This window comes from Thamnophis sirtalis, unplaced genomic scaffold (genome assembly GCF_051295495.1).
Source record: "Thamnophis sirtalis isolate CommonGarterSnake01/CBP01778 unplaced genomic scaffold, rThaSir2_p1.2 scaffold_14, whole genome shotgun sequence".
In the NCBI taxonomy this organism is placed as follows: domain Eukaryota; kingdom Metazoa; phylum Chordata; class Lepidosauria; order Squamata; family Natricidae; genus Thamnophis; species Thamnophis sirtalis.
Window position 1 is genome coordinate 36,617,397 of NW_028261394.1, and position 134,926 is coordinate 36,752,322.

Here is a 134,926-nt window from a genome sequence, read left to right on the forward strand (position 1 = left end):
CATTTTTGTAGTATGCAATTTATAGGGTTTTATCGTTGTAATGTTGTGCCCAGAGTTATCCTGCGCTAAGATGGGCGGCCAATAAATGGTGGATGTATTAGTGATGGATGTATGGCTGAATGGAGGAAATGAAGGAAGGAAGGAAAGGAGGGAGAGAGAGAATGGAAGGAAGAGAATGGAAGAAAGGAAAAGAGGAAAGGGGGGGGGAAGAGAGAGAGAATGGAAGGAAGAAAGGAGAAAGGGAGGGAGAGGATGGAAGGAAGGAAGGAAAAGAGAAAGGGAGGGAGAGAGAATGGAAGGAAGGACGGGGAAGAGAGAATGGAAGGAAGGAAGGGAAGAAAAAAAGGAGAGAGAATGGAAGGAAAAGAAGGAAGAAAAAGGAAGGAAGAAGAAAGAAAGAAAGAAAGAAAGAAAGAAAGAAAGAAAGGAAAGAGAGCCAAAGCAAAGAATGGGGCTATCTGGAAGCGGCATAGCCACTCCTTCTCCTGCCATCCTTCATTTCTCCCTTTCTGCCCATTGGACGGGCAGACGCAGGACCCAAAATCTGTCTCAAGGTCTGACTTGATCCCTTGAAGAGGGCTTGTAAGCAAGCCCCAGCTTGCATATTCCCAAGTGTTGCACATCTCAACCCGTAGTCACTGGCAAACCCAGCCGTCAGTTTTCCCACCGGCTGATGTGCTTACGTCCTCCTAACCATGGACTCGTGGACGAAGAAACTGAGATTTGTCTCGGCTGATGTGATCCACCGAATCAAAGCAAAGCATTGGATTTCTAGGAGCGGCGAGGGTCTCCCCCCCCCCATGCAGATGGGACCCAACCAGGACCTCAAGGTGAGAAGAAAGAGCTTTATTTCTTTTTTTCCTCCAAAAAGTCATTTATTGAACTCATCTTTAAACATTATTCAAAAATGAAAGAGTTAAGATTCTAGATAAAAACGGAAAGAAAAAAAAAATGATGTGGTGTGAACACAACCTCCCCTCCGACTAAAAAGGAACTGTCTGATCCGTAAACATGCTCCACCACACTGAGTAACAATGCCGCCCCCCCCCCGGTGCCCCAGAAGGGGAAGGGGGCCTTCACAATCTCCCCCACCCACAGCACAGGAGGGAGGGGGGCGTCGGTTTGGCATCTTTCACTACGGCTGCCGTGGTTCTACGGCCCCGCCCACCCTTCTATCTTTCCCTGCCAGGCACGGACTCCTGCAAAATCCCAGGAGACCCCCCCCCCCTCTCCCCACGTCCCGCTCTCCGAAGGCTTGTGAAGGGGGGGTGCCTCTGAGCTCTGAAACGGGAGGAAGGCGGGCTTCGCGCTTCTGCTCGCACAAGTGCAAAAAGAGACTTGCGAGGAAAGGAAGTGTACGGTATTTTTGAACTGTAGGGGGACTAACTGGCCCGGGCTAGGATGTATCCTGTCCGGCTTGGCGCGGAGACGTTTTTGTCAGCAAAGAGCTCTGGGAGGAGGAGGAAGAGGAGAAGGGCCAAAGGGAAAAAAGTAAAAAAAGCAGCCGCCCTTGCTTGGTGAGCTCTGGACGGGCGCCGTGAAGCGAGAGTGGTCAGGCCATGTTGTGTGTGACCAGGCCTTGCAGCATGATCATCAGGCGCCGGGCGGGCTTGCTCAAGTTGTTGTGAGGCTCCACCTGCAGGAACTGGAAGAGTTTCTGGCGCACCTGGTTCATCACAGAACCCATGTGGTCACGGGTGATGGGGTCGCTGTGGTCGAGGTGCATCACCGCCTCCTCCAGGTAGCTGCGAAGAGTGGGAGGGGTGAGGGGTGGAAGGAGAGAAGACAGCCCAGATTAACCAGGTCATTTCTGGCTACAATATGGTCAAGGAAAGCCTGAGATCAGTGGTGAAATGCAGCCGGTTCTATCTGGTTTGGGCGAAATGCTAGCGGTGGGAGGCTCCGCCCACCCACCCGGATGTCATCACATCCCGTTTTTGACGCTTTACGCATGTGCTGACAGCTTGCGTACCGGCAGATATGGCCCCGTGAGCCACCTGAGGCAGGCGTGCTATAGGTTCGCCATCATGGGGGTATAGATTTCTGTAAAGGTAAAGGTTCCCCTCACACATATGTGCTAGCCGTTCTCGACATTTGGGGGTTGTGCTCATCTTCGTTTCAAAGCCGAAGAGCCAGTGCTGTCCGAAGACGTCTCCGTGGTCATCTGGCCGGCATGACTAAACGCCGAAGGCACACGGAACGCTATTACCTTCCCACCAAAGGTGGTTCCTATTTTTCTACTTGCATTTTTACATGCTTTCGAATTGCTAGGTTGGCAGAAGCTGGGACAAGTAATGGGAGCTCACTCCACTATACCGTGCTAGAGATTTGAACTGCCAAGCTGCCGACCTTTCTGATTGACAAGCTCAGCATCTTAGTCACTGAGCCACTGTGTCCCTATATACCTTTCTGTACACATCTCCAAATTTTACTCACTTGAGTTTGAGCTCTGTCCGGGAGCCTAAATCTGAAGAGAGCTGCTGAATGAGAGACAGAAGGACTGGCTGAGACAGAGGACAAGGGTCCTGTCCAAACACTTGCTGAGGATCAACTGTCTCACAGACATAGAGGACCAGATTCAAATCAGCCGCAGTGAGCGCCTGCAAGGGTGAAAAGAGGCATACAGGAGATCCAGAGGAATGCTGGGGACATTTCCGATATAAAACAGGAAAAGAAAGGAAGCTCTCGGGTGATCATTTCCCCGAATTGCAATTCCACCCACGCTCCATGATTTGAAAGCTCACATTTCTGCTCTCAAAGGGCTGGTGGCATTCCTATCCCAAACAGCATGACCAAGATGGAATTCTTAAAACACCCAGATGTTCCAGCCATGAGAAGACAAAAGAATGCTAAAGAGTTATCAAACTGTTTTGACTGACCCCCGAATGCAAAAGGAGTCTGTTGCCCCAATGTGGCACCTTCACATAGATGGATATATCGGATACTAAAACATTCATGCTTATACAATGAATTATACATTATTCTGTAGGTGTGGCAGGGGTGAAATGCTGCCGGTTTGGATCGGTTCGCTTGAACCAGTAGTAAAAAAAAATGCTACTGGTTTGGTTGAACTGGTATTTCCGATGATCAGCTGTGATACATGATTTATATTAGCTGGAATCTGCAGATTTCCTGCTTTCTAGCTAATATAAATCATGTGGCACAGTGGATCACCCCCCCTGTTCTATTTATTGTATTTTTTGGAGTAGATGCACCTTTTTCCCTCAAAAAAGAGGCTGAAAATCTGGGTGCGTCTTATACACCAAATACAGTATTTTTGGCCTCCTGAAACCCCGCCCCCTTCACCAAAATAGCCGTGCATAGCCTTTAGGAAGCTTCCAGAGTGCTCCAGGGGGCTGGGGAGAACAGAAATGAGTGAAACTGTTTTTTGCTAGTTTTTGCCTCCCCCCAGCCCCCAGAAGCATTCTATAAGCCTCCTAAAGGCTATGCATGCCCTTTTTGGGGACAAAAAATGGGCACAGTTTTGCGAAAAATGGGCCATTTTTGGGGAGGTCTGCAGAGTACAAAAAGTTTTTTTTTTAATTTGCCTCTTCAAAATCTTGGTGCATCTTATGCTCCGAAAAATACAGTACCTTTGTATGCTCACTCGGTAGCAGGCCCTGCCCACCCGCCTGGACGTCACCACGTCCTGTTTTTGATGCTCTTCGCATGCGCAGTAGGTCCTGTGCATGCGCAAAGGTGGCCCGTGCAAATGAGCGCATGTTTGCGCTAACATTTGCAAACTGGTAGCGAAGGCAAGATGATTTCACCCCTGATGTGTGGGTACTGTATTTGTACCCGCACGCACACAGCCAAACACACACAAACTCGATAGCATACAAACACCTGCAACCTTACAGCTGGAACAGGCCACATGTAATCTTCCAGATGTTGCTAAACCCCCACCCCTAGCTGGAACCTTTATTGAGGGATGCTGGGAGCTGCAGTTCAGTGGCCCTGAAGTTCCATATTCCTGCCTTGGAGAGAGGCTCCTGAAAGGACACCAGGAGATGCAACCCACTTTCTTGCTTTTGAAAAAACCCAATGGCTTTTTCTATAGTAAGCCCGGCAACTGGTCCCCGGAAGGCCCTGCAGGAAGACCCTTCTGTGGGTAGTTGGAGAGCCTACCTGGCCTTCGAGTCAAGAAGGATGCATACCTGTTGGAAGGCTTGGTTCAGGTGTCCCTGCTGCAAAAGCTGCAGCATGTGAGCCTGCTGGGACTGGAAGTCTAGGTGGGTGGCAGGGATGGGCGTGCCTGCAGCCGAGCGCATGGCCTGCATGATGCTGGAGGTGACAGCAGCCTGCTGCTCCTTCATGGCCGTGCTCACTTCCCCCTTGATGACTCGCTGCACCTGAGTCAAGATGGACTCTTGCATGCTGGGCAAGAGGGGGGGGGGGGAAGAGAAGAAAAGAGGTCTCAAAGATGCTATAGGACAAGAGGTGCAGAACACACGGGACAAAACACGGTTTTTTTAGCACTCAACGCTTCTTCTTGGGTATGAGTCACGGTGGCACAGTGATTAGAGTGGTTAGGCTACTTCTGCTGCCTGGCGGCTGCCTGCAATTTGGCAGATTAAAACTCACCAGACTCAAAGTTGACTCAGTCTTCCATCCTTCCGAGGTGGGTCAAATGAAATCCCAAAATTGTTGGAGGCAACATGTTGGCTCTGTAAACCACTTAGAAAGGGCTGTGAACCAACCTGCCTTCCATTGAGGACTTGTATACTACATGAGTCAAAAAGAGAGCTGTGAAAATATCTAGAGAGCCCTCACATCCTGGACATAAACTGTTTCAACTCCTACCTTCAAAATGGACCCAAAGGGCATTGCAAACCAGAACAACTAGACACAAGGACAGTTTTTCCTCCGAACGCCATCACTCTGCTAAACAAATAAATCCCTCACCACTATCAAACTATTTACTATTAATCTTCTCATCGTTCCTATCACCCATCTCCTCCCACTTATGTCTGTAACTTTGTTGCTTGTACCCTTACGATTTATATTGATATTGTTTCCCGATTGCTTATTTGTACCTTACCACTATCATTAAGTGTTGTACCTTATGATTCTGGACCAATGTATCTTGTCTTTTTATGTACACTCAGAGCTTATGCACCAAGACAAATTCCTTGTGTGTCCAATCACACTTGGCCAATAAAGAATTCTATTCTGCTCTGCTCTATTCTAAAGTGGTATATAAGTCTAAGTGCTATTGCTATCTAACACGATGTAGAAAAACAAAATAACTGGCTCTAATCCATCCAAACCTTCTCTTTACGGCCCACCTTCTTAGCAAATGGCTTCATACTATCAATTTCATTGAAGGCTTTCCCAACCTGGAGCTCCTTAAATGTATCAGACTGAAATTAAAAAAAGAAAAAGCACCGGGTTTCACAAAAAGTGGCCCTTTCTCCTTTACAGGGCCTGAACAGGTCTAAGGGACAGTCTCTGAAATTCTAGGGAGATTTTTTTCTTTTTTTAAAAAAGGATCACAGGTCATTGTTTTTCACACATGCTCCTCCCTGCTCTGAGCACAAAAACTTTTGGCCAGATGAGGGAAAGGTTCAATGTCTAGATCAGTGGTAGTCAACCTGGTCCCTACTGCCCACTAGTGGGCGTTCCAGCTTTCATGGTGGGCGGTAGGGGTTTGCTGTAACTCTGCTTTATAAATGTTATAAAGTTACTTCTCTACTTTATAAATCACCATTACTGTGGAACCGGTGGGCGGTTAGAAGATTTTACTACTAACAGAGATACAAAAGTGGGCGGTAGGTATAAAAAGGTTGACTACCCCTGGTCTAGATGGAGGGAAGCTTCCAGTGCTGAGAAACCTGGCTAATGTGAAGGAATGGTAACCCTCAAACGTATCAGGACAGAAAAGACAGAATTCTCATAATTTACATACGAAGGCTCTAATTGAGTCAGTTGTTATCCAACACCTTCTTAAAAACGTCCAGTGTTGGAGCATCCACAACTTCTGGAGACAAGTTGTTCCACTGATTCATTGTCCTAACTGTCAGGAAATTTCTCCTAAGTTGCTTCTGTCCTTGATTAGTTTGCACCCATTGCTTCTTGTTGTCAGGCCTGTTTCCTTTTAGGATCTTTGGCCTGCCACTCTCCCTCTCTTTCTTTACTATGCTGTTTCATTAGTGGGGAATAAGGAGTATGTGTGTGTGTTTTCAAAATAAAAAATAAAAAAATAAAATTTCTAGAAATCAAGGTCATCCTTTGTCTCTGCACCTGACCGGAACTAGATGGGTGGAAATGCCAGCGTGGCAGCGGAAGATTGGACCATGGGATGGACTTGTGGGTGTGGGGAAATATCATGAACTTTCAACTGGGTGGAAAACCCAGGAAGCTTTCAGATTCGGGTTTCCCACAGATGTACCAACATGTCTCTCTTACTAAATTGGAACTTTGATGAAAGCTATGCCTTGAATTCTGATTTAATTCTGGGTGATTTTTGGAACGCTGTCATTTGTCCTGCCTTCAGGTGCTTTGGAGAATAGCTTGACTTCTTTGTGGCAGCCCTTGAGATATTGGAACACTGCTATCATGTCTCCCCTAGTCCTTCTTTTCATCAAACTAGACATACCCAGTTCCTGTAACCGTTCTGCACGTGTTTTAGTCTCCAGTCCCCTAATCATCTTTGTTGCTCTTCCCTGCACTCTTTCTAGAGCAGAGCTCTTCAAACTTGGCAACTTTAAGACTTCTGGATGTCAACTCTCAGAGCTGGCTGGAGAATTCTGGGAGTTGAAGTCCACAAGTCTTAAAGTTGCCAAGTTTAGGGACTCCTGCTCTAGAGTCTCCACATCTTGTTTACATCGTGGCGACCAAAACTGGATGCAGTATTCCAAGTGTGGCCTTACCCAGGCCTTATAAAGTGGTATTAACACTTGACGTGATCTTGATTCTATCCCTCTGTTTATGCAGCCTAGAACCGTGTTGGCTTTTTGGGTGGCTGTTGCACACTGAATCTTGTCTATGGTTTACCAAAGGGACTCACGACCCTTAGTCTGACTTTGTGGAAGAGCACCATGCCACTGCCACAGTAGGTGATAATCAACTCCTCCTGCAGGGGGCGCCCCCCCTAGGTTCCCAGACACTCACTTGCCCACAATGACGTGAAGCTGATGCTGGATCTCAGAATGCACACTGGCTGTAACGGCGGATGTCATTTGGTCAGTTGCACTTTGGAAGGAGTTGACCATCTGCCGGAGTTGACCCACGAGGGAGTCACGGGCTTCTTGTTCTCGCGCCTTCTTCGTCTTCAACTGAGCTTCCAACTGCAGAATATCTATGGAAGAGGATTCATCAATGTCCACTGGGGAGACTGAAGCCAATTTTTTCATGCCCCTCATTTCCCAGCGCTGTTTCTCATCGTCTTGGCTTACAATCCCTGGTATCCTTCGATTACAACCGGTTGCTTTTCAACCATTCGAAGTTTACAACCGCCTTGGAAAGTAAACTTGCAACCCGTTCTCAGAAGTGGATTTGGACTTATGACCATGTGGTTCCCTTGACGACCCCTGCCACTTTTATAATGATGGTCGTAAAAATCACGGTAAAACTGAGTCTGATCACGTGGTGTTACAACCCCAAGGACTTACAACAGGGGTGGCAAACTCAAGGCCCGTGGGCTGAATCCGAATCCTCATGTGGCCCTCCCGAGCCCCGTTTCTACTGGAGGGGTTGCAGGCGGCTGTCGCAGCCCCTCGAGCTCCGTTTTTGCCGGCAGAGCGCTTGGCCCATCACAGGCGCCCCTGACACTAGTCGAGATGGCCACGCCCACCCAGCCCTCAAGGTCAAACACAACCCTGATGCGTCCTTCAATGAAAGTGAGTTTGACACCCCTGACTTACAACTAAGAAGCATCAATACGGTTGTAAGTTGCGGGCTACTTGTAATGCGTCTTATGTCTCCAGCCTCACCCAACCATAGCGCTGTTTTTCAAGCTCTATCTGAAGGCCTCGGAAATTCATGAATTGACATGAACCTCACCAAATGTCTTGCCTGGATCTCTGCTGTGGATTTTCTGTTCACACCAGAAAAAGTGGAATCAAGAGAGTTCTGGAGACATTGGCCAAAGTACTGGCAATCTCCTTTGGATGAAGGTTTCACCTGAAAAGTCTGAGATCAGGATCAGTCTAGAGAAACCGAGCAGTGGAACCTACCGTATTTTTCAGAGTATAAGACGCACCTTTCCCCCCTCAAAAAACAGGCTGAAAATCTGGGTGTGTGTTATACACTGAATACAGCATTTTTGTGCTTCCTGAAACTCTGCCCCCTTCACCAAAATAGCCATGCAGAGCCTCTAGGAAGCTCCCATAGTGCTCCTGGGGACTGGGGAGGGCAGAAATGAGTGACAAACGGGCCATTTTGTGCCCCCCCCAGCCCCCAGCAGCACTCTGAAAGCTTCCTAAGGGCTATCCATGCCCCCCCCTTTTTTTTAAACCAAAAACGTGCTCATTTTTGCGAAAAACAGGCCGTTTTTTGCTTGTTCTCCCCATCCCCTCACTGCCACCCCCCAGGAACACTCTACAAGCCTCCTAAGGGCTATTCATGCCCTTTTTTTGAAAAAAAAAACAGGCCCGTTTTTGTGTTTTGGGGAGGTTTGCAGAGTGCAAAAACTTTTTTTTAAAAAAATTCCTCTTCAAAACCTTGCTGCGTCTTATACTCCGGTGCATCTTATACACTGAAAAAAACCGGTATTCAAAATCTCACTGGAAACCTGTTCAAGAACAATTCATGGCTTTTGAGTCTAGCTCAACAAGATTAACTGTGATGTTTAAAGCCAACCCGAAGAACAACCCAAAAAACCCTGTGAAGCTTTCTAAAGAATCTCATGGAAATTATTCCAAATGGAAGAAGAGAATTTCCATCCTTGTGGAACCCATCATGGGAAGGTCTTCAATAATGGCCAGTTGGATACTTCCATCATCAGAATTAACTGAGAGACATATGCAGCGGGTGGGATCCAGCCGTTTCGCACCGGCTCGGGCAAACCGGAAGTTAATTTTGCATCCGGTTTGCTGAACCAGTTGTTGCCAGGACTGGCTGGCCCTGCCCACCCTCCCAGGAGTTTCCACACGGCCAGATAAGTACAGGGCCCGCACAGATTCTCTGAGAGGGCCTCCAGAGGGCCTCCGGAGCCTTGGGGAGAGCAAAAAACTGGCCCACCAGAAGTACCAGACATCCTGTTTTCGGCCTCGGGAGCCCGGGGGAGGTCGTTTTCACCTTCCTGGAGACTCGGGAAACGCCTCTGGAGCCTGGGGAGGGCAAAAACGCTCCCCCCACCATGGCCGATTAGGCCATGCCCACCCAGCAACCAGGCAGAGAATTGGTTGCTAGCATTTTTCAATCCCATCCGTGGACATACAGCCTCCCAATGCAGAAGTTCCACTGTCAGATCACATCCTGTCACCCCAAAAGCCGTTCAACTGACATTCGTTTCACCTGCTTTGATAAACCGTTGCTCTTATTTCCCGGGTTGGGAGCACACAGTTGGGAAACAGAAGGGCAATGAAAAACGACATACATTCTTGCGTGCCTTGCTTGAAGGTGTCGTTGATCTGCTGGAACATAGACTGGCAGCTCTTCTCAAAAGCAGGTAGAACTATACTTTGAAAGGCCTCTCGAAATGCTGTCTGCATGGGCACCTGTAAGGTATCGGTGGCTGCCCGAGCGATGGTGTCGGTAAGGTTCTGGAAAGCAACGAGGCAGAAATCCTCCAGGATTAGCAAAATGATCTCCATGTCACAGAAGTTACTAAAGAAGTGCCCCCCCCTACTCTTTTTGGCTGAAGCACTAACCCTGCTGCTGTCTGAAGGCTGTTTATGCTAACAATAGCAATAAGACTTATATACCGCTTCATAGGGCTTTCAGCCCTCTCTAAGCAGTTTACAGAGTCAGCATATTGCCCCCAACAACAATCCGGGTCCTCATTTACCCACCTCGGAAGGATGGAAGGCTGAGTCAACCCTGAGCCGGTGAGATTTGAACAGCCGAACTGCAGTCAGCTGAAGTAGCCTGCAGTGCTGCATTTAACCACTGCGCCACCTCGGCTCTTGACTTACAACCATTTATTTAGCACTTGTCTGACATGACGACGGCATGAAAATAAGTGAATGATGACCGGGGCGGCATCCCTAGAGATACATGATCAAAATATGGGTGCTGGGCAATCAGCAGGTACTTACAATGGTCGTGTCATCCTGGGGTCATGTGATTGCCATCTGTAGCTATAGTAGCAGCAGATAGACTTATATACCACTTTACAGTGCTTTACAGCCCTCTCTAAGCAGTTTACACAATCAGCCTCTTAACCCCAACAATCTGGGTCCTCATTTTACCGACCTCAGAAGGATGGAAGGCTGAGTCAACCTTGAGCCTGGTGAGATTCGAACTGCCAAATTGCAGGCAGTTGGCAGTCAGCAGAAGCCGCCTTCAGTACTGCACTCTAACCACTGCGCCACTGGGGCTCATTCTCTGTAACTTTCTCAGATGGCTTCTGACCAGTCAACAAGGAAAGTGGGATTGGCTTAACCATCGTGCCATTCACTTAACAACTGCAATGGTCGCAAAATTTGGTGCAACTCATTTAGGACCTGCTTTGCTTAGCAATGGAAATTCTCGTCCCAATTGTGGTCGTAAGTCGAGGACTACCTGTAGCTTTAGGCTGAGTAGGTGCGACGCCTGAACAGAAGAGCCAGCACAGAATGTGCTCATATGTGCTCCAAAACGGGTGTCAGTCATCGCATAGAGAATTGGGAGAGAAAATTGTTCTTGGAAGCTCCTCACCTTTGATTTCACCAGTTTGGCAATGTTCTCCTTCAGAGTTCCTTCGATGGCTGTTAGCTTATTTGCAATAGTGTTACTCAGCTGTCCAGTGATGGGATCCAAGCTCTTAGATACACCTGGTAAACAAAAAGAGGAGAGCGGATCCTTTATTTTGGGAATAGCCAGATAGGAAAGGCTGGCAATGAACCCTCTCTGAAAAAGGGGGGAAGTCCAGATATTGGACAGCACTTTCCTACATCCTTCATCTTTTTCTGATTAGCTACAATTCACTGCAGTTTAACAATATCTGTTGTCCATCACAGCTATGAACTGTAAGCATTCATGTTCTTTTTCTCTTGGAGGGAAGGAAGGAAGGAAGGAAGGGACAGAGAGAAAGAAAGAAAGAGAGAGAAAGAGAAGGAGAGAGAAAGGAAGGAAGGGAGAGAGATAAAGAGGAAGGGGAAGAGAGGTAGAGAAAGAGAAAAGAAGGGAGAGAAAAAGAGAAAGGAAGGGAGAGAGAGAAAGAGAAAGGAAGGAAAGAAGGGAGAGGGGGGGAGGAAGGAAGGGCTAATGGGTGCTATCAAGGAGAATGAGAAATGCTTCTCATGGGAAGTCCCTGGAATCAAGATCATGCCCTCCAACTAGCCTCCATCTTTTTTCCCGGAGCGTCTAACTCTGCATCCAGAGCCTTGAGAGAAATTAGCCTAAGGGTGACAGGACTTCCATTTCAACTTGTTCTCCCTGCAGGGTGCTTTGCAAGCAACTCATCATCCCCTGTGCAAGAACTTACACGGGGGAACTGTCTTTTTCATCTCCTCGCGGATGGTCCTCTCCAGCCGATTGCAGGCAGCCGTAGAGAGGGACTGGGAGAGCTGCTGGGACAGGTGCTCTTGCAGCTGCCCACTGCGCTGCTGTCCTTCGGCCAGAGCCTGGTCCAGCCTCCGCTCTGAAACAATGAGTTAAGGAACATGGAAAAGAAAAGGGGTGCACAGACTAGATATCCCAAAGATAGCACTAGCTGAAGCACTTAAGACATATACCGCTTCATAATGCTCTATAGCCCTCTCTAAGCGGTTTACAGTCAGCCTATTGCCCCCAACAATCTGGGTCCTCGTTTTACTGACCTCGGAAGGATGGAAGGCTGCGTCAACCTTAAGCAGGTCAGGATCGAACTGGATCAAATTAGCCTGCAGTGCTACATTCTAACCACTGGGCCACAACGGCTCTCGATTAGTCTCAATGGCAAGACTCCAGATATACCCAGAGGTGGGTTCCTACCAGTTCGCACCTATTCGGTAGAACTGGTTCATCAAATCTACCGAACCGATTAGAAGAGGTTCCACCAATGGACCCGGAAAGCAGGCCACACCTACAGAAGAGGATCCAAAAAATTTTGAAACCCACCACTGGCAAGAATCTTGTAACTTGACAGCTTTAAGACTTGCATGCTTCAATGCCAGAGTTTCTGAATAGCTACTTGGACCGACCTAAGTACTAATTCATAATTTCATATCCGGTCACATGGGCAGCAAGCCACTCCCACAAAGGAGGCCACACCCACAGAGTAGGTTCCAACAATTTTTGAAACCCACCACTGGGAGGGGGGGGGGGAACTGAAACCAAAAGATGATGTTCCCCAGCATAAAGAATTGGAGGGACTAGCTGTTGGATGCAGCAGGAGACCACTTCCTGCAAAGAAATAGCGCAAGCTTCCTTGCTAACCGGACTTAGCTAAAGAGGGCATTCTTCATACTGTTTCTCCTATTCTTATTTGATCTAAAAAAAAATTTAAAAAATCCATGAATTAAAATTCACTTCAGATAGACATTTTAACCTTTGCTGCTTTCTCAATTTGTCAAGCTGCTTAGAGAACACTATTTTCTTTTTATAAAGGTTAAGGTTCTCCTGTACACATGTGCTAGTCGTTCCTGACTCTAGGGGGCGGTGCTCATCTCAGTTTCAAAGTCGAAGAGCCAGTGCTGTCCAAAGACCTTTCTGTGGTCATGTGGCCGGCATGACTAAATGTCGAAGGTACACAGAACGCTGTTACCTTCCCACCAAAGATGGTCCCTATTTTTATACTTGCATTTTTTATGTGCTTTCGAACGGCTGGGATGGCAGAAGCTGGGACAAGTAGCGGGAGCTCACTCCGTTATGCGGCACTAGGGATTCAAACCGCTGAACTGCTGACCTTTCTGATTGACAAGCTCAGCGTCTTAGCCACTGAGTCTTTTTACAACTCTGTAATGCCTTTAATATCTGATTCTGAGATATAAATACAGCAAGTAGAAAAAACAACAACACCCACTAACTATGTCAAGCAAATGGACCCTCCTCCTCCTCCTCCTTCCAGCCCACGTACATTCGTGTGTGTGTGTAGAAACATGACACTCCACAAGAACACAGTGTGCCACTACTGCGATCACCAAATCCAAGGTTGGGAATGGGACAAACTCTGGTTAGCCCTTTCTGAGAGGATACGCTCCTGCTCCTGCTGGGAGTCGATCACCCGCTCGATGTGACCCATAAGAGAGCTCTGGACAGCATCCAGGTGATCTGCCAGCCTTTGCATCAGATCCATCTGATTTTGTCTCAGTTCAGCAATCTCCCTTTGCTGGGTCCTGAGCAGAGACATCAGCTCCTCCTGGTATTCAGGAGCACTCTGGAAGGAGAAGGCACAAGAGAAACATCAGCCTGCTGTGATTTTGATGAGCTGCGGTGGCGCAGTAGTTAGAATGCCATATTGCAGGCTAATTATGCCGACTGCCAGCAGTTCGATTCCTGATCAGCTCAGGGTTGACTCAGCCTTCCCTCCTTCCGAGGTGGGCAAAATGAGGACCCAGATTGTTGGGGGCAATGGGCTATGTAAACCGCTTAGAGAGGGCTGTAAAGCGCTGTGAAGTGGTATATAAGTCTAAGCGCTGTTGCTATTTTCAGTGGATCTTGCTGCTTTATTCAGAGGAAACCCCATTGTCCCTCAGGTAGGGAATGAATTGGTGGACAAGTCATTTGGGAGAAAGGCAGAAAAATATTCATAAATGTTGCAAACAAAGGAAGGTTCGGGATGAAGCATTTATTTCAATTAAGGCCTTGAGTTCAGAAGAACTACATGGAATGTCCATGTTCTAATTTGCCTCCTTGATACAGATTTCAAAATTAATTTATTGTACCACTTTTAAATACATCAGCGTGGCTAGGCTTAACTTAGGCTGGATTGAGAGACAATTATTCCTACAGCCTTACTTTCTCTTGATAGAAGCAATCAGATCAGCAGATCAACTTTTAACCAATAATAATAGCACTTAAGACTTATATACCGCTTCACAGTGCTTTACAGCCCGCTCTAAAATGGTTTACAGAGGCAGCCTATTGCCCCCAACAATCTGGCTCCACATTTTACCCACTTGGGAAAGATGGAAGGCTGAGTCAACGTTAAGCTGATGAGATATGAACTGCCAAACTCCTGGCAGCCGGCAGTAGTGGCCTGTAGTACTGTACTCTAACCACTGTGCCTCCACAGCTCTTAACTATAACTATAAAGTTTTAAATTCTTAAGACAAACATGATCATTGATGCAAATGATCAATATCTAGGGACAGAGCCTTAACAACTGACATTATTGCATGATTTAATTTCATCCCACAATTCTAAACCTCTGCAATTTTGGAGGAGGGGATAGGAACAGAAAGGCACTCCTTATTGGGGGAAAGAGAAACTGCAAAATAAATTTTAAAAAGTTTGCACCAACCTGCTGATCGAAGGACCTTGGTGATGGTGGCGCATCCCTAAAACCGAAGAGAAGATGTTAAAGGATGCACTGTCGTGATCACAACGTCAATTTAGATGGCTCTTCCCTCAATGGAAAACAACCCTCTTGTGATAATTTCTTACTCCCAATAACCGAATCAAGGACCTGTTTTCTCAACACCAGATTGACAGCAACAATAAAAGGAAGCACCTAAGTAAAAAGGCCAAGGATAAATTCCTAACTTAACAAGGATAGCTGTGGCTTCCAATGTTTGTTTATTTTGTTGTTTGTTTATTTCATTTGTATGCCGCCCTTTTCCCCAAGGGGACTCAGGGCGGCTCACAACTCAAACAAGGGAAGGGGGATACAGACAATTTGACAACAACACAAAACAATACATAATTTAAAAGCGCAACAATCATACGGGGGCAACGATTCTTTAGCCCCAGGCCTGTCGGAACAGCCAGGTTTTAAGGGCTATGCGGAAGGCCTGGAGGGTGGTGAGGGTTCAAATCTTCACGGAGAGTTCGTTCCAGAGGGTCGGAGCAGCCACAGAGAAGGCTCTCCTCCGGGTAGTCACCAGTCGACACTGGCCGGCAGATGGAATTCGGAGGAGGCCTAATCTGTGGGATCTAATCGGTCTGGTGGAGGTAATTGGCAGCAGGCGGTCTCTCAAGTACCCAGGTCCAATACCATGAAGGGCTTTATAAGTGACGACTAGCGCCTTGTGATGAACACCAAACTTTGAATGGTGTGGGAGGAGGAATGATTTCCAGAGGAAAAAATGTGCTGCCTCCCCAGAGGTATGGCAGTACGACTCTTAGTATAAAGCGGCAAAATTGATGTTTTAAACTAGATTGAACTATAAGGGTGGAATTGATATCACATTGGAGATTGATTGATAGATAGATGGTTAGACAAATAGATAAGAACCTGGCTAGTATCTGAAAGGTTTCCTAGTATACAATATACGTCATTCCTGTTTTAATGTTCTAAGCTCATGGGAGAACTAGGGATTCCGACAGAAAACTTTGTGGTTGGCAATGCCACCTTTTGGCTGTTGTGCACTCTGTAAGCAAGGCAGTGTATGGCGACACCTCTGGTGAAAGAGGGTATAGATCTTACAATTGTGAGACTCATCCCAAAGAGCCTGCGTTGTGTTCCACAGTGAAGGGACACAGGGCAGAAAACATCCTGCAGGAAACACAGCACCACCACACAGAATCCTTTCAGCCGTTTCCAAGAAGGCTCCACACCCATTTGCACCACTCAGGTGACCCTGAGGACACAGAGAAACCTCCAAATGGCCTCAATGACTCTCTAAAAGGATGCAAAAGACCAGCTGTCTACTAGGATCCTTTCATTCCCCACCATTCAGGCAGAGCTGAAGAAGCTTCTTGGATGACAAGCAAAACGTCTTCCAAGGGAAAAAAACAAGTCCAGTTGCCTCATGAAAAAAGCACCTTGGGGACAACCATGTCCTGGATGACTGAGAATCTCTGCAGGCTTTTAGCTATACAATTTGGGATGAACAGCAAACTTTGAATGGTGTGGGAGGAGGAAATGATTTCCAGAGGAAAAAATTGCAGACTGCAAGAACCATTTGTACCACTCAGGTAACTCTGAGAACACAGATAAACCTCCAGGTGCTTCAAGGACCCTCCAAAAGGATGCAAATGGCCAGCTGTCTGCAAGGAGTCTAAATCCTTCCATTCCCCACCATCCAGTCAGAGCTGAAGAAGCTTCTTGGATAGGAATTGAAATGTCTTCAAAGAAAAAACGCAGAAAGTCCAGTTGCCTCTTGAAAAAGCACCTTTGTGACAATCATGACCCGGAGGACTGAGACTCTCCATAGACATGTGAGGCTAAAAGCTCATGGAAATGGTCTGTCTGTCTACCCATGCCCATCATGTCTGTCTGTCTGTCTATCAACCACCATCAATCTATGTCTATCTCTCCGCCTTTCCCTCTGATTGGCTGCTATATGGAATGCCGCTGTCTCCACCCACATAAACACACCCACCTGTCATCTTTCTTCCCCTTCCTCTTCAGCTTCGGAGAGGCCCGAGGAGAAACTTTGGCCTTCCAGTCCTTCACTGGCAGCCGCTGGGCCGTCACTTTGGTTGTGAACCCGCCAGAAGTGGTAGCCAAGCTCACAACTTCATCATCGTGATCACTGCAGAGGAAAGAGAATGGGAAGGCCATTTGTCAGACGTCCCAGCCAAGGGTAGCCTGATAGAGGTCTCGGATCAACTTTAGCTCAGCCATGGAACAAAGCGGCATGCGTCAAAGGGCGAATTTAGGCTATTATTTTGCCATCCGATGGATCAGTTGTCCTTAATAGGACACCCCATTCTTCACCAAGAAGACACAGGTGTCAAGCCTCCAGCCATATTCCTTTTAGGATCTTTGGCCTGCCACACTCTCTCTTATTTTACTATGCTGTTTCATTAGTGGGGAATTGGGAGGGGGAATAGTAAGGAGTAGAATTGTAGAATGTGTTGTTGTCAAAATAAAAAATTCCTTTCTAGAAGCCCAACGTCATCCTTTGTCTCCGCACCTCTGCACCTGACCGGAACTGGATGGGTGGAACTGCCAACGTGGCAGTGGAAGATTGGACCATGTGATGGACTTGGGGGGTGTGGGGGGCAAGATCATGAACTTTCAACTGGGTGGGAAACCCCGGAAGCTTTCAGATTCAGGTTTTCCACAGATTGTACCAACATGGCTCTCTTAATAAATTGGAACTTTGAGGAAAGCTCTGCCTTGAACTCTGATTTAATTTTGGATGATATTTGGAACGCTGACAACAGGATCGAAGAAGCCTTAAATGCATTTCATTATAATATGGGACAATTTAATTGATTTTCGGAGGAATGAATCCAGATCTTCTCCATCCAAATCCCAGGGCCACTTTGTATTAGCCAGCAATCCTAGTTACTACTGACAAGTCGTCTCCGACGTGCAACCACCAAGAAGAATGCTAATGCTGAACTGCTCACATGGTCCATATTTCTCTAAGGGTTATCAGATTTTATTCATTGGCGGTCTCACGATGGGAGCGTGTTGGAGATTTGATCTGGTCTGATCTCGGGGTCAGATTTCCAGATGTCAAATCCGGCCAATGGTTGGACAGGGACATCCAAGAGAAACGGACCCGTTTTCCAAATTGGATTTCGATTCCAAATGGAATGAATTATTCCGATCAAGCGTTGCTTAATGTGATAACTGATCCTCTCCAGATCAGAAGTAATTTGCTTATGCAAGAACCTTTTAAACGTTAGTCCCATGAGAACCAAAGCCCAGTCTCTTCTTAAGAAGCCAGGGAAGAAAACAGTCTGGATTTCGACAACCGTATTGCCTAATTCTGGAATTTTAGACTAGGTGATCCCTTTCCTCAAATTCACTTGTTGTGCTAGAAGCATCAAGGAAGAGAGAATGGCACGTAGCCCATACCTCTGCTCGGCACTGGCATCTTGGCTGTCGTGCTGTAGCAAGCGATAGGTATGTCTGTGACAAGAGCTCTTATGCTTCTCTTCCACTTCATTCCTGGGGCTGCACGGGAAAATAAAACAAGGGATGCAGATTGCACCAAATCCTAATATCTTATCCATTCATGCACCATAGGCCAGGGATCGGCAACCTTAAACACTGAAAGAGCCACAAGGGTCCTAACCGGAAGACTCCCATTCAATTCTGGATTCGGCTGGAAGTCCGGTTTCCCCACCATAGAGTCTCCTCCTAATGCGCCGTCCTTTTTCCTCTACCTGGCCTAACCGAAAGCTCTATCAATTGTGGAGCTGCCTGGAAAACCCTTGCCACAGAGTCTTCTCCTGGCGTGCCCTGCTTCCCCCACTCCGTCCCCCCTCAACTGGAAGCTCCTCTCAAAATTGTGGTGCCAAATGGCAACAGGGAGCCGCAGCAGAGGGATGAAAGAGCCACATGCGGCTCCAGAGCTATGGAGCTCCAGACTATTAAACTTACAATATCTACAGCATTCAAAGAAAACATATACAAGATGGTTTGTAGATGGCACTTCCCCCCAACGAGGTTAGCCTAAAATGTTTCCTGGGTTATCCCAAGGTCATTCTTTTGTCTCCGCACCTCTGCACCTGACCGGAACCAGCTGGGTGGAGATGCCAGCGTGGAAGAAGAAGATTAGACCATGTGATGGATTTGTGGGTGTGGGGACAAGATCATGAACTTTCAACTGGGTGGGAATCCTAGGTAACTTCCAGAATTGGGATTCCACAGCCATTGCCAACATGTCTGTCTTATTAAATTGGAACTTTAAGGATAGTTCTGCCTTGGACTCTGATTTAATTCTGCATGATATTTGGAACGCTGACACTTTGACAGCTATACCCTAAGCTAGCCTTAATGTCTCAAGACAGTGTTATAGACAAGCCAGTCCATTTCTGATTAGGTCAGCAAAGCTGATTGCACAGACTTCAACTATTAAGTCGCCAGGCTTCTTCATTGCGGTTATTTCTCTTCCTTTATGCATAATATCTAGGAATGCGGTGACTCAGTGGCTGAGACGCTGAGCTTGTCGATCAGAAGGTCGGCAGTTCAGCAGTTTGAATCCCTAGCTCCACATAACAGAGTGAGCTCCCGTTACTTGTCCCATCTTCTGCCAACCTAGCAGTTTAATGTAAAAAATGAAAGTAGAAAAATAGGGACCACCTTTGGTGGGAAGGGAACAGCGTTCCGTACGCCTTCGACATTTAGTCATGCCGGCCACATGACCACGGAAACATCTTCAGACAGTGCTGGCTCTTCGGCTTTGAAACAGAGATGAGCACTGCCCCTTAGAGTCAGGAACAACTAGCATATATGTGCGAGGGGAGCCTTTACCTTTATGCATAACATACAATGGCACAGTTCAAAGACTGCCTGTGCTGACTGCTGGGAAGGAATCAAAGTAATAATCCTTTTGCATTGCTAAATGCCTATGGAGATTCTCAGTCATCCAGGTCATGGTTGTCCCAAAGGTGCTTTTTCAGGAGGCAACTGGACTTTCTTGTTTTTTTCCCCTTTTCTTTTGAAGACGTTTCGCTTCTTATCCAAGAAGCCTCTTCAGCCCTGACAGGATAGTGGATAATATAAATCGTTCCACTCCCCCCTATCCTTTCAGAGCCGAAGAAGCTTCTTGGATGAGAAGTGAGACGTCTTCAAAGGAATAAAAACAACAACAAGGAAGTCCAGTTAGCACTTTTGGGACAGGCTTTAGCAGCATATTTTGGACAATGGGGCTGTTTAAAGATCTGGGAGGACGACGTAAAAGTGTGCTTGACTGGAGGTCACAATACAGACCTACGTTATGACCAAAAGGTATTTATTTACCTGGTGCTAAAGTTATGATAGCTGTCCCTGCTAGGGTCATGTGACTATATTTTGGGCACTCGGCACTGGGCGTTTATGGCCGTTTGCAGCGTCCTGTTGCTATGAATGATAATGTTTTTGCCCAAAACTGGCATTTACTTCCAGGTTCGCTTAACCACAGATTCACTTAATGAACATCATCATTTGCTTAATGACAGCTGCAAAAAGAGTTTATTCCATGCAATCTATACACAAGGATCTGACCTAGCAATGGTGAGCCAAATTGGTGCTACCAATAGCACTTAAGACCTTGTTGTGGCCCGGCAGGAGCCGTTAGAGCTGCCGCCAGACTCCGACAGCGAGGGGTCTTATGAGTCGGCCTTGGAGGAGGGTGGAGGACCCTGGACAGGGTGTCAACGCCGAGCAGGGCGAGGAGAGACTGGTTGGCCACCAGGTGGCGGCAGAGCATTGGATCAAAGGGAATGTTCCTGAAAGTATTTGGGAATTGTATCAGGAGGCAAGCAGGCTTAGGTCTACTCAGCGTAAAGGACAAAGGAGATGATAAGGAGCAGCTGTTGCTCGTTAGGATCTCCTCCTGCTGATAAAAGGGACTGATGGTGCCACGCCCGGGTTGCAGACGTCAACGTTCACGTTCATGAATTAACTTAAACCAACTTGGAGAAGTGGGAAGCCTGTTTGCATTGCCTAGGTTTGTGAGACTTACTGCCAGTGGGTGTATCTGTGTTTATTTTGGGCTCGCAGCCAGCAAGAGCCGGGACTGATAAACTTTCGAACTTTCTGTTTGGCTTTTGTTTCTGAACGGACAAGGTGGGGGTAAGAGCCGAGGTGGCGCAGTGGTTAGGGTGCAGTACTGCAGGCTACTTTAGCTGACTGTTATCTGCAGTTCAGCGGTTCAAATCTCACCGGCTCAAGGTTGACTCAGCCTTCCATCCTTCCGAGGTGGGTGAAATGAGGACCCAGAATGTGGGGGCGATATGCTGACTCTGTAAACCGCTTAGAGAGGGCTGAAAGCCCTATGAAGCGGTATATAAGAGCCGAGGTGGCGCAGTGGTTAGGGTGCAGTACTGCAGGTCACTTCAGCTGACTGTTATCTGCAGTTCAGCGGTTCTAATCTCACCGGCTCAAGGTTGACTCAGCCTCCCATCCTTCCGAGGTGGGTGAAATGAGGGCCCAGACTGTGGGGGCGATATGCTGACTCTGTAAACCGCTTAGAGAGGGCTGAAAGCCCTATGAAGCGGTATATAAGTCTAACTGCTATTGCTATATAAGTCCAACTGCTATTGCTATTGCTAACAGACCTATATACCGCTTCATAGAGCTTTATAGCCCTCTAAGCGGGAATTCGGGTGGGTGGGTCTGGGCTTGGGTCTCTTGCAGGAAGACAATGACTCCCAACTGATGACGCGTTTGACTCCTCGCTCAGGCTCAGCCTGGTCAACACCTTTCATCATAATTTAACCCACAAAGTCCTGCTCTCAGGACGCAGCATAACAACGAAGGAGGATGGGAAGGAGAAGGAAACCTGGTAACCAGGCACCTGTTCTTAAGAGTTCAATCATCCTTTTGATTTTTCTAAGCTAGAATCCTGTGTTCTTTCACTGAACACAGTGAATATTGTGGACTAAATATTCCTGCGCTCTTTGTTTTAATTTCACGGGGAACACAAGAACCAACTAAGGCAGTGATAGCGAACCTTTTCAGCACCGAGTGCGCAAACCAGAATGCACATGCACGCACGTGCACACGCCGGAGCATCAGAAACCCGAAGACCAGCTGGCTGGCATGCGCATGCCTGATTTTTGGCCGTTTTTAGGTTGATTTTTGGGGCGTTTTCCAGTGCTCCAGCACCCGCAAAGACCAGCTGGCCGGCGCACATGTGCGCACCCACCAAAAACCAAAAGAGCAGCTGGCGACGCCCCGCGTGCCCACAGTGAGGTCTCTGCGTGCCACCTCTGGCCCGCGTGCCATAGGTTCGCCATCATGGAACTAAGGGATGGTCCATCCTGGGCCCCAGGGAAGAGCGATGGACTGTGGCCTTACCTGTCTGCCATGCTGTTCCTTGTCTCCCTGGTGATGTCAGGGGCGGCCGGCCACGGCTGACTCACCCCGCTATCCAACGCCACGTTTTCCTGAGGTAAGGCCATCTCCAGCAGCGAGGGGGCGGTCAGCATGTCAACCTCGTTGGGGGTCATGTCCAAGGAGTGATGGCTGGGCTCTGAGCTGTGTCGGTTGCGCGGGGAAAGCAAGTGGAGTGCGGAGGCCGCCGAAGCCATGCTGTCCGTGTGATGGTTGGCGTCCAGAATTTCTACCGGAAGGCCAGAGGGGGCTGCACCAAAGCTGCGCTGAAGGGTCTCCGAGGCAATTTCAGGGATGTCCTGGGACATGGCGGTCGAGGCTGAGGAGATGACGTCTGGGGAGCGCTCACGAGTTGGAGAGGACTGGGGTACCACCAGAGGCTCCACTTCCTCCTGCTCCAGGGCCAAAGGAGGAGGGTTCCCTGGGGAAACCTTGAGTGGAAAAACAAAGAAGTTGATTCTCTTGTAGCATTCCTTACACGATCCTGAGAAATTAATCCCGACATCTCCTGCCTACCTTCCCCTTTCCATTAACAGGCCTGGACGATAACAAGGATGGTTTAGTTCACAAACTGTAGATTGAACAATAAGATGCATAGCTCATACAGAAATAAAATGGTTTTAAAAATCTCGATAGAGTAATTGTGTAACTACCCGTGCTTCGCGATGAAACTATGTGATCGCGTTATGCAGGAGAAATTTGTTCACAATCTGTTGGCTCAGTGGCTGTCGATGATTGAAACACATAAGGGAATAATGCTCCCGCCGCCTTGAGTCCAGAAGCAGTTTCATAGGTGGAAGGCGTAGACATTTTGTTGAAGTACCGACGTTTAGTACTGTAAGGAGCCCCAGACCGCTCCTGAGTGAAGGAGTGGAACGTCTGCCAGTTTGAACTGAGATAACGGAATATGAGGCAACTGGCAGTTGGAACAGAGTTCTTTTCAGGTGAGGAGGGAGAGTAGAACTCCTTAGCATCAGAGCATGTTAATTACTGTATAAGAAATACAATTGATTGTAAGGTCATTTAGAAAAATCCTTTCTTGGTGAACACCTAGAAGCTGAGAGAAATATACATACCAAATTTCAAGTTTGTAGGCTTTACGGTTCTGGAGATTTTGTGATGAGTGATATTTGGCTTTCATATATATATGATCATTCCACATGTTCATCACAGTGTTCAGGGTAGTCCTTGGGAATCCCGGATATTATTCCGGCAACCATTCAGCAAGGAGGGCTTGGAAAAGACTTGTTCCAAGTTCACTTGCCAAGTGTCACAGCTGAGCAAAAACCGGAACTCAAGTTACCAAGATTGCCATGCAACCCAGAATTTCTCAGTCGGGAAAGAGGCTATATTTGCCACAAAATCCGTCAAAGTCCATGCTCTCTAAGGTTTCGGGTTAGTGTTTTAGTTAGTATTTTAATTTAGAAGCTAGCAGATTAAGAAGAGCAGAAGTCTTCTGGTCAACGGCATTGATTCTTTGCATTTGATTCTTATTCCTTGGAAAGATTCCTCAAAGGAATCTAAAATAACCGTCAGCTTCCCTATTTTTCGGAGTATAAGACGCACCTTTTTCCGTCAAAAAAAAAAGAGGCTGAAAATCTGGGCGTGTCTTATACACTGAATACAGCATTTTTTACATCCCGAAACCCTGCCCCCTTCATCAAAATGGCCGTGCAGAGCCTTTAGGACGCTTCCAGAGTGCTTCTGGGGGCTGGGGAGGGCAAAAATGAGGAAAAAATGGGCCTTTTTTTGCTTAATTCCCCCCAGCCCCCAGGAGCACTCTATAAACCTCCTAAAGGCTATGCATGAAATTTCTTTGACAAAAAATGGGCCCATTTTGGTGAAAAATGAGCCAGTTTTTCCTCGTTTTGGGGGGTCCCCACCCCCCAGGAGCGCTCTACAAGTATCCTAAAGGCTATTCATGCCTTTAAAAAAGAAGGCCCGTTCTTGCAAAAAACAGGTAGTTTTGGGGAGGTCTGCAGAGTGCAAAACCTTTTTTTAAAAATTTGCCTCTTCAAAATCTTGGTACGTCTTATACTCCAAAAATATAGTAATTGCACACAAAGCAGGGTGGATAAAAAATGATGATTTAAAAAAATAAATAAATTTAAAAATTGGATTTAAAAAAAAAATTAAATCGGATTTATTTTTATTTTTATCCAATTTATTTTAATAAAATGCTTTTGGAATAAGAATCTATCTAAAAATAGTTTTCTATTTAAGATACATTAATAATTTAGTATATTCAGCATGAAATGGACCTTAGTTATGTAGCATGAGGTTGTATATTCTGCAATATTTACATTTTGGGTAAACTGATTCAATGAATCCAAACTCTGCAAGCTAAAGAGGAAACCTACATTTTGTTTGCAAATAATATTAAAGATTCTAACTAATAGGAAGCCGCAAGCCTTTAGGCGATGGGCAGCCATAGAAATGTTTTCAATCCATCAGCCAGGATCTATCTGCTGTGGCCCGCCAGCGGCCAGCAGAGCTGGTGGGAGACTCAGACAGTGAGGAGGTTGGGGAGGAACCTGGGCCAGTCCTGGAATCTGGGGAAGGTTCTGACCAGTGCTCTGAGTCGGAGGCAGAGATGGCGCCAGGGCAGTTATCAGCTGCCTTCATAGTCAGACATTAGTGGGGCAGACAAACAGCTGGAGCCTGTTCCCAATGTCCACATGCAGAGCTGCCAGGAGAAGGGAATAGCTAAGGAACAAGAGCTGACTCGGGAGTAAAGGCACAGGTGGACGGTGAATGGCCCCTCCCATAGGGAATAAAGAGTAGCAAAGGGCGAGGGGAGTTTGCAGGAGGTGCCGCAGTGGTTAGAGTGCAGTACTGCAGCCACTTCAGCTGACTGTTAGCTGCAGTTCGGCGGTTCAAATCTCACCGGCACAAGGTTGACTCAGCCTTCTATCCTTCCGAGGTGGGTAAAATGAGGACACAGATTGTGGGGGCGATATGCTGACTCTGTAAACCGCTTAGAGAGGGCTGAAAGCCCTATGAAGCGGTATATAAGTCTAACTGCTATTGCTATTGCTATAATTAGTTCAATTCATTAGGTGAAGATCTGTTCCCGACTTCTTGCCAAGTATTGTCTGCTACAGAGGGGCGTTTGGAAGATATTGGCTTGGCAGCTCTCCAAGCCTGATAAAGGTCTGTAGTTGTGAAATCTCTTGCAAGACTGTTGGCCGGGACTTTGCTGAAGAGGAATTCTCTTTAACCTAAATACAAGAGGTTTTATCGGGACGATGAGTCTGCTTCATGCTCGTGGGAATCCTAGGTCAGAAGACTATTTCCCTCTCACTCCAATTCTTACAGTTTAGTTTGCAATGTTATATGCGCAACAAATGTCTGCTTAAAAATCAACAGTTAAGTTAGAAAGTGCAGGGGAAGTCAGGTTATTGGAAATCAGCAGGGGAGACAGCTTGGGCAAGTAAAGGCACTGATGTTGCAAGGAAGGTGTAGAGGGAGTTGAGAAGAATCACGACGGTGTCGAGGAGAATCGACCTTACCGGGATGGGGACCTTTGGGGTCAGTTTGTCAGGAAGGCCAGGGAGCAGGACAGAATGGTTCCGCGGGCTTGCCTGGAGACTCCCACTGCTGCCACTCAGGGTGAGGTTGGCATCAAGCTGCATCTTTGGGCTCAGGGACATGTCCTCCGATGGCCTGGCACAGGCAGAAAGAAAGAGGAAGAGCAGCGTTAAAAGGATAAAGTTTACCCCTCAGTTATTCCTGTTAGGTATAACTACTGATTGTTATAGAGACTAACTTGATTTTGTACTTAATAACAGCAGCAATACTGTTGGTGGCGCAATACTGGAAGAAGGAAGATTTGCCTACTATTCAAGAATAGACATTAAAAGTTACAAAGTTAGCAGAGATGGCTAAAATATCAGCATATCTCAAAGACCACTCAAATGAGAAATATAAACTGGAGTGGAGAAGATGGATTGACTATATTCAAAATAAATACGGGACTAAGAAATTCCAGATAGTTTATGACTGAAGAAGCAAGGAATGATATAATCTGTTTAGAGTTAGCCTAACAAAAGAGGAGTTAAAGCTCAAATGAAGGATGATACTTTTTAAAAAAGTTTATTTTAGAACATCTTTGTTAAAGATTTATACCCTGTATTTGTTCTGGGAAGTCGGATGGGGGGGAAGGTTGGGTTCAGGGAGGGGGAGGTAAATATTTGTAAAAGCCCTTTTTTCAAAAATTTTCAATTAAAAAAAAAAGAGATAGGCCCCGTCCACCTCCTCCCGTTAGAGGCAACCTAGAAACCCCCACCTCTGCCCAAGGGAAGGGCCAACTCTGGTGCTTGAGAGCATGTGGAGCGTCACATTCCCAAAACATAATACAGGCAGTCCTCAACTTGCAACCACAAGCAAGCTCCAGATTTCTGTTGCTACAAGGCAGTTGTGAAGTGAGTTTTGCCCTGTTTTACAACTTTCTTTTGCCACAGTCAAGCGGATCACTGCAGTTTTTCAGAGGCCCACACAGTCATTAAGTGAATCTGGCTTCCCCTCCCCCCCCCCACCGACTGTCATAAATACATGACAGCTGTAAGAGCCAAGGTGGCGCAGTGGTTAAATGCAGCACTGCAGGCTACTGCTAGATCAGCAGGTCAGCGGTTCAAATCTCACCGGCTCAGGGTTGACTCAGCCTTCCATCCTTCCGAGGTGGGTAAAATGAGGACCCAGATTGTTGGGGGCAATATGCTGACTCTCTGTAAACCGCTTAGAGAGGCCTGAAAGGCCTATGAAGCGGTATATAAGTCTACTGCTATTGCTATTGCCAAGTGTCCACATTTTGATCACGCGATCATAAGGATGGTGTGATGGCCGTTAAGTGTGAAAAACCAGCTGTCAGTTACTTTTTCCAGTTGGGTCACTAAATGAATGGCTATAGGTCGAGGATTACCTGTATCTGACCATTACTTTTTACTGTGCATTTATTTTCTTGACACCAGCCCAGAGGGGCTTTTTCAGGAAGCAACTGGACTTTCTTGTTTTGAAGATCTTTTGCTTCTCATCCAAGAAGCTTCTTCAGCTCTGACTGGATGGTGGGGGAATGGAAGGATTTATATTCCTTGCAGACAGCTGGTCATTTACATCCTTTTAGAGGGTGGTTGAGGCCCCTTGGATGCTTACCTGTGTCCTCAGGGTCACTCCTGGTTTCTGTAGTCTGCGATTTTTAACACCCCCCCCCCCCCAGAAATCCATCTCTACTCCCACGCCATTCAAAGGGTGTTCATCCCAAATTGTACAGCTAAAAGTCTTTCTTAAGACTTTCTTTAAGAAAAAGCCTTTCTTAAAAGTCTCGTTCTGGCCAGCTCACAATGAAAAAAGGAGAACAAATAAGAAACACAATGCCATGGACCCAGAGACCTGTGGAAGCCACACGTTGCTGAGCTGGGCTCAATCGCCTTCCTTAATTGAAATCTTAGTTGTACTTCGACCCAGGATGGGGACTTACCTGGGAAGGGGGGGCTCGCCGACCGAAGAAGTGCTCATGGGGGTCACAGCCGTGAGGGAACTGATGCTACTTCCGGGAGACCCTGTGATCTGGCACAGACAACAGAGGGTGTTATTCGGACGCAACAGGGAGGGAATCAATCGCACAAACTGGATCTTTGGATTGCACTTAAGGGGCCGTAGATTTTGGGCTGCTGACGAAAATCGTTTCGTTCCGCTGAAGAGCTACTGAGCTTTATGTCCGCTTTTCTGACTTCCCAGCGGGTTCCCAATCTGCAGTCTACGCTAGGAATCCCAGACGTGCTGGCTTGGAAAATTTAAGATTCGAAACAAACTAGATCAGGGGTGTAAAACTTGATTTCATTGAGGGCCACATCGGGGTTGTTTGACCACGGTGTGTGTGTGTGTGTGTGTCCAGCTCAAACTCACTCGTGTCGGAGGCGCCTGTGGTGGACCAAGCGCTCTGCCAGTGAAAATGGGCCCCTGAGCTCCGTTTTTGGGTGTGATGGCCTCCTGCAATCCTCTGCCAGCCAAAACAGAGTTTGGGAGGGCCGCCCATGCTCTGTTTTCGCTGGCAGAGGATTGCAGGAGGCCATCACACCCAAAAACGGAGCTTGGGGGCCCATTTTCACTGGCTGAGTGCTCGGTTCACCACAGGTAGCCCATTTTCACTGGGAGGAACCCTGTGGGCTGGTCCTTCTCTGTTTTCAGGGCGGCCCTGTGGGGTTCTAAGCACCAATTCTAAGCACCCCAGGGGCCAGATCTGACCCCCGGGCCTTGAGTTTGACACCCCTGAAATAAGACTTTTCCACCCGGAGAACCAGCTAATTCAATCTTCAAAAAACTTCTTAATAACAGTGCCATTCCTTTTTGTCCAACAAGGCTCTTTCATGCCTCAACAGCTTCTTTTCTGTTAGTATCTGGGAAATAATGGATGAAACCCGAATATGATCTTGATTTGGTTCTGTATTTTGCATGAATGAAGAGAGCAGGGAAAACTGGCTGCAAGTGTGCTGTGGCCCACAAGCAGAGCTGGCAGCAGAGTTGGACAGTGAGGAGGTTGGGGAGGACCATGGAGTCCTGAAGCTAGGGAAGGCTCGGACAAGGGCTCTGGGTAGGAGGCAGAGAGGGGCTGAGACCGTCTGGCAGTGATCAGGTGCCTATGGAGCTAGACAGCAGTGAGGCAAAGGAACAGCTGGAGCATGCGCATGCGCAGAGCTGCCAGAAGAAAAGAACAACTCAGAAATCAGAGTAGACTTGGGAGTAAAGCCAAAGGTGGATGGTGAATGGCCACTCCCATAGGAAATAAAAGAGGAGCGAAAAGTGGGCTTTTGCAGGAAACCATTCATTCATTCATTCGTTTCAGGAGTGTGGAGATCTGTCCGTGAATCTCAGAGACTCTGTGCCCAGTCTTTCCTTGCACATCGCTGCATTTGGAAAATATTTACATGGCAGCTTTCCAACCTAGATAAGGTCTGTGGTCAAAAATTCACCTTTGAAAGACTGTTTGCCAGGTCTTTGCTGAATGTGAATGAGAGGAATTCACATTTGTTTCATAAAAGGGGACCAGGACTCTGCTTCGTGCTTTCTGGGGAAGCCTAGGTCAGAACAAAGTCCAGCCAAGACGACGAAGAAGAAGACCAGATGCCCTCTTCTGAGCTGAAGGAGTTACCTGCTGCAGAGATGTGCTGGGAGTCATGAATGCGTCTGGAGTCATAAGTTTGGGTTTGGTGTCATTCGATGGCGGGAGGAAGTCTACGGGCACAGACAGTTCCGAAATGCGTCGCAGGTCCGGCTGGGAGCCGTGGATGGATCCCTTCTCAGAGCCCCGGCCTTCCATGCCGATGTCGGCCAGGTGATCAGGGAATGCTTCAGGACACAAAGCGACAGATTAGCACAAAGGCGTTAGGCACCAAGAAGACTGATTGCTCAAATCTATACAAAGAATCCAGGCAACTAACTGTCAGCGCTAAATTGGCACTACAAATGACTTAATGGAATTCAATGGAGCATTTGTGGATATGTAATGATTCCAAGCTGGGTCCTCTCTTCACTCAACCTCTCAGGCTCTGCTTCTCCTTCTCCTACACAAAAGGCACGCAAAGGGGGAAGGAAATGGTGTGACAGACTTTCAGGTAAGTATGAGGGGATGACCTACCCGTCCTAAAGATTTGGCAAACTGAAAAAACTCAAACAAGGCTTCAACGCATCTCCATTATGGGAAACACAATCTCTTTCCTCTAACCCTCATCTCTCTGTAACCAACCAGAGAATGTAGACAATATATGTTACTACAGCAAAGGTTTTTGTGACATTTTGCAAAAATGTTTTGTGCTGAACATATAGTAGTAGTAGTATTTATGATAAACCAGTGGCTATTTATAAGTTTAAAATATTAAGTACAATTTCCCTTTCCCTTTTTTAGTTTGTATATTTAGCTAATTGGGATTGTCCTCTTTTTTTAAAAAAAACTTTTTTAAAAAAGTGTAAACATTATTTTGGTAAGTGTGTATGTATAATTCTTTTAGAAAAAAAGGGGGGAGGAAGGGGAGGGAGTGAGGGAAGCGAGAGAGAGAAGAAGGGAGATTGAAGGAAGGAGACAAGGTAGAAGGAAGGAAAGAATGAAGGAAGGAGAGGGAGGAAGGGAAGGAGGGAGGGAGGGAGGGAGAGAAGGGAGATGGAAGGAAGGAGAGAAGGTGGAAAGAAAAAGAGGGAGAAGGAAGAGAGGGAAGGAGGAAGGACTCCTTCGTGCTATAAATCCAAACTTGGAAACCAAATTAAAAAAAAAAAATACAAATGCACATATCTAGATAATTTATTCACAAACGCACATATCTTGATAATAATTTATCTATATATGTGCATTTGTACTAAATTTACAATTTTTTAAATTAGTACATCTTTTGTAAACAGCAAGCGAGAAACAAAAGAAGAAAACTCTTCCAGGCTCTGCCCAGACTTTATCTGGGAAAAAGGACTCACCAAAGTCTTCGCGGGAACCGTGGGGAGGGACTGAAGTGGCTGTATCTGGACTATGGAGGGGCTGGAACCTTATCTGTACATCCTGAAGGGCCCTGCAACATTTAGGTAAATGACTTCAGGTTACACACTTCGCCTGGCTCCACCGAAGCACCCGCTCCATTTCAATCTGCATCGTAGAAAGCTAGCGATGCCTTCACATCAGCATTTCAACATTCATTCCACATAGAATGAAGGCAGCGAGAGAGAGAGAGAGAGAGAGAGAGAGAGAGAGAGAGAGAGAGAGAGAGAGAGAGAGAGAGAGAGAGAGAGAGAGAGGATAGACGCTGAAAATAACTTACTTGGTGTGGACACAGAAGAGTTTGATCAGCACTCCTGCTGCCGAACCTGAAGCGCCCGAACCTTGAACGCCTTCTGAAAAAGGAAGAAGCCGAGGGAAGAAAATGAATCGTTCCATCTTGTCACCACCAAGAGCCGCCAAAGGAATTTCCCAGCCATTACATTCAAATAGAAGCAGTTTATGAACCTTTTTGATTCAACTAAAGAGCCAGGCAAGCAGAGATGGTATTCAGCCGGTTTGGACCAGTTCACCGGCAAACCAAACCAGGCTCCAAAATATCCTACACAGTCTCGTTTTCGACCCCGCGCAAATGTGTGCACCCCTGGCACGTAACCAAAGGGCATGCACGGAGGGCAACACGCATGCACAGAAGGCACGCGTGTGCTCACAGTTGCGAACTGGTGGCAAACCTAAGTGAAGCCCACCACTGCACGCAAGCCTTTGCATGGAAAGAAGTAACATTTAAGGAGCTCCCCTTGGGTTTGAGGGTGCTGGTGGTGAGTCCTTTTACAAAGACAAAAACTTCCTTGAGGAGGCCAGACAGCTTGGGATGAGACAATGGCTCAGATATCGTGCCAAGTTGTATCTTCTGCTAACTCCTGTTTGAAATACTATGGTTTGGATTCTATACACAAAGGCACAAGACAGTCTCTCTATATATCTTTCACTCTGTCATATCTATCTCTATCCATCCATCTAATCTGTCTACATTCTCTCTTAATATAACTGTCTCTAATCTCTGTCTACTGTATCTATCATCATCTCTGTCATCTATCTCTCTCATCTCTCTCATCTCTCTATCTCTCTCTCTCTCTCTCTCTCTCTCTATCTATCTATCTATCATCTTTCTTCTATCCTATCTATCATCTTTCTTCTATCCTATCTGTCTGTCTGTCTCTATCCATCCATGTCTATTTTCTCTCTAATATATGTCTCTAATCTCTGTCTACTGTATCTATCTATCTATCTATCTATCTATCTATCTATCTATCTATCTATCTATCTATCTATCATCTATCTATCTATCTATCTGCCATATGTAGGTATGTATGTATGTGTGTATGTATGTATGTTATATATGTATCTATCATCTATCTTCTATCCTATCTATCTGTCTATCTCTATCCATCCATGTCTATTTTCTCTCTAATATATCTGTCTCTAATCTGTCTACTGTATCTACCATCTGTATCTATCTATCTATCTATCTATCTATCTATCTATCTATCTATCTATCTATCTATCTATCTAATCTATCTCCATCGATCCATCGATCCATCCGTCCACCCAACCATCCATCCATCCATCCATCCATCCATCCATCCATCCATCCATCCATCCATCCATCCACTTTATCTCTAATATCCGTCTCTGTCTGTCTGTCTGTCTATCTCTATCTATTCTAACTTCTCTCTCTCTCCCCCTTGCACACACAATGATGAAATCATGGTTTATCAATCTACAAATTACTTTAAAAGGAAAAAGATAACGGAAGCAGAGGAACACGAGAGAAATAAATCAAATTTCACGGTGTGAAGGAATTCGGGACGGAAGATGTTCTTTTCTCCTCTACCAAAATGCTAAACATCATTTAAGATGATCAAAACATTAACGGGTGAGGAATTTAGGGCTATTAAAACCAGTTCAGCTTCACACTGTGAAAGCTTTGCTACTGGAAATGGACAATCTAAAAAAGGGGAATTTTTTCAAACGGATGGAAGAGGAGGCTAGTCATGGTCTATATCAGGCGTCAACAACCTGCGGCTCTGGAGTCGCATGTGGCTCTTTCATCCCTCTGCTGCAGCTCCCTGTTGCTGGTCAGCACCACAATTTTGAGAGGAGCTTCTAGTTAGGGTGGGGGAGAAAGCAGGGCACACCAGGAGGAGACTCTATGGCAAGAGGCGGGTTTTCCTATCAGCTCCACAATTGATAGGGCTTTCGATTAGGACAGGTAGAGAAAAAAGGATGCCATGCTAGGAGAAGACTCTATGGTGGGGGAACCGGACTTCCTGTCAGCTCCAAAATTGAAACCATCCAGTTAGGACTTTTGTGGCTCTTTGAGTGTTCAAGGTTGCCGGCCTCTGGTCTATAAAGACTATGTAAGAAAACCAGTGTCCGGAGAACCTGTGCAGAAGGTATGAGCGTCTACTTGGAGTCTGGTTGGCCAACATGCCAAAAGACAACTGACCGAGAGAAGCCTTTGTTTTGATCATGCCCAACTCTTGTCCTGTGTCCAGAAATGATGCCTCCTGGGCTTCTTCATCTCAGGGAAGAGGCATCCATCGCTTACTTACCAGCACTGATGCCATCACTCTCTTCTTCTCCTGAGAGGACCTCAGTGTGCCTCAGTCGGCAGCGGCTGACCATCTGGATGCCGAAGCTCAGGACTGGGTGAGTCAACAGGAACTCTGAGATGGAGCTGAAGTAAGCTTTGCCCTCTTCTTGGTTCTGGACAAGTTCCATCACATATAAGACCTGTGAAAGATAATCCGTCGCATCAGAGGCTGCAAGAGGAGGCATGGTCTCATCTTGGCTCAGGAAGCAGGTAAAGCCCAGTTCAATTGTGGTGGTAAGTCAAGGACTAGCAGTAATGCTTTAATAACACTATGATGTTCATTCATTGCTACCAGATAAATGGCCACATAAATCATTTAAATAAATGTGGAGACTCTAGAAAGAGTTCAGAGAAGAGCAACAAAGATGATTAGGGGACTAAAAACATATGAAGAACGGTTGCAGAAACTGGTTATGTCTAGTTTAATGAAAAGAAGGACTAGAGGTGACATGATAGCAATGATCCAATTATCTCAGGGGTTGCCACAAAGAAGAGGGAGTCAAGCTATTCTCCAAAGCACCTGAGTGTAGGACAAGAAGCAAAGGATGGAAACTAATCAAGGAAAGAAGCAACTTAGAACTGAGGAGGAATTTCCTGACAGTTGGAACAATTAATCAATGGAACAACTTCCCTCCAGAAGTTGTGAATGTTCCAACAAGTTTTTAAGAAGATGTTGGATAGTACCAAAACTTATCTGTAATTGATTGATACATTTTCTACAGATGTAAAGAAAGATGTGTACCTGTTTTAAACTAAAATTAAAAAACATTTATTAAAAAAAAAAAAGATGATGATGTTGGATAACCATTTGTCTGAAATGGTGTAGGGTTTCCTGCTTAGGCAGGAGGTTGGACTAGAAGACCTCCAAGGTCCCTTCTAACTCTGTTATTCTATTCTAAATATATGATAAAATAAACGAAGGACCATATGCAAGTGTTAATCATTTTAATCAAGTACTACTACCAGTTCTACTCACTATATTAACAGAATACAGGAAGTACTAAAACATCTAATCTACCATAGTAGATTAGACATTTGTATCGCAACAGCCATCTGATCTGCAGGTCAGTGAGACATGTGGCGAATAAATTCAATAATAAATAAAATAAAATTCAAATGTCTACCTTCCTTTGCACATCACTCAAAATTAGGTACTCGGCTGAGAGATCCAGGCAGACCTTCAGACTGGGAGGGACGCTCACAGAGCTAAATATATCTGGAGAAAACCTGAAATTGACCGAAGACGAGAGTGATCATGACACACTTGGGAACTTACTTATTCCTCTTCTGGGACATTTGTCTCTCCCCCCCCCCCCCCCCACTAAAGGAATGTCAGCTACAGGAACCCTTACTGAATAGTCTGGAGGCAGGTCCAGGAGACGGTGCACCACATTTTCAGCTCTTGATTCTGATCGGCTCCGGTGATGAGAAACCTCCAAAAAGGAACCCTGCGGAAATGAATGAATGGGAAGAAAACAGACTCAGGCCACAAAAAGACTGTGGTCAAGGAAATGTCGCTTGCAACAAGGAAAAAAAACCTCCTCCAGCCATAGTAAATTCATACAGTCGATCATAACTTTAGCAAGGTAAAGTGTTGTGCCCATCGGTGGCCAGCAGAGCTGGCAGCAGAGTCGGACACTGAGGAGGTTGGTGAGGAACATGGGCCAGTCCTGTGGGTTGAGGAAAGCTCAGACGAGGACTCTGCGTCGGAAGTAGAGAGTTAGACAGCAGTGAGGCAGAAGAACAGCTGGAGTCTATTCCCAGTGTGTTCATGCGCAGAGCTTCCAGAAGACAAGAACCACTAAGAAAGCAGGGTCGAATTAAGAGTAAAGCCACACCTTGGAGGTGATTGGCCCCTCCCATAGGAAACAAAAGAGGAATGAACCGGGAGTGGGCTTTTGCAGGAAACAATTTGTTCACCGGGTCCAGAAAGTTCTGTTTGTGATTATAAGAGACTCTGTGCCAAATGTTGCCTTGCCCTGCCCTAGTTATCCGGCAGCGTCCTAACCGAGATAAGGTGCGTGTGAATAAACATTCCACTGAAAAACTTGCTAAAGTCTTGCTGACTATGAATGAAAGGAGCTCAGTCGTGTAAATATAAGACTTTGCTTCTTGGTTTCTAAGGAAGCCTGGGTCAGAACATAAAGCTTGGGAAGATAAAGATCTTTTCCGCAAGTAGAAATCTTTGATATTCCAGGAAATTTTGCTAATTGCAAAGAGAAAGAGATCTCTTCCGTCAAGTATCTACCTAAACACACAACTTCTATAGGACACATTACAGCAGAGAGACAACACAGCTCTGCACAAGTCACTTTTGAGGGTCCTGCTCTTTTCTACAGCCCAGCCTCACAACTGCAGGACCTTCCTTAAGAATGCAAAGTGGTGTGTGTGTGCAGCTATTTTCTTCCCACTTGGCAAAGGGCCCCTTACCCCCCTTCATATAGAGCAGGATCATCACTTACTCTGGGTCTTGTTTCTTATGGTTGTCACAGAAGAGCAAACAGGAAAGAGGCCTGCCCTCGTGAGGTTTCCATTCATGGAGGCACCGACTGAAGAAATAAAAGAAACCATGGTTATAGTCATCGCCAACAAAAGTGCATATAGTCAAGGCTCTGGTTTTCCCAGTTGCAATGGATGGCTGTGAAAGTTGGACCATAAGAAAGCATCAAAGAATGGAGGCCTTTGAACTCTGGTGCTGGAGAAGACTCCTGCGAGTCCCTTGGACTGCAAGGCGATCAAAGCAATCAGTTCTAGAGGAAATCAACCCTGACTGCTGTTTAGAAGACCAGATCCTGAAGAGGAAACTCAAATACTTTGTCCACCTAATGAGAAGGAAGGACTCACTGGAGAAGAGCCTAATGCTGGGAAAGATTGAGGGCAAAAGAAAACGGGGACGACAGAGAATGAAGTAGCTGGATGGAGTCACTGAAGCAGTCGGTGTGAACTTAAATGGACTCCATAGGATTGAAGAGGACAGGAAGGCCTGGAGGAACATTGTCCTTGGGGTTGCTATGGGTCGGACACGACTTTGCAACTAACAAAAATAAAAACATAGTCATACTTCATTCCAAGCTAATGTGTGTTTTAGGCATGCATTTAGGCAAGCCCTTCATGGTATTGGACCTGGGTACTTGAGAGACCGCCTGCTGCCAATCACCTCCAACAGACCTATTAGATCCCACAGATTAGGCCTCCTCCGAATTCCATCTACTGGCCAATGCCGATTGGCTACCACCCGGAGGAGGGCCTTTTCTGTGGCTGCTCCGGCCCTCTGGAACGATCTCCCTGTGGAGATTCGGACCCTCACCACCCTTCAGGCTTTCCGCAAAGCCCTTAAAACCTGGTTGTTCTGACAGGCCTGGGACTGACGAGTTCCCCGCCCCTGCTCGAATTGTGTGGTTGTTGAGTGTTTTAAAATTGTTGTAGTTGTTTGTCCGTTGTCTTTTTTTCTTCCTGTTTGTATTCCCCCCCTCCCTACTTGGTTTGTGAGCCGCCCCGAGTCCCTCTGGGAATAGGGCGGCATAGAAATGCAATAAATCAAATCAAATCAAATCAAATTCCTGAAGAAGTTTCTAATGACTATGTTCACTTTATCCCTTAAAATGGATAATCTGTGGTTTATGAACTATGACAGCTAGGTCCATATGAAGGGAATTCCAAACAAGCCACTTCTTGGTTTGGTGTGTGATGTGAAAATGTAGAGAGTGATGGACAAATAAACTTTTTAAATGGTTTTAACAATGAAACTCTTTCTACAACCCAGGGAAAATATTAGATATAGTTCGTCTTTCTCTGTGAGGAAATATTGGCGCTCTCTGAGCTCGGTTGTTTTCTTGCAGATGTTTCAATACCCAAACTAAGTAACATCATCAGTGCTAGTAAGGAGTAAAGTTTGCTCTTACCTGGTTTGGGTAATGAAATATCTGCAAGAAAACAACCGAGCTCAGAGAGCGCCAAGGACCCCCTCATTTCAACCCTGGGCTACAAACATTCCCCTTGATTGACAGTTCTCTGTTTCTGAAATTACCTTGGCTCATCTTGTCCATCTATGTAAATCTGCCAGAATTTGACGTAGCCATCATGGCTTGCGGTAGCCAAGACAGTTCCATCAGGAGAAAGCGCTCCCTCACTCAGGCGCTAGAAAGGAACAAAGGGGTAAAAATATAGCAGTTATCTATATTTTTCAGCACAGTTGAAACAGAATAACAGACATCTTTCTGCTAATCTGGCTGGGGATGGCATAAGGTTATTTTAAAAAATAATAATTTAATTCATAGTTTTTCTATAACATCCATATGTGCTTAGTAAACAATGTATTGTCTGGGTCATTGTACTTTATAACAACAACAATAATACTGCTTAGACATTGTAAAAGTAAAGGTTCCCCTTGCACATATGTGTTAGTCGTTCCCGACTCTAGGGGGTGGTGCTCATCTCAGTTTCAAAGCCAAAAAGCCAGTGCCGTCCAAAGACGTCTTCATGGTCATGTGGCTGGCATGACTAAATGCCGAAGGCGCACGGAATGCTGTTACCTTCCCACCAAAGGTGGCCCCTATTTTTCTACTTGCATTTTTATGCTTTCAAACTGCTAAGTTGGCAGAAGCTGGGACATGTAAGTAACGGGAGCTCACTCCATTACGTGGTGCTAGGGATTTGAACCGCCAAACCTTTCTGATCAACAAGCTCAGCGTTCTTGCCACTGAGCCACCACCTCCCTACCGGTATACATTTTGGTATACATAATAGTAAGCTTTCAACTTCTAACATTTACGTATGCATAGTAATTGTAATGCATTCTATTATGTAATAGCAATAGCAATAGCAGTAGACTTATATACCGCTTCATAGGCCTTTCAGCCCTCTCTAAGCGGTTTACAGAGAGTCAGCATATTGCCCCCAACAATCTGGCTCCTCATTTTACCCACCTCAGAAGGATGGAAGGCTGAGTCAACCCTGAGCCGGTGAGATTTGAACCGCTGACCTGCTGATCTAGCAGTAGCCTGCAGTGCTGCATTTAACCACTGCGCCACCTTGGCTCTGTATGTATCAGTGTATGTAATGCTATTTTCCAATTCCTATTTTTTACCTCTATTTTCTAACCCTTAATGAAACAATTGCCATATTAAGAAGTATTTATATCTATCCATCATCTCTTGCCCTTTTTAATATTTCAACTCTTCTTGACTTTTTGGTAAATCTTCCATACTCCTCCCTTGGGATCTTGTATCTCCTTATATCCCTTATATTTAAGTCTGATTATTTCATCCGCCTCAACATCTGACTCTTGCTATTGAGTCTCTAGAGCACCCGTCAGTAACTCTTTCATCACTTCTAGATCTTTCTCCATATCCTCTTCTATGTTTGGACCTCTGAATGAATAATCTGCCTGTTGCATTTTAAGAATTTCTGCTGTCTCTTCCAGATCTTTATCTGCTTGTGACATTTGTTGATTTATCTCCTCTGTTCTTTCCCCAGCTCCTTCCGATTTCTTCTCTACTTTCTGGATTTTTTGTTCGTCTTTCATTGTCATTTGCTGAGAGTTTTCTAATCTCACATCTATATCATGCCTCAAAGTCATCAACTCCCTATGATTTCTTGTCAGAGTTTCTTGAATATATTGAAGCATCAATAACAATTCTTTTGGAAGTGTATTTATTTATTCCTGTTGAAACATTTTGCAATTTAATAAGATGAAAGTTACTCAATAATCCACCAAAATCCCAATTGTCCAGAAACATCAAAAATAAAGGCCGATATTAGTCAAATTAGCTCAGTCCCAGAATTGTTACTCAATATTCACCATTTTTATAGTCCTCAAAATCTTTCAATTTGCTCCCTCCAACTACAAATACAACTTTCAAAATCTTGTTTAATTTTTCTTCTTTTGCCTCGTAGAATGTTCTATCAGACATTGTTGATAATCCAGAATGGTCCACCAAATTTCCTGAAATTTCATTAATCCAGTCGTGTCCAGTTTCAAGGGTAATTACTGTTAATTATAGTCCACCTTGCCTTGAAAATCTTCAATAGGCTCACTAGTTAATCCCAAGCAGCCAAAAAGCAAATAGATATAGAATATTTTTTAAAAATCCCTTCCAGGTATTGTTTGCCTTTCATTGTTTTTCTTCTTCTTCGTTTCTGTTATCAATCCTCTATCAAGGACTATTCCCACCATATAATAGTATATCTTTTTCACCAGTAGGTGGCATCCCAGCTCTAAGTTCCAGCATTAAAGGATGCGAAAGTATAACAGCTGATTATCAAAAGATGGGGAAAAATATTTTCTTCATACAATTTCTTCCAATAGTCAAACAATATTTTCCACAAATTAGGGCACCTTTCACAATACTACAGGTTCCAGCCCAGTCTTTCTATATTTTAAAACTTTGTAGTCTTCCATTAAAGTTTATTTCTTCTTTGGGTCTCTTATCTATTTCCATGTATTAGTTCGCTGCTTTCTTAACATTTTGTAGAATCTTTCTTTTAAAAAATTATTTTGTTTGGATTTAAGTTTCTAATATAGAAGTTGAAAATCGTCTCTCACAGTTCCAATCCTCTGTTCATGAACCATTTCAGCTCATCTCTTTTTTTCGGTTGCCCCAGCTTCATTCCGGCCATAACTGCAGTTTCTCTTCCTTGGTTGGGAGGGTGCCTAAGATCGAGCTAGCGGCTACTCTCTCGCGATCAGTCAGGGATCCCTCCTTACTTCGTCACTCCTCCAGGGTTATTTAGGGCCTCTCAACGAGGAAGGATTGACTGGGAATTTGCAGAGCCCCGCTATCCAAACTGTCTTGCCACAACACCACACCGGAAGGGGGACAAGGCTATTTTTTAATAGCCTCTCTTCTGATAACATTTGGTAGGTCTATTTGTTCATAAAAAACAGATATCCTGGCTGAAGAAATCATAATGTTCCTATTGGTAGCATGCTGGTGCCCAGTATCGACAAGCAGTTACACAAATTGGGAGGTGGAAAACATCGTATGAGATCAAGATCCAGAATTACAGGGAAGTAGAACCAAAATATTCAGGATCAACAGCTAAAACACACACACACACACCCCGGTCGATTTGAAATGGATGATGTGAGGACATTGATTCTAGATTATCGGAGGACACATCAGCAAAATCCTGAACTTAGATTTAATCTAAAACTCTTCACTGCTTATTTTCCCAATCACAGCTCGCTCACATCCTGGCTTATTACGTGCAAATCCCAGAAATAACTGCAAAAGAATGCCTTGCTTTTAGTGTCATCAGCCATTGGGACGAAGGCGAAGAGGAACACTTGAGTTTCATGAATTAAGACACACAGAACAGAGAGCTATAATACCTCGCTCAGAAACTTATGCCGCTACACCAAGACAATGGCTGAATGTTTACCGTGCTATGACCCTTCACCACAATGTAGCCTTCCTTGATGTTGGTTACTTCCACTGGCCATGAACTATGGTTGGCTCGGATTATGTCAAGGTCGCAGACTTCAGCCTGCCAACACAAAGGGAAAGAGTGAGCAAAAAGAACATGCTAAAGCTCCATTAGGAATCATCCCAACAGGTTTGATGCCTATGGAGATTCTCGGTCATCCAGGTCATGTTCGTCCCAAAGGTGCTTTTTTTCAATAGTCAACTGGACTTTATTTGTTTCCCCCCCCCTGAAGTCGTGTCGCTCCTCACCCAAGAAGCTTCTTCAGTGCTGACTCCACAGTGGAGAATAAATCCTACGTATCTCAGGTAATCTACAGGTCGTCCTTGACTTACAACCATTCATTTAATGACCATTCCAAGTTACCGTACAATGGCACTGAAAAAAGTGATTTATGACCGTTTTTCACACTCGCAACTCTTGTAGCAGCCCTCACGGTCACGTTTCAGACACTTGGCAACTGACTCATAGTTATGACGCTTGCAGTGTCCTGGGGTCATGTAATCCCCTTTTGCAACCTTCTGACAAGCAAAGTCAATAAGGAAGCCAGATCCACTTAACAACCGTATTAATCATTTAACAACCGTAGTGATTCACTTAACAACCATGGCAAGAAAGAGCGTCACATGGGGCAAAACATGCTTAACCACATGTCTAAGAACAGATATCCTGGGCTCCATTATAGATGTAAGCCGAGGACTACCTGTATTCCCATCGTTGCTTTAAAAAAGCCAACTTTACGCCGAGTTGCCAAATGGCACCATTTCCAAGGGAAAGAAGAAAGCCGCAGAAATGCTTACTCGATCTTCATGCAGCAATGCCAGAGTCTGGCTGCCTTCTTCGCAGCTCTCCTCATTCTCATCAGGGATGAAGGGACACCAGATTATCCTCCGAAAGTTGTTCAGAGGTGTCCCATCGGGTCGTTTGATGTTCACCAAGATCTCTTCTCTGATCACCGAAGTTAAGGAAGACCTCCATCATTAATACCCTTTACAAAAGCCTTACAGAAGATCAATTTTAGTATTTTTTTCTGGTCTATCTCAGATGTGTTGGAAATAAATAAATGACTGAATGAGAATCTGAGTTTATGCAACATCCTGTCCTCATATTTTAGCAATAGTAAAAACCTACTTCTACTTCTAAGCACAAACATTAAACTAGCAATGGTTGACTTAGGACCAACCACAAAATCGTTGGTTTAACCCATTGTGTGAACTTAGTCACTGCGGTTTATAAGTCATGATTCCTTCCTAGGAAGTATGTGTGAATTCAGCCACTAAGAACAGTGCAATGCCATAGTTAAAAGTTTATGTGAACAACCAATGCATAAAGTTTTCATCACTGCTTTCTAGATTGGGCAGGAAAGCTCCATTTCTTTTTTTTTTTTTAAAAAAAGATCAACAATTGTCATTATAGCACAACTGAATTCTCCTTTCTGTAGCATTCATTATTTATACTTCTGTTTGATAAATGCATCAGTTATCTTTGATTTTAGCTAGTTTCGATGAAGTGAAGGTTATAGATATGTAAAAGTCACAAACAGAACAGTTAATGATGAGAAAAATTCTTAACGGGAAGACTAGAATGCAAGACTCTAAACGTAACTTAGTCAAGATTTCAGATTTTGCATGCCGAAATCAAAAAGCTCAATGCCTAGTTCTGGCTTGCAGAATTAAGTAAGGTAATAATGGCATTACTATAGAGGGGGTGGGGTGGCTTTAAAAAAAAACAAGTTAGTGCCAGCTGTTTACAATGGTTTTGCAAATTGTACCGCAGACTAACTAGTTTATCTACCAATATTATGACCCTTTGCCATTAAGGTTAACATTGAAGTAAGATACTGGATTTTTCCATTCTCCATAGACAGACACCAGACAAACAAGTTGCCAGCTTCATCCAGGCAGGCCAACTGGTTGGAGTTGAGGTGAGCAAAAGCCAGATCTGCCACACCTCTAGTGAAGCCTTTCAGAAGCGTCCGCTCAGCTGTGCTGACACTCAGAACACGCACCATGGCCGAGCCACTGCTGGCACCTGGGAGGAAAAAAGGTAAAACACACCTAGTTCCAAAGGAGCCGGGGGAGTGCTAATTCCTCTTTCTATTGTGGAGATGGAACAAAGTCCAGCACAGGCCACTGGACAAAAGTTAAGATGCAAAAGAAGCCCAACCTGAAACTTCAGAATGGACAGTGGGAGGATGGGAAGATGCCTCACCTCGAATAGCATAAGCCAGGTAGGTATTGGAGACAGCAATGAGGTTGCCATAGTAATATTTCTGCTCCCAGTCATACTTGGCTACTGGCTGGATTTTAACCTGGCGGGAAGAAAAGAAGACAAACAATAGCTTTAGCATAGGAATCAATTCAATACCCAGTCAAAAGGAATACCCGACCTAGTAAAGAAGACCATCTATAGGAGGGGTAGGCAACTATGCCCCTTTATGGCCTATGGACTTCAACTCCCAGAATTCCTGAGCCAGCATGGAAGTTGAAAGTCCACAGGACGTAAAGGGGGTCATTGTTGTTGCCCATCCCTGATCTATGGATGCTCTATGATAGGAAGCTGTGAAGCTGAGAAGGAGATGGCCACTGTCTAATCTGTAGAAGAAGGAAAGCTCACAGTCATGTGAAAAAGAAACAAATCAGCAAACAAGCATTATTTTTGAATATTTTAGAATGTTTCTCAGCAACAAAGAATTAGGAATGGTATGAAGAAGGAAAGAATATGGTCAACCACATATAGAGACATTAGACAACAAATTAACAAACTTTTTGTTTCTTAACCAGACATAAATAACGAGCTGGCAATTCCTGAAATTACAACTGCACACAGACAGATTGACAAGATGGGTAATATAGCTGAGCCATTTTAAGGGACTTTGTTAGAACGGACCAATTGATTGGCAGAAATACACATGAAGGCACATTTAGAGTTTAACATTTAACATTTAAAAGATGTTAACGTTCTTTTGGGTTTTCATCCAAATAATGCATAGTGTTCTCCTACTCGTTTGTTCACAGACATTTCTGAGGGGAGAAAGGCCTGAGGTGTGTGGACTGGAAATGGAAAGGGGGAGAGGGAAAGAACTCCAGACTTTCCCTGCATGAACTAGTCTTCCAATCAATCTGCCCCTCTTGGATCACAGCCTGTCAATATATCAAAGCCACATTCTCAAGCACAATGTCTGAACATGTACCCAATATAACATTTGCACCTGCCAATGGTCAATTTCTTTTACATATTTTTCCCCCTCTTATAATACCAGGATAGGTATATCGCTTGTCATCAGCAGGTGAGAAGGAAGAGAGTTATGACCCAAATAAGAAGGTGCTTTCTTGTATTTTACCTTATTGCTTCCTCTGGCTTTACTGGTGATGCTGGAATCACTGCTGGCCACTATTTCAACATCTTTTGCGAGAATCACCATGCAGGTGGAATTATCATCTCCAGAGAGGCAGCTAAAAGGTGGCCAGGGGCAGGAAGTGAAGAGAAAAAGAAGTCAGTCTTCGGGATATTAAGGGTAACTTTTTCTGTGAATTCTTCTAAGAGTTGAGACCATGGTCACTGTACCCATAGAATCAAGCACTTGGCATGGCTATAGCATTGTAGAATTCCCAACAATGCATTTTACAGATCCAGATTGAACACAAAGGTTGCCCATCCATGGGCAAACGAAGAAAATAAACCAGGAGCAGCAAACCCCAACTGACAGTGACTGCTCTTTACAACCCAGGGTGCTTCTCTATTCTGACCCAGGCTTCCTTAGAAAGCAAGAACCAAAGTCTTGGCCCCGACAAAACCTCTTTTATTTACACGACTGTGAATTCCTTTCATTCACAGTCAGCAAGGCTTTAGCAAACAGTCTTTCAGAGGACTGTTTATCCACACGCACTTTATCTCGTTTGGAGAGCTGCCAAATAACTAGTTTCCAAATGCAGGGCAAGGCAAAACTTGGCGCAGAGTCTCTTATAGTCACAAACAGAACTTTCCACTCTTGAAGCGACTGAATGAATGGTTTCCCCGTTCGCTCTTCTTTTGTTTCTCTGGGAGGGGTCAATTGCCTCCAAGCTTTGCTCTTAAGTCAATCTTGCTTTCTTAGTTTTTCTTGTCTTCTGGCAGCTCTGCATATGCGCACACTGGAAACAGGCTCCATCTGTTCCTCTGCCTTGCTGCTGTCTAGCTCCCTCTCTGCCTGCGATGCAGAGCCCTTGTCTGAGCTTTCCTCACCCCTAGGACTGGCCCCAACCTCCTCACTGTCCGACTCTGCTGCCAGCTCTGCTGGTTGCCGGCGGGCCCTCACATGCTCTTCTCAATCAGCTTCCCCCAAACCTGTCTGGAGTCTCTCCAGACATGCTGGACTTCTATTAACAGTGCCTCCCATATGGCAGCTGAAGTTCATTTGGAGAAAAGCAGGTTGCATTGTAGCATTAAGCGTCAACGGGTGAGGAGTCACTGTACTAATTCAACCCACCCCAGAAGCTGCACACAATTTTACAAAGCCTTAATATAGGGGATAGCAGAATAGAGGAAAATCTCATCTGTGCAGGAGAAAACATTTGCCAGGATGCTTCTTGGTATTCCAGAGACCACAAATCACACCTATTTTAGCCTTTCACTTTTGCCTCACCAATTAAGATACCTACATAACCTGCTTGTCTTGTAGCGCTCCAAGAGGAACGGTTTGTGGAACAGGCTTAGTCGAGGATGAGCCATCTCCAGCTGCAGTGGGATCTGGCACCAGAAGACCGTTCAGGTCGCCATTATAGGAACTGGATGTTCTCTGGTTTTCATTCACTGACCCTGAAAGGAATGGGGGAAACAGAGAGGAAAAAAAACCAAGATTCATATTTACTTAGTCTTGTCACAGAGATGCATATATTTTAAACTAGCCAACCTTTTGCTGAAGTACTGTGTACTACTGACTTATGAAACAGTGGCATTTTTAATAGAGCAAGGGTAATTTTCTATAGCAGTTAATTCTATAAGACTAATTTTTGGCATGGGGAAAGAACTGTCTTTCCATTCTTGCGAAATTTTTGGCAGGAAGAAACATTGCTTATCTGTTACAAATCATCCATAGATTTAAAAGTATATCCCAGTCTACAATCTACCCATAGAGTATTATACTTCAATCTACAACATTACATCAAACATTTTGTTGATGGCCAAATTATTAACTCTTTCTAGAACAGCTTTCCCCAAATTAGGCTTTCTCCAGCTGTGTGGACTTCAACGTACAAAAGTTCCACTTCATGATTTCCCCAACTTTTCAAGGGCTTCAAATACCCCTACAAGACTTTCAAATGAAGTATAATTAAGCTATCATTCACTTTGCTTATATTGACAGCAATTTGATAAAAAAAACCTACAATATAAAACCACAGACATTTTCACACAGCACAGAAGTATCAAAACAATTGCCCAAATATTACCAGATTGCAGTTTTTATAAATACAGCTGCACTTGTTATTTATTATCACTCTAAATGTCAAACAGCAAATCAGGTTTGACAAAAGAGGGCAAACACAGAGATGAGCTAATGCATTCAGTGTAATTATTCAAACGATACATTTGTGGTTTATACTTATACTTTCACACCACAAGCCAGTGGTCGAAATAATAAAAAATACTATTATTAAACATACAGCATTATAGAATAACACAAGCCATTTTCTAGGCTGCTAAGCATGGAAATTACAACATTTTGAGTACAAATGTACAGAATAGTTTAAAGAGGGGACTTTGGCTACCAGGATGGATATGCAGAAATGTTTAGCAATGCTTTCTTTAAAAAAAATGCACCATTTTTTTAAAAAAATGGCTTTTTTAAAAAGTGCAAATATCTAATTATTGGATTATTATTAAAACCAATAATTTAAATCAAATAAGCATTAATTTTGTATAACATTTCTACAATGAATTAGTATTTTTGCATGAACCCTTAAATTCGGATGTGGGGAGCAGTCTTTGTAGGAAACATGTTGTGTGAACAGCTAAACAGGTTGGAGAGACAGTGAGATGGATTCCATTAGCATCAAACAAGAACAAGAAGGCAGATGTACGATTCATTAACCCTAAATTTAGTGGAAAAAAGGATATTCTTTAGATAGTCTGTCTATATTTTAACTGCTGTGGAATTCTGAGGGTTGAAGCCCACACATGTTAAAGAGGCAAGGTTAAAATAGGCTGATTTAGAAGATGGAATAAACTAAAAAAAAAGCTGACAACTAAAAACAAAAGCAAACAGTAGGGATATAGCATATCTACATGTGTATTATGAACGTGCCCACTTTTGAGAATTGGCAACAGAATTTCATTTTTAATGTGCGCCAGGATGCCCACAGAGGGGAAAAATGACAATGAACGTTATCTTATCCATCAAAGAAATCTGAATACAGAATACTGTGTATGCTATACAGTGCTAGGTATGGAAAATTTTTAAAAAAACAAGTAATATATTGATGCTTTTTATCCAATGGGATCTCCTGCCCCCACTTTTTAATCAAAACCTTAGAGTTAACAGGTTAACAGAGTTGGAAGGGACCTTGTAGATCATCTAGTCCAACCCTCCCCCATCCAAGCAGGAGATCCTACACCATTTCTGGCCAATGGCAGTCCAATCTCTTCTTGAAAGTCTCAAGTGATGAAGCCCCCATGACTTCTGAAGGCAACTTCTGTTTCATTGGTTGACTGTTCTTACTGAAAGTGAGAAAGTTCCTCTTTATTTCTAGGTTGAATCTCTCCTGGGTCAGTTTCCATCCATTATTCCTTGTCCGGTTTTCAGGTACTTTGGAAAATAGGCTGACCTCCTCCTCTCTCTGGCAGACCCTCAAAGATTGGAAGACTGCTATCATGTCTCCCCTGGTCCTTCTCTTCACTAGATTAGCCATGCCCAGTTCCTGCAACCGTTCTTCATATGTTTTAGCCTCCACTCTCCTAATCATTCTGGTTGCTCTTCTCTGCACTTTTTCTAGTCTCTCAACATCTTTTTTATAGTGTGGTGACCAAAACTGGACAAAGTACTCCAGGTGTGGTCTTACTACAACTTTATAGAGTGATATTAGTACCTCTCTTGATCTTGATTGTATCCCTCTTGTAACCCTAAGTTGCATTGGCTTTTTTGGCTGCCGCTGCACACTGCTGGCTCATATTTAGCTGGTTGTCTACTAAGACTCCAAGATCCCTCTCACAATCACTGCAATTAAACCTGTTTTCACCCAGTTTATGTGTACTTTGGGTTCTTCCTTACCTAAGTGTAGGACTTTACTTTTCTCTACACTGAATTTCATTTTGTTAGATAGGGCCCAGTGTCCACATCTCCTGAGACCCTTCTGGATTTTGAGCCTATCTTCTAGGGCCATGATGGGGAACCTATGGCATGTATGCCACAGGTGGCACGTGGAGCCACTTCTGAGGGCACACGAAGTTTCCTGAAGCCTCCAGAGGGAGAAAAACAGCCCAATGGGCAACCCAGGAGTCCGTTCCCGAACTTCCGGATTGTTTGTTGAGCCGTTTTTCTCCTTCCAGAGGCTTCAGGAGGCTTTCCTGAAGCCTGGGTAGGATGAAAAACAGCTCAGCGGGGCCCAATGGAAGTTCAGGAATGAACCTTTGGGTTGCCCGTTGGGCCATTTTTCTCCCTCCGGAGGCTTCGTGTGTCCTCAGAAGTGGCTGAAGCCTATGGAGGGCAAAAAACTGTCCAACACACCTCTCAGAAGTCTGGAGGCTTCAGCGAGGCCTGCATGCGTGCACAGGGAGTGTGTGTGTGTGTGTTGTGCAAGGGTATTGCATTATAGGTGTGGGCACGCACGCACGCGACACCTTCCGCTCCCCCGCTTTTGGCATGCCTTGACAAAATGGTTAGCCATCACTGTTCTAGGGTGTTGAATATTCCTGCCATCTTAGCATGCTCTGCAAATTTGGCCAGGTCCCTCTTCTATTCCCTCCTCTAAGTCGTTGATGAAGAATGTTTGGGAATTTTCCGCTCCTGGGTTTAGTGGGAATTATTTACCCCACTAATTTTAGATAGCAGCCTATTGACTCCATTGTGCACTTCGGATAGGACTGAGTCCCAGCTCCTCCGACAGGATTGGCTCCCAAGGAAAGGCAGGGGATGCTACAACAACCCCGAGTGGGGAAAAGAACCTCCGCCTCCACGCAAACCGGGGCAATGGCGAGGAGGGAAGGGCAGCCCGACTTCCCTGCTGCAGCGCTGCTTCTCTTCCCTCGCTCTTTCCGGACAGCGCCGCCGTATCATCAGCGTGGCGCGGGCGGCATTGCCTGGGAAGGAAGGCATTCCAAGCCGGGCACTCGCGCCGCCCTCCAAAGCGGCTCTGGAGCACAGACCCCGCCCGGAGCTCCGCCAAAGGCCGCCGCCCGAGACCACCACTACTACCCCCGCCGCGCCTCACCGCCGGGCCGATCCAGCTTGAGGATGTCGCGCAGGTGTTGAGTGGCGTCCTCGATGTCGATGCTCGCGGAGGCCATTGGGCCCCGCCAAGGCCGAAGCCGCCGCTCACGCCCGCCTGCCGCCCAGACAGGCCGAGCCTGACTCGCCGCCCCCACTTCCGCTTCCGGTCCGTTTTCCTCCTCCTTCCCGTCGGAAACCGCATCCCGGCGCGCGGGTTCCGCCCAGCGTCTGGTTGGACTGGAAAACGTTTCAAGGGGTTGGGTTGGGGGGAAGAGGGAGCGCGGCGTCCCTCCTTCTCTGCCCTTACATAGCTGGGCTTTTCCTTGAGCTTCCCTGCAAAGCGACGGCGAGGGGAGCCGTGCTATGACTGCAGGGAGGCGTCGGTTTCAAAGAGGAGGGCAGACGAAAGCTGCCTCGTCCTCTCTTATGGCGGACATGCCTTTATTATTTTTATTTTTATTATTATTATTATTATTTATTTTGTCAAGTATGTATTAGATAACATATATAAATATAAACATGATTATGAATACATGAAATGGATACGAATAAATGGGGACATTAGGAACAGGGACGGTAGGCACCTTGATGCACTTAGGCATGCCCCTTTGAGTTGCATCAAACGAAAATATATAGATTTTCCCAGGGGGGTGAAGTGGCCATGCATCCACCCATCCATGTATATCTGTCTATCTGCCTGTCTATCATCTATCTACTAACTATCTAATTATGTATATATGTCTATCATCTATCTACTAACTCTATCATCTTATCTATCTATCTATCTATCTATCTATCTATCTATCTATCTATCTATCTATCTATCTATCTATCTATCTATCTATCTATCTATCTTATCCATCCATCCATCCAATCTATCCAGGCTCATAGAAAGATACAAACATAGCTTGCTTTCCCCAATGACACATTACATTTTCAGAGCGTCGTTTAAGGCTTTCAGTTATACGTTGGTTACTCATTAAGCAAGTACAGTGATTCTTGAGGGGTCCTTGGTGCTCTCTGAACTTGGTTGTTTTCTTGCAGGTTTTCATTGCCCAAATCAGGTAACATCATCAGTGCTAGTAGTACTGATGATGTTACCTAGTTTGGGTAATGAAATGTCTGCAAGAAAACAACCAAGCTCAGAGCACCAAGGAACCCCCTCGTTTCTCTTCTGAGCTACACATATTGCCCTTTATTAAATACAGTGATTCTTATTACTAAATATGCACAGGGTTGCCTGGTAAGGAGCCTCTGGAGTCGAGGTGGCGCAGTAGTTAGGGTGCAGTACTGCAGACCACTTCAGCGGACTGTTATCTGCAGTTCAGCGGTTCTAATCTCACCGGCTCAAGGTTGACTCAGCCTTTCATCCTTCCGAGGTGGGTGAAATGAGGACCCAGACTGCTGGCGATATGCTGACTCTGTAAACTGCTTAGAGAGGACTGAAAGCCCTATGAAGCGGTATATAAGTCTAACTGCTATTGCTAAGTCCTGCTGCTTAAGAAGTTGGATGCCAAGCAGCTATCTGGGTGATGCACTAGACTAGCTCCTCTCATTAAACTCTCTAGAAAATGTTGTATCTTCTCTCTGCATAAAAAAGCATGTAAATTCTATTTGTATAGGTAGACCTCGGCTTACAGGTTCATTTAGTGACCGTTCAAAGTTACCATGACACTGAAAAAAGTGAATCATCATGGCCATTTTTCTCACAACCATTGCAGCATCCTCATGGTCAAGTGACTCAAATTCAGATGCTTGGCAACTGAATCATATTTATGACAGTTGCACTGTCTTGGGGTCATCTTTTGCGACCTTCTGATAAGCAAAGTCAATGGGGAAACCAGATTCATTTAACAACCATGTTAGTAATTTAACAACGATTTACTTAACAGTGGTAGAAAAGTCATAAAATGGGGCAAAATTCACATAACAAATGTTTTGTTTTCCAACAGAAATTTTGGGTTCAATTGTGGTTGTAAGTCGAGAACTACCTGCATTTGATAATACAACAAATTACCAATGATATTGGTAATATTTGATCATCTTTTTTGCAAGCCCAAAGCCTGTAGAAATGATATGAAAATAAAAGGAGAAACTTCTGCGTATTGTACTTATATCCAGCTTTCCCCATCGAACATAGAAAATAAGTCTCTATATTAGGTATTGATAGGCAAGACTGAGAAACTTTCTGCACCACAGTTCTCCGTTAATCTTAGATTTTATCTCTTATAGAAAAAAATAACTTTGTCAAGTCTTTGCAACAAATACAGGAATGGCTTTTTTTACAATAAATATTTCTTCAAGAACTGAAATATTGAAAGCTGACCACCTCATTCATTTATTAGTGGCATGTGCTTGCATAGAAACTGGGAACACATGGTTGCATTGGTAGAGTTGAAGGACCAAGTTGGGGAGATCATTTTGATTAGTTCCAATGCACTATTACAGCACCAAAAGAATCACAACCCAAATTACTGTAAATTGTTCAAGATATGATACATGTAAGAGGCGCTAAAATTACCTCTTTATTATACATCACAACATATGTAACATAGAAATGGCAGAAACTTGAGGAAACATGTTTTACCTGAAATAGGCTTTTTTAAACTAAGCTATTATATTCCTTACAGAAATATAAAGAATTGTTTCTTTGACAGGCAAGCACCAAAATTCAAAGAGGATAATTTGAAAGCATTTTTATTTTAGAGTGATTATCTCTTGCTGGATCTCCGGCCACCTTTTTATGGCCATTGCTTCAATATAGCAACAGAATCCCTATCTTCATTTCCATTGTTTCTTAAATTTCTAAGCTTAGCCTTACAAGAGAGTGCTTGTTAAAGAATCTTTATTAGTACATTTGCCACAGGTACAGTCTTAAACAAGCCAAGATTACACATCCCATAACGGAATAGGTAGATGACCTTACTCCACAAAACTTCAGCATATTTATTGGTAAAACCAGCGATGCTCTGTAAACCAAGCTTCACAATATTAAAGTCTGCTTTCTTTATACCATGTACATCAAGTATTTCTTATTAAGCAGTGTGTAAACTTAGCAGTTCTTGAATACATTTTGTTTCTGGCAACTGATGCCAAATTGAATATTATGCTAGCAAAGTTTTAGAGCACTTTTGTATCAAACTGAAAAATGAGAAGAACACTAGAGCTTATGACTTGCATATGAAGGCCATGAAAACTTGTTTTGTTTCTTGCCTAGAATATAACAAAAACAGACATAACATGCCTAGTGAGCCACACAATACAGTAGATGGGTTGTGAGTGTGGCGAGTCACATCTACACACACCTGATCTACACATATCCCAACAGAATATCCCTTTTGTTTTTATAGAAAGAAGTTTATTTAATCAGTTCAATAGCCTTAATCTATTTACATGTCTTCCATATTCCCAGACCAAATATTTTGTCATCCTTTCTTGTAGTAACTAATGTCTTTAGGATATGTTTTGCCCTTCCAGCATGCAACTTTAATTCAAAAATAGTTCAGATGAACTTTCCTTCCTGCAATCTGAATCCAGGGAAGAACGCAGCCAGTTCTTGTCTCCCAACGAAAATCTTAGCTTCACTTTGGGAAGCGACAGTGTCTAATAATCGAATGCCATCTGCTAATACTGAAAGCTAAAGTAGCGTGTGGAAAAATAGTCATTCCCTCATTATGGATGACAAAAGGCATTCATTTGCTTAACTACAAAGAGTAAAGCCTCTTCAGTCAAAATGTGTTCCTATGAATACACATTCAAGGAATTTTTCTAAGGCATTTTGTTTATGTATGGCTATTACATACTGCTTCATTAAGGCATATACCTATTCAACCATAACATGATACCCCGAAATCCTTCAAAACATTCACTAGCCATATTGAATAAGATGATGCTGAGCTACCAAAATCGGCTGCAAACATCAACTTTTCTTCATAAAAAGAAACGTCTTGTCACCAGCTTTGAACGCTAGTGTTGGAAACAAATTCCATCGACAATAGTTTTCAACTAAACCTATTCGTAGGTACTAATAAACTAACTTTTAAGATCCATTGCCCCAGATGGGTTAATTTCAATTGTGATCCTCGCAATGAAGCACCTACACTCATCCTCATGAGTGAATGACTGAATGGAACTAGCAGTGTTTAATGGCCAGATGCCCTTCCTGTCACCAATGCAGAGTTTTGTTCAGTAGATATATTCTCATTGAATTCAGCGCCTCCTGATTGTGAGGCGAGAGCTCCACCTCTAGGCCACCACACCACACAATGAAGCAGCTAGACTGATGGCATATATATGCTTAGGAGACTCCGAAGATTCAGAAGCTTTAAATTGATACAAGCTTCAAAAGCCATTCTTTAAAAAAAAAAAAAAACTTATTCAGTCGGTGTACAACCGCAATTTCTTAACAGGCGCTGGCCTAAATTAACAATTTTGATCTCAGTTCTTCCAAAATTGAACATCAATAATTAAGAACTGCATCCCCCCCACTTTTTGGGGGGGCTATTTATGACCATGTGGAACTAGACTGTGTTAACCTGACTTCCAACCCAGCTTTAAACTTAAGTTTCGAAAATAGAAAAATAGTCTTGGAATGGCGTAAGGTCAATGAATTCAAGATTGCCCAGCTCACATTAAACACCGGATGAACAATCTGACCACTTTGAAGATACGTTACTTTTCTGTAACCAGCTTTGCAGCGAATGGTACTTCAAAATGTTTTCTAACACTGACCCAATTTAACCATTAAAATGGTGCTACTGGTGCCACCTGGCTTTGCTTTATTGCAACCAGGATACAGCAGACTCTTGAGATATCAAAATAAACAACAGACAATATGGAATGGGATGTAGTACTCTACCGATCTGCACCAAAATTAACATCTCAGTTTGAAACTGACACCCTGAAGATGCTAAATGCAATGATGACTCAGCTTTTGAATATCAAAAGCAGAATGATATCAAAATGCCGACCAGGAAAGGATAATGTGGAGAAATTAACCTGAAAAATAAGCACATGCATATTGTTGGTCTGCAGTCTTTTATGTATATCTGCATGATAGAATGGGGGGGAAATTGACTTGAGGATCGTTAAAATAAACTTGCTGCACGTGTAGTTAACATAAATCCATGTTCTGATTTTCAGAGAGAGGTAATATTTCCCATTTCAAGTTTGAAGCCATTATTCAGCGACACAGCCACGCAAGCTTCCAAACAAAAGCAAAAACAGGAGCACAAAGCATACGTGGACATTTTAAAAATCATATGTCCAGCCAAACATGTTCCCAAGACTAAGAATTCAAACACAAAGTTGGAAATACAAGACTTTCCACTTAGAGACTGAAGATCCAACAATTTAAACTTGTTAAGAAAATCACATGGTTTTATTGTATAATGTAGCACTGAAATATGTGAACAACAACAAAAAGAAAAAAAAAGAGAAAAAAAAGAAATCAATTATCTGAGTTGGCTTCAGGCTGGCTATTCTTTCATATCCTTTTTGTTTCTTTGGGTTATTAGAGAAACTTGTCAGTACAGAAACAGAACCTTTTTTTTTTGTATTATGGATTCTTCCCAAGGCATGCTGGTAAGAGCATACCCTTCTTTTGTCAAATGCAGCTAATTCTAACTTCCAAACATCATGCACAAGGAACTCTTCTAGTGACACAACATAAAACTCTTCGGAAGGGTATGTCACAAATCTTGCTTGCTTGCCATGGTGTGCAGGTTTGTGTATGATATTTGGAATGTTCCATGGGTGTGATTAATATTGGTAAGGAGGAGGAGGAGGAGAAAAAAAAAGGCAAGGTGCCTCGGGGATGTCATTTCAACCATAGTTGTGCAATGCTAGCCTGAACATGTCATTGGTGCAAACCCAAGCATCATTGATGTTCTTTAATAGAAATATCTGGTGGAATCCGATCACAGGATCTTCATCGGCCTGCAGAGACAAAGGAAAAACAAGAATTAAGATGCTTTTGAGCAGCGCATCCAATTCCTGTCACTGGAGTCCAATGTTATCATGCATATACTTCTTCCCTGACCAGCAATTCCTTTTTGTGACAGAAGCTAACATTTGTCGTTTTGTCTCTGTGCAAGAACACAACATGCATTTTTAGTCATGATGATGCTGAATGTCATGAATTAATTATTAAATACTGCTGGAAACTGAAGCGCAGTTCCTGACTGCGGCAGTAATATTCAACGTTCCCCAATTTAATGTTTTTGTTTCCAAAACTCTTAGCTCAGGAATTTGGAACAATGGGTTCACATGACTGTGGCATTCACTTAAATACTATCATGGTTTACTTAATGACTGCTGCCAAAAGTGTTGTAAAATCAGATCTGGTCAAGTGGATCAACTTACTCAACTTAGAACTGCAACAACTAAAAACCAGATATCTGGTCCCAATTGTACTCATAAAGGACTAACTGTAAGTTTGAATCTGGATAATGAACTAAGTTTCACTTCGAGTTATAAAATATGAAATACTTCTTCCTGATCCTTCAGTGATGTTTTTATGACTAGCTAAGGTGGAATACTGTCTTCTCCTATAATCATCTTGAAAATGAAGTGCATATAGTCTTATCAAACACAGTAATTTTGGTTTTACAGTACAACCAAGCAAAACGTTGATAACAATGGCTTTCACATGAAATGGATCAATTTTCAAATTAGACCAGTGTTTTTCAACCTCTTTAATGTGCAGAATTTCCTAACTAGCACATTGGCCAGGGAATTCTGGGAGTTGAAGTCCACACATCTTAAAATTCTCAAGGTTGAGAAACACTGATCTAGACCAGGGGGTGTCAAAACTGGCGACCTGCAGGCAGGATGCGTCACACGCAGGCCACGCCCATCCCAGCTCAGCCAAAGCATCAATGTGACGCACAATCTAGACTAGTGGTAGTCAACCTGGTCCCTACCGCCCATTAGTGGGCGTTCCAGCTTTCGTGGTGGGCGGTAGGGGTTTGCTATAACTCTGCTTTATAAATTTTATAAAGTAAAGTTACTTCCCTACTTTATAAATCACCATTAATATGGAACCGGTGGGTGGTTAGAAAATTTTACTACTAACAGAGATACAAAAGTGGGCGGTAGGTATAAAAAGGTTGACTACCCTTGATCTAGACCATTTGTGTAATTATGTCATCACACAAATGACAAATGCTGTGCAACTATTTACTCCCTTTACTAATAGACATTTTGTACAATGGGCATTTCCCCAATTAGTCCGTTAAAACAAGGTTACATCGTAGCTATTATTAATGTTGAGGAACATGACATTCCAAGACTTAAGGTTGTATTTGCACACTGTACTAACTCTTATGCTGGTATGCTTTGTAAATCCAGTCAGTGCATATAAACCATATTTGTGGCTTGGAAGAGTGTGAAGTCGCCCAATTGTGTCCTAGCCAGTTAATTATGGTTACAACACATCAACTAGATCTACGTGTTAAATATTTGGTGAAGATAAGAAGGAATCCTGTCTATGGATAGCCTGCTGTCAGCAATTAGCAGTTGGGGTAAACCAAACTAAAACACATTCTGGGACTGGAAATTTTGTGTTGGCTTCAGAAATTCTTCTAACTCTCCCCCTCCCTCAAAAAAAAAAATAGCCTGAGACAATCCTTACAATTGTGTGCCTAGTCATGCTACCTTCCCCTGTGAAAAAACCCCACTTAGGGGTCAGTTTCACAAAGGCATCTTGATATGTCAGAATTCCCAGCTAACACATTCATGTTGGCTGGGAACAGCTGTCCAACGCATTGGGATAGTACCAGATTAGGGAAAGTCAACATAGAACCATAGTGGAGAGATAGAAGAGTGTTTCTAAAAGTTAGTCCTTCTCCAACCAAAATTTTACTATTTGTTTCTCTCAGCACCCAAAGTGGAAGAGTGCAGAGCAGTACCTGGCCATGCTGTACCTCCCAAGAAGCACGGGGTCCTTGTGCTTCCTGAGCTTACTTATTTTCTTGCAGACACCTCAATACCCAACTAGATAACATCACCTAGCACTTATGAGGCTAGTTGAGTAATTGTTCTGACCCAGCTCCCCAAACACAACAAACCCTCTGTATTTAAATCAATGATTCCTTTATTAGGAGCGCCAGCATCCCCGCCCAAAAGATGAATAGTTGTCTGCCACATCTATTCATCTCTGTCCCCTGCCTTTTATGCCCAAAGCTAGGATGGAGCTTCGCTAACAGTGGTGGCTCTTCCATCCCAAGGACCGGCCCACAGATTTCCACTGCTCTCCTTTCCTCTGCCTTGTGCACATCTGCGCGTCAGGCACTGGACCCAGATGTTCCTCCTCTTCCTCATCAGCCACCTCTAAACCTGGGGCTGTTGACTGTCTGAGGGCTGATAGACAGCCCAGGGTCTGCCTCTGTCTCTCTCTTTGATAGCTCTGTTCCCTCTTCCCCCTCGGCGCTCCCAGGTTGCCCTGATGTTGCTCTGACTCCCGTGCCTCCTCGTCTGATTCGGCTGCTGGAGGGGCCAGTGGCTGATAGGCCACAACAGCAATGAAATGTCTACAAGGAAACAACCAAGCTGAGAGCACCAAGGACTCCAGAGTTCAATCCCAAGTGAGTTACAAATATTCCCTTCTATCAATTCCCAGATCCTTCCTACTGTTCCACTTTGAAAATACCAGGCCAGACCCATTCTTTAAACCCACCTTTTCTGGAACACCTTTCGTTTAACCCTTTAATTCTCCTTAATTGAGAGAAAGCAATCAACACAACTGCATTTGCCCACTCTAATTTGTTTTGACAATCCCTCTTCCTTATCAATCGCTGTAGTTAATATATCAACTGGAAACTTCTTGCAGTTGAGACAAATGTCTGTTTGGGAACGGCATGCTCACAATGGATTAAACTGTAAGCTGCCCTCCGCCCAGGGGACCCTGGTGTAAGAAACAAGTTGCACAGCTGTACCTATAGGCACGAATGCAGACAGTTTTCAGGCATAACAAGGCAAGCATTCATTGTATGCCACTCCAACGTTCCAGAGTTCTAAGCAGCGCTTGTATCCTAAAGGTGTTAAACAAGCAACCGATTGATATATATATATAAACACTACATTAACTGTTTGGCAGCTTCTTCTGTAAAGGAAACTTCACCGCTGCTCATTTCGAGAGTCATCAACCTGAAGCAATCCACACTGTCATACTGCAACCCTCCTCGGGTAACACACAAGCAATGTTCATGCTTTTTTTTTGCAAGATCAGGTGGGGCAGAGAAACAGGCAGAATGCTTCTTACTCAGAGAGGGGGCAGCGAAGATCAGAGCATGAGGTGGCCAGAAGGCTAAACATTGTGGAGGGCTAGCCTGAAGACTTCATTGGTGCATACCCAGGCACCTTGTAAGTTTTTCAACAAAAAGGTCTGATGGAAACCTAGAATTTGGTCATCATCTGCCTGAGCAGGACAGGAGAAAAACATTACAATCTGAAAATATTAAATGGCGGTAGCTCGACAAAATTCTGTCAGGGATATTATTTACGGCACTTGCTAGAATATGCCAAAATGGGGTTACTAACATCGACGGGGTGGTTCTACTCTTACTGAATATTAAGAAGCAGTGCTATAAAAAGAGGCATGGGGAGGGGGATAAAACACTAGGCACAACAGAGCTCAGTATGACTCATCATATTTGGAGCTATTTACAAGCTACATTCTCATGTTAATTGTTTGTTATTAAGAGCAGATGAATCGTGTCATTGTATTCAGTTCAACTCTTGGAAATGAGTAAAAAAAAAAAGATAATGACCCAATGGGAAGTGACTTTGTAAGCCCGTTGCAATCGTGTGATTTTTCTGCTCAGTGGTTGCCCTGTTTAGCGATAGAATTGCCAGTCCCTACTGGTCACTAAGCAAGGACTACTTATAAGGTTTCAAAGACAGCACTTTTGAGTAGCACTCAAGAGCAAACTGGCAACTGGTGTAACATGGCCATATCACAGCTGCACATAAGCTGCTACATTATCATATCAAGTGAATTAGTGTTACTTGTAGATTTTGGCAATTCCATGATATGGAATTCAGTATGTGCCCTCCTTACCCCCATGTTGCATTAGGCTTATTTCTAGTGTAATAGGCTGTGCCCCATTTTAGCTTGTCCAACAGCCTTAGTTTATTGGGAATCCTCTCAATTCTGACTGATCTATCATGATGGGATCACAGGATTTTTTTGCGCATGACTTCATTAAGAGACTCCCATTTAGGTTCTTCAATGATAAGAGTGTCAGAATTCTGGCCCTGCTTTCCAACTGGTTGCAATAAAAAGATTATCATCTTTTTAAAGATAATAATTAAAGGTGCTTTTTCACAAGGCAATGGGACTTTCTGTTTTTTTTTCTTTGAAGACATTTCGCTTCTCATCCAAGAAGCTTCTTCAGCTCCGACTGGATGGTGGGAAATGAAAGGATTCTGATCAATTAGAGCTGAAGAAGATTATTGGATGAGAAGCAAGATGTCTTCAAAGAAAAAGAAAAACAGAAAGTCCAGTTGCCTCCTGAAAAAGCATCTTTGGGACAATCGTGACCTGGATGACTGAGAATCTCCATAGACATTTAGCAATGCAAAAGGATTATTACTTTGATTCCTTCCCAGCAGCCAGCACAGGCAGACTTTGCAGCCTGTTATAACTGTGCCATTGTATGTTATGCATAAAAGTAAAGATTCCCCTCGCACTTATGTGCTAGTCGTTCCTGACTCTAGGCGGTAGTGCTCATCTCCATTTCAAAGTGAAAGAGCCAGCGTTGTCCGAAGATGTCTCCGTGGTCATGTAGCCAGCATGACTAAATGCCAAAGGCATACGGAACATTGTTACCTTCCCACCAAAGTGGTCCCTATTTTTTAACTTTTATTTTTACATGCTTTGGAACTGCTAGGTTGGCAGAAGATGGGACAAGTAACGGGAGCTCACTCCGTTACACGGAGCTAGGGATTCAAACTGCTGAACTGCCGACCTTCTGATCGACAAGCTCAGCGTCTCAGCCACTGAGTCGCCGCATCCCTAGATATTATGCATAAAGGAAGAGAAATAACCGCAATGAAGAACCCTGGTGACTTAATAGTTGAAGTCTGTGCAGTCGGCTTTGCCGACCTAATCAGAAGTGGACTGTCTTATCTATGACACTGTCTTGAGACATTAAGGCTAGCTTAGGCTTTAGCTGTCAAAGTTCTGATGATCAAACTCAGCTATCAAGCAGGTCACATAAGCAGGCTATGAACGGATTCTTGACTAGTGCTTTCAATCAGTGTAACCTTAACCTTGGCATTTTTAAGGACTTCAATTCCCAGAATTCCCTGGCCAGCTAGCACCCAGATAAGGAAATGCTGTTCTAAATATTTTTTTCTTGCAACCCAGGCCTGAAAACAGACTTACTTTAAGTTGTCCAACTACCATACTGAGTATACAGCTGTCTGGTGTAGGCTGATGATCTTGGGATGTGATGCTGTGCTGTATTTTCTGAAAAGGAAGGCTCTGAAAGAGAAGGGAGACACACAGAAGGATTTACAGGTCACCCTCATTTAACAACCACTCATTCAGTGACTGTTCAAACTTAATGAGGGCTCCGGATGAGTTGCAGATACGAAAGGTCGTATGTTGGTTGCAGCAATCCCACAGTCACAGGATCACCACAAGCAACCTCCTTTGCTGGCTTCCTACAAGCAAAGACAATGGGAAAGCTGGCCAGAGGTCATAAATAGTGACCACATGATAAATGACACGTGGTGATTCCCTTAACTGTGTCAACCAGAAGTGCTGGGATTTCTATCGCTAAGCAGCATGGTCGTGCAATGTTGACAGTTTACAACTGTGTCACTTAGCAATGGAAATACCAGTCCCAATTAGTACTACAATGTGAGAACTACAGATAGTCCCCGACAAACAGTTCATTTGGCGAACTGTTCTAAGTTACAATGGCACTGGAAAAAAGTGACTTAGGACCATTTTTCGCACTTACAATTGTTGCAGCATCCCCATGGTTACATGATCAAAAATCAGATGCTTGCCAACTCATTCATATTTATGAGTTAGTATCCCAGGTATCAACCCTGAAGCTGATCTGAACGAGGCCATCTTGGAGCTTCAGTGCTGCCACTCTGCAGCAAGGGATAGGGAAAGGCGGGGGGGGATTAGCAATAGCTGGGGTTGTGTAGTCAAAACAAAATACTTTCTCTTGGGAACCAAGGTCGTTCTCACACCTGGCAGAAAGAGTGTTGTCACCAGACCAGCGGACGCTGCTGTGATTGGGCCAGGTGACTGATTGTTTGGGGTTGAGGAGAAAACGTTTACTTTTAATTAGGTGAAAACCAAGGGGCCCCTCAGAGTTGGCTTTCACCAGATCTGTGCCAATATGATATTTCCAATAAAGCTATTCTTTGAGGAATCCACCTGCCTCAGAGTTTTTGCTTGCAATGGATCTATTACTAGGAATCCTGATCGGGAGGCGGGTATCCCAACACCAGCAGCGTGGCAAGAGGTAAGATCTTTTTCTTTGGTGAGCTTCTGTTTTGTAGCTTTCAGGGAAACAGAAGCTCATGAAAGAAACGCCATGGAGATCTGACCGATGGTGCGCGTGCCAGCCGAGAGGGCTCTCCGTGCCACCTCTGGCCCACGTGGCATAGATTCATCATCATGGCCCTAAGTGATAACAGCATGCCATGAAAAAATGGAGCTTACTTACAGAGAACAGACTTTGGTGAAAAGGTTAAGATTACTCTATCCAGGAGATAATGATGAATTAAGCCAAGAACAGGAAACTCATGGCCTGCATGCAGTTCCCCACCCAAAGAAATCTGAAAGGTAACTTCCAAGGTGACATTTATTTCATTGTACAGGTGAGGCAATTTCTAGAATTTGTGGAGGGGGATATCTTAGGCTGAACATCAGAACTACAACTTATCAGAAACTTACTGAGAGTTTTTCAACAATAGCTACTTTGCCCTGAAATTGTAGTCCTTCCCATGTAAGGCATGAGGCATCTATCTGAAACAATAAAACAATAATCTGCTTAGAAACATTTTATTTTGCACTAGAAATAGTAACATACTTGTTAAAAACAAATTAGTAATTTCCCAGAGCTCCTCACGGAGTCAAAAGTGATTCAAGGCAATTTTTCTATATTAGATAAATATAGGCAATATATTAGTGACAAAGATTGAATATAATAATGCTTCTTGAGATTAAATGAACTCTAAGGTAAATGTTCCTCTCGCACATATGTGCTAGTCGTTCTCAATTCTAGGGGGTGATGCCCATCTCCGTTTCAAAGCTGAAGAGTCAGCGCTGTTGGCTCAGTACATCTCCATGGTCATTGGCCGGCATGACTAAACATCGAAAGTGCACGGAACACTGTTACCTTCCCATCATGTCCCTATTTTTCTACTTGCATTTTTACATGCTTTCGAACTGCTAGGTTGGCAGAAGCTGGGACAAGTAATGGGAGCTCACTCCGTTATGCAGTACCAGGGATTCGAACTGCCAACCTTTCTGATCGACCAGCTCAGTGTCTTAGCCATTGAGCCGCCATGTCCCTTAAATTAACTATAAGGTACTGCTAAACAACATTATGAGAGTGCCAGCATTATTGACTTCAAAGGAAGGTGGAGGTCAATGATAAAACACCCCACAATGAAAGCATCTGTTTCAGAGTTACTTACATATATTGATCCTAACTGAGTCCGGTCTGTATCAAATAACTGATAGTAATGCTGTACAAAGCTGGAACCAATCTGTTCCCAAATAGGCTTGTCTCCCATTCTGAATTCTCAGTGCAGCCAGCAACTGGAAGTAGAAGAAAAACACAGGATATTTGACCTTCTTATACATATAGGTTGATGAAACCACTAACTTCGTGCACAGCTGTTCTAACAGTAGACAAATTTCACGCGGGAGAACATAATGCAAAGAAGCAAATGTTATTATTATCAACATCAATCTACAATGTGACAAAACGTAGAATACCGTTTACAGTTCTAGTCAGGCCATCTGAAAAAAGAAAGGAAAAAAATCAAACCGCTGGAAAGAATGTGACTATGCAAAAAAGCCGCCAGGTTTCGATCCTAATCCCTTAACCACCACACTGAAGTTGCTGTTTTTCAATCAGCAGAAACGAAATATGGAATGGCATCCAATTGGATGAAAATGCTTTGGTCGAATTGATGGGTCAATTACTTTTATAGCAAGTGTGCTTAATAAACAGTGGCCCTCGACTTAACAGTTCGTTTAGTAACCATTCGAAGTTACAACGGCACGGAAAAAGGGGACTTACGACCATTCACTTATGACAGTTGCCCCATGCCCGGGGGGGGGGGGGGTGGGTCATATGATTTACACACTCGGATCCTTGACAACTGATTCACGGGTATGACAATTTCAGTGTCCCGGGGTCATGAGATCCCTTTTTGCGACCTTCTGACACACAGAAGGGAAAGCCAGATTCACTTAACGACTGTGTCACTAATTTAACAACTGCAGTGATTCACTTAACAAACGTGGCAAGGAATGTCGTCAAATGTGGCAAAACTCACACACCAAAAATTGTCACAGCAACGTAAAGTTTGGGCTCAGCTGTGATCATAAGTTGAGGACTAATGTCAATTACAAAAAACAGGCTCAACTACAATTCGTTTCAAAAATAGTGCCCTGTGCCTCCTTGTGATCCACAACAAAGCTATTCAATCCAAGTTATAAGCTGAGCACTAAAGTTGAGACAGTCCCCAAATTAAGACCACCAGTGGGACTGGAATTTCTGTCACTGAGTGAGATAACTACACCACTTAGAGACGGCAGTTACAGTAGCGCCAGCTGTGAAGCCAGTGTGATTATTGGGCAAGAACCTCGTGCTTCTTTTGCCCTGCCACGCTCATCTTTTCCTTAACCTTATACCACAATTTAGGGCAGTGTCCCATTGCCACCCCCTCAGCCACGCCTGGAATGTTCCCTTCGGCAGACAAGTCTCCACCACCCTGCCACGTGCTCGCCACACGTATTCTGGGGCAACCAGGGCGTGGATTCCAGGCCACCAGCAGGAGGAAGTCGATGGTGGGCAGCTGCAGGCAATGAGGGTAGCAGGAGGTGTGGTGGAGTGCAAGGCACCCAGAATGGCAAAGATGGAGGAAGACAGGTGGGTTTAGGGCAGTGTTTTTCAACCTTTTTTGTGCAAAGGCACACTTTTTCATGAAAAAAATCACGAGGCACACCACCATTAGAAAATGTTAAAAAAATTTAACTCTGTGCCTATATTGACTATATATAAAGTAATTCTCCCACGGCACACCTTACACTATGTCACGGCACACTAGTGTGCCACGGCACAGTGGTTGAAAAACACTGGTTTAGGGGAGCTGACGTGCTCCTGAGGTCAGAAGTGCAGGGGCCTGAATTTTGATCACATGCCAGTAGAGGAGATTGCAATGGTCATAACTTTGGAGACCAGTCGTAAGTCCATTTTTTGCTGTACCTTTAAATGGCCACTGAACAAATTATGGTCATAAGTCGAGGATCACCTGTGAACCTATTAAAGATTGAAATGGAAAGACTGTGATGGCGAACCTATGGCACAGGTGCCACAGGTGGCATGCAGAGCCCTCTCTGTGGGAATGTGCGCCGTCGCCAGCTGCTCTTATGGTTTCCGGCGTGCACATGCGCGCTGGCCAGCTTCATGGGTGCCGGAGCACCAAAAAACTATGCTGTTTTTCAGGCCATTTTCCGAACCTTTTTAGAGGCTGTTTTCAGGCCGTTTTTTGGACCAAAAAACAGCTAAAAAACAGGGAAGCTGGTCTTCAGGTTTACGGTGCTTCAGTGCGCGCCAAGACCAGCTGGCTGATGCGCATTTCTGACACGTCAGAAACCCGAAGACCAGCTGGCCAGCACACACATGCGCATCGGCCAGGTCCTCTTTGGGTTTTTAACACTCTGATGCATGCACATGCACGCACGTTCCAGTTTGAGCCCTTGGTGCTGAAAAGGTTCCCCATCACTGCCCTAAGAGATCCTCAAAAAGTTCCTGTGATCAGCACAGAGGAACAGCTGCCTCTTGTTTCCTCAAAGGGACAGCCATGTTTTTATTAAAAAAAAAAAGATTAAGGGGTCAATTATTCTTCACGAGGACTCAGAGAGTATTCAGATAGCTCTAATGGTGACAAATGTTTGCAGCAGAAAAGAACAAGGTAAAAGAATTGATGAGCGTTCAGAAAAGATGGCTTAATCTGTCCAGCGTTTTTGCAACAGTACACACAGCTTGACTTGCACATTCATTTTAATCTGGGATTAATGTGACCATGGAAACGTGGTCAGACCGTCAAGAAAAGTTGACAGATTCTGGATAGTTGGCTGTCCTTTAAAATGCTGGGCAGCCGACATAAAACATCAGTGAGCTTCTACTGAAACACTGATATTTTGAATGAAATGTAATATTACCTGGGTTTAGAAACTCCAAGAGTCGAAAGGAAAGCAAAACCCGGTTTAGTCGGGTGCGGTTTAGTCGGGTGCGGTTTAGTGGTGGAACCTATATGTATATGTATATGTATGTATATGTACAATTGAGCCCAGGTTCAAATCCCAGTAAGGGTATGGCTAGCTGATGAGAGCTAAATAGCTTGAAATAGATCTATACTAGTCTCCCTTTATTTATTTATCAGCACAAATACAACACGTATATACACGTATACATACATACATACATACATTTGCAAAAAACCAGGCGTGCAGAGGGTTTGGGAAACCTGCAGACTGCAAAAACATTTTTTTAAAAAATTTACCTCTTTTATACTCCGGTGTATCTTATAGTCCAAAAAATACAGTATACAAGTATATATAATTGCAATACATCCATCAATTTTCTATTCTCGTGGAGGAGTGCCAAATACTTTAAAGGCATTTTAGGTACTTTTTAGGTAATTTTTGATAATCCACTTACTTGATAACGTAGTTTTAAGTTACTTTTTAATTGATTTTGATTCTAATCTTTTTATTGTTTGCTGGAAGCCTTTGTGGTCAAGAAATATTAATTCCAAATACAGGTGGTCCTCAACTTATGACCACAATTGAGCCCAAAATTCATGTTGTCGAATCTGCCCCATTTTTACGACTTTTCTCGCCTCATTTTTAAGTGAATCACTGCAGTTCTTAAATTAGTGAGATGGTTGTTAAGTGAACCTGGTTTCCTCATTGACTTTGCTTGTCAGAAGGTCACAAAAGGAGATCATGTGACTCCGGGAACACTGCAAACGTCATAAATGTGAGTCAGTTGCCAAGCATCTCATTTATTATTTCATTTCATTTATTAAAATTTATAAATGAAATTTATAAATTTATAAAATTTATAAATCTGAATATAAATCACACGACCATGGGGATGCTGTGGTCATAAGTTTGAGTGCCGTTATAACTTGGAACAGTCACTAACTGAGCTGTTGTAAGTCGAGCACTACCTGTAAATATTAAATATATGTAATTGCTAAAATTATTTAGTTTTAGCTTTTCAATGACAATTTGCCAGGCTCTAAAGACAAGCAAAGCTGGCTGAGGAATTCTGGGAGTTGAAGTCCACAAGTCTTAAAGTTGCCAAGGTTGGAGAGCCGTGGGCTAGGTGACTTTGGGTCAGTCCCTCTCTCAGCCTAACCTACCTCTCAGAAAGTTGTTGTTGGGGGAAAAATAGTAGGAGGGAGGAGTTTTATGTACTGTATTTTTCAGAGTATAAGATGCACCAAGGTTTTGAAGAGGCAAATTTAAATAAAAATGTTTTTGCATTCTGCAAACCTCCCCAAAACGGCCAGTTTTTCGCAAAAATTGGCCGTTCCCCCCCCCCCCAAAAGGGCATGAATAGCCTTTAGGAGGCTTGTACAGTGGTCCTGGGCAAAGGGCCAAAAATGAACAAAAAATGGCCCGTTTTTTGCTCATTTCTGCCCTCCTCAGCCCCCAGGAGCTGTCTGAAAGCCTTCTAAAAGCTATGCACCACCATTTTTGTGAAGAGGGCAGGGTTTTGGGAGGCAAAAAATGCTGCATTCAGTGTATAAGACGCACCCAGATTTTCAGCCTCTTTTTTGAAAAGGTGGGGGGAAAGGTGGGTCTTATACTCTAAAAAATACGGTATGTCCGCTGCCCAAAGTCACTTTTTTTGCGAGATGGGCAGTCATTTAATTATAAAAATTACCCTAGGCAAGCCCATCAAAATGCAGAAGAACAAATTCAGAGAATTTACAATTCCATTCTATTTTTTTTTAAATAAAAGAAAATGCAGCGTAATCAGCCCGGCCTTCCAATATCCACCAGCCTATCTTCTGGTCACTTGCACTTAAACTACAGGCGATCCTACAACGGTTCATTTAGTGACTGTTCGAAATTATGGCACTGAACAAAGGGACTTTGCTTGTTGTTCACACTTACAACAGCTGCAGCACGATCAAAATTTGGACGCTTGGCAACTGTCTCATATTTATGACGGTTGGGGATGTCCAGGGATCAGATGAGCAAAGTCAATGGGGAAGCCAGATTCACTTAAGAACTTTGTTAACTTAACAACTGCAGTGATTCAGTTAACTGTGGCAAGAAAAGTCATAAAATGGGGCAAAACTCATTTAACAAATGTTTCGCTTAATAACAGAAGTGTGATCATAAGTCGAGGACTACCTGTATATTGATTCTTCCAATGCACATATAGTAGCCCTACTTAGAATTGTCAAATTCGGCTACCTGGATTTTTTTTGCTATGCACAAATAGGATCCTTACCATATTTTTCGGAGTATAAGATGCTCCGAAGTATAAGACGCACCTAGCTTTTGGAGAGGAAAATAAGGAGGGGGGAAATCTACCTCTGCTTCCCAGCAATTTGCTTTCTTGCAGCAAACAGCCCATTTCAGTTTCAGTACAGCCTGATTAGCACAAGCAACTGACTATCCGGCCTCCCAACCAGATGTTTCAGGCTGCAGGGATTGACATAGCCTATTGCCGCTTCTGCTCCCATTTTTGGTCTCCGCATCCCGTTTTCAGCCTCTCCGCACCCCAGTTTCCACCTGTTCCGGGCATCGGGGATCGGAATGGGCGGAAAATGGGGTGCATGGAGGCGGAAAACCAGGCACACAGAGGCCAAAAATGGGATGCGGAAGCTGAAAATGGGGCAAGCGGAGGCAGCAATAGCAATCCCTGCAGCCCAAAACTGATAATCAGCTGCTTGTGCTAATCAAGCTGTGCTGAAACTGATACAGGCTGTTTGCTATTTGCTGCAAGGAGGCAAATTGTTGGGAGGCAGAGGCCAAAGAATGGGGGCGGGCAGAGGGCTACATTCGATGTATAAGATGCACCCAAAATGTCATCCTCTTTTAGGGGGGGGGGAAGTGAGTCTTATACTCTGAAAAATACGGTATATTACTTTGTATTTTCTTGTAAAAATAGAGAAGCTATAACTATAGTTATGTTTTTGTTCAGACTTTGTTAACCTGGTGCTATCGTGACAACTGCTGAGATACTCATCCAGCCAAATAACTATACTTACAGAGAACTTAAGAGTTATAACTAATCCATTCAAAAGGCATTGGATTGCAAAGGTCTATACAGGTAGTCCTCTACTTACAACAGATCGCTTAGTTACAAAAAGTAACTTATGACCATTTTTCACACTTCATGGCAGCATGTGATTTACATTCAGATGCTTGACAAGTGACTCACATTTATCACGGTTGCAGTGTCCAGGGGGGTCACATGATCCACTTTGCAAACCTTCTGACAAAGTCAATGGGGAAGCCAGATTCACTTAACAACAGTGACAAGAAAAGTCGTAAAATGCAAAAAAGCTCACTTAACAAAATTTCGCATTTAGCAACATAAATTTTGGTCTAAATTATGGTCATAACTTGAGGACTACTTTTATCAACCAACAAATTGTTTTGCATGTGACGCTCCTGATCATCTAACATTTATAGATTCTTAGATTTTCTTATGTTCTATATCCCACACATAAGGAAGCTGCACATATTTTACTTGTCCCTCCCTGCTTGAATCTCTGGCCCTTTTTCTCAAAGCTTAGGATTCATGAAAAATGGATGGTTCTAAGTGGCCAATGAAAAGATTCATTTCACGTCCTAATTCATCTATGCCAACAACATATTTCCACAAAGTTTAGTTCAGTGGCTCAATTTTATAACTTTGATGCAGGTTTTTTTTGGCATCTTAGCTATACTCTCTCACTGTTCAGTCATTGGTAAGTTGAAATCCTTTTATAGATACTCAAGCACCCCATTATTTCTCATTGGAAACATTTTTTATGAATGCACTAGGCATTTGTAATTTATTTTTACCCAAAATTGAGAATCTTGATGAACTTTACATAAGATGTAGCCTGGTATACAAAGTTTCTCAAACTTGGCAACTTTGAAAAGATGTGGACTTCAACTCCCAGAATGTCCCATGCTGCTTGGGAAATTCTGGGAGTTGAAGTCCAGACACCTTAAAAGTCGCCAATTTTGAAAAACACAGATACACACTCACTCTCTGTGTAATATAGTAAAGGTAACCCTCGCACATATGTGCTAGTCGTTCCCAACTCTAGGGGGCAGTACTTATCTCCGTTTCAAACCCGAACAGCCAGCGCTGTCCGAAGACATCTCCATTGTCATGTGACCGACATGACTCAACGCCGAAGGCGCACAGAATGCTGTTACTTTCCCACCAAAGGTGGTCCCTATTTTTCTACTTGCATTTTTACATGCTTTCGAACTGCTAGGTTGGCAGAAGCTGGGACAAGTAAGTAATGGGAGCTCACTCCATTACACAGCGCTAGGGGTTCGAACCGCCGACCTTTCTGATTAACAAGCTCAGGGTCTTAGCCAAGTGTCCCCATATAATACAGGTGGGTAGATGCATAATTCTGTATTTATTTATTTAGCCATGTTTATGTAGCATATATTGGAAGTGGCCAGAGCTGTATGCAACCAAAGTTCCCTTTAATGCATACCGATCAGTGTACCATTCAAAGTGACAATAAAGTTGGTCAAAAGTCTAACTTGAAAAGAAAACTTGAAGGGAAAAGCACACACAGACACAATTCTACGTCTAAAAAAGTGGGAATCGCTTTGCGGAGAAGTAATCGCTTGGCTGATCCACCGAGATCCACCGCACGCGGCACCCGCACACATCACGTGCACAACGTAACACCAGCCCTTCCCTTAAAAAGGCCATAATTTTTATTCATATTTTTGGGGGTTTTGAAAGGAACGGGCCGAGGAACTGCAGGGTGCGGCTTTCCCCTCCGTCCCATCGCTCCATCCCGAAATCTCAAAAGCAGCCAAATAAAAGAGAGGGAATTGGGAGAAAAAAGGGACATTTCCACCCAAAGCAGAGGAACTTTCAAATCGCGCGCCTGGGAGGAAACCCCCCCTCCCCCGCAAAAGCACGTGGCCGTCCGCAAACACGGGAGGCGCGAACTTGCCCGTTCACACGTGCGTTTCCCGAACACGCGGGGAAGAGAGGGGTGGGGGGCTCCGGGTTTGAAGGGGGGCGGGTGGGGCAAGGAGTCGCCCCCTCCCCTTCCCCCCCCGCTGCTCTCTTCCTTGAGGCGGGGAGGGGCTTAAAAGGGCTGAGGAGCCCCCGACACGCCCTTCCCCGGCCCTTCCCCTACCCTGAGGGGGCAGCGCCCAAGCGCAGGGCCCGCGGCCTCTCAGCCTCTGCAAAGCGGGTCTCCCTCCGCCGCTGGGCCTTTTCCTTGCCCCGCGCCTCAGGCTGACTTACCAGGCTGATGGCGATGGCGGCGGCGGCGGCGGCGAGCGCAGCCCGAAGCCCCCCGAGCGCAGCCTCACCGTGTGTGGATCTCTCCCTCGCTCCCTCGCCGCTTCGCCCGCCGGGCACCGCCTCTTCCGGCCACGCCCCCTCCCCTCGTCCCCCCTCTCTCTCTCTGGCGGGCGCGCGGATCCATTCGCAGGGCCTGCTGGGAAGGCGAGTCTCTTCCCTCGCTCTCGCCTTTCAGTTTTCCGAACGACGAAACGCGCGCACTACAGCTCCCGGCAAGCCCTGCGCGAGGAGGCGCCCGACCCGAAGGGGAGCTTCGGTGCCAAAGGGCGAAGGAGGGGTGGGAGGGAGCGCGGTTGATGGTGTATTGACGGCCTGATTAAAAGGGGGAGCCCGATTGGTTAAGAGAGGGCGAGGCTGGCTCTGAGAAGGTCCGGCTTAGAAGGCCGCTTTATACAGGACCAAAAGAGGTACCAGATTCTGGACCAGTTTTGCTCCATCTATGCCAGAGGGAAGAGAAGGACCAGGGGAAACATGAGAGCAGTCTTCCAATATTTAAGGAGCTGCCACAGAGAGGAAGCTATTTTCCAAAGCACATGAAGGTCAGGCAAGGAATAATGGATGGAAACTGACCAAGGAGAGATTCAACCTAAAAATATTTTCCGACAGAACAATCCACCCATGGAACAGAAGTTGCCTTCAGAAATGGCGGGAGCTTCCTCATTGGAGGCTTTCAAAAAGAGATTGGACTGTCATCAGTCAGAAGTGGTGTATGGTCTTCTTGGGCAGGGGATTGGACTACATGATCTACAAGGTCCCTTCCAACTCTGTTAATCTGTCTGCAAACTTGGCAACTTTGTGGACTTCAACTGGCTGGAGAATTCTGGGAGTTGAAGTCCACAAGTCTTAAAGTTGCCAATTTTGGGGACACCTGATCTATGCCATCCATCTGGTAAACTTGCAAGATTTGTTTTTCTCGCCATGTACATGTATATCTCCGAACTAGACTGTTGTTTCTCTGTGTCATATATATGGGTATATATGCATACTTTTGTATTCATTTATTTATTTTGTCATGTTTATATAGTGTATATTGGAGATGGGTGGCCTTCCTTTGAGAGCTGTATGCAATGAAATTTCATTTTAATGTACACCGATTAGTGTACCTTCAAAGTGACAATAAAGTTATTCTAAGTCTAAGGTATAGGGACGCATTGGCTCAGTGGCTAAGACGCTGAGTTTGTCGATTAGAAAGGTCGGCAGTTCAGCAGTTTGAATCCCTAGCGCCATGTAACAGTGACCTCCCATTACTTGTCCCAGCTTCTGCCAACCTAGCAGTTTGAAAGCACGTAAAAAATGAAAGTAGAAAAATAGGGACCACTTTGGTGGGAAGGTAACAGCATTCCATGTGCCTTCAGTGTTTAGTTATGCTGGCCACATGATTACAGAGGCATCTTCAAACAGCGCTGGTTCTTCAGCTTTGAAATGGAGATGAGCACCGCCCCCTAGAGTCAGGAAAGATTAGCACATATGCGCAAGGGGGATCTTTACCCTTTTAAGGTAGTAGAAAGTATCTGGGGCAAAGAATATTTGCTGCCTAGGATTGCAAACACAGCATGCAAGCCATTTGCTTAACTGGCTCCCCCAATTTACAGGTAGTCCTTGACTTATGACCCCAATTGAGCCCCAAATTTCTATAGGTGAGTGAGATTATCTTGTCGCACAGAATCACCAATCTTTAACCACTTTGTGATTAGTAGGCTTTGCAAAGCTGAAAAATTACAATTGAGAAACGCAAGATCCCCTAAAACGAGTAAGTACAGAATGCGAACAATCTACACTATGGGTATCTTTATAGAACCATCCTACTGAAGCTTCAGAAAATCACGGTACAGTAGACACTTTTGTAGTCTTCAGAACTTTTCATCAGTTAGAATCTGAACCTTAGTCAGCCTGTTGTGCTCAAGCTACATTAGTACTTCATCTCTTAGAATTCTCTAAATGCTCTTTGCCATGCTGGGAAAAGAATTCTAGCGACTGTAATTCTAACATATCAGGAAGATGAGCATGCTTGATGATGCAAAATAATAATAATAATAATAATAATAATAATAATAATAATAATAATAATAATAATATCATAACATCAGCCTGACAAAGTCACAGAAAATCAGATGGTCAAGATCTTGTGGGATTTCCGTATACAAACCGACAAAATACTGGCGCATAATACACCAGACATCACACTGGTTGAGAAAAATAAGGTCACAATCATAGACATCGCAATACCAGGTGATAGCAGGGTCGCCGAGAAGGAACATGAAAAAATCGCAAGATACCAGGACTTAAAAATCGAAATTCAACGACTATGGCACAAACCAGCAGCGGTAATTCCAGTGGTAATTGGCACACTGGGTGCTATTCCAAAAGCACTGGAATTACATTTAAAACAGTTAAAAATTGACAAAATCACCATCAGTCAAATGCAAAAAGCCGCACTGCTTGGATCTGCACGCATATTAAGAAAATACGTTACGACGTCCTAGGCCCCTGGGTGGGGCCCGACAAGTAACCAATGCCAAATCCGGTGAAACAACTGGCCGCTGTGATACAATTGTATAATAATAATAATATCAGCCTGAAAAAGTTCCTGGTGGGAACATCAGCCTGAAAAAGTCACTGAAAATCAGATGGTCAAGATCTTGTGGGATTTCCGTATACAAACGGACAAAATACTGGCGCATAATACACCAGACATCACACTGGTTGAGAAAAACAAGGTTACAATCATAGATATTGCAATACCAGGTGATAGCAGGGTCGCCGAGAAGGAACATGAAAAAATCGCAAAATACCAGGACTTAAAAATCGAAATTCAACGACTATGGCACAAACCAGCAATGGTAATTCCAGTGGTAATTGGCACCCTGGGTGTTATTCCAAAAGCACTGGAATTACATTTAAAACAGTTAAAAATTGACAAAATCACCATCAGTCAAATGCAAAAAGCCGCACTGCTTGGATCTGCATGCATATTACGAAAATACGTTACGACGTCCTAAGCCCCTGGGTGGGGCCCGACTAGTAACCAATGCCAAATCCGGCGAAACAACTGGCCGCTGTGATACAATTGTATAATAATAATAGGAAAAGGCTGATATTGAAACATGGCAATTGCATGAGCTAGTTTTTAGAAGGAATGTTGGAAGAAGTAGTATAAAGTAGAAATAATACAATCTTATGTATGATCATATGTCTCTTAGATTGCTGAATCAAACAAGAGTTGATCCTCTACTTTTTAAATATAAAAATAAAATTCTTCATGTTACCCAAATACATATCTATTTGCAGGTGAAATGCATTGCTTTCATTTACATTAAAGGGGGGGGGGAACTAAACCGCTTTAAACTACAACTGTATTCATCGAACTAGTCAAAACAAACTACATCGTGCCTTAAAAGACAAAGAGTTTTCCATAATTTTGATTCAGCAATTGCATTTTCTAAAACTACCTTAATATATTGTTTGAATGCAGACTTTATATATTTAGCTGGCAGGCAACTTACTATGGGTAAAAAACATGGACAGTAACTTTATTGTTGTAAAGTCAACTTAAAATTTAAAAAAAAACATGTTAAACTGGCTTAATGTTCTATGCATGAGATTGTGATGGAAAAGAAACTGGGACAACATTTTCTAGGCTCATGGACAAACTGTACACGACAACGTAACAAAACAAAATAGATTTTATTCAAATTAAGCATATTTGTTAGCACCTCAGGATAACCAGGAAAATAGAACAGTCCAACATAGATAACCAGTTCAGCAGTCCAATAAACTGAACATGTTTTAGTGCATAATGATGGTAGAAAAGTACCACATTGGTCACAACACACACCTTCAAAACACTCTCAGTCAGCTAGAATGCACAGGCATTTATTTACAGAGAGAGAGAGAGAGAGAGAGAGAGAGAGAGAGAGAGAGAGAAAACCAATGCTATTGCCCAAGATCCTAAAAGATGAATATGAGCAAAGCATAAAGGGGTGTGCCCAAGCCTGACCTAAATGCGACACTCTATAGCAAAGGTATTCTGTATAAGAAATATAGGGCCGCACTGAAATCTGCTAAATTTGGAGTTAAATCCAAAATAATAGCACAAAATGGACATTGTTCTTGGAACCTCTAATCAAAAGGACTGGATAAGAGTTGTCACTGACTACGGCTGAGAGTTCGTATATCCCACTGAATGTAAATCCTAATTTCTACTGTCATATCCTATACAGTCATTTACACCAACTGCAGAAGAACAAAAGAACTGGGTGATTCTTATGACGTATAATAGGGGAAAGAATAATCACGTTGAACATATACTTTCATCATAGTATGCTTTCAAGCTTTAAAAATTAACTTTAATTGTGGATGGGTACAACATATATAACCAATATATACGACTGTAGTTCCTATTCATATTGATGCTGGGGGGAAAAAATACTGTAACCAAATTTAAAAAAAATGGACAGCTGGCCATTCTGTTCCTCATCAATGTCATCAAGTCACAGCAACTCCGACAAAAGAAACATTTAAGCCTGGTAACACAAAAGTCAATGTGCTTATTAATAAGATGATGCAAAAAAGTGACAACTTATGTTTTAATGTTTCCTTCCTTTTAATTTAAACAAAAAATTGATATCTCCTAAAGAGCTGAGAAAACAATCTGATGGTAAGTATTTGAAATATATTCCAAAGAGTGGCACTACGTATCTACCGTAGGTGGATGGATGCAAAAAAAAAATTAACATTTCATGACAAAAATTAAGTCCTTCCTCCTTACACTTCTTTTAAGACAAATGGCAACAGTTTTACAAAGATATAAGCTAACCACTGACTTCCCCAAATAAAGTTGTATCAGTCTACAACCAAACCACTAGTGGGTTCTGGAGAATGTCACAGTGAAAAAAAACTGCTTAGGACTTGAACTCTGCACCCATTCCTCTCACGCTCAGTTTTCAATGTGCATGTCATTTTTTTTTTCAAGACTTGAGGAAATATAGTGGATTCAGAAGTAAAGTATGCATAATTGTGGGAGGTTAACCCCATTGCTCTTATGCTACGGAGACTATAACCTGGAGAAATATAAAGGAAGGCTACTGTCCTCACAGATTTTCCAAGGGAAAATAAATACATTTGTTGAAAACTGAAACAAGCAATTTTAAATGCCCAGAACATGGATTCATGAAATGTCAGGAAAGCCGCAATAACTTTGTCAGCTGAAAGAGGAATAGAAGCAAAACAGTAACTCCCAACGGCAATATGGAGATAACAAACATCCTCCTGATATCCTCTTTTAAATATTAAGGATTCGTTTTGACAATAAAAATGGCACACTCTGCATCAAAAGGTTCTGGGGGGGGGCAGGGGGAGAAGAAATGCCTACAACTCCCTTTCATAAAAAGGAAAGATAAATGCACTGATGGCTGTGATTTTTTTAACATGACATTTCCCGCAGAATTATCCTGGTACATTGCTGTGACAGTGTGCCTTGGCCGTCTTCATTTCCTCCAATATGAACGATTACAATCCAGGTGTGCCTGTCTAGAAAGTAACTGACTCTTTTTTCAAAATTAGCTTTGTACAACATTTGACTGCAGGTGTTAAGACGCTAAGAGTTTAGCTTCACGAGGGCAATGCTAAAAAGGGACTCGTTCCAACTGAATCAGCATCATCCAGAGTACCACAGCAGCTACACCGACTTGCCACTATAGTCAGGACAGTATTTAATGCGAGGAGTAGAAGCCAGTGACCAGAATCCCAGGCCATCTTTTGCAGATGTATCGCAGCAAGTCTCTCGGTGGGATAAATGTTAAGGACACATGTTGAGGTCCCGTGAATTAAATCCGGGCCAGCTCGCACAAAGAAGCCTGGGCTTCGGAAGCAGAGAACCAGTGGCTCAAAACTGGTCACTTCCCCTGTGGCAGAGCAGAGCTGCCTAACCGGGGCGAAAAATGTCATTCGGGCAGCCGCCTGGAGCACCATTTGTCTTGACAACTGCTTTCCCCCTCTGCAAGTCTTTTTGATGCAAGATCCCTCCCCACCTTCCCGTCAAGATCACCCCCGTCCAGGCATATTCGGGACCCGGCAGGCCGTAGCGCCTCAGAGGCCGTGGCGCTTGCGTGCCCCCCCAGCCATGCTGGCGGCATGCAGCAAGCGGTCCTTCTCCCTGATCTCCTCCCGCAACTGGGATTCGGCCAGGCGGAGTCGCCGGATGCTGCCCTTCATCTCCTTCATCTTGACTTCCAGCAGGGCGATGATGTCCCGTTGCTCGTTCAGCTTGCGCAGCAGCTCCTCCGACGTGGTGCCCGAGGACAGCGAATAGGAATGGTCTGGGGGACTCTCCACCAGCGGCCCGTTGTCGGCCAGGAAAGCCAGGTGGACCGGAGCCCCCACGATGGCCCCAGGACCCCCGAGTTCCACCTGCACCGTCAAGTCCATAGGCTTGACATCCTCCCCGGGGAGACCTCCGGGGCCCCCAGGGCCACCTCCTCCTTCTCCGGCTGCCCTGATGAGGCCCTGGCCAGGCTGGCCAGCCGCCCCCTCTTGCAAAGTCAGCAGCACCGCGGCTTGGGCTGCGGCGGCGGCTTGAGCGGCGACTTGGGCGGCCGCCTGGGCAGCAGCTTGGGCGGCGGCGGGGGCGTGCCGGGGTCTCTTGGGCCCGCGGGCCCCTTTGCGCTCGTTGACCCCCCGCAAGGGGAAGATGGTGGGGACGCGCACCAGGTAAGACTTGCGCCCGCCGGGGAAGTGCTCGGAGCAGACGCGGTGGCCCGTGGTGGGCTGGAAAGTGCTGAAGCAGCCGCTGACGCCGGCGCGGGAGACGTTCTTCAGCCAGAGGCGACGCAGCTCGGCGTCCTTCGGGAAGGTGTAGAAGTGGAGCGCCTTGTCCCGGTGCGAGTTGTTGTAGCAGCCTGGCACGCAGCACGTGAACCCGGGCATGGTCTGCGCGGTGTGCCTGCCTCCTCCTCCTCCGCCTCCTCCTCCTTCCCCCGGCGGGCCCGAGGCGGCGGGACTACAGATCCCACAAGGCCTCCCGATTGCGAGTCCAAGAAGGCGGCGGCTGCAGCCTCCTTCTCCCGCGCCGACGCCACAGCAGCCTTGCCCTCCCCGAGAGCGCCACAGGAAACGGAACTACCCGCCCCACAAAGCACCGCGGCGGCGACGCCACGCCGGAACTCTCTTTCCCGCCGAGCCCTGCGAGCTGCGAGCCCAGGATTGGAAAGCGCGGGTTTCCTCAGTCGGGGGGGGGGGCAGGGGGGAGGAGGGGCCGGAGGAAGATGGAACTACGCCTCCCAACCGCCATCATGAGATGCCGCCTTCCCACAATTCCTCGGCTTTCATTGTGTCTTTTAATAAAGCTGCTGTTCATTAAGTCTGCATGTTATTATTTTCATCTGTTCTTCTTCCTCGTTTTCCCCTCCCCCCCCCATTTTGTCGGAATGGCGGTTTATTCCCCTCATTTGGTGCCTTGCCATATAATACCTCAGCAAGGATGGTCTAGGAAAAGCGCGGGAACTGCCGACGAACGGCCTATGAATTGGGGAAACAAAACAGAGGAAAAAGAAACTACGCTTCCCACAGTGCAACGGGCTCTCGGGTTCCAGCGTCTTCTATAGACGCTCGATTTGCCTCTTACGGCAATGGAACTTGGTTGCCCGGGCAGCGGCGTTCGTTTTGCTTGTTGCCACGGCAACCGTTTAATTAGGCGCCCCAGCAGCATCTCTAAACCTTGGTACCTCGAGGACCAGTTGGTCAGCCTAGCGGGATTCTCCCCACCTGCAGCCCACCCCACTTCCGAAGAATAAAACGAATGCCAAGCAGATTGTTTTAAATAAAAGACAATGTTGCTTGTGACATGTGTTGTTCTCTCATATTGCTACATCACTTAGAAACAGTATCTGAGCTTCATTTTCCTGGATTTCTCAAGTTCTAAATGAGAAGAAAAAAATACCTTTAATTTATTTTATAAATATAACATCACTAGAAAGTAGCATGGGTACCTTTCTTCTCCAATGAAATGTCCCAGAGGTGCTTTTTCCAAAAGGCAATTAATTGGACTCTCTTGGGGTTCTTTTTCTTTGAAAACATTTCGCTTCTCAACCAAGAAGCTTCTTCAGTGCAAAGCAAACTGAAGGCATAGCATGACATGATTTTTCTAATATTTTAATATTGTGAGGACAGCTTTTCCAAGAAAAAAAACATTAATTCACTTTTACTGCTTTTTGTAATATTTAGTTTAATAATTTCACCAGATCTTCTCAGCATCATTACTATTCAATGTCTGTAGAATCCTGGTGAGTTTTGTCTTTGTTTCTTTGAGCCAGTGTTGACTTCTGGTGATTGCCTAAATAGATCTCTGCAGGATTTTGACAAAATTTTGGAATAGTTTGCCATTGCCTGTTTCTTAAGGCTGAGAGATAGTAATTGGCCCAAGGACACCCCACCTAAAGCAGAGCCTAGTGCTTAATCACTTCATCACACTGGCACTCTAGATAATTTAATGCCCTCTAAAAACCACTTCCATTACTTCTTAATGATCTTGAAGAATGATTATCTACAATTGTCATGACATTCTCCAGTTATTACTCAGTGGCTCCCCCCCCCCCCAGTATTCAATATTTCTATCTAGTAAGCATTTAATTAACTAGATTTTAACTCAGACATTAACCAGGTTTATCTCAAAAGCAGCAATATATAAATGCTCAATGATAAACAAAAAATACAGACTTTATTTACAAGTATAAAGGTATGGCACTGAGTATCTTCACTCAGCAAGATAATTCACTAAGTACTTTGCTCATTCCATTATCAATCCCCAGCCATTTCAAAACAGTCCTGTTTTTAAAAAGTTTTTATAAAAAAATCAAGAGTTCAGGTCCTGTAGTGTATTTGATGGGAAGGCATTCCAAAGGAGAGTTCCACCAGAGAATGCTTGCCTTCAAGTTCTGTCCTGTCTCCGATTGCACTGCTGACTTAAATAATGCAGAATGATTGCTGTTGCCTTTGATAGGCCACAGCCTATCGTATTTATTTTGTATTCATTTTGTATCTATTTAGCCCAACATTGCATTAATGTTGGGCTAAATAGATCAGAACCAGAGTTAATAAACAATAAGCTACCAGATCTCTATAGTTTCTGGTCCATTACCAAGTTGTCTGATTCAAAAGTGGCATATTAAGCCACTATTTAGTTTGTTTTGAGTTAGCATATTGTGTGAACCCAGCCTCCCAGCTAGCTTTCCACAATATGCTGCCTGCCTAATAGGTTGGACTGGAACACCCATATTTCTAGCTAGCATAGCCGGGTTTGGAGCTGATAGGTCTCTTTATTTGCTGTGGAGTGTACTGTAGGAAGTTATCACCCAGCCCTCTCCCAGAAAAATGAAATATCCTAGGAAATACTGAAAAGGCAGAATATTTCTCTGGATGTGAAAAGAAAGAAACATGTTTTAAAAGACAGAATAGCTGCCTGTAGCTTCCTGCCCATCCCCACTTAGTTAATGGGCCATTAAGAAGGCCAAGCTAATCCCTTTACATAATAAAGACTTCTCCACTGCAGCTCCAGGGGGATGGGAGTAAAAGCATGATAATATTGGCCCTTTACTCAACTGACCACATGGCATCTGAGAATTCAACCAACCTGGATTAGGCCTAGAGAGTTGCCCCTGCATGGCCCCATGTGAGTCTGACAACCAATCAGAATACATTTCTTACACAAGAACAGGAAACATAGAGGTGGGGCTGAACAGGTTATAAAAAAGCCTAGCAAGCCCCTTCCTCAGCCCTTCTCTTCTTCTCCACCAACATTGAAGCATGTGAAGCACCTTTTCTGTTCAGGGCTCAAGCCATGTGGCCCTGTCCAACAATAAACCGTCTTTCCAAGCAGCCTCCATGTCTCCGGTGTTTTTTTCCCTACTTGGAGCTGAACCCAGAAGGGCATTTCTTTCATCAGTACAAAATTATTTGTCCAGCTAGACAAGGATGCAGTTGGCAGCTGTAAAAGACAACTGGGACGCTGAATATTTTCAAGATTGCACAGAAGAGGAAGTCACTACAGGATGGTTGGATGCTATATTTCACTCTTTTTTTTTTTTTAAATGATGTAAGCCACACAGACACACCGAGGCCTTCAAAAGCCCCTTTTCCGCTTATCCCAGATATGGGACAACAGCCTTCCCTAACTCTATCCCACCCAGAGAGTCAAATCCTCACGCTTTCGTGGGGAATGATAGGAATGGAGACCAACCCACGTCCAACGTTTCCGGGCGGGCCCTATCAGGAACTCCATCTCCCACCGGCCAATGCGAGGCAGGAAAAGGTGGAGCGTTCTCGCGAGACTTGCTCAGGGGCGGTGCTTACTTGAATCCCGACGCGGGAGAGGACTTTGCGGAGCGCTCGCAGGCTCTTTGCTGCCTCCTCGTAACGGTCTCAGCGGGCGGCGGCCGAGCCATGGCCACCCGGAGGAGCCTGCGAGGACAGTGGCCGGAGGAGGACCCGCAAGGTCGCAGGAGGTCGCTGCGGTTGGCTAGGCAAAAGGTGCGCGGAGTAGAAGGCTTGGGTGGCGGCATTCCCTCCTTTCCGCAGCCCTAAGCAAATTTTTTTCAATCTGGGGTGACTCCAATTCCCATCCTCCCCAGCCCTCCTCCCTCTCTCACCTGTGTTGGACTACCTTTCCCAATGTGGCTCTGCTTGCGAGACTCTGATCCCCTAAGCAACCTTCTTTCAATCTGGGGGAGAGGGGGAGGACTCCAATTCCCATCCTCCCCAGCCCTCTTCCCTCTTCCACCTGTGAGGGACTACCTTTCCCAATGTGGCTCTGCTTGTGAGACTCAGATCCTCCGGAAGGATTATATCTGCTGTGACCATCTTTTCTTGGAAAAAAAAACGAAGGTCCAGCCTGAAAAAGGGACAAATCTGTTTAAAAAAAAAGCTCATAAGGACTGAAACCACCCCCGAAATAATGTTTACAGCTTTGCTTTGCAAAGGAACGTTCAAGAGCAAAAGCAAGAAAAAACAATAAATCTAATGGCAAGTTTTTTTTAAATAAAGGACTATCCTTTACAATAGAGGTCACTGCAATTGTGGTGAGCCCTTCTCCAACTGAAATGCAGGAATAAACCTCCCCATCCATCCAAGCAAGATTGAAAACCTGAGATTTGCCTGTTTATGGACAACAGTTGGATAATTTCAGAGTAAAGACAGAAAACCTTTCCCCACCTTACTCCAGTGATTTCTCCTTTGCACTTTCTTGAAAGTCTGTCAAGGAACAATAGACCTAGGCATAGTTGTTTAAGAGAAAACTCCAAAGCTTTCCTTTAGGGAAAATGACTTTCGTAATGTACTAGATTAGGCTAAAATAATGTGCAGCCATTATTTTAGCATGTAGGGTGAAGAAAAAGAAACATATAACTATAAGATGTTTTGCATGGGTCTATATTACATCAAAAGGAAGTGGTGGCTCAGTGTATAAGACGCTGAGCTTGTCGATCAGAAAGGTGGGCAGTTCAGTGGTTCGAATCCCTAGCACCGGGTAATGGAATGAGCTCCCATTACTTGGCCCAGCTTCTGCCAACCTAGCAGTTCGAAAGCATGTACAAAAGCAAGTAGAAAAATAGGGACTACCTTTGGTGGGAAGGAAACAATATTCCGTGTACCTTTGGTGTTTAGTCATGCTGGCCACATGACCACGAAGACGTCTTCAGATAATGCTGGCTCTTTGGCTTGAAACCGAGATGAGCACCGCCCCCTAGAGTCAGGAACGATTAACACATATGAGCGGGGAAAACCTTTATATTATATGAAAATACCGATCGCCACAAAATATAGTCTTATTGAGCCTAATTTTTATGTAATAAGCAAAATAGGAGGTGATGTCCTTGCTTAATTGTATTTAAATTCTGATATTCAATTACTAGAGTGCCTTGTTGCTACTTGTCTTTTACAATTGCAATTTGCCTTCTTTGGGCTGTTTTTACTTCAGGCTGCACCCTTTAATTATCAAAGATCCTTGGCTTATCAGGCACCTACCAACTCTGCACAGATGGATATTGCAACACCTCGAACCATTTTTAAGAAGGTCCTACAGACACGTAAGTGGAGGATTGGGGGAGAGCAATGTTTCAGATCATGCTGCATTGGAGAAGTACAGACAGATAAAACAGAGTCATTGCTAATTGCAGGCTACTCACAACAACAAAGACTCAGAAACGTAACAGCAGACATATAGCAAAAAACAAAATACTTCAGTAGCGGTTTAAAAATGTGAATGAGCAGTCTGCTTTTTGAATGTTCACCATCTTGATGTGCACAGAATTTATTAGCTATAATTTGTTCCACATCCAGAAGGATGGCTAGTAACCTCTTCCTCACCTAGGGTCAGTTGTACCTTTGTGTTGTACCAAATGAGAGGAAGAGTCTAGGATATTGGGTTCCAAAGGTGCTTTTTCAAAAGGCAACTGGACTTCCTTTGTTTTTCCCTTGAAGGCATTTTGCATCTCATCCAAGGAACTTTTTCAGTTCTGACTCCATTTCTTGGATGAGAAGAGAAACGTCATCAAGGAAAACAAAGTCCAGTTGCCTTTTGGGATTATCATGACTTGGATAACTGAGAATCTGTATTAGACAGTCTAGGACCGTGATGACAAACCTATGGCATGTATTTAGATTTATTAACATTTGTATGCCGCCCACTCCCTTGGGACTCTGGGTGGCTTACAGACAAGACAAAAAGAAACATATATTAAAAAATTTAAAATAAGGATACAAGTATTAAAATTTCACACCATGCATACTGTTAGAGTGGGGCTGGATACTAATCAACAGCCCCAGGCCTGCCAGAACAGCCAGGTCTTAGTGGCTTTACGGAAGACCGGAAGAGTAGTAAGGGTCCGGATCTGTACGGTTAGATCGTTCCATAGGGCCGGAGCAGCTACAGAGAAGGCCCTCCCCCGGGGAGCCGCCAACCGACATTGACCGGCGGACGGCACCCGGAGGAGGCCCAATCTGTGTGATCTAATTGGTCGTTGGGAGGTAAATGGCAGGAGGTGGTCTCTCAGGTAGCCAGGTCCTAAACCATGTAGGGCTTTAAAAGTAACGATTAGCAACTTGAAGCGCGTCCGGAGACCAATGGGCGCCAGTGCAGCTCGCGGAGGATAGGTGTAACATGGGTGTATCTAGGTACACCCAATATCGCTCGCGCGGCTGCATTCTGGACCAACTGCAGTCTTCGAACACTCTTCAGGGGCAGCCCCATGTAGAGCGCGTTACAGTAATCCAGTCTTGAGGATGTATTCCACAGATGGCACATGGAGCCATCAATGGGCACGCAAGCCGTCACCCAGGATAGCTCCATTGCGCATGTGCGGGCGCGCTTCCCACTTGCCAGCTGATTTTTGAGACTGTTGGGAGAGGCGTGCATGCGCAGGGTTGGGAGGGGTCACATGTGCATGCTCAGGGAGTGGGGGGGGATGCGGCATCCCGTTTTTGGTCCAGGAGGCTTCAGGGAGGCCTGCTAGCACCAAAACGGTCATGTGCGCATGTGTGTAGGGAGCGCAGGGGGGTCGCATGCGCAGGGGCTGGGTCCCGTCAGAGAGGGCATTGCATTATGGGTGTCGACATGCGCGATTGCGCTCCCACATGCACTTTCGGCACACAAGGGAAAAAAAGATTTGCCATCACTGGTCTAGGATACTATCCATCCATCACTGTATGTTCAGTGCATTTCTGAAACCAATAGGATCCTCAAGTAAATAGAACAGTTTGCAACTTGAAGATTTAAAAATGAAAGGTTCCTCAGATGGTGAAAAAAATGTACGGTAGTGTTTAGGAGTAGAAAACTTCTTTGTTTTTAGGGCAGTGATATACTGTAGCTGTGGTTTTGAAGCACTTTTGAATTCAGCCCTTGCTGAAATAATGTTCCCTGTTTGTTTGTTTTTGACAGAACCAATTGTTTCCCCTCTTGTTTCTGAGAAACCTGATTCTCCAAAAACAGTTGATACAACTTTCCATTTTCCTGTGAAGTTTGATTCTTCCATGTAAGTGCTTCCTTTGTGTTTGGCAGTTACTAAAATAAAGGCTACAAATCTTCAGCTATTTTGACTGTTGTGAATAACACACTTAGGATCATAATGTAAAATTGCAGCACTCAAAAGGAGAAAACTACGAAATCTTTGTTTCTCTACAATGAACCCTAAGAGCCAAAACTCCAAACCAAGCCTTCAATAAAATTTATTTCTGTTTTTCTTGGAATCAGCCAAGAAATGGCTGATCCTGAAATGCATTCAAGCAAGGCATTAATAATCAATCTATTAATTGTGTTATTGACATTAAATTAATAAGTACATTTTATTGATTAATTTGTTAATACAAATATTGTGCTACTTTTAATGGTCTACGTTTGTGAGTTCTGGGAACGTATATTGCTAAAATCTCATTCCCTTTTTCTCCATGTAGTTGGCATCCATTGCATGAAAAGATTGCTGAACGCTGCATTAAGATGCAGTTCAACCTGTATGAATGTGTACATACAAGCTGCTAAATTAAATTCAAATACTTATGCAGTATGTGGACTTACTTATTGGGAGTATGTGCCATTCCTGAATAATAACGGCTCCTTTTAGCCCTCATTGAATAATCTATTTTCCCTATTTCCTAACAAAGGGGAGTATTGCTGTAGCTATGTCCGTTTTGTTCAGCATTGATTAAAAATGGGACTGACCATATTGATGTACAGTATATATATTTTGAGTTGACCTAAAATTGCTTAAGGTTTTGGGTTAAGCCAGGGGTCAACAACCTTAAACACTCAAAGAGCCACAAAGGTCCTAACCGGAAGCTCCCCTTTTAATTCTGGAGCCAACTGGAAGTCTGGTTCCCCCACCATAGAGTCTCCTCCTAGCATGGCGTCCTTTTTCCTCTACCTGTCCTAACCAAAATCCCTATCAATTGTGGAGCTGACCAGAAAACCATAGAGTCTCCTCCTAGCGCGGCATCCTTTTTCCTCTACCTGTCCTAACCAAAAGCCCTATCAATTGTGGAGCTGACCAGAAAACCATAGAGTCTCCTGGCACGCTGTACTTTCCCCCGCCTCCCTACCGGAAGGTCCTCTCAAAATTGTGGTGCCAACACGTGACGGAGCCAGAGCAGAGGGATGAAAGAGCCACATGCGGCTCCAGAGTCGTGTGTTGCTGACCCCTGGTTTAAGCACTATGGAGGCTTGTCCTTCGAGAACAGTATTCTGCTACCGATAGCTCTGAAGATCTGTTTTGTTGATCTTTAGCAATCTAGAAGTCAGCCTGTCGGACTCCATTCAGAGAGAGAAGCCGAGGATTTCACGGCATCCAACGAGATCGAAAAAGGTCCGTCTCTCTGAATTTGAAAGGGGTCTGAACAACCATCTTCAGTCCAACACAGGTAAATGTGGCCTTTGGAGGCGTCTCTAACAAAATTTTGAATGCTTTTAAAAAAAAAATGTTTTGCTCCAAGAAATAAAGATAATAGTTGACTGTATGTTTTGACATCCTATAAAGTCCAGTTAAAGCAGGGGTCACCAAACTTTCGAACCTCAGGGACCACTAAATTCATAATTTTAAATCCCGCAGACCACTGATACGAATCCAACGCACTGCTTGCTGAAGTGCCTGGACTCCCAGTGATGGGATGGGGTCCTTCAGGCACGTAGCTTGGCCTCCTGTTTCTGCAAACTTAAACATTCAAAGAGCCATTTGGACCCGTTTCCCACAGAAAACAAAACACCAAGATCTCTTTTTTCTCTTTCTTTCCCTCTCTTCTCTCTTTCTTTTCTCTGTCGTTTCTCTCTTCCTCTCTCTCATCTCTTTATCTCTCTCTCTCATCTCTCTCTCTCCCTCATCTCTTTCTCTCTCTCCTCACGGGCCAGCCAGTGTCTTGGGGCGGGGAGAAAGTTGCACATCGTGCAGCACCAACAAGGGCCTGCGACATCCAGCAAGCGATGACGCTTCACTCCTGCTCTGGAATATGGAGTGAATCTCCATCCCCTGCCCTTCCTTTTTCAGGCCAGGCGAGGAGGGAGGGCAAGGGCTGGGCCAGCGCCGGGCCAGCCAGTGGTGAGTTCAGCTGACAGGAAGCCACAGGAAGGGGGTGAAAGAGCCGCGGATTGTCAACACCTCTTCTTTCGGTTTGACTGCGGCGCAAAACTCACACCCCTTGCCACAATAGCACCATTACCCCATTCTGGCCAGCGAGGGCTGCGCTACTCCTTGCACGTTGCACCTCCTGCAAAGTTGCAAGTTGCATGTACCTCCCTCTATGGCGGAGATTTCCAGCCCCACCACAAGCTGCCTGGCCGGTCCCATATTTCAGAGCTCTAGTCACAGGGCTGGCCCATTGGTCTCCCGGAGCAGCTCCTCCAACCTGGTGCGCCGTGGACCACCAAAACTTTCTCACGGACCACCAGTGGTCCACGGACCAATGGTTGGTGACCTCTGAGGTATTAAGAAAATTACCTAAGGATTTGTTAGCCTGGATCACAGCACTCTTCTTTATGGAGATCAGATAATGGTTAGAAGAAATAAGAGACAGCGAATGCATTCTGTAGAAGAGGACATGCCTAGCCTGTGAAATCGGCTAAGTAGTGAACATATTTATTATTGTACATCCTCCTGAGAATCGGTATTCCTATGTTTAATTTCTCGATAATGCTGAAGACCTGTCAAATGACACGCTGCACTGACATTGCTCAGATTAAAGCAGATCCAAGCTATTCGCAAGTGTCCTAAAGCAGAGCAGGGAAGTGAAATTAATACAATTAATACAAATCCTAGGCATGGCAATAAATAGAATAAATTATTTATCCTGCTTTGGACAGCAATATCGGCAACTTCTAATGAATAGCTCTGCTTATGCATTAATTAGTATTTAAGTAGTAAGACTTCCACATATAAACAGCCCCTCTAATGTATCTTAATCTCTCTTTGCAGCTCAAGACGTGCTGGACCATACATCTTTGACAAAGTAGGTTACAATTCTGTTTTGTGGTTGTGCTCAAGCTATTGTTTCTTCCTTTGCCTCTAGATCAGTGGTGGCGAACCTTTCTTACGGCGCGCCAAAATTGCATGCGCACGCACTATCGTGTGTGTGCCCACTCAACCCTCCCCCTGCATGTGCTACCCCCCCGCGCATGTATGCGCAACCCCTTCTCAGGCTCCGGAAGCTTTCCTAAAGCCTGGGGAGGGCGAAAACGGCCTCTCCAGAGGCCCTCTGGAAATGGATCGGTTCTAAACTTTCGGTTGGGCTGTTGGGGCCATTTTTCGTCCTCCCCAGGCTTCAGGAAAGCCTCTGGAGCTTGGGGAGGGCAAAAAAAGGCCCCAACGGGCCAACCAGAAGTTTGTTCGATCTCTTTTCGGGTCTCTGCAGCCCGTGTTGTTTAATCAAAATGCAGTTAAAACACTATACAAGACATCGAGACTATAAGCATAATATAACAGGAACAGCTAGAGATAAATCCTAGATAGGCAGGAAATGCATCACTGAACAATGGAGATGAATGCTAGAGAGGAATAAAGTTGCATACAAGGCAGAAATAACATCGGTAACAGCATGCATATGCACCTGGGGGAGGGGGAGCGCACCTGGTTTTTGGTTTCAAGGAAGCCTGCTAGGTCCAAAAAGGGGTGGGAGGGTCACACGTGCATAAGTGGGGGACATGCACATTGTTTTATGGGTGTCCCGTTTTCCGTTTGCACCACGCAAGGACAAAAGGGTTAGCTATCACTCCTATATGCTGTTCTGTTCTCAGGTCTCTTCAGATCTCTTTTACAACCCCAGCACCACTGAACTCCGCTGGGAGAAAAGGCTTGATCCGTCGTCCCAAAAACTACCGAGGAGTTAATGTGAAGGATTTTGAAGGGGGCCTTGAACAAGACTTGTTGCAGATCAAAGACTGTGAGTCTGATTTGGGGTATTTTTTTCCCCTGGTATGTTTGTTAGAGAGAGCAACCTGGTAACTAACCTGGTCAGAATGGGTTATGATCTGTTCTGGAGACAGAATCAACGGAAAACGGGGGGGGGTGGTGGTGTCGAGAAGCGAAAATGAAATCAAAGTGTTGTGGCCTGTTGGCCACTGCCCCCCTCCCCCCAGCAGCCGAATCCAAGAAGGAGGAGGTAGCGTGGGAGTCAGGGTGAGCATCAAGGCAACCTGAGAGCTCTGAGGGGGAAGAGGGAATGGAGCTGGCAGAGATAGAGGTAGAGACAGAACCTGGGCTGCCCATCAGTCCTCAGATGGAGAATCAACAGCCCCCAGGTCTGGAGGTGGCTGTTGAGGAAGAGGAGGAACTGCTGGGTCCATTGCGTGATGCATGCATGCGCAGAAGGCAGAGAAGAAAGGAGAGCAGTGGAAATCTATGGGCTGGTCCTTGGGACGGAAGATCCATTGCTGCTAGCGAAGCCCCACTCTAGTTCTGGGGATAAAGGGCAGAGGGCAGAGATGAATAGATGTGGCAGACAATTATTTATTTTCTGGCTGGACTTGTTAGCCTGCGGTGAAAGAAACTTCTTGCCGGTGTGACTGGCACACTTAATAAAGGAATCTTTTGAATTAACTTCAGAAGTTCTGCCGTGTTTGGGGAACTGGGCCAGAACACAAAGTTAAATTTCCATCTGAAGGGATAACTTTTGTTTAAATTGTTGCCAGCGGCAGGAAACAACCCCGAAGACCAGAAAACTACAACGTTCCAATCAAACAACACAGAGGCTCTTTCGGTAGAGACAGAACTCTTTCTCCCACCTCATTCCGATCAGGAGAATGAGATGGAGTCATCTAATGTCCTACCAGAACCGGATTTGGCAAGTAAACCTTTAGGTCGTAGGAGTGCGCCATCTCTGAGCCAAACACAGGACAAAATATCTGACATGGAAGTTGAAAAAGTGGCTGAAAGCATCCCCCCGCAAATCTTGGCACCGGAAAGTGAAAGTACCGTTGAAACAGAAACTGAATCCATGGAAAAGGATGAGGGTTACCCAGAAGAAAGCCCACAGGATGCAGGAAAAGGATTGAGACCCAGTCTGGGAAAGGAGAAGTTAAGTCCAGGCCCCGAAGATGCCGGCAGCGTAGAAAACGTTTCCCAGAAAGGAAGATTCACGCCTCAAAAGCAACAGCAAAAGCATTTTGAAGGAAACAGTCCTGATGAGGAACTCCTCACTCCCACAGAGACTGGTATGTTCATTGTTGGGGCTTGAGGAACAAAAAAACCCCCCTTCATATATCATCTATGCTGGGGGTCCCCAACCCCCAGGTTGTGGCCCGCTACTGGACCATGAGCCATTTGAAACCGGGCTGTAGAAGCGGCGGGTGAGCGTCCAGGGGCACGTGGCATCCCCACTTACATGAGCAGTGGGCAAGCACATGCTCACATGATCCATTTGCTTGAGTGTACAAATAGAGCTGTGAGCATGCGCACTTATAGGATAGAATAGAATAGCAATAGCAATAGCAGTTAGACTTATATACCGCTTCATAGGGCTTTCAGCCCTCTCTAAGCGGTTTACAGAGTCAGCATATCGCCCCCAACAACAATCCGGGTCCTCATTTTACCCACCTCGGAAGGATGGAAGGCTGAGTCAACCCTGAGCCAGTGAGATTTGAACAGCCGAACTGCAGAACTGCAGTCAGCTGAAGTAGCCTGCAGTGCTGCATTTAACCACTGCGCCACCTCGGCTCTATAGAGGAGAGGGGAGAGGAAAGGAAAGGAATACAGAATAGAATGGGAATAGAACAGAACAGAATAGAGTAGAGTAGAATTCTTTATTGTCCAAGTGTGATTGGACACGCAAGGAATTTGTCTTTGGTGCATAAGCTCTCAGTGTACTTGAAGAAAAAATAAAATAGAATACATTCATCAATCATAAAGATACAACATTTAGTGATAGTCATAGGTTACTAATAAGCAATCAAATCATACTAGGAAACAAATAAAACAATATAAATTGTAAAACTGTAAGCAACAGGGTTATAGTCATAAGTGGGAACAGATAGGTACTAGGAAGGATGAGAATATTTTATAATTTTCTTAGTAAATTATTTTATATTTTATAGTAAATTAAATTATTATTTTATAATTTACTAATATAACCATCCCCTCTCCCCCTTTCCCTGCCACCCATCAGCAAACCTGGAAGGGTTGGGAACTCTGATCTGTTTGGCAATTATTTTTCTCTCCACATTGGTAGATGGCTTAGAAGCTTCCGTCAATGAAGATTCTCGGTCATCCAAGGTGCCTTTTCAAAAGGCAGCTCGACTTTTGATTTTCCTTGAAGACATTTCGCTTCTTATTCAAGACGCTTCTTCGGTTCTCAGACAGAACCGAAGAAGCTTTTTGGATGAGAAGCAAAGGAAAACCAAAGTCCAGTTGCCTTTTGAATAAAGCTCCAGCGGGACTTGGAAGCTTCTCTTGCTTCTCCAAAAAATGTTAAAATGTGATGGTTCCTTGAGTGCATCCAGAATAAGCTTAGGGACTAGCATAACCTTCAAAAATACCGTTCAGTATTATTTTTTTGTTGTGTCTGAACATTTGTGACTGTTTCTTAATTTTTGCCAATCTAGGCCCGGATGCAAGAAGACCATCCACACAAACAGATGCTCATCACCTAAGAGCATCTCAGAGAAATTTCTCAACTTGGTTGAGTAGAAAAATTGTCCGGCGTTCAGTGAATGAGATGGTGGCACAAATCACCAAGGAGCTGGAGAACATCATCCCAGCAGTTGCAGGACAGGGTATGGCCAAGGTGGACTCGGAGGAAGATTCTTCTCTTAGGGAAATAAGTAAGTGTAAGTGGTTGATAGTTGCTAATAAATCAGGTGTCTCCAACCTTGGCAACTTTAAGACTTGTGGACTTTAACTCCCAGAGTTCCTCAGCCAGCTTTGCTTTAAGCTTTGCTGGCTGAGAAACTCTGGGAGTTGAAGTCCACAAGTCTTAAAGTGAGCCGAGGTGGCGCAGTGGTTAAATGCAGCACTGCAAGCCACTTCAGCTGATTGCAGTTCTGCAGTTCGGCTGTTCAAATCTCACCGGCTCAGGGTTGACTCAGCCTTCCATCCTTCCAAGGTGGGTAAAATGAGGACCCGGATTGTTGTTGGGGGCAATATGCTGACTCTGTAAACCGCTTAGAGAGGGCTGAAAGCCCTATGAAGCGGTATATAAGTCTAACTGCTATTGCTATCTTAAAGTTCCCAAGGTTGGAGACTCCTGCGATAGTTGTGTGGAAGCCTTTGCGAGAATTATGTGAAGAAGTGCTCTGAATGGAGATATGTTGTCCTCTACCACTTTGGCCTCGCTCTGGAATAATTGCCTTGAAATATGTCTTGCCTCCATATAATTAATTAGGCATCTCCACTTCATCTTATCGTGTATAAAAACGCAGGTTCAGTTCCCCTCATCTCCAGTTAGAACAGGGAAAGGATCCTGTTTCAATCACAGACTATTGACTCTTGGGATCTGTAGATAATATTGAGATCTTTGAAGCTTGAACTAAGCTATATAATCATTTGGTTTTGGTTTAATGTAGTTTGTGAATCCAGTCTTTTCTCTCTCTCTTTTTTGGTGTGATTTCCAGAGCAACTCTAAGTAAAGCTGCTGAAAATTGCCTTTATTTTGTGATTTTGAGGATAGGAAATACCCCCAAATGTTCATCTAAGCCTTGAAATAAACATGGATATTTTTTTTTAAAAGAACCTCACTCCTTCCAACAAGAAAAAAAGATTTAAAACTCACACCAAACGACATGCTTATATCCACTCTCTCTCTGGGCTTTTGCAGTTATAGTCAGCATCGGCTGATCCGGAAATCACTGGATTAGGAGGGCTTTCCTTAGATTCCCAGAGATTTTGCGAACATCTCTGGGACCACTGGAGTTCCCCCCACCTCACTGTCTCTTCAGGACAGCTTAGATTCAAAACGAATCGTCCAAATAACCCGGTATAGATGGTCTCTCAGGAGCAGCCTGAAAGTCCGTCTTCTCACAGCTAAGCCGTATAGTTTTATTGAGGTTAATGAAGACATAACTTAGAGAACTCAGGAGAAATGACCAGCATCTGGCAATATCTCAAGAACAGAATATTAGAGTTGGAAGGGACCTTGGAGGTCTTCTGGTCCAACCCCTTGCTCAGGCAGAAAGCCCTATACCACTTCAGACAAATGGTTGTCCAATCTCTTCTTTAAAACTTCTTAAACATAACAATTCCCAGTGTTGGAGCATTCATGACTTCTGGAGGCAAGTTGTTCCACGGATTAATTGTTCTCCCTAGTTCTAGGTTGCTTCTCTCCTTGACTAGTTTCCATCCATTGCTTCTTATCCCACCTACAGGTGCTTTAGAGCAGTGTTTCTCAACCTTGGCAACTTGAAGATGTCTGGACTTCAACACCCAGAATTCCCCAGCCAGCGAATGCTGGCTGGGGAATTCTGGAAGTTGAAGTCCGGACATCTTCAAGTTGCCAAGGTTGGGAAACACTGCTTTAGAGAACAGGTTGATTCCCTCTTTTTTGTGGCAACCCCTGAGAGATTGGAAGACTGCCTTCATGTCACCTGTAATCCGTTTTTTTTTTCATTAAACTAGACATACCCAATTCCAGCAACCATTCTTATTTATATGTTTTAGCCTAACACCTGATATGGGTGAGTTGCGCACAAAAGCTAAAGAAGCAAAAGCTCCTGGCTCTGTTCTACCAGATGGTACTTTGAGATGAACCTTTACGTGACCCATCAAAACCGCGTTCCACAAAAGCGTGGTCGACGAAATCGCGTATGTGACGTCATCACAACGCGACGAAAAAGATCGAAAAATTGAAATAAAAGTTACATTACAGCAAGCCGATTCACATAAAGCTAAGCGTTAGGTTAAGGGTTAGGGTTAGGTTAAGGGTTAGGGTTAGGTTGAGGGTTAGGGTTAAGTTTAGAGCGTTAGCGTTACGTTTAGCGTTAGGTTAAGGGTTAGGGTTAGGTTTTTCGTTAGGTTAAGGGTTAGGGTTAGGGTTAGGTTAAGGGTTAGGGTTAGGTTTAGGGTTAGGTTTGGGGGGGTTAGGGTAAGGTTTTCGCTTTATTTTTACATTTTTCGATCTTTTCCGTCGTGCTATGATGACGTCACATACGCGCTTTCGTCGACCGCGATTTTGTCGTCCGCGGTTTTGTGGTGGAACCGAACCTTTACATATGAATAAAGAGGAAAGGTGGAATGTTTGGGAGGAAGGATCTCAAAGCAGTAATAGACTCAGTGACACATACCAACAGCCTGTGTTTTCAAAAGAAGCTGTTGATGGAATGTGTGATCTTTCTCTTTTCTAACTTTTTTTTCTCTTTAGCTGTTGACATCTCTCAAAGTCCTAGAGTGGCAACTTCAAGTGGAAGTGCAAGGGGAAAGACTCCCAAGAGGCTGGAGAAGACCCCCCTTAAGGGAATGAGAGATAGAACAAATCCACAAACCGGTGATAGAAACAGATCAAAAGAAATGAAGAATGTGAAAACTGAACACATTCTGGATTTTGAAGCCAAAGACAACCCAGAAGTTGAGATGTCAGAATCTGAGGACATTGGTGAGTATAACCGCCCATCTCACATAAAACTGACTCTGGAGAGGAAGTTGCTGATAACTTTCAGTCCTTTAGTAACTTTCGGATTATCTATGAAAGAGATGGAAGATCTTTCTCTTTTGTTTGTTTTTCTTCCTTTTTTCTCTTTAGCTGTTGAGATCTCTCAAAGTCCTAGAGTGGCAACTCCAGGCAGACGCGCAAGTGGAAAGACCCCAAAGACGCTGGAGAGGACCTCCTTTAAGGCAATGAGAGATAGAACAAATCCACAAACAGGTGATAGAAACAGAACAAAAGAAATGAGGAATGTGGCAACTGAACAGATTCTGCAGTTTGAGGCCAAAGGCAACCCGGAAGTGGAGGAGATGTTAGAATTTGAGGATGTTGGTGAGTTAATTTACTTAATCGTATTTATATAATTGCCCATCTTACATAAAACTGACTCTGCAGAGCAAGACACTGATAACTTTCAGTCCTTTAGTAACTTTGGGATTATATGCGAAGGAGATGGAAGATCTTTCTCTTTTCTTTTTTTTTCTTCCTTTTTTCTCTTAAGCTAATGAGAACTCTCAAAGTCCTAGAGTGGCAACTCCAAGCAGACGCGCAAGTGGAAAGACCCCAAAGACGCTGGAGAGGACCCCCTTCAAGGCAATGAGAGATAGAACAAATCCACAAACAGGTGATAGAAACAGAACAAAAGAAATGAGGAATGTGGCAACTGAACAGATTCTGCAGTTTGAAGCCAAAGGTAACCCGGAAGTGGAGGAGATGTCAGAATTTGAGGATGTTGGTGAGTTAATTTACTTAATCATATTTATATAACTGTCAGGCGCTGCTTCATTTAATAATCAGGAAAGAAACCACTCAACTCCATTTGTTTGAAATTAAGTGTACTTTTACTAATTACAAACGAATAGTAGCAAAGCAAAGCTGAATCTGGTTAATTGGGCGCGAAAGCAATGAATATGATGTATAGGTCAATCCCTTCCCCTTGTCACCCCAGTCCATAGTCCAATTATAATTCACCCAACTGTCAGGTGGGAGATAACTTCAAAAAACATCATCAGGGTGGAATGCTGGACAGTTAACCTTGGCGGGAAACTCCCTTCCTCCACATGCGCAATGAGATGGTCAGGACAGCTTCTAGAATATTCCTCCAGCACATAATGATTCCCCTCCCTAATACCATGCCCCCCCTCCCCGTTTCAATGGCAGCCGAAGCAGCAGCAAGGCAGAGGCTGACAATAACTGCCCATCTTACATAAAACTGACTCTGCAGAGCAAGACAGTGATAACTTTCAGTCCTTTAGTAACTTTTGGATTATATGTGAAGGACATGGAAGATCTTTCTCTTTTCTTTTCTTTTTTTCTTCCTTTTTTCTCTTAAGCTATTGAGATCTCTCAAAGTCCTAGAGTGGCAACTCCAAGTAGACGCGCAAGTAGAAAAACTCCCAAGACGCTGGAGGGAACCTCCTTTAAGGCAATGAGAGATAGAACAAATCCACAAACGGGTGATAGAAACAAGTCAAAAGAAATGAAGAATGCGGAAACTGAACACATTTTGGAGTTTGAAGACAAAGACAAACCAGAAGTTGAGGAGATGTCAGAATCCGAGGACTTTGGTGAGCTAATTTACTTGGTTAATCATATTTATATAACCGACCATCTCACATAAAATTGACTCTGGAGAGCTGATAAGTTTCAATCTGTTAGTAACTTTTGGGTTATCTGTGAAGGAGATGGAAGATCTTTCTTTTTTTTTTTCCTTCCTTTTTTCTCTTTAGCTAATGAGATCTCTCAAAGTCCTAGAGTGGCAACTCCAAGTAGACGCACAAGTGGAAAGACTCCAAAGACGCTGGACAGGACCTCCTTTAAGGCAATGAGAGATAGAACACATCCACGAACAGGTGATAGAAAAAAAACGAGGAATGAACAGATTCTGCAGTTTGAAGCTGAGGACAACCTAGAAGTCGAGGGGTTAGAATCTGAAAACGTTGGTGAGTTAATTTACTCAATCATATTTATATAATTGCCCACCTTACATAAAACTGACTCTGCAGAGCAAGACAATGATAACTTTCAGTCCGTTAGTAACTTTCAAATTATCTGTGAAGGAGATGGAAGATCTTTTTTCCCCCTTCCTTTTTTTTCTCTTTAGCTAATGAGATCTCTCAAAGTCCTAGAGTGGCAACTCCAAGTAGACGCGCAAGTGGAAAGACTCCAAAGACGCTGGACAGGACCTCCTTTAAGGCAATGAGAGATAGAACACATCCACGAACAGGTGATAGAAAAAAAACGAGGAATGAACAGATTCTGCAGTTTGAAGCTGAGGACAACCTAGAAGTCGAGGGGTTAGAATCTGAAAACGTTGGTGAGTTAATTTACTCAATCATATTTATATAATTGCCCACCTTACATAAAACTGACTCTGCAGAGCAAGACAATGATAACTTTCAGTCCGTTAGTAACTTTTAAATTATCTGTGAAGGAGATGGAAGATCTTTTTTCCCCCTTCCTTTTTTTTTTCTCTTTAGCTAATGAGATCTCTCAAAGTCCTAGAGTGGCAACTCCAAGTAGACGCACAAGTGGAAAGACTCCAAAGACGCTGGACAGGACCTCCTTTAAGGCAATGAGAGATAGAACACATCCACGAACAGGTGATAGAAAAAAAACGAGGAATGAACAGATTCTGCAGTTTGAAGCTGAGGACAACCTAGAAGTTGAGGGGTTAGAATCTGAAAACGTTGGTGAGTTAATTTACTCAATCATATTTATATAATTGCCCACCTTACATAAAACTGACTCTGCAGAGCAAGACAATGATAACTTTCAGTCTGTTAGTAACTTTTAAATTATCTGTGAAGGAGATGGAAGATCTTTTTTCCCCCTTCCTTTTTTTTTCTCTTTAGCTAATGAGATCTCTCAAAGTCCTAGAGTGGCAACTCCAAGTAGACGCACAAGTGGAAAGACTCCAAAGACGCTGGACAGGACCTCCTTTAAGGCAATGAGAGATAGAACACATCCACGAACAGGTGATAGAAAAAAAACGAGGAATGAACAGATTCTGCAGTTTGAAGCTGAGGACAACCTAGAAGTCGAGGGGTTAGAATCTGAAAACGTTGGTGAGTTAATTTACTCAATCATATTTATATAATTGCCCACCTTACATAAAACTGACTCTGCAGAGCAAGACAATGATAACTTTCAGTCCGTTAGTAACTTTCAGATTATTTGTGAAGGAGATGGAAGATCTTTTTTTTCCCTTCCTTTTTTTTCTCTTTAGCTATTGAGATCTCTCAAAGTCCTAGAGTGGCAACTCCAAGTAGACGTGCAAGTAGAAAGACTCCCAAGACACTGGAGAGGACCCCCTTTAAGGCAATGAGAGATAAAACACATCCACAAACAAGTGATAGAAAAGAAAGGAGGAATGTGGAAACTGAACAGATTCTGCAGTTTGAAGCCGAAGACAACCTAGAAATCGAGATGTCAGAATCTGAGGATGTTGGTGAGTTAATTTACTTACTTAATTGTTCTGACCCCCTCCTCCATCCAGTAACGAATGTTGAGACAAGCTTAACTGGAATGTCACAGCACTTTATTAGTAAGAAACCAAAACCTCGGTGGCTGAAAGCCAAGCATAACAAACAGATAACAACCTTGGCAGCAACTCAGACTTCAACAGATAACAGCTTCTCCAGCTTTAGGAATGACGTTGAATCCTGCAAAACCAGGCTCCTCCCAGTCTCTCTTTAAATACTATCTTGAGAGGAGCCTAATTACAATCACCAGGGTCCAATTATCTTTGGTAACTGCTCTCTACGTCGATCTGCCCGGCGTTGCCAGGCATCCAGGAACAACTCCCTTGGCTTCTCCCCACTGCTCCAATGCATGACGTCCGGATCATACTCTTTTGTCTCCTCCCCACTGATCCAAGGCTCAGGCGCCTCCTGGTGGCCAACCAGCCTCTCTGCGCTGTCCAGGGTCCTCCACATCCTCCAGAGCCGACTCATAGGGCCCCTCGCTGTCGGAATCTGGTGGCAGCTCCAACGGCTCCTGCTGGGCCACAACACTTAATATATACTTATATAACTCTCCATCTCACATAAAAGTGACTCTGGAGAGCAAGGCGCTGATAACTTTCAGTTCTTTAGTAACTTTCAGATTATCTGTGAAGGAGATGGAGGACTTTTCTTTGTTTCTTCCTTTTTTCTCTTTAGCTAATGAGAACGCTCAAAGTCCTAGAGTGACAACTCCACATAGACGCACAAGTGGAAAGACTCCCAAGACGCTGGACTCCTTTAAGGCAATGAGAGATAGAACAAATCCACAAACAGGTGATAGAAACAGAACAAAAGAAATGAGGAATGTGGAACAGATTTTGGAGTTTCAAACTGAAGACAGCCCAGAAGTTGAGGATATGTCAGAATCTGAGGACGTTGGTGAGCTGATTTATTTAACCATATTTGTATATAGCCACCCATGTCGCACAAAAGCGGGTCTGGATGGCGAGATGCTGATAGGTTGGAAGATCCCTATGCTAAAGCACAGCTGAAGCAAACTTGGTTTATTGGATGCATTTCAAAATGATTAAGGGTAGGGTTAGGGTTAGGGTGGCGCAGTGGTTAGAGTGCAGTACTGCAGGCTACTTCTGCTGACTGCCGGCTGCCTGCAATTTGGCAGATCAAATCTCACCAGGCTTAAGGTTGACTCAGCCTTCCATCCTTCCGAGGTGGGTAAAATGAGGACCCAAATTATTGGGGGCGATATGCTGACTCTGTAAACCACTTAGAGAGAGCTATATAAGAATTATGAAGCAGTATATAAGTCTAAATGCTATTGCTATTAATGTAAGGAATTGACTCTGGAAGACCTCAGAGTCAATTTAGAAACTAATCTTACCTTGACTCAGTTCCCTATGTTGAGAACTTCATTCATTTACGGCTGTCATGGTTGGGCTTCAGAAAGTTTACTCTCCTCCCAAAGCATGACTTCTTCCCAAATTATTCCGCACATCATTTGGGTTTCTCCAGAAGGCTTCTTTCTTTCTAAATTTAATAAATCAAGTGATTTTAATTTGAATGCTGTAAAATCCAATCCTTGATTGATAATCCTTGACTTAGAACAGTTTGCCTGGTGGCTGTTTAGTGAAGTTAACAACGGTGACTTGTGACTATTGTTCACATCTGTTGTAACATCCCCCATGGTCACGGGATCAAAATTTGGACGCTCAGCAACTGGTTCATATTTATGATGGTCGCACTGACCTGGGGTCATGTGATCCCCTTTTGCGACCTTCTGACAAGCAGTCAATGGGGGAAGCCGGATTCGCTTAACAACTCTGTTCCTGACTTAACAACGGGGATGATAAATTTCTAACAATGGCTCCATTTCTGGTCTTTTTCTGGTAGTATTTCTCATTAATGTTTTATAGATTAGAGTTGTCATTATTTCAAAATGAGGTCAAATACTTGGTTTTGAATTGTTTCTCCCCCCACCCCAAGTCTTTTTCACATATTACATATACATAATACAGGTTTCTTGCAGCATATAAACAACAGAAAGATCCTAGCAAAAGGGAAGAATCACAGACTACATGTGCTTTTAATATTCACGTTGCAATTGTCTGAATCAGTTGTATGAATGTATCCCCCGTTTCCTGCAAAAGCTTGTTTGAACTTAAGAAATATCATATCTTTATGCTCTACCCCAGAAGCCCCACCCCAGAAGTGTCATGTGTTTGGGGAAGTGATATGAGATGCTTTCTTTCATTCTCTCCCAGAACCAACCGCCAGAACACCAGCCTTTGTCCGCGCTAAAGCTTTTCACTGTACACCATTGCTATCCAGCCCACATGTTTCGAAAGAGGTGGCTTCTAGGTATGTATGCGGTTGTAGGGATGGAATTTTAGCCCCCTGTTGTGGCCTGGTGGCCGCCAGCAAAACTAGCAACATAGTCGGAGAGTGAGGAGGTTGGGGAGGAACAGGGGCCAGTCCTGGGGACTGAGGGAAGCTTGGACGAGGGCTCTGCGTTGGAGGCAGAGAGGAAACTAGACAGCGTGATTCAGAGGAACAGCTAGAGCCTCTTCCCAGTGTGCGCATGTGCAGAGCTGCCAGAAGACAAGAACAGCTAAGAAAGCAGGGTCAACTTAGAGTAAAGCCACGCCTTGGAGGTGATTGGCCCCTCCCATAGGACATAAAAGAGGAACGAATGGGGAGTGGGCTTTTGTAGGAAACCATTCATTCAGTCTCTTCAAGAGTGGAAAGTTCTGTTTGTGACTATAAGAGACTCTGTGCCAAGTTTTGCCTTGCCCTGCATTTGGAAACTAGTTATTTAGCAGCTCTCCAAGCGAGATAAGGTTCGTGTTGATAAACATTCCTCTGAAAGACGGTTTGCTAAAGCCTTGCGGACTGTGAACGAAAGGAATTCACAGTCGTGTAAATAAAAGGGGTTTTGCAGGGACCAAGACTCCGCTTCTTGCTTGTTAAGGAAACCTGGGTCAAAACAACCCCTAACCACTCTGTATTTAGCGGCACTCCTCAACTTACAACAGTTCATTTAGAGACCGTTCAAAATTACAACGGCTGAAAAAAGTGACTTATGTCCGTTTTTCACACTTACAGCCTTTGCGGCATCCCCATGGTCATGTGCTCAAAATTCAGACGCTTGGCAAGTGGTCCCAATTTTATGACGGTTGCATCATCCCAGGGTCACGTGATTTCCCCTTTAGCGACCTTCTGACAAGCAAAGTCAATGGGGAAGCCAGATTCACTTCACAGCTGTGTGGCTAACGTAACAATTGCAGGGATCCGCTTCGCAGCCGTGGCAAGAAAAGTCGTAAAATGGGGCCAACTCACTTAACAGATGTTTCCCTTAGCAACAGAAATTTGGGGCTCGATTGTGGTTGTAACTGGAGGACTAAATGCCTAGGGAGATCCTCAGTCATCCCGGTCATGGTTCTTTTTGAAGAGGCAACTGGGATTTCTGGTTTTTCTTTTGAAGACGTTTCGCTTCTCATCTAAGCTTGTATTGCTTCTTAAATTTAAAACTTTAAACCCATCTTGCGGTTTGAGGTGACTGAATGGCTTACAACAGTTTGAGCAAACCTTTTCAGCGTCGAGTGCCCAAACCAGAACGCATGTGCGTGCGCCAGAGTGCAGGAAACCTGAAGACCAGCTGGCTGGTGCGCACACAAGCCTCCCAGCTATTCTTTGGGTTTCCGCCATGCGTATGCACACCAGCCAACTGGTCTTTGCACACTGGTCCCATGGAAAACCTGAAGACCAATTGTCCAGCGCATGCATGCCTGTTTTGGGGTCATTTTTGGCTGGTCATTTTCCAGACCATTTTCAGGCCGTTTTGGAGGCATTTTCTTTTTGGGGCCCAAAACACCCTGAAAAATGGCCCATTATGATCTAAAAATGGTCCGAAAAACAGATTGAAAATGATCTGAAAACTGCCCCAAAACAGCCGTTTTCAGTCCATTTTCCGGCATTCCAGCACCCACGAAGACCAGTTGGCGACAGCGCACGTGCCCACAGAGAGAGCTCTGTTTGCCACCTCTGGCACACATGCCACGGGTTCGCCATCAGAGGCTTACATTGCAATAGATGGTGAGGATAGACTAACACTTACTATTAAGGATAAAGACGACACTGAATATTTTTTGCCTTGGCTCACTCTTGACTGCCAGAGAAAAAGAACTCCAGCCTTCTGAGCCGAGGTGGTGCAGTGGTTAGGGTGCAGTACTGCAGGCCACTTCAGCTGACTGTTATCTGCAGTTCAGCGGTTCTAATCTCACCGGCTCAGGGTTGACTCAGCCTTCCATCCTTCCAAGGTGGGTGAAATGACCCAGACTGTGGGGGCAATATGCTGACTCTGTAAACCGCTTAGAGAGGGCTGAAAGCCCTATGAAGCGGTATATAAGTCTAACTGCTATTGCTATTACTATTCCGTGACTGGCATTCAGACCAGTGGTGAGATTCAATTTTTTTTTACTCCTGGTTCTGTGGGCATGGCTTGGTGGGCATGGCAGGGGAAGGTTATTGCAAAATCCCCATTTCCTCCCAATCAGTTGGGGCTCGGGAGGCAGAGAATAGATGGGGCGGGGCCAGCCAGAGGTGGTATTTGCTGAACTACTCAAAATTTCCGCTACCGGTTCCCCAGAACTGGTCAGAACCTGCTGAATTCCACCTCTGGTTCAGACCCAGTGGAACAGGGTTTAAGATGTGTGGACTTCCCAGATAGGTGATGCTGCCACCTGGAACTACCTGGGAGGTGGCTTTCTGTAACAGCTGGAGCTCCTGGGTTTCCTCTCCCTGCAGTAGACTCAAATTGCTTAGACATGTCTTTTTGATATTTTCCTTGGAGGACACCAATGAAACAGAATTTGGTTCAACGGGTTCCCAAGCCAGCTAAAAAAGCCCGCCAGGAAAAACGAGAGCCGTCCCTCCCCGGCAACTTGGTGAAAAAAATGTTCACCCACTACGTCAAGATGCCAGTAACCAAAGAGGCGTTGCAAGTTGTGGATAAGTGGTGAGTCATCCCAATCCCTTGTGGAGAAAAGAGGTTTGCCAATTATGCTGAGCTCGGAGAAAATCTTAAATCTCATTCTGTTGCCACGCCTGGTTTTTTTTGCCAAGAAACAAATCTGCTCACGGGTATCTAATTGCGATCAGACGTTTGAGGTTTCTTGATGGGGGGGGGGGAGGCGGGGGTTGCATTGCAACCTGCCTCCCAAGAAGGGAGCAATGCTGTAACTCTCCCAACTGACTTTAGGCTCGCATTTTTTCCAGTGTCAATATCTACTTCAAGCATCTGAGCAATGACCTGGAAGCCTACGTGAACCATGCTCGACGGAAGACAGCGGAGACAGCTGATCTGGAGCTCCTCATGAGGCGGTAAGGGGTGGGGGGTGAGGTTGCAAGATCAACCAAAGAAGATATCTCAGTGAAGGCTTCCCTACCATAATGCTCTTCAGATGTTTGAGAGCGAGAACTTCTGGCCATTACAGCTCTTGGGAATTCTGGCTATCATAATCACAATGTACCATATTTTTCGGAGTATAAGACCCTCCGAAGTATAAGATGCGCCTAGCTCAATTTCCCGACAAGCGAAATCAATGGGGAAACCAGATTCACTTAACAACCACGTGACTTAACTTTTAACAACTGCAAGCATTTCAGTTAAAAATGTGATGGGAAAAGTCGTAAAATGGGGCAAAACCCACTTAACAAATCTCAGCTCCATTGTGGTCGTAATTCGAGGACTACCTATAGCTCAGGACAGTTGACAAAGCCCAAACTGGAGGGACATGGGCTCTTGTTATAGGATTGGTTGGAAAGAGGCGAGCACTATCCGATTCACAGGGGTGCTTCTTTGGGTCTTATTCTCTTGTGATCCCTTTCTCCGCAATCCAGGCAAGGACTGATAACAGACAAGATGCCTCTAAATGTGCTGGTCGAGCGACACTTACCTTTGGAGTACAGGAAGCTTCTAATTCCTATCGCCATCAGCGGGAACAAAGTGATCCCTCAGAATCTGAAGTGAGAAGCTTGGAGGCCCGAGGGCAGAACATTTCTGGTTTGGAAATAAGCAGTGGAAGGGAAAAGATCTCCTAAGGCTCTGGATTAGAACGGATGGAGATTTGTCCCTAAGACAAAATCATTTACACGGCATTTAATTTAATCGCGGCACCTTCTCAGAAACAAGCAGTGCTGAATTGTACTTATTGTGTCTCAGTTACTGCGGTACAGGAGGAGCCTTGATTTTCTGTCTCTACCAGGGTTGCAAGTTTATATTTTGTTAAAAAAAAAATCTGTATTACTTTAGAATAAAACTGTTTTCTCTGTACTCTTGTTCTCAAGCAAGCAAAAACCTGTGGTCCTATGTCAATTTTACTAAACCTTTCTTTGTATTCTGAAGCTATTAGAACTTTTTGTAATTTTAGCTATTTTTCTTCCATGTTTTAAGATTATAAATAAACATCCAAACCTAGGTAAATGCAGTTCTTAAGTAGAGATTAATAAATCAAACTACGGCAGTGTTTCTCAACCTTGGCAACTTGAAGATGTCTGGACTTCAACTCCCAGAATGCCCCAGCCAGCGAATGCTGGCTGGGGAATTCTGGGAGTTGAAGTCCAGACATCTTCAAGTTGCCAAGGTTCGCTGGCTGGGGAATTCTGGGAGTTGAAGTCCAGACATCTTCAAGTTGCCAAGCTTGAGAAACACTGAACTACGGGGTCATCCAATACAGCTATTCAATTAGGCGTATTCCGGGCACAGCCTATCCTGATGAACAGATTTGTGTACATAAATTTATCCAACATATGCAATTTTTTCCAGCTGAGACTTACACGGCAACTTTGGAAAGAACAGCATAAACTATTCTCATAGCAGCAGGTTCCTTCCACATAGTATGGAGGGAAAGTATACATTGGATTAAAAAAAAATGGACAAAATGATTTTTTTTTCATCCCTTATACGTTCATATCTGTTCCTCTGCAACACACTGGAAAAAAGAATCCCCTAGCGTAAAGCCCTTTGTTGTCAGACAGAACACTTATAAGAAGTTTATTTAATAGTTTATTGTATCGTAACATTGTTTATATACAATGCATTTTAACATCACTAATCTGGAAACCATCCATTTTCAAGACTTGGTAAGCTTCCTTTCCTTTTTTCAGTACAAACTGGAACTTAGAAAAAAAACACCTTGAAGTGGTCGGGGGGGGGGGGGGAGAATGGTTATGTTGTTTGGCTTTTCAATTTCGTTTCGCTACCTCTTCTTTTGCTTTAGCTGCCCTTGGTTTGTGTGTTAATAATGTAAACTTTTCTACACTTTCTAGCCCCCAGCCGGGCTGCAGAATAGTTCAAAAGCGATAAATAAAACCCAAAACGTTTGAAATTGCACAAGGTTTAAATTATTTTAACATCCAGTCGGCTGTACTGTCATTTTATCATTTCTTCGTGGGGTTCCAGTGGTTGAATATTTATGGGCACGAGAGAGGAAATACTGGTACTTTTTGCAAGCAAACCTGAAGCTCTTGCCCAATTCACCTTAAACGCTTCCTACACAAGTGGAAATTACCCAGTCTGAGATGTGATGCCCCAGACTAAATGCTTTGAGTGGATTTTAAGACATTTTAATAGCACATGCATTGGATTTTGTAATTCGTTTTAAGCTTTATCTAAGGCTAAGGGAAATCAACCGGGATCATAGCTTTGCTCCTGGGTCTCAGTTACCAGCTGCGGATCTGTTCTCAATTCTCCCTCAACAGATCTTATCATTTCAAGGAATCTGAGAGGGGGAGAGGAAGTGGGTTGAGTCAGATCCCGGAATGATCAGTTTCTTCGGCCGGGTGGGATGGGGGCGCACGCTGTGGCAGTTCCTGGGCCGGTCCTTGCCTGTGGATATCTCCCGTCATAAGCCTTTGCATCAGAATTTCGATGGGAACAGAGACGGCAGGGTCCAGCTGATCTTTGGAAACTTGGAAGGCGTAAGAGAGGTAAGATTCCAAGGTCTGCTCAGTTAAGCCATGGTCAATTATGCAAAAAGCTGCCCTCAGGTCATCGGGCCTCACATCGCTAGGAACAAGAAAGAGCAAAAGCTATTGCTGAGAAAGTATAAAAGCTACATAATCTTATTGTCAAACCTGTGTCCTAAATCTCTAGCATTCAATTTTTGGAGTTGCCCATTTAAAGTTGACACTTTGTTCCTCCCAAGTTTTTTTTTCTTTCTTTCTTTCTTTCTTTCTTTCTTTCTTTCTTTCTTTCTTTCTTTCTTTCTTTCTTTCTTTCTCTCTCTCTCTCTCTCTCTCGCTCTCTCTCGCTCTCACACACACACACACACACAGACAACCCCAAAGAGAATTGAGATATAATAAAAATGTCAGGGCAGAATCACAATATAAATATAATGATGAGAATAGCTGGGAATTGTAGCCAGGTCTACATCTCGGCCAAAATGAGGCTGGGGGTGGTGGGTGTTGAAAGTACAATGACTATATATGTATACTTTTTTATTCTTTTTTTTAAAAAGGAAAATATATGTTTAAAATTAAATATGTATGTTGAAAAGGAATGATAAATACCATCAACATAAAATGGAGCTTGCTCAGAAGCTGAAATATACCAAGTAGATGAGATGAAGAGTGTGAAGTAGAGGAGAGAGGTAAGGGAAGAAGAGAGGGATATGAGAGGGGAGGGGGGAAGAGGAGGAGTGGAAAGGGGAGAGAGGAGAAGGAGAGAGGAAGGGGAAGTAGAGAAGGATGACAGAGGGAAGAAAGGAGGGAGGGAGGGAGAGGAGAGAGGGAGAAGAAAGTGATGGATAAGGTACAAATATGGTGTATGGAGATCAGAAGAGCCAATAATTGTTTTTGGGAGTTGATGGTAAGATGAATTGATGTAAACATTTAATAATACAATATGATGTTGGCTATGTAATAGTATACATGTGATTATATGCTATGAAAATGGAAAATAAACTTAATAAAAAATGTCAGGGCAGGGTATTTATACGTTTCTGGAGTCCTTGACGTACAACCATCCATTTACTTAGGGTCCAAAGTTACAACAGCACTGAAAAAGGGGACTTAAACGACCGCTTTTTCACACAACCGTTGCAGCATCCCCACAGTCATGTGATCAAAATTTGGATGCTGGACAACTGGTTCCTATTTTATGACGGTTGCAGTGTCCCCGGGGTCTTTCGATCCCCATTGGCGACCTTCTGACAAGCAAAATCAACGGGGAAGCCAGATTCTCCTCACAACTGCATTACTAACTTAACAACTGCAGTGATCCATTTAGCCACGCTGGCAAGAAAGGTCGTAAAATGGAGCCAAACTCACTTAGCAACAGGAATTTTAGGCTCAATTGGGGTTGTATTATAGAGCCGAGGTGGCGCAGTGGTTAAATGCAGCACTGCAGGCTACTTCAGCTGACTGCAGTTCGGCTGTTCAAATCCCACCGGCTCAGGGTTGACTCAGCCTTCCATCCTTCCGAGGTGGGTAAAATGAGGACCTGGATTGTTGTTGGGGGCGATATGCTGACTCTGTAAACTGCTTAGAGGGGGCTAAAAGCCCTATGAAGCGGTATATAAGTCTAACTGCTATAGCTATTGTATGTCAAGCTAACCGCTTGAAGAAACTACAAGCATTTGAAATGTGGATTTACAGATGGCTGTTACGTATAAGTTGGGTGGACAAAATCAGAAACGAGGAGGTGAAATGCCGCCTGGGGAAACCAAGGGAAATCATCAAAGCCATTAAAAAGGGAAAGTTAGAATATTTTGGACATGGGATGTGACACCCGGAAAAATACGGCATCCTTCACTTAATCCTCTAGGGCAGTGTTTCTCAACCTTGGCAACTTGAAGATGTCCGGACTTCAACTCCCAGAATTCCCCAGCCAGCATTCGCTGGCTGGGGAATTCTGGGAGTTGAAGTCCGGACATCTTCAAGTTGCCAAGGTTGAGAAACACTGCTTTAGGGAAAGACTGAAGGCAAATGAGGTCCAGGCAGAAGACGAACGTCATGGCTTCAAAACCTAAGGGACTGGTTTTGGGCAAAACTCAGCAGCACTTTCTCATGTGGCTGTTGACAAAAATAGGATTGCCAACACGATCGGCGACGTCCGATGATGGATACGGCACAAGAAGACGTCAAACTTGTACGCGTTTAGCTTATTGACTGAACTAATTTCGCCCTCGTCTTTTTGTTTTCTTTTTTAACTAGAAATGCCTGAAGATGAAAAATGTCTAGTTTGGATCCAGACAGAGGCTACTTGTAAATGCAAACAAGAAAGCAAGCCAACAAGGAGAAGATTACGATGAACCTGAATTTAGATGTACTTAAACCAATGGGAGTCCCCCCTCTCCCCCCCGCTCACATACTCACAGCAAGGTTCCTAATTCAGCACGTAGTTCATTCAGATAGGTCTGTTTCTCCACCACATATTGGTTCCTAAGTTTTGTAATTATGGGTTCTGTTTTCCCTTCGTCGTCCTGTAAATGAATGTAAGTTTCAGGCTTGGAAGCCATCTTTGAATAGGGCCTCCACCCTGCCGAGGTGGCGCAGTAGTTAAATGCAGCACTGCAGGCTACTTCAGCTGACTGCTAGTTCGGCAGTTCGGCTGTTCAAATCTCACCAGCTCAGGGTTGACTCAGCCTTCCATCCTTCCGAGGTGGGTGAAATGAGGACCCGGATTGTTGTTGGGGGCAATATGCTGACTCTGTAAACCGCTTAGAGAGGGCTGAAAGCCCTATGAAGCGGTATATAAGTCTAACTGCTATTGCTATTGCTATTGCCACATATTCAAACGCATTCTACTGTGGGAAACTGGGAGGGGGGGGATTGTATGGCGCATGGGAGATGTATAGCCAAAATAACATTCCTTATCAGAAAGTCAAGGTCGCCTTGTTCATGTACTTGGAGTGGCGTGTCTGGGAGGCATCTCCAATTGGGAGAGTGCTTGATTGGACCATGTGATGGACACGTAGGCGCTGGGTATGGACTTGAACTTTCTTTTGGGCGGGGAAAACCTGGAAGCTTTCAGATTCGGGTTTTCCCAGATGTGCCAATATGACATCTCTAATAAAATGGAAGGTTGAGGAAACTCGAGCCTCAGTGTCTTCTTTCATTGGGGGTGTTACTAAGAACCCTGACATTAAGTGCTGTAGCGGCGTGTAAATTCATTGTTGTTATTCAGCATTTCTCTTCTCCCAAACTATTGGCAATTAATCAACATTACAATGAGTTGTTTTCCCCCCACTGAAAGAATACAGAGGATTCACCAGCTGAGTTTACATATTTTGAAAACGAAGGCTTGTTTAACCGTGGTTTACTGAATAAACTGCAACAGCCTTTTCAGTAGCAGCTCCGACCCTCTGGAACGATCTCCCCGTGGAGATTCGTACCCTCACCACCCTTCAGATCTTCCGCACAGCCCTCAAGATCTGGCTATCCCGTCAGGCCTGGGGGTAAAGAGCATAATCCGCCCCCACCCGAATGTTGAATGAATGTTGTTTGATTTTAATTATACATTGTGTTTTTATGTTATTGTATGTTTTCCCCTCCCATACAAGTTGTTAGCCGCCCTGAGTCCCCTCAGGGAAAAGGGCGGCCTATAAATAAACTCAACTACAACTACAACTACAACAGGCTATGTTCCTAAAACATGAATAGGTGTCTTGTCATGGGAAGCCCTTTGGCTTTCCACCAGGAGCAAAATCCTACATGCTGACATGAGAAAATTGAACAATGAAATATCTACCCTGTCTCCCTGAAAATAAGACCTCTCTGGATAATAAGCGCAATCGGGCTTTTGAGCGCATGCGCTAAAATAAGCCCTCTCCCCTGAAAATAAGCCCTGAAAATATTGCTACACAGCAGCACCCAGGAGGTGACCACGCTCGCCGCCTTCTGCACCTCAAAAATAATAAGACCTCCCCGAAAATAAGGCCAAGCACTTTTCTTTTCCACTTAGAAAGGTAAATAATATTTTATATGCTTTCTCAGTGTTAGGCCCCCTTTTAGAAATTAGTCTTCTTAACACATCCCAGTCTCCTCCTCCCTCCCCCATGAATACTGAACTGCTTCTTATCCAATGTTGCAACTAACCTCCAAGAATAACAGCTTGTACATAATACTATGAACGTTTGATCTGAAGCCGGCTGCATCAAGTAACTCTAGGATCTCTTCGTCTGTTTTTAGTGGAAAAGCTGACTTCAAGGCAAAGCTATTGCAGGAGAAAGAAAACATATTAGCTTTGGATATCGGTCTGTATTCAGGCACAACATTTTTTTTAAAGGGCTAATATTCCTTATGTTAGCTTGTTCTAAAAGGGGACAGACAACTGTATTCAATGCCTGACACCTTTCTTTCCCCAAAGCTGAGCAAACCAGCTAGGGAAAATGCTGGATTTCCCTTACCCTTTGCCCACAGATTTTTATAGATAGATAGATAGATAGATAGATAGATAGATAGATAGATAGATAGATAGATAGATAGATAGATAGATAGATAGATAGATAGATAGATAATGGATGGATGGATGGATAGATGTTAGATAGACAGACAGACAGACAGACAGACAGACAAGACAGATGGGAGGGAGGGAGAGAGAGAGAAGACAGATTAGATATAGACAGACAGATGATAAGTAGACAAAGATTAGAGACAGATATATTAGAGAGAGAGTAGACAGATTGGGTGGATAGATATAGATCGCTAGATCGCTAGATAGATGATGGATGGATGGATGGATGGATAGATGGATAGATAGATGATAGATAGATAATAGATAGATAATAGATAGACAGACAGACAAGACAGATGGGAGGGAGGGAGAGAGAGAAGATAGATTAGATATAGACAGACAGATGATAAGTAGAGACAGATATATTAGAGAGAGAGTAGATAGATTGGGTGTATATAGATCGCTAGATCGCTAGATAGATGACAGACAGACAGAAAGATAGATGATAGATACACTAGACAGATTAGAGACAGATATTAGAGAGAGAGAATGTAGACAGATTAAATGGATTGATAGAGATAAATACGATAGAATGAGATAGAGAGGTAGATATAGAGAGATAGATGGAGAGAGAAAGGGACAGATAAAGAGAGGTAGATGGAGGGAGAGAGAAAGACAGAGGCAGAGATAAATATAGAGGAAGGAAAGAGAGAGAGAGAGAAGGAGAGAGATATATAGTGGGATTGAGAGAGATAGAGCTTTGCACACACACATGCCTGATGCACACTGCGTGCGCAGTTTTAAGAAAACTTATTTGCTAGGGTAAGTGACACAACTGAGGTTCAGCAATTCGCTCTGCCGCGCAAATCAGCTGAGAAGATATAGATCAGTAAAGCGAAGGGGGGCACCTGATGTCGGAGCGAACCAGTTCGCTCCCAACTAATCATCAGAGCTACCAGTTCCCACAACCGGTCCGAACCGGTCAAATCCCACCCCTAGATATAAGATACTCAGCAACAAAGCTTGGATTTGAACAACATACTAAATCTTTTGATAATCTGCATTGGTGTGTGGCCAGGATATAGTTTTTGAAATGTTTTAATATTTGAAATATTTGAAATATTAAAAACCCCAAACATCACTGCATATCAGTTTAAAATATATGCCTATTTTTAGGGCTCCAGTTCTGGTTTATTGTCCTGTTACAGGTAAGGATTATACAGTGGCTCTTACAGGAATTGCTCTTCTGACAACTGGCCGGTATTTTCGGTATCGGCAATAGTCAGTTCTTTTAACAAGTTGTTAAGTTCCAGGAGGTGATTGTGATATACTCCTTCATCCATCTGTGAAAGAGATAGCAGAAGCATTCAGTTGAAGCACGATCCCGTCCTCCCACTCCCCAGTATGGATCATCAATCCCATCTTCCTTAGCCAGCATGGGTTACCCTCTGGAGCAGGGACCTCTAACCTTGGCAACTTTAAGCCTGGCTGACTTCAATTCCCAGAATTCTCCTTTGCTTTGCTGGCTGTGGAATTCTGGGAGTTCAAGTCCGCCAGGCTTAAAGTTGCCAAGGGTTGTAAACCCCTGCTCTGGAGAATACCCAAGCAGCGATATGGTCATTCAAACATCTTGCAATGAACCTTTGGATGTTGATAAACTGGACATTGGAAGACCCATCAAGAACTAAAGTTCAGGAGGTCAAGCTAGTTTTCTCTAGCAATGGCAGAGTTAGGCCATTCATTCATTGAAACCACAGGTATGGGTCAGATGCGCTGTTTATTTTAATATGGCACCTTGCAGCGGTATTTTTCTTTCCAGCAAAGCCTCTCGGGTCAAGTAGGCCTCACAGAAATCCTTATAAAATAAAAAAATAATATGTTGGTACAATTATGATTTGGTTTACTTGGAAATTGGTCTATCCAAGCATGGGGAAAAAAGAGACAACTAAAGACTAATCACATTTGGGGTGGGGGGGAGTAGAAAGTGCAGCAGGAGGTAAATTAGTTTGCCTTCTGGTTCACAGCTGTTTTGTGATGATAGCTATTGTGAACAGCCAAAGCTTTCCTGCAGAAATTACACTATCGGGGTGACTATAACATACTTTGCCCCACTCCTACCCTGATTGGACCTGAGTACTTGAGAGACTGCCTGCTGCCAATTACCTCCAATAGACCGATTAGATCCCACAGATTAGGCCTCCTCCGAATTCCATCCGCCGGCCAATGCTGACTGGCGACCACCCGGAGGAGAGCCTTCTCTGTGGCTGCTCCGACCCTCTGGAACGAGCTCCCCGTGGAGATTCGAACCCTCACCACCCTCCAGGCCTTCGGCAAAGCCCTTAAAACCTGGCTATTCTGACAGGTCTGGGGCTAAAGAGCTTTTGCCCCCTCCTTCGAATGGTATGGTTGTTGTGTGCTTTTTAAATTGTGTATTGTTTTGTTCGTCTTTTTTATTCTTTATTTGTACCCTTTCCCTTGACTTGGATTGGGAGCCGCCCTGAGTCCCCTTCGGGGAAAAGGGCAGCATATAAATGAAATAAATTCAAATTCAATTAAATTTCCTGAAAAAAAGACCTCCCCCCGATAATAAGCCCAATTGGGCTTTTGAGCGCATGCGCTAAAATAAGCCCTCCCCGAAAATATTACAACACAGCAGCAGCCATGAGGTGACCATGGTCACTGCCTCCTGCACCTCAAAAATAATAAGGAACCCCCCCCCCCCCGAAAATAAGTCCAAGGACTTATTTTGAGAGTCAAAAGAAAATAAGATCCTGTCTTATTTTCGGGAAAACATGGTAGGTTTTTCGGATGTGAAGCAGTTGACTCCCCAATTTAAATTGAAATTTTTATTTAATCCAGATTGCTAACACAGCTATCCACCAATCCTATTGCATCACTCCTATCTTGCAACTGCATCCATGCCTTTTGTCTCATGAGTGCTTTTGCCCTTTTGCACAATGCGCATGTTGATTATTATTTTTCTTGGCTTTGTTGTCTTCAGCGTCACATGGATAGGAATCCATCACAAAAGCTAATCCTAATTTGTCAAATTAAAAAAAAAACCTTTCTTTCTTTCTTTCTTTCTTTCTTTTCTTTTCTTTTCTTTCTTTCTTCTTTTTTTATTATTTGTATGCTGCCCTTCTCCGGGAGGACTCAGGGCAGCAAACAATTCAAAGGGGGAAAAAAAGGGGGAACATAAAAGACAAAATACAAATAATAAAAGTCGACAACAATCGCACAACCATACATGTCGAGAGGGGAGGGAACTCATCACCCCCAGGCCTGCCGGCAAAGCCAGGTTTTGACGGCTTTTCGGAAGGCCTGGAGAGAGGTGAGGGTCCGAATCCCTGCGGGGAGTTCATTCCAGAGGGAACCTAATTCACGCTATTTTTATCCTGCCCATTATTGATAATTGTTGTGATACTTGCTTTCATCAAGCTTCAAAATCCTATATTTATAATAGAACCCCGGAACAAGGAATGCTCCTATTCTTTTCAATCTGTCAGCTGCCACCCTATGCTTGCTGGGTTTCACTGCTAGGCGGTGACAGACTGCCATGAACTGTGGCGAAGGGGAATGAAGTGGAGGAATGCTTGGGAAATAGAAAGTAGATGCTGTACTTTCTCGAGAGACTGCCTCAAGGTTACCCGGCTGAAAGGAGGGAGCTGCATACCAACTATACTTGGACTGACCTTTATGAAAACATCTTGCATGAACTTTGATTACATTGGGATCAGTGGTGGGTTTCAAAAATTGTTGGAACCTACTCTATGGGTGTGGCCTCCTTTGTGGGAGTGACTTGCCACCCATGTGACTGGATGGGAGTGGCTTGCTGCCCATGTGACCGGATATGAAATTATGAATTAGTACTTAGGTCGGTCCAAGTAGCTATTCAGAAGTTAGTGGTTAGAAGCAATCGTAAAGCAAGATATGGAATTAAAACCAGAAATATTTTGTTGGCTATTTGAAAGGGAGTATAATATATATTTAATTTTACACATGTTAGCAGCTGCTAGAATTGTGTTTGCACAACAGTGGAAAAACAGAGATATGTAAATGAATAAATATTACAATGTGCAGGAATAAATAAATTGACAATTAAAATCAAGAAGGCTTTGAATACTTTTTCACATGGGATTGGTTTTAGCAATTGCCAACTAACGGAAACAGAAATTAGAAATCCAAAAGTATGAAAGAAAACATGTAAGTAAAGATCCCTAAAATGTATAAGGAAATATTACTAGATCATTATTAATGTGTAGATAATTGCGGGACATTACACACCCACCAGTGGTGGGTTTCAAAAATTTTTGGAACCTCTTCTGTTGGTGTGGCCTGCTTTCCGGGTCCACTGGTGGAACCTCTTCTAACCAGTTCAGTAGATTTGACGAACTGGTTCTACCGAATAGGTGCGAACTGGTAGGAACCCACCTCTGATTGGGATGGGCAATGAGAGGCAGTAAAGGGGGGAAGGAAAAGTAGAATTTAGGAATTTTGGTGTGCGATTCTCAATTCTGGTTATGCAATGCTGCAATATACTTGATCTCTAATAAAGCTATACCTTTCTCAACAAATGGAGCCAACAATCGTTTTTATCTAGAGATTCAAGCTGTGGGCAGCCTGATGGTACCACTGATCCCCCCCCCAAAAAAACACCTGTGGCATGCGCCAATTAATGTATTTCTTTGTTATCCTCAGCAAGTAAGATACTCACATTTCCTGTCAGGATGCTAAGAAACAAGGCCATCATTTCATTCGACCGAAAGAGCTTGAGGCTTTCATAGATGCTATAAGTCCAGTCAAAAGCAACACCTTCACCGTATTTTTTCTGAAAGAAGCCTAGGAAGAAATCAGAGAGACTAGACTGTCTCCCTTTCTGTAAAAAAAAAAAAACAAAAAAAAAAGCAAGCAGAAGAGACACTCAGATTAAAGGCCAGATCGGATATCCTGAAAATGTTAGATTTAGCAATTGCATTGGGGTTTAATTCAATTCAGTACAGGAGGCCCTCAACTTACAACCATAATCGGGTACTGAATTTCTGTGGCTAAGCAAGGCATTGTTAAGTGAGTCAGGTCCGCAGGTGTTGTTGTTGTTGTTTTTTGCTACAATAATTAATTCGTAATTCGTAATTTAATGAGTTTACATGCCGCCCAATCCCGGAGGACTCCGGGCAGCTTACAAATACGAGATAAAATAAAAATAACAAATAGGGGAGAGAAAACAAAACAGTTTAAAAACACAACATACATTCGGCTTAGCTGGGGGCTGGACCTGATTCATAGATCAACAGCCCCAGGCCTGCCGGAACAGCCAGGTTTTGGTGGCTTTTTGGAAGGCCACGAGAGTGGGAAGGGTCCGGATTTCTGCGGGCAGATCGTTCCACAGAGCCGGAGCAGCTACAGAAAAGGCTCTCCCCCGAGTGGTCGCCAGCCGGCATTGTCCGGTCAACGACACCCGGAGGAGGCCTACCCTGTGAGTTCTTATCGGCCGTTGGCCAATTGTTAAGTGAATCACTGCAGTTGTTACGTGGTGATGAAGCAAATTTGGCTTAACGTTGCTTGTAAGAAGCCGGCTGGGAAGTTTCACAAATGGCAATCAAGTGACCCTGGGATGCGGCATCCACCTTAAATACATGCTCGCCACGAAGCGCCCACATTTTGATCACATGACCCATGGGGATGCTGCCATGGTTACAAGCGCGAGAGCTGGTCACCATTTTTTTCAGTGCTGTTGTAACTTCAAACAGTTGCTAAACAAAATGATTATAAATTGAGGACTACTTGTATTGAAAGAAAGGAGGATTTTTTTGCCCCTTCCTCAACTGCAAAACCCAAGCTCCTTCTCACTGGGTCACAATTAGGGGGGGGCTGCCTGAACCTCCAGTTTGCACCTGGCCTCCCTTTTTCTAGGATGCAGACTCCAGAACTCCCTCTTCCCAAAGTGGGTGCTAAATTCTCTCTTGCTAATATGACCGCTTCGCACAATCCAAGTCAAGACACTTAACTGCGCTTTACTTTTAATGAATACTTGATGTTTAACTCCAAATAGATTAAGGTAAATGTAAAGGTTCCGCTTGGACATTTGTTCTAGTCGTTTCTGACTCTGGGGGGTCGGTGCTCATCTCCGTTTCAAAGCCGAAGAACCAGCGCTATCCCAAGACGTCTCCGTGGCCAACAAGACTAAATGCCGAAGACGTACGGAACGCTGTTACCTTCCCACACACATAGGTGGTACCTATTTTTCTACTTGCATTTTTACATGCTTTTGAACTGCTAGGTTGGCAGAAGCTGGGACAAGTAACGGGAGCTCACTCCATTACGCAGCGCTAGGGATTCGAACTGCCGACCTTTCTGATCGACAAGCTCAGCGTCTTAGCCACTGAACCATCTGATCCTGTGTGCCTCCTCAGGCTTAAAGCTCAATAAATCGCATCCTGGTGTTTGTGAAACATATTTTGAGCACATGGAGCCGCAGCAGAGGGATGAAAGAGCCACATGCGGCTCCAGAGCCGCAGGTTGATGACCCCTGACCCAGAGCAACCCATGTTCAGGGGGCTCCTGGATCTCCTCAGGCTAAACCCAACCCCTCAGCCAGCTACGTTATCCTGGATGTCAGCTCTAGAGAGATTCATTCGCCCCTATAGGAGGAGAGAGAGAAAAAGCAAAGAGACCTGTTGATCTGATATAATTTTCTCCTTCCAGATCTCCCTCAAAAGGGCCACGACTTCCTTCTTGGACAGCTTCTTGTTTCTAACCATGCCATCACATCTCAGATATGGGGGAACCTTTTCGCTTCTTCCCTGTGGAGAAAAAGAACTGCTTAAGGTGGGTTCCCCATATGTGCTAGTCATTCCCAACTCTAGGGGACGGTGCTCATCTACGTTTCAAAGCCGAAGAGCCAGCGCTGTCCGAAGACGTCTCCGTGGTCATGTAGCCCGCATGAATAAACGCCAAAGGCGCATTGAACGCTGTTACCTTCCCACCAAAGGCGGTTCCCATTTTTCTACTTGCATTTTTACATGCTTTCAAACTGCTAGGTTGGCAGAAACTGGGATGGGAGCTCACTCCGTTATGTGGCAACTAGGGATTCAAACCGCCGAACTGCCGACCTTTCTGTGCGACAAGCTCAGCCTCTTAGCCACTGAGCCGCCGCGTCCTTTATTATTAACATTGATGTGAATGATCTTGTAAATGCTGAAAGCTGTTGTACAGAGATATCGGTACCCCGACAACACACTGTTTAAGCAAAGATAAAATGTTTATATGTTGAAAAATAAAAGATAATTAAAAAAAAAAGCCACAGAAGGACTTGCAAGCCCAATCATACCCGCCCGATGAAGGTGTCCCGCTCTCTCAGGAGACCCCCGCCGATTTCCTCCAAAAGCACATCGAGCAGCTGGTCGCTTGTTTTGCCCACCGACAAGTTATTCCAGCGTTCATTTCCACCAAGAACCACATCTGTAGGGAGAGGAATAGAATATTCAGGCAGGACAGGAATCTGAAACAAGGAGGAGCACTTTAAATGTGTTTTTAATCACCCGCTGTAAAAAATATGCGTAACAGAAGGCTAGAATAAATACAGTTAGTCCTCAGATTACGACCACAGTTGAGCCCAAAATTTACCTTGCCAAGTGAGAAATTTGTTAATCGGGTTTTGCCTTGTTTTGCGACTTTTCTGGCCACGGTGGTTAATTGAATCATTGCCGCTCTCAAATTAGTAACCCGGTCGTTAAGTGAATCTGGCTACTCGGTTGACTTTGCTTGCCAGAAGGTCGCAAAAGGGGGTCGACCACATGACTCCGAGACACGGCGACCGTCATAAATACGAGCCAGTTACTAAGCAGCCGAAATAAATCACGTGACCATGGGGATGCTGCGACGGTCATAAGTGCGAAAAATGCTTATAAGTCCCTTTTTCAGTGCTGTTGTAACTTTGAACTGTCACTGAATGAACTGCTGTAAGTTGAGGACTACCTGTGCAATGTCGGTTGCATTAAATTGTACCTCCACATTTGCTCCAGTCGGGGCGAGGTGTAGACGTCCGCTGGACATTGATGAGGTCATTGAAGTAGCGATCTCGGTCCTCTGCAACTTGTTTGTGTATATCCAACATGATGTCATATTCCTCCTGAAGGTCATCAAAATCTTTTTGAAGAGTTGACAACTGAAGGGTAAGAAGAACAAAGGATGAGAATGAGCAGAAAATCTGAAGTTCTAGGTAAGCGATCTTCTGGACTGAGGAGGTGGAAAAGAATTAAAATATCTCCCGGGAAGATCGTTAAAAATCAGAAAATGGAGAAGAAAATGGACAAACAAACTCCGGTTAGGCGTAAATAGAATTTGAAAGATCTCTTCCTACGCAAGGAGATAGATTTGCTGGTTTCTACTTAAGTTCTACCACTAGAGCAAGAGTGTTAAACTCAAGCAGTGGCGAAATTCAATTTTTTAAACTAGCGGTTCTGTGGGCGTGGCTTGGTGGGTGTGGTGTGGCTTGGTGGGCGTGGCTGGGGAAGGATACTGCAAAATCTCCATTACCACCCCACTCTGGGGCCAGCCAGAGGTGGTATTTGCCAATTCTCTGAACTACTCATAATTTCCGCTACCGGTTCTCCAGAACCTGCAGAATTTCACCCCCTGAACTCAAGGCCCGGGGGCCGGATCCGGCCCGCAGGGTGCTTAGATCTGGCCCTGGAAACAGCAAAGGAGTGGCCCGCAGTGCCTCTGCCAATGAAAACAGAGCTTGAGCGGCCCGCAGGCAGCCCTCCCAAACTCCATTTTTGTTGGTAGATGGTTGCAGGAGGCTGTCGCAGCCAAAAACAGAGCTCGAGAGCCTGTTTTCGCTGGCAGAGTGCGTAGGCCGCCACAGGCGCCCCCAACACGAGTGAGGTCCAGCTGTCCACACCCACCCCGGCTCCCTGAGGTCAAACACAACCCTGATGCATCCCTCAATGAAATCAAGTTTGACAGCCTTGCTCCAAAGTGTGTGGAAAGGACAGCCAATACTAGATCTCTTCCTCCGTTATGGAGAATTTGCCAATTTTCCTACGTTTCTTCCTTAACGTACTTTATCAGCCAAATCATTGTATTTTTGTTGCTGCAGTTCAAAGTCCCTTCTGGGCACCACATCTCCGTAGTTTGCCTGCATGGTGTTCAGGTCCACTTGAGCTTTGGTGAGGTCCTGGCGGGCTACCCTCAGTGCAACCTTCAGCTTCACTGTGTCCTCGTCCAGAACGTCCTCTAGAAGAGAAGAAAGAAGTCCAGGAAGGGTCAAGGGACACTCGAAAAATCACACCAAATTGGGCAAACCATGAACCTTCAAATCACTAAGCAGGAAAAAAAAAAATCCCACTGGCGATTGGTCAAGAATCAAGGACAGGGGAGAATGGAAAAGCCAAGATCTAGGCTAGGCACTGCATGAAAGCATCAGGATTCCAGGTAATAGTCCAGGAGTCCCCAAACTTGACAACTTCAACTTTTGGAGTTGAAGTCCACAAGTCTTAAAGTTCCCAAGTTTGAAGACCTCTGTAATAGACCCATAGTAAGCAAAAACTCCGAGGCAGGTGAATTCCTCAAAGAATAGCTTTATTGGATATATCATATTGGCACAGACTGGTAAAAAAAACGACTCTGTATATTCCCTTGGTTTTCACCTAATTAAAAGTTCTCCCCCAACCCAAACAATCAATAACATGGCTCAATCAAGACGCTGTTTGGTTGCCTGGTGACCTCACTGCCAATGTTCCCTCTAATTTTTTTTCAGTGTGGGTGGAAAAGTATAGTGTTTGAGCGGCACATTCTCATGCCTGGGCACCTGAATTTTTTTCACAGATGTCACCCAAGACAATGAAATAGGTGTTATATCAAATCAAACTAATAAAATTTTAAAACAAATAAAATTGTAAACAAATAAATTTAGAAATATTTGTTCAAAAGCAAACTCACTACAATTATCTTTTCAAATTCATTTTGGATTAAATAAAAAAGTGCTCTGAAATGAATATATAAATGGCACTTAATACTGGTAATATTAAAATAGTAAATGTTTGATATGCTTCATTTTAATGAATTTCACTTGATATACTTCATTTTAATGTATTATATGCAATTTGCTATTTTAAATGAGTAAAATGATTAAAATCCCAATGCATAAAGTCTCATTCACATCTAACAGTTTTCTTCCATCATTAATTTGTAAACTCAAGGATTTATTGCCTGTCTGTTCAACAACGCTTGCTGATTGTTTAAAAAATGGTGGCAATTTGTTTCTCTCTATACAGGTGGTTTCAGTAACCTATTACTACTGAGCTCTGGGAGACAATTCTGCATATAACTAGTGATAGTAACTAGTGACCCAAAATATCCAACAAATTGCACAGATAAACTGAAAGAAAGGAAGTGTAATTAGCTTAAAAGCAAAACTATTCTCAATGACTTTGAAAATCCCAATGAGTTATCAAATATCATGTGATGTCACTTGGCCAGCGGGAGACTCAAAGATAGCTGAGATTGCAGCCAGGAGATGTAGAACAAGGAAGGCTTTCTTTGAAAGAGAGAGATGCGCGAGGAAACAGATCCTGCTTCTTGCATTTGGATTCTGTGGCACAGTCGCTCTAGGTGGGAGTTTAGGATTGCTGCTGCACCGCCCTGGATTTGCCACTGCGAGCCTCAGGTGGGTAGCCTCGAGCAACCCACACTTGGCTTAGTTAGCTCGTTCTTGGTTCGCGACCAGCCCCCACCCCCATCCCCACCCCTTGAGGGGTTTTATGTGTTAATTGAGGCATGGATGCTGGAGAGGAAGGGAAGTCGGCTGCTTTGACACCATACGTTTATCTCAGAGGCTGAATTAATCACGCGGGTGAGAAAGACATGGAACTTTCTTTCAGTGAGTTTCGGCCAATCACTCCCTCCCCCCCCCCCCCAACGAGGCAAATTTAGCCCTCTTAAATTTGTGCGAAGGCAGCTGTGGGCAATGTTCCCTCTAAATAGTTGCTCCAGGAAGCCCAAGCCACCATAAGCCCTCCACCTAGTCACTTTGCTGCCCTGCTGCACCTCAAGACTCCTGTTTAGCTGGAGGGGGTTTCAATCGTGATTGTGCGGCTGCTCTGCAGACTGCAGTCCATGTCCGGCAAACGACACTGCGTGGCAGTTGGAAACTGCTGCATGGTGTTTATTTTCCACGTGCACGGCCGCATGGCCGTGCACCTTAGAGGGAACAGTGCTCACTGCTCCTTCCTCGGCCCAGTGTGACAATGTCCTTGGTTCACAAGATAAAGTATTTTATTTTGGCTACAAAACCCCAGTTATCTCTAATCCCTCCTCCATATTCCTCAGCTCCAGTGGTGGCAACACTGAAGCTCCAAGATGGCTTCAGTCAGGTCAGCTTCAGGGTTGACAGGAAGCACATTAAAAACACACACATACACACAATGTAAATCAGTGCTAAGGTTCCGATGAGCATGACTGCCACTGTGAGCTTGCTGGCTGATTGTCAACCCAGCGTCTCAACCAGATGGGCCAGCAGGCTCCTCGGCAGAGGTTGATGAGCTAGCGGGAAAAACTGAAGCTCTTTCTTCTACCTTGCTCCTTGGCGAGCCTCAGTTCTTCCTTCTGGCGGTACATTTCGTTGAGGTCCAGGAGTAATAGCTTGCGGGCATCACACTCATTGAGATAACGAAGATATTCCTCGGCCAACGTCTTCCGCAGTTTAGCCACCTGTACAATGGAAGAAGGTGGGGGCGATGGAGGCCGCATCATTAAAAGTGACATTTTCATTTCAGTAGTGGGGCCTTATTCTGGAACATTGCATTAGATACCCAGTGCGTAACTTTGATGGGGCTTAAAAAAACTCAAAGGAGATGATACCTTCTGAAACACGGTTCACCCAAAAAAGGGTGAACGACAAAAGCGCGCCTGACTAAACTGCGGTGACAAAATCGCGAGTTCTAAAGCGCGCTGACGAATGAGCGGTGAAGCACGCTGACAACAGTGCGCTGACAGAAGTGTGGTGTAAACCTAATCCTAACCCTAACCTAACCCTAAACCTAACCCTAACCCTAACCCTAACCCTAACCCTAACCCTTACCTTAACTTAAATCACGCTTCTGTCTTTGCGCTATTGTCGCCGCATTGATGACGTCGCGGTTTTAGCGCCGTGGTTTTGTCGGCACGCTTTTGTCGTGCGCGCATTTGTTGGGTCATGCTGAAACACAGTCTTAATCAAACAAACCTAGAGGTCGTCTTTCACTTACAACCATTTGTTTAGTGAAAAAAAGTGGCCGATGACCGTTTTCCACACTTAACAACCGTTGCAGCATCTCCATCCTCACATCGGATGCTTGGCAACTGACTCATATTTACAATGGTCACGGTGTCCCAGGATCATGTGTTCCCCTGCTGTGACCTCCTGATCAGCAAAGTCAGTGGGGGAGTCAAATTCACGTACCAACTGTGTTACTAACTTAACAACTGCAGCGATTCCCTTAACAGCCGTGACAAGAAAGGTTGTAAAATGGGGCAAAACTCACTGAACAACTGTCTTTCTTAGCAACAGAAATATTGGGCTCAAGTGTCCTTGTAAGTTGAGGATTACCTCCTGTGGTGGGCTGCTGCCAGTTCGGGAGCCACTCCGCCCTATATCACTGTGCTTTCGACGCCGCACACATGTGTGGGAAGCGCAGATGAGCGAATTGCCGTGTTTTGAGGCCATAGGCATGCGCAGATGGGGCGCGCATGCTCACATTTCCAGTGCTGGGCGAACCAGTTGTTACAGTATGTGACGCCCACCCCTGACTACCTGCATGGGACAAAAGCTGATAAAGAGCCTATGTTTTACCCTGTATTTGTCCATTAGACAAACTGAGCCATTTGCAATTTTGGCCTCTTTTGGAGGACACCAAATATTCTACGATACTCTACGTCAAGAAGATACTTTCTTCTGTTTAGGTATAATGAAATTGCTGGACTCTGTCTTAGGAACCGATGATTAAGACACAAACCTGATTCCTTTCTGCCTGATAATTGCAATCACATATTCCATGTGAGTTACTCTCTGTGGCTGCCTCTTCTTATCCTGCTTTTCTTTTAACAAAATCAGCAATGGAGACCCGGGGAAGGCAGTCCGATGAGTTTTTGAAAAGGCACAATTGTGCTTAGCAAAGATGCTACAAATCCAATTTCTGAGGCCCAGGTGATTAAAGGGTGAATAGGGCAAGGAAGGGACTTGCCTGGGTCTCTAGCGAACTTTTTTCCTCCTGCATTTTGTCGATCAGCTTCAGCAGATAGAGCCGCTCCTCCTTCAATTTCGCAATTTCGATTTTCTCCTGCTGTTGAAAAGCCAGGATTTGCTGAGTACATCGATCAGAGGCTGTGACCAGAACACCGTTCACTGATTCCAGAGTGAAGATTTTTTCCTGCAGATGGGCTACCGGTAGACAGACACATCTCCGAGTTACTAAAAGTCATTGTTATGGTCCACCGGCGGCCTGTGGAGATGGCAGCAGTTGGATAGTGATGAGGTTGGGGAGGAACATGGGCCAGTCCTGGAGTCTGGGGAAGGCTCGGATGAGGGCTCTGCGTCAGAGGCAGAGATGGGGCCAAGGTCATCTGGTAGTTATGTGCTGCCTCCGGAGCTCCAGAGTCTGACTTCAACGAGGCAGAGGAACAGTGCGTGCATGCGCAGAGCTGCCAGAAGGCAAGAACAGCTAAGATAAAAAAGGCGACTCAGGAGTAAGGCTTGGAGATGATTGGCCCCTCCCATAAGACATAAAGGAGAAGCAAATGGACTTGAGCCTTTTCAGGAAGCAATTTTGTTCATTCTGGTTGGTTTAAACTCTGAAGCTCCGTTTGACTCTGTGCTCCATTTGGCCTTGCAAAACTAATTGGCAATTAGGTCTCTGGCAGCGTTTCAAGGGAGATAAAGGTGGGTGCTTATCAGCCTTACCCTGAAAGACTATGGCAGACTTCTGTGGGACTCTTCACAGACTGGTTGTGACTCGTTACGGGCTGTGAATGAACATAATTCACAGCCGTTTAAATAAAAAGAGGGTTTTTGGGACCAAGCATGTGATTTTTATTGTTTCAGGACGCCTACGTCAGAACAGTCATGAGACCTGTGGATCATAGGGCTTTTTAAGAGCACCGGATTTAAAATGATCTTAATCTCTGTCTACTACTGGTATGGAATCTGCTTAGAACCCACTGTGAAAATTAGCCAGTTCAATATCACTGTAACATTTACTAAGGCGATGTCATAGCACTCTCACCTATAGTTGATTCATACTCCCTCTTGATAGAAGCCAACAAAGGTTTGTAAGTCTTGAATTCTTCCATGAAACATTCAAATACTTCTCTATAAGGCTAAAAATAGGAAAGGGGAGGGGGAAGAGAGAGAGAAATTTTAAAAAATATATGGTGGCTAGGGAACTCTGGGAGTTGAAACCCACAAATCTTAAAATTGCAAAATTTGAAAAACACTGCATTAACAGTGTTATTCTATTCATACCACAGTGGGGCCCTGGATCCACCTCTTTTGCCTTTAAAGATTCTTGGTGGACTTAAATACTTTATAATAGGGATAGGCATTGCATTGAAAGCCAGTTTGATGTAGTGATTAAAGTGCTGGCCCAGAAACCAGGAGACTGTGAGTTTTAGTCCCACCTTAGTCATGGAAGCCAATTGGGTGAGTTTGGGCTAATCAACAGGAGATGGTGAGTTCTAATCCCACTTTAGGTATGAAAGCAGGCTGAGTGACTTTCTCTTAGTCACTCTCTCACACCCCAATCCACCTCACAGGACTATTGTTATGGAGGGAAATAAGAACATATTATATATGTTCATCACCTTGAGTTACTTATAAAGGCAGGATAAAAAAAAAATCTAATTAAGAAATGCATTTGGTCTCTAGGAGCTTGATAAGAGCCGAGGTGGCGCAGTAGTTAGAGTGCAGTACTGCAGGCTACTTCAGCTGACTGCTAGCTGCAGTTCGACAGTCGAATCTCACCAGGCTCCAGGTTGACTCAGCCTTCCATCCTTCCAAAGTGGGTAAAAATGAGGACTCAGATGGTTGGGGCCAAGAGGCTGACTCTGTAAACTGCTTAGAGAGGGCTGTAAAAGCACTATGAAGCGGTATATAAGTCTAAGTGCTATTGCTAGCATTGACCTGCAGTCAGTAAGCCAGCGATTCAGAGGTCTATGTGGCCATGTCTTAGCCATAAAAAAGCTTGAATTTCTATTTTATTTTAGTATCCTCCCTTCCTGGTCAAGGAAGAGACTTTTTTCTCCTCGGTTCCAGGAGTGGGTTCCTGCCAGTTCTAACCTCTTCTATAGAAGAGGTTCCACAAATCTACAGTGCCATTTAGAACCAGTTCCAGCTCCCTCCCCCCGCCCGTCTGCACATCATCAAGATGAAGAGCAAGAGGAGGAATTCTGGGAGTTGAAGTCCACAAGTCTTAAAGCTGTCAAGTTTGAACACCCCGGGGGGCTTTTTTTCTAAAGGGTTAGGGGTGCAAGGGTCTTGTAACTTGACAGCTTTAAGACTTGCGTGCTTCAAATGCCAGAGTTTCTGAGCCAACATTTTGGTTGCTAAGCAAGGGCCTTGTTAAGTGAGTTTCACCACATTTTACAAGTTGGCCACGCTCACCCAGTCACATGGCCTGCAAGCCACTCCCACCCGGTCACATGGCTGGCAAGCCGCTCCCACAAAGCAGGCCACACCTACAGAAGAGGTTCTAAAAAATTTTGAAACCCACCACTGCGTTGGTTCTATGTGTTTTAAAACCAAAATTAGAAACATTCTTACAGGACGCCTTCTGGTTTTCGTATGTAACTCAGAAGAGCAAAATCGGGGCTTCCGTTTAGCCGCTATTGTCCAATATCAAAGATATTCCTTATAGACCAATCGTGCATCCTTGAGCCCCCCCCCCCCCTGCCCCGAAGGTTTAAAGCTTCCTGCATTCCCTGCAGAACTCTGCTTCTCAAACCTGGAGCTTAAGTTCTTGAACTTTTCCTTTGGTCAGATCAATCGCTTGTAACTCTGCCCGCAAATAGGACTCCAGCTGTTCAAGGTAACGTGGCTTGGAAATCGGCATGAGGGGTTTGCTGGTGCTGAAAGGCAGAACATTAGCATTTTGACCGGGTGTGACATTTTGCCCAGGTTGAACGTTGACGACATTACTGCCACAATGACAAGCACCAGGGTAGTCAACAAAGCCCCCCCAGCAGATGTAAGCAGTCAAAAGTCAAATGCTCAAAGCAAAGTCGGGTCCCGCTTCTGGATAGAGAGGACCGCTGGCTTGAAAGAGGAGTAAAAGAGGCCATTTATGTTAACACTGAGCAGCCCTCTCTCAACAGAGAAGGAGGGATAAGACCCCACCTCTGTCCAACGAAATGCATTTAGCAGTTCCAAGGAGATTCCACAACCAATTGCAACCTGATTTGGGTAACGCCTGTTCTAACCTAGGCTTCCCCAAAAAGCACGAGGCAGAGTCCTGATCCTGACAAAAACCCTTTTATTAAACGAATGTGAATTCCTCTCATTCACTTTCAGCAAGGCCTGGTAAACAGTCTTTCAAAGGTGAAGTTATGACTACAGACCTTATCCATCTTGGAAAGCTGCCATGTAAATATTTTCCAAATGAGGTGGTGTGCCAGACTGGGCAGAGTTACAAGCACCGAAGACTGGGCACAGAGTCTCTGAGATTCACAGACAGATCTTCACACTCCTGAAACGAATCTAATGACAATGAACAAATTGTTCCCTGCAAAAGCCCCCTCCCCTTTCGCTCCTCTTTTATTTCCTATGGGAGGGGGCAATCATCTTCCACCTGGGACTTTACTCCCAAGTCTACCCTGATTTCTGAGTTGTTATTTTTTCCTGGCAGCTCTGCACATGCGCACACTGTGAACAGGCTCCAGCTGTTCGTCTGCCTCACTGCTGTCTAGCTCTGTAGGCACCTGATCACTGCCAGACGGCCTCGGCCTCCTCTCTGCCTCCAATGCAGAGCCCTCCTCCGAGCCTTCCCCAGCCCCCAGGACTAGCCGATGCTCCTCCCCAACCTCCTCACTCTCTGACTGTGTTGCCAGCTCTGCTGGCTGCTGGCGCACCACAACAACCCCGCGGGCACAGATTAACTCCCAAGTGCCCTCAAGACCTCTCAGGGAGAGCGCTAATGACCAGATGACTGCAAAAAATACAAACCTCCCATTCCCCCCAAACTCCTGTCAAAACTAATCCTTTCATAGCCAGCACCATCTTGCCAGAACCGATGGAACTTCTTGGGATGGGAAGCAAAACATTTCTCTGTTTCCTCAAGGGAAAAAAACCCTAGTCCAGTCATCTTTTGAAAAATCACCTTTTGAGTCAAAGTCTCTTTCTAGAGAAGAATTCCAGCTGGGACAATTTCAGACTTGTAAAAATTTCTCAGCATCCTGTGATGTGAAGTTTTGTTCGTAAAGCCCGTGGTGAGCCAAAACTGCCCTCTAATTTTTCTGTAACGTGGTGGCAGATGATTAGATGTTTAAAATACATAGGGGAGTAACTGGATTGGATTTAAACATCCAATTTTTGCTGCTTTTTGTCCCGGGCCCACTGTGTGGGGGATTGTAGGTCTCAAAAATGTAACACCCCACTTCGCTGCGCTGCTTGTGCGTTTCACAGCCTCTTATGACAGAGCACAACGTGTTAGGAATTTAAACACCCGTTTTTTTAAAGCGATGCCTTGGGAGCTGCAAAATGACTAGTTCGAAGCCTCTAGGCTCACAAGTAGTAAGGCTGGAATGAAAAATGGGAATGGTATCGTGTTTCAGGATAGGATTTTTTTAGCCCAATATTTTCTATTCCTATTGATAGATATTTAAAGATTGAGAAGGTTTCCGACATCCCAACCTGATATGTAAACAGCACTTGCCAGCTGTTCCATTTTTAGTAAAAAAAGAAGGCAAAGAGATGGTTTAAGTGAAAATCAAGAAATCAAATAGCTCAGTTGCCAACAGTCTGTGTAACCCCATTCCTTTGGTTCAATAAATCTTGCTTAAAAAACTTTCCAAGTATTTTGCTTGGAAGGAATCACTTTTGGTTGGAAGCAGCTGCCTAAAAGCCTGATATTAAGTACCTCTTGCAATCATATCCCTCCCTTGGAGATGCCAAGGATTCTTGTAAATGCAGCAACTGCCCTACTATAGACTTACAACATCTTGCCGCGTTAGCAGAGAATCTGCCTCTTCTGAACAGATGGCTGGGTGTATCGCTGTGTTTATTTGAACCCCAAATTTCCTGGCTGTTTTTTTTAAAAGTCCGGAAGTTTGACGTCTTAATGCCATATCCAGACCTACCTTTGCCAACCGGGGAGAGTGCATGGTTTCCGGTTCTGAAGAATCCCTTGCCCTGGTTCATAGGCTGGCCAGGTGGACAAGTGGCTGTTCCTTGAATGCACCTAAGGAGGATGAAAATAGGCCAGTCACTTTTCTTTCCATAAAACAGGTCATTTCCTCGGGTTTTTTTTTGTCTATAGATGCAACTTTAGGAACAATCACTAGTTGTTCTGACCTAGGCTTCCAGAGAAAGCATAAATCATAATCTTAGTCCCAAAAGCCCTCTTTTATTTATATGGCTGTGGATTATGGTCATTTCCACTCTGCAAGGCTTCACAAACTCTCTGTGAAGGTGCCAACAGATGTCTGCTCAAGTTGCCACAGTCTTTCAGGGGAATGTTGATAAACACCCACCTTACCTCCCTGGGAATGCTGCCAGAGACCTAATTGCCAAATGCAGAGCTGGGCCAAACTTAGCACAGAGTCAAACAGAACTTTTCAAAGCTTGAACTGACCAGATGAACTAATTGCTCCCTGCAAAAGCTCACATCCAGTTCGCTTCTCTTTTATGCCTTATGGGAGGGTCCAATCTTCTCCAAGCCTACCCTTTTTTCTTAATTGTTCTTGCCTTCTAGCAGCTCTCTGCATGCGCACACTGGGAACAGGCTCCCGCTGTTCTTCTGCCTCACTGATGTCAGACTCCGGAAGCAGCAAATAACTACCAGATGGTTCTGGCCCCCGTCTCTGCCTCCGACACAGAGCCCTCATCAGACCCTTCCCCAGATTCCAAGACTGGCCCATGTTCCTCCCCGACCTCCTCACCGTCTGAATCTGCTGCCAGCTCTGCTTGCCGCTGGCGGGCCACAACAATAGTTTATAAAATCCAAATGCAATAATTTTATTTTTGCGGGGGAAGCCTAATGACCAGATGAATTGCGGGCTTAGCAAATCTGATGTCCTGCTGTTAGCCACTGGGAGAGGAAATTCATGGCATCCCATGCTCTAATTGTTTCTCCATAAAGTACTTAGATGGAACAGTACAGTGTTTCTCAGCCTTGACAACTTTTTTCAATTCCTAGGATTCCCAAGCCAGCTTCCTAGTTTGGAGAATTCTGGGAACTGAAGCCTGAGCATCTTCAAGTTGCTGAGGCTGAAAAACACTGGGATAGTCCTTCAGACAGAAAGTTGTCCTTTACTGAGGAATCCTGCTGCTTGAAGCAAAAGAAAACATGGCATAAGAGCCACGGTAGCGCAGTGGTTAGAGTGCAGTACTGCCGTGACCCGACAAATGCGCGCCCGACAAATGCGCGCTGACAAAACCGCCGTGACAAAACGGCGACGTTGAAAGCGTGCCCACTAAAGCGCGCCGACAAAACCGCGGCCACAAAAGCGCGATTAGGGTTTTTAGGTTAGGATTAGGGTTAGGGTAAGGGTTAGGTTTAGGGTAAGAGTTAGGGTTGTTAACGTTGTTTTCGTGGTTTTTTCTATGGCGCGCTTTTGTCAACGCGCCTTAGTGGGCGCGCTTTCAACATCGCCATTTTGTCACGGCGGTTTTGTCGGCCCGCATTTGTCAGGCGCGCATTTGTTGGTGAACCCAGTACTGCATGCTCCTTCTGCTGACTGCCGTCCGCCTGCAATTTGGCAGATCGAATCTCACTAGGCTCAAGGTTGACTCAGCCTTCCATCCTTCCAAGGTGGGTAAAATGACGACTCCGTAAGCCGCTTAGAGAGGGCTGTAAAGCACTGTGAAGTGATATATAAGTTACGTGCTATTGCTATCTTCTTTCAGTGGCAGAATCTTCAGCATTGGCAACGGGTCACTATTTTCCATTGTATCTCAAAGACAAGACACTGAGGGTGGATAGCAGAGGTGGGTTGCTCCTGGTTCAGCCCAGATTGGGTGAACCGGTAGTAGCGATGGCAGTAGGCTCCGCCCAGCTGCCCACCCACTTCTGCGTATGTGCAGAAGCATCACATGCGCAAGCACGCCCGAACCTGTAGTAAAAAAATTGGCAACCCACCACTGGTGGATAGAATGGTCTACTCTAGTGCTTGTCAACCTCATCTCAACCTCGTGTTTCTCAACATTAAGATGTGTGGACATCAACTCTCAGAATTCCTCAGCCAGCCATGCTCGCTGGGATATTCTGAGCGTTGATGTCCACACATCTTAAAGTTGGTGAGGTTGAGAAACATTTGTCTACTCAAACATTTGCTACGCCTCCCAGCATATCCTGTTGAAGAGGGCACCGTCATTTTTTGTCATGGTAGAGGTTCTCCTTTAAGACCCAGGATGCTCAAGATTAGCAGGTGGTTTGCAAGGCCTGAGTATCTGCAGAGGTGGTTTCCTACCAGTTCGCACCTATTCGGTAGAACCGGTTTGTCAAATCTACCGAACTGGTTAGAAGAGGTTCCACCAGTGGAGCCGGAAAGCAGGCCGCACCTACAGAAGAGGTTCCAAAATTTTTTGAAACCCACCACTGGTCCTTGGATATGATTATTCTACACTATCATGCTCATATTTATAAAACTCAGTGCCTCTGTGAAAGGTGAGGATGACTACTGCGTTTGTGGTGCAATCAGAACATTGCGTGTGTTGAAGTTGTTTTAACGCAAACCAAAGATGCCTTTTAAAAAACAAGTTTACATCCTATTCTTATGCATGCCAGTGCTGTGTGTGAGGTAATTTAAGGTGGTTCTGACAAGTGTCGTCGGCATCTTCATATCTGGTCACATGGGCGGCAAGCCACTCCCATCCGGTCACATGGGCGGCAAGCCACTCCCACAAAGGAGGCCACACCCACAGAGTAGGTTCGAACAATTTTTGAAACCCACCACTGAGTATCTGATACTGAAACCTGCCAGTTTAGGCCACAGAATTATACAAATAGATGTTGTGGCACATATTGCCCTGTGCAAAAGTGAAAAGATGGGTTAGCTGAGGGGGAGCTACTCACCACATATCTCTGTTTCTTCTCAGATGAGACCTTCACAGCAGGCAGGTTTTTACCAGTTACACTTTGAGAAGAGGGATTAAATGAGACGCTGTGGAACAGCAAGAAACAGGAGTCAGAGAACTCATGATCAAAGGGAGATACACAGACTTGTTCTGTGTAATCCCAATTCATACCACTCTTTTCACTGCCCAAATTCAACCACTGATAGTCCTTGATTTACAATAGTTCATTTAGTGGCCCTTCAAGGTTACAATACTGAAAAAGTGACTTATTGTTCTGACCGAGGCTTCCCAAGAGCATGAAGCAAACTCCTTGTCCCAACAAAAAAACCTTTTATTAATTTACTGTGAATTCTGCTCATTCATATCCAGCAAAGTCTTTCAAGGGAGGATTTACAGTCACAGACTTTATCTGGTTTGGAGAGCTGACAGGCCGATATCTGCAAAACTTGGCAAGGAGTCTCGGAGAGTCACAAACCAATTAAGCAAACTAATTGTCTCCTGCAAACTCCACTCCCCTTTCGCTCCTCTTTTATTTCTTCTGGGAGGGGCCGTTCATCATTCACCTGTGGCTTTACTCCCAAGTCGACCCGTTCTTTAGCTGTTCCCTTTGTCTGGGAACTCTGTGCATGCGCACACTGGGAACAGGCTCCAGCTGTTCATCTGCCTCACTGATGTCTGACTCAGAAGGCAGCTGATAACTGGCATATGGCTCTGGCCCCCTCTCTTCTGCCAACACAGAGCCCTCATCAGAGCCTTCCCAGACTCCAGGACTAGCCCATGTTCCACCCCAACCTCCTCACTGTTTGAGTCTGCTGCCAGCTCTGCTGGCTGCTTGCGGGCCACAACACCTATGACCATTTTTCACACTTCTGACTATTGCAGCATCCCCATGGTCATGTGATCAAAATTTGGATGTTTGGCAACTGATTCATATTTAAGATGGTTGCAGCATCCCTGGGTCAAGTGATCAACTTTGGTGGCCTTCGGACAAGCAGTCAATGGGGAAGCCAGATTACGTAATTTAGCAACCATGTAACTAACTTAACAAAGCAGTGATTCACTTAACAACTCGGCAAGACAGATTATAAAATGGGTTAAAATTCACTTAGCTATGGTCTCACTTAGCAACAGAAATTTTGGGCTCTATTGTAGTGGTAAGTCAAGGACTACCTATACAAGGTGACCCAAGTTTATCCCCACTGTAGCTGACTTACATCTTTTTAATTTCCAACTTTCTCTAGTCTAGTAGGCAGAGCTGATACACACAACTTTTCTGTGTTTAGCAATATAAACTGCCTTTCAGACAATCCTATTTAGCCATATTTGTCCAAGGCAGTTTTTAAATAGGAGAATATACATTTCCTTATTGTTTTTGTTTTTTTCTATATTGACCAAAAGGCTTCAGTTTATGTACAGGAATATGTATATTATTCAATTTCCATTAAAATTGTTTTAGATACTCTTTCTTTTTTACAAGAAAAAGGTTTGGGTTTTTTTTGAAGTGCTGATCTTTTACAAACTAGAACGGATGTTACCAGGCTCAATTCAACGCCCCATCTATGTTGCAGCAGAAAAGGCTTTAACAGTACTTGAAATCTATTCCCAAAATTGCTTTCCTGCACCTGAATCTCCAAATGAGCTAGGCAACCACTCCCATTGCCACCAGCCCACCTGGGCCACAGTTATACCGTTGATAATTCTGGAAATTCGAGTGTAAATATAGAATTAATGTTCTCTCCATTGCAGTTACCTTTTATCAGCTTCTAGGCTGACAGACCTAGAATATTAAGAGAGAGAAGTATATGTAGGTTAATTTCCCAAAGAACTTTATTTTTTAAGAAGCTCCAATTCAACAATGCAAACTATGCAAAGGTTTAATTTAATTAATTAATCTTTAATTAAACCTCGCGATCATGAGCAACAGGTGGCAGCCCATCCATTCCTCCCCAGCTATAATCCGAATTACCCGCAGAAAACAGACCAACCAACAAGATGGGCGGGGCGACCTCTTTTCCCGCCAGCCAATCAGGAGCGAGGTACCTGCGGCGGCCCGGCCCATGCGGAGACGTCGAGGAAGGAAGCGCTTGCGCAGTGAGGTCACCGTACGGGCGGGGCTGACAGAACCCGTCCTGGTTGGCTGGAGGATATAAAAAGGCACCCCGCCCTTCCCTTGACTGGGACTGTTGGGAGTTGTAGTTCAGTTCTCGCAATCGGCGGCTCCACAACAACCGCGACCAAGCCAAGGCCTGCCAAGACCGACCGCTGAAGGAAAAGCCGCCTCTTCGGCGTGACGAGCTTCCCAACTTCGACGGGGCTGTTTGCCTATTTTCCCCTCACTTTAAGCGCCTTCCGAAGCGGACTCACCCGAGAAAAAGGGAGGGGCGGGCCTCCATGGCCGCGGAGAGGGGAACAGCCGCTGAGGCTGTTGACGGAAGGTCGCCACGGCAACAGGCCCCGCCCCTCGCCGCTTGAGCGAGGCTGCCGCGTCCTCTAGAGGCGCCAAGCGGTAGCGCGTCGGGCAGTTATTTACCCCGGAGGGCTTTTTCCGCGGGGACCCCCCCCACCTCCAGGCATCTTTGGAGGAGGGCAGCTAATTTGGCCGGGGGGGGGGGGCTTCGGCTGCTTGCGCCAGGGATAATTGGATAATTGACATCGGGGGGAAAGGGGATAGTTGCCTTAACTGGCCGTGCCAACACTATAGGGGATTGGACTAGAAGACCTCCAAGGTCCCTTCCATAATTCTTTATTGTCAGCTCACAACATATATACAATGAGATTGTTGAGCTCCTTCCAGCTCTGATTGATTGATTGACTTCGAGGAAGGCTTCCAGGCTAATGAGCGCAGATTGGGAGAATTCTCCCATGTTCTTAACATTCCCGCGTCTGCAAATGCAGGGTTAGAAGGCGGGAGAGGCCGTTTAAACAGGCCTTTCGTAGAAAGTATGTGTGTGTTTTGGGAGGAATGGTAATATTGCCAATATTTATGGGGTAAATATTGTCTTCGGGATTGTATAGAAATGGATCTCGCTATAGCTTGTTTCCCTAGTCACGGCTGATTCGTAGATAATGGTGCGATGGGTTGTTTTTTTTAAAAAAATATAGAATCATAAGGGTTGGAAGGGACCTTGGAGGTCTTCTAGTCCAACCCCGTGCTCACACCTGTAACTTGATAGTATAGGATCACCTCCGACCCGCTTTCTCATCGCGCAAATATCCCATCCGTGCATCGGCTGCGGGATTTATTTGCTTTAAGGCAGAGGTCCCCAAACTTGGCCCCTTTAAGACTTTGGACTTCAACTCCCAGAATTCTCCAGCCAGCTCTGCTGGCTGGAGAATTCTGGAAGTTAAAGTCCACAAGTCTTAAAGGGGCAAAAGGTTGAAGACCTCTGCTTTAAGGAATGCACCCCGGGACGTTCAGCGCCGGCTTGAAAGCTCCCAAGGCTT

General features: G+C 44.5%; 5 protein-coding genes across 6 annotated transcripts; 1 reads left to right on the forward strand and 4 right to left on the reverse strand.

Moving 5' to 3' along the window:
• Window positions 1-830: 830 nt before the first annotated feature.
• Window positions 831-49,066, reverse strand: EDC4 (enhancer of mRNA decapping 4). The gene is made up of 29 exons (XM_087729414.1): window positions 48,912-49,066; window positions 45,147-45,303; window positions 43,850-43,961; window positions 42,718-42,817; window positions 42,348-42,537; window positions 41,307-41,454; window positions 40,465-40,569; window positions 37,109-37,218; window positions 35,544-35,630; window positions 34,434-34,529; window positions 34,206-34,308; window positions 33,041-33,221; window positions 30,748-30,820; window positions 30,410-30,501; window positions 29,100-29,296; window positions 27,429-27,517; window positions 25,465-25,618; window positions 21,917-22,383; window positions 17,987-18,085; window positions 16,554-16,706; window positions 14,531-14,567; window positions 13,264-13,444; window positions 11,573-11,728; window positions 10,804-10,919; window positions 9,542-9,707; window positions 7,114-7,300; window positions 4,158-4,377; window positions 2,437-2,600; window positions 831-1,745 (listed from the first exon to the last, which is right to left on the reverse strand). Exons 1-29 carry the CDS (start codon window positions 48,985-48,987, stop codon window positions 1,553-1,555), a joined length of 4,209 nt encoding a protein of 1,402 aa, XP_087585540.1. The 5' UTR covers window positions 48,988-49,066; the 3' UTR covers window positions 831-1,552.
• A 5,202-nt stretch (window positions 49,067-54,268) lies between these two features.
• NUTF2 (nuclear transport factor 2) lies at window positions 54,269-70,778 on the reverse strand. Of its 2 annotated transcripts, XM_087728490.1 has the most exons (6): window positions 70,648-70,778; window positions 62,582-62,705; window positions 61,836-61,907; window positions 60,300-60,398; window positions 58,173-58,328; window positions 54,269-54,847 (listed from the first exon to the last, which is right to left on the reverse strand). In XM_087728490.1, the coding sequence occupies exons 2-5, from the start codon at window positions 62,678-62,680 to the stop codon at window positions 58,218-58,220; spliced, it is 381 nt and encodes a 126-aa protein (XP_087584616.1). In that variant the 5' UTR covers window positions 62,681-62,705; window positions 70,648-70,778; the 3' UTR covers window positions 54,269-54,847; window positions 58,173-58,217. The 2 variants fall into 2 exon arrangements, with proteins under 2 accessions (XP_087584616.1, XP_013926034.1); XM_014070559.2 differs by lacking the exon at window positions 58,173-58,328.
• A 4,510-nt stretch (window positions 70,779-75,288) lies between these two features.
• Window positions 75,289-77,785, reverse strand: THAP11 (THAP domain containing 11). Its single transcript, XM_014070553.2, has one exon. The coding sequence runs from the start codon at window positions 77,629-77,631 to the stop codon at window positions 76,795-76,797; it is 837 nt and encodes a 278-aa protein (XP_013926028.1). The 5' UTR covers window positions 77,632-77,785; the 3' UTR covers window positions 75,289-76,794.
• Window positions 77,786-81,121: 3,336 nt separating this feature from the next.
• Window positions 81,122-104,241, forward strand: CENPT (centromere protein T). Its single transcript, XM_087728815.1, has 22 exons — window positions 81,122-81,228; window positions 82,673-82,781; window positions 84,632-84,725; window positions 85,970-86,103; window positions 87,648-87,681; window positions 88,466-88,611; window positions 89,360-89,881; window positions 91,268-91,486; window positions 94,018-94,248; window positions 94,396-94,629; window positions 94,799-95,032; window positions 95,631-95,864; window positions 96,027-96,239; window positions 96,401-96,613; window positions 96,777-96,989; window positions 97,152-97,364; window positions 97,526-97,747; window positions 98,460-98,681; window positions 100,022-100,118; window positions 102,610-102,774; window positions 103,035-103,139; window positions 103,659-104,241. The coding sequence occupies exons 1-22, from the start codon at window positions 81,142-81,144 to the stop codon at window positions 103,786-103,788; spliced, it is 4,071 nt and encodes a 1,356-aa protein (XP_087584941.1). The 5' UTR covers window positions 81,122-81,141; the 3' UTR covers window positions 103,789-104,241.
• A 559-nt stretch (window positions 104,242-104,800) lies between these two features.
• Window positions 104,801-131,686, reverse strand: TSNAXIP1 (translin associated factor X interacting protein 1). Its single transcript, XM_087728850.1, has 15 exons — window positions 131,481-131,686; window positions 128,545-128,645; window positions 126,195-126,318; window positions 124,479-124,572; window positions 123,441-123,637; window positions 121,794-121,929; window positions 119,282-119,454; window positions 118,222-118,381; window positions 117,545-117,675; window positions 116,889-117,017; window positions 114,932-115,093; window positions 111,451-111,560; window positions 109,860-109,977; window positions 108,138-108,244; window positions 104,801-105,825 (listed from the first exon to the last, which is right to left on the reverse strand). Exons 1-15 carry the CDS (start codon window positions 131,649-131,651, stop codon window positions 105,567-105,569), a joined length of 2,172 nt encoding a protein of 723 aa, XP_087584976.1. The 5' UTR covers window positions 131,652-131,686; the 3' UTR covers window positions 104,801-105,566.
• Between the last annotated feature and the right edge of the window lie 3,240 nt (window positions 131,687-134,926).

Excerpts from the sequence above, each read along its gene's own strand:
- EDC4 (XM_087729414.1), bottom strand. The coding sequence starts at position 48,987 with ATGGCCTCCGCGAGCATCGACATCGAGGACGCCACTCAACACCTGCGC. Across the intron at positions 45,304-48,911 it reads CAAGCTGGATCGGCCCGGCG|GGTCAGTGAATGAAAACCAG; the intron begins GTGAGGCGCGGC and ends CATTCCTTTCAG. Across the intron at positions 35,631-37,108 it reads GATGGACAAGATGAGCCAAG|TCGGTGCCTCCATGAATGGA; the intron begins GTAATTTCAGAA and ends TTATTTCTTCAG.
- CENPT (XM_087728815.1), top strand. The coding sequence starts at position 81,142 with ATGGCCACCCGGAGGAGCCTGCGAGGACAGTGGCCGGAGGAGGACCCG. Across the intron at positions 95,865-96,026 it reads GTCAGAATCCGAGGACTTTG|CTAATGAGATCTCTCAAAGT; the intron begins GTGAGCTAATTT and ends TTTTCTCTTTAG. Across the intron at positions 100,119-102,609 it reads TCGAAAGAGGTGGCTTCTAG|GACACCAATGAAACAGAATT; the intron begins GTATGTATGCGG and ends TTTTCCTTGGAG.
- TSNAXIP1 (XM_087728850.1), bottom strand. The coding sequence starts at position 131,651 with ATGAATTGGGATTACACAGAACAAGTCTGTGTATCTCCCTTTGATCAT. Across the intron at positions 126,319-128,544 it reads ACTCTCCCCGGTTGGCAAAG|CACCAGCAAACCCCTCATGC; the intron begins GTAGGTCTGGAT and ends TCTGCCTTTCAG. Across the intron at positions 119,455-121,793 it reads GAGGCTCGCCAAGGAGCAAG|AGGACGTTCTGGACGAGGAC; the intron begins GTAGAAGAAAGA and ends CTTCTCTTCTAG.
- THAP11 (XM_014070553.2), bottom strand. The coding sequence starts at position 77,631 with ATGCCCGGGTTCACGTGCTGCGTGCCAGGCTGCTACAACAACTCGCAC.
- NUTF2 (XM_014070559.2), bottom strand. The coding sequence starts at position 62,680 with ATGGGAGACAAGCCTATTTGGGAACAGATTGGTTCCAGCTTTGTACAG. Across the intron at positions 61,908-62,581 it reads CTCAGTTAGGATCAATATAT|ATAGATGCCTCATGCCTTAC; the intron begins GTAAGTAACTCT and ends TTATTGTTTCAG. Across the intron at positions 54,848-60,299 it reads TGGTAGTTGGACAACTTAAA|GCCGATGAAGATCCTGTGAT; the intron begins GTAAGTCTGTTT and ends TTGTCTCTGCAG.